The sequence below is a fragment of the Aquarana catesbeiana genome, linkage group LG01, assembly GCF_042186555.1.
Source record: "Aquarana catesbeiana isolate 2022-GZ linkage group LG01, ASM4218655v1, whole genome shotgun sequence".
Classification (NCBI taxonomy): Eukaryota; Metazoa; Chordata; class Amphibia; order Anura; family Ranidae; genus Aquarana; species Aquarana catesbeiana.
In genome coordinates, this window is record NC_133324.1 from 508,671,434 (window position 1) to 508,815,612 (window position 144,179).

Consider the following 144,179-nt stretch of genomic DNA (forward strand, 5'->3'; position numbering starts at 1 on the left):
ATGTCATGTCAGTAAATTTCCTTTTTTGTTTTCTTTTTCTTTTAAGTTTTTATTATCATCATTGAAAAATGTTTACAGTATAATCATCATGAAAAAATCATTACAATATAATTCACAGCAAATTCAAAATATGTGATCACAGTCTATTGGTTATCTTATTACTGTGGTGAACAGAACTAACAATATAGAGAAATAAAATAGAAAATAATATAATGTAAACTCTTGACTTTGACTATATCTATTCAATTTCAAATTGTACACCTGCCTATTTTAAGATATGTTAAAGCCTCACTCCCCCTTCGACACCCCAAAAGGGATCACACTGTGTCCAAGGAGGGGTGAGGATTCTCCCTCTCATTATCCATTTTTTCTCTTATAAACTTCTATTTGAGAGAAGAGAGGAGATATTATTGACAGGCTGTGATATCCAGTTCAAAGATTATTACAGAATTTAACAGGGGTACTATATAATGTTCCCATTATACTAGATCAAAGTCAAACATCCTGACCCTAGTATGAAAAATTAGTATATAAACCTGAGAATTTCTATGTAACTTTAAGAAAAAATTATACTGTTCCTAAAACAGAAAAATAAGATATTTTAAAGGGAAAAGACTAGGGGAGAAGAATAAAAGATAAAGGAATAGTACAGAAAAAGAGTATAGAATGCCTGTTTGTCTGATGTGAAACTCAAAAATCAACGATTCGTGTTGCTACCTATGTCCGGTATCAGAGAAATTCCCATAAACCGAGCCCAGGGTTCCCAAGTGGCTTCAAATTGTGTGGTCTTGTCCAATAAGGAACTGATCATTTTTTCGTGTTCCATTATCAATGAAATCTTTCTTTTCATGGACAATAGAGAAACCGAAGACTTCTTCCATGCTTTGGCAATAGTCAATTTGGCTCCTGTCAATATAAACAGAATCAATTTATGGGTGATTTTAGGGACATGCAGCAAGAATCCATTCAGCAAAGCAATTGCTGGTGTTTGAGAAATAGCACAACCTGTAACATTTCGTATGATGTGGAAGACCCTATTCCAAAATCCTCGGATTCTGGGACATTCCCACCATCTGTGAATCATATTCCCTGACAGCCTCTAAAGCATAAAGGTGAAGTGGAAGGGAACATTGCTGTCAATCTTGTGTCAATCTTGTGGGAACCAAGTACCATCTCGTGAATATTTTAACATTAGCTTCGATGAGTGAAGTATTGTATAAACCTTCAATCGAGCGGGAATAGTTCTCATACCAGTCTTCCAGATCCCATTCAGTCTGAAGGTCTTTCTCCCAGGCCAACATGTATGGTAATTTTACGGAATTAGAAGCAAGTGAAGCATAGATCACAGAAATCCCCCCCTTCCGCTCCATGGCTTGTGCACACCAACCTTCATATGCTGTAAATCTTGGAGGATTAGGTTTAGTTTTCCATAAAGAGTGAACAAAGCTTGAGATCTGGTAAAATCTAGACTTTTCTGTAGAGGGAAGATCTAGTTAATGTATAAAATGTTTAAGGGGTAGTGGGCCTGTGCAAGAAAAAAATTGACCAATGCGGTACACCTCCTTGTCCCTCCACCACTTGAAGGCCTCAACATCCATGCCATGTTGGAATAGAGGATTTTGGAACAGATGAGCTAATGGTTGTATTTCCAAAACCAGGGAAGGAAGCTTCCTAAGGGAATCCCACAAAGTAAGGGGTTGTGAAAGGGTTGGTGACAGGATTGGAGGCCTGTTCCTGGAGGAAACCATAGTAAATATTCCATGGAGAATGTAGGAGCTGCTTGGCTTTCTATTAATATCCAATCTGGTCGCTCAGTTTTAAGGTATATAAGGGACAATTGTGCTAATCGGGCTGCTTGATAGCACCATAGGAGGTTTGGAAGACCCAATCCACCTTGCTTAGGGAGATTAAATAAGTTACGGTTTGATAGACGTGAACCTTTCTTGTAGCATATCAATTTATTAAGTTTACCTTGAAATGTTTTTAGATGGTCCCTTCTAATCGGGATAGGAAGGGATCGAAACAAATACAAAAGTCTAGGCAATAAGGTCATCTTGATCGAATTAATTATACCAATCCAGGCAATATTGTGTGACTCCCAATTCTTGAGATCAGCTTCAAGTTTGGGTTTTTTTTTTACATTGGGGGGCAATTGGCTTGGTACAGATTTTCAATCTTGGAAGTTATATTAAGTCCCAAATATTTAATTGATTAATTACTCCAGCTAAATTCATATGTTTCCTGTAATTGGGAGACCATAGAGCTTGGGAGGGACACATTGAGAGCCTGAGATTTAGACATATTCACTCTTAGTCCTGAAATTGACACAAATTCATTGAGCAATGAACATATCTAGGGTAAGGAGGAATTTGGGGAAGATAAAAATAGCAGATCAGCAGCGAACAGTGTGCATTTATGATTATTTTGGCCACACTAAATCCCCCTGATATTTGGATTAATACAAATGGCTATCGCCAAGGATTCAATCATTATAGCGACTATCAGGGGCGAGAGGGGGCAGCCCTGATGCGTGCCCCTGCCAATCTTAATTTGGTCAGAGAAGAGTCCATGAAGTCTGACTCTGGCTACTGGTGTTGAATATAAGGCTTCCAGGATTCCTAAAATTTTTGGACCAAATTCCCATCTTCTAAGGACTGCAAAGAGTCCATGAAATTGAATCGAAGGCCTTCTGAAGGTCTAACGATAATAGCATTCCTTCTTGTTTATGACCTCCCTCCCATTCTGATTGCATTATTGATATAAGATCAACCGCCCTTTGCACTTGATCAGGACCCTGTCTACCAGGGATAAGCCCCACCTGATCTTTATCGATATATACTGTAGTCCTATAAATGATGCCAATCGGTTAGCTAATATTTTGGTCAATATTTTAAGGTCATTATTAATTAGAGAGATAGGTCTATAGTTCTCTGTTTGGCTGGTGTCTTTATCTGGTTTTGGGATTACAGATATATGCCATATTGAGTTGATTACCTATCCGAGTGCCCTTAGTCATGGAGTTGAAGAATCTAGTGAGGTAGGGGGTTAGAAGATCAGAAAAAGTTTTATAATAAGGGGAAGAGAAGCCATCAGGCCCTGGAGCTGTACCACCCTTTAAGGCTTTTATAACTTCTGACACCTTCTCAATGGATATGGGAGCATCCATTTCTGCTTTATGAGTAGTCGTCAATGTTGGAAGATGTAAGTTGTCTAGGACCTTGTCTATTTTAGTGGGGTTAGAATTTATCTCTGCCTTATATAACTCAGCATAAAAGTCCTGGAATGTCTTCATTATGCGCTGTGAATTTAGGGTAAAGGTACCATCCGCCTGTTTGATTTTAGGAAGAGCGTGTGAACGAAGCCTGGGTGACAATTTATGTGCTAGCATGGTTCCTATTTTGTCTTTAGTCTGGTAAAACTTGGCCCCAGATCATCTGATATATTTATCCTCCTTTGTTGTGAGAGCCAAATTTAGGGCCATCCGAGCAGCATCTAGCTTGGAAATAGGGACATTGGAGGGATCTCTTTTATGTTGTTTACTTAAATTAATAAAATCACTCTCCAATCTCTCTATTTCTGACATCCTCTCTCTTTCGTCTCGCTGAAATTTGTATTAGTTTGCCTCTAATGGTCACCTTGTGAGCCGCCCATAGAGTTTCTGCAGAAACATCACCCACATCATTAAGGCAAAAGTATTCCCACAGAGCCTCCTGTATTTCAGACACTAAAATGGGGTCCTTCAAAATAGATTGATTAAGAGTCCAATGAAAAGCCTGTTGTCCATAATTATCTCTTCTTACTGTTAATAGAACCATGGAATGGTCTGACCAAGCTACGTCTAAGATAGAGGATGTAATGGCCAATTGAATATGATGTATAGAGACAAGGATGTGATCTATACGTGAATAAGACTGGTGTGAAGAAGTGAGTAAAATCTCGTACGTTTGGATTTAGTTCCCTCCAAATGTCAGTTAAACCAGGTTGAAAAATCATTTGCGCTATTTGTAAACTAGCTCTAATGGGTCTAACTGATTGTGCTTTAACCACTTGCCGACCGCCTCACGACGATATACATCGGCAGAATGGCACAGGCAGGCAGAATACGTGATCTTCCTCCCGCGGGCGGGGGGTCTGATTGGACCCCCCCCAGTGCCCGAGGCAGTCGGCATTTCTCCCCCGGCGATCGGAGGTGAGGGGGAGGCCATCCATTCGTGGCCGCCCCCCTTGCGATCACTCCCGGCCAATGAGATCATTCCTCTGCTGCTGTATAGTAAACAGCAGCAGGGGAAGTGATGTCATCTCTCCTCGGCTCGGTATTTTCCATTCCGGTGCCATGGAGAGAAGATATCAATGTGAGTGTAAAACACAACACACACACGGTAGAACATGCTAGGCACACATTACACCCCCGATCACCCCCAATCATCCCCCACCCCCCCACCCCCGGTCACACTGACACCAAGCAGTTTTTTTTTTTTCTGATTACTGCACTGGTGTCAGTTTGTGACAGTTAGTGTGGTAGGGCAGTTAGTATTAGCCCCCTTTAGGTCTAGGGTACCCCCCTAACCCCCCCTAATAAAGTTTTAACCCCTTGATCACCCCCCCGTCGCCAGTGTCACTAAGCGATCATTTTTCTGATCGCTGTATTAGTGCCATTGGTGACGCTAGTTAGGGAGGTAAATATATAGGTTCGCCGTCAGCGTTTTATAGCGTCAGGGACCCCCATATACTATCTAATAAAGGTTTTAACCCCTTGATTGCCCCCTAGTTAACCCTTTCACCAGTGATCACCGTATAACTGTTACGGGTGACGCTGGTTAGTTAGTTTATTTTTTATAATGTCAGGGCACCCGCCGCTTATTACCGAATAAAGGTTTAGCCCCCTGGTCGCCCACTGGTGATATGCGTCGCCCCAAGCAGCGTCAGCTTAGCGCCAGTACTGCTAACACCCACACACGCAGCATACGCCTCCCTTAGTGGTATAGTATCTGAACGGATCAATATCTGATCCGATCAGATCTATACTAGCGTCCCCAGCAGTTTAGGGTTCCCAAAAATGCAGTGTTAGTGGGATCAGCCCAGATACCTGCTAGCACCTGCGTTTTGCCCCTCCGCCCGGCCCAGCCCAGTCCACCCAAGTGCAGTATCGACCGATCACTGTCACTTACAAAACACTAAACACACATAACTGCAGCGTTCGCAGAGTCAGGCGTGATCCCTGCGATCGCTAACAGTTTTTTTGGTAGCATTTTGGTGAACTGGCAAGCAGCAGCCCCAAGCAGCGTCAGGTTAGCGCCAGTACCGCTAACACCCACGCACGCACCGTACACCTCCCTTAGTGGTATAGTATCTGAACGGATCAATATCTGATCTGATCAGATCTATACTAGCGTCCCCAGCAGTTTAGGGTTCCCAAAAACGCAGTGTTAGCGGGATCAGCCCAGATACCTGCTAGCACCTGCGTTTTGCCCCTCCGCCCGGCCCAGCCCACCCAAGTGCAGTATCGATCGATCACTGTCACTTACAAAACACTAAACACATAACTGCAGCGTCCGCAGAGTGATCCCTGCGATTGCTAACAGTTTTTTTGGTAGCGTTTTGGTGAACTGGCAAGCACCAGCGGCCTAGTACACCCCGGTCATAGTCAAACCAGCACTGCAGTAACACTTGGTGACATGGCGAGTCCCATAAGTGCAGTTCAAGCACAAGTAGTGTCCCGCTGCCACCAAGAAGAAGACAAACAGGCCCATCGTGCCCATAGTGCCCTTCCTGCTGCATTCGCCAATCCTAATTGGGAACCCACCGCTTCTGCAGCACCCGTACTTCCCCCATTCACATCCCCAACCAAATGCAGTCAGCTGCATGAGAGCCATTTTTATGTCCTCCCGAGTACCCCTACCCAACGAACCCCCCTAAAAAAGATGTCGTGTCTGCAGCAAGTACGGATATAGGCGTGACACCCGCTATTATTGTCCCTCCTGTCCTGACAATCCTGGTCTTTGCCTTGGTGAATGATTTGAACACTACCATACACTAGTTGAGTATTAGCGTAGGGTACAGCATTGCACAGACTAGGCACACTTTCACAGGGTCTCCCAAGATGCCATCGCATTTTGAGAGACCCAAACCTGGAACCGGTTACAGTTATAAAAGTTACAGTTACAAAAAAAAAGTGTAAAAAAACACAAAAAAATGTATAAAATAAAAAAAAATAGTTGTCGTTTCATTGTTCTCTCTCTCGCTATTTTCTCTCTATTGTTCTGCTCTTTTTTACTGTATTCTATTCTGCAATGTTTTATTGTTATTATGTTTTACCATGTTTGCTTTTCAGGTATGCAATTTTTTATACTTTACCGTTTACTGTGTTTTATTGTTAACCATTTTTTTGTCTTCAGGTACGCCATTCACGACTTTGAGTGGTTATACCAGAATGATGCCTGCAGGTTTAGGTATCATCTTGGTATCATTCTTTTCAGCCAGCGGTCGGCTTTCATGTAAAAGCAATCCTAGCGTCTAAATAGCCTCTAGACTGCTTTTACAAGCAGTGGGAGGGAATGCCCCCCCCCCACCGTCTTCCATGTATTTCTCTGGCTCTCCTGTCTCAACAGGGAACCTGATAATGCAGCCAGTGATTCAGCCAGCTGATCATAGAGCTGATCAGAGACCAGAGTGGCTCCAAACATCTCCATGGCCTAAGAAACCGGAAGCTACGAGCATTTCATGACTTAGATTTCGTCGGATGTAAACAGCGCCATTGGGAAATTGGGAAAGCATTTTATCACACCGATCTTGGTGTGGTCAGATGCTTTGAGGGCAGAGGAGAGATCTAGGGTCTAATAGACCCTAATTTTTTCAAAAAAGAGTACCTGTCACTACCTATTTACATTCCCTGAGAGAACAATAAAAATGATTAAAAAAAAAAAAAAAAAATGAAAGGAACAGTTTAAAAATAAGATTAAAAAGCAAAAAAAATAATAAAGAAAAAAAAAAAGCACCCCTGTCTCCCCCTGCTCTCGCGCTAAGGCGAACGCAAGCGTCAGTCTGGCGTCAAATGTAAACAGCAATTGCACCATGCATGTGAGGTATCACCACGAAGGTCAGATCGAGGGCAGTAATTTTAGCAGTAGACCTCCTCTGTAAATCTAAAGTGGTAACCTGTAAAGGCTTTTAAAGGCTTTTAAAAATGTATTTATTTTGTTGCAACTGCACGTTTGTGCGCAATTTTAAAGCATGTCATGTTTGGTATCCATGTACTCGGCCTAAGATCATCTTTTTTATTTCATCAAACATTTGGGCAATATATAATGTGTTTTAGTGCATTAAAATTTAAAAAAGTGTGTTTTTTCCCCAAAAAATGCGTTTGAAAAATCGCTGCACAAATACTGTGTGGAAAAAAAAATGAAACACCCACCATTTTAATCTGTAGGGCATTTGCTTTAAAAAAAATATATAATGTTTGCGGGTTCAAAGTAATTTTCTTGCAGAAAAAAAATTTTTTTTCATGTAAACAAAAAGTGTCAGAAAGGGCTTTGTCTTCAAGTGGTTATAAGAGTGGGTGATGTGTGACATAAGCTTCTAAATGTTGTGCATAAATTGCCAGGACAGTTCAAACCCCCCCCAAATGACCCCATTTTGGAAAGTAGACACCCCAAGCTATTTGCTGAGAGGCATGTCGAGTCTATGGAATATTTTATATTGTGACACAAGTTGTGGGAAAAAGACAATTTTTTTTTTTGCACAAAGTTGTCACTAAATGATATATTGCTCAAACATGCCATGGGAATATGTGAAATTACACCCCAAAATACATTCTGTTGCTTCTCCTGAGTACGGGGATACCACATGTGTGAAACTTTTTGGGAGCCTAGCCGCGTACGGGACCCCGAAAACCAAGCACCACCTTCAGGCTTTCTATGGGCGTAAATTTTTGATTTCACTCTTCACTGCCTATCACAGTTTCGGAGGCCATGGAATGCCCGGGTGGCACAAAACCCCCCAAATGACCCTATTTTGGAAAGTAGACACCCCAAGCCATTTGCTGAGAGGTATAGCGAGTATTTTGCAGACCTCACTTTTTGTCACAAAGTTTTAAAAATTTAAAAAAGAAAAAAAAAAATTTTTTTTCTTGTCTTTCTTCATTTTCAAAAACAAATGAGAGCTGCAAAATACTCCCCATGCCTCTCAGCAAATAGCTTGGGGTGTCTACTTTCCAAAATGGGGTCATTTGGGGGGGGGGGGTTGTGCCACCTGGGCATTCCATGGCCTCCGAAACTGTGATAGGCAGTTAAGAGTGAAATCAAAAATTTACACCCTTAGAAATCCTGAAGGCGGTGATTGGTTTTCGGGGCACCGTACGCAGCTAGGCTCCCAAAAAGTCCCACACATGTGGCATCCCCATACTCAGGAGAAGCAGCTAAATGTATTTTGGGGGGCAATTCCACATATGCCCATGGCCTGTGTGAGCAATATATCATTTAGTGACAACTTTGTGCAAAAAAACCCAAAAAATTTGTCACATTCCCGCAACTTGTGTCAAAATATAAAATATTCCATGGACTCAACATGCCTCTCAGCAAATAGCTTGGGGTGTCTACTTTCCAAAATGGGGTCATTTGGGGGGGTTGTGCCATCTGAGCATTTTAGGGGCTTCAAAAATGTGACGGGTAGTGAGGAGTGAAATCAAAAATTTACGCCCTTAGAAAACCTGAAGGCAGTGATTGGTTTTCGGGGGCCCCGTACGCGGCTAGGCTCCCAAAGTCTCACACATGTGGTATCCCCGTACTCAGGAGAAGCAGCTGAATGTATTTTGGGGTGCAATTCCACATATGCCCATGGCCTGTGTGAGCAATATATCATTTAGTGACAACTTTTTGTAATTTTTTTTTTTTTTGTCATTATTCAATCACTTGGGACATTGTACTGCCCTGCCATTTTAGCACCTCAAGAAATGACATAGGCAGTCATAAACTAAAAGCTGTGTAAATTCCAGAAAATGTACCCTAGTTTGTAGACGCTATAACTTTCGCGCAAACCAATAAATATACGCTTATTGACATTTTTTTTACCAAAAACATGTGGCCAAATACATTTTGGCCTAAATGTATGACTAAAATTGAGTTTATTGGATTTTTTATAACAAAAAGTAGAAAATATCATTTTTTTTCAAAATTTTCTGTCTTTTTCCGTTTATAGCGCAAAAAATAAAAAACGCAGAGGTGATCAAATACCATCAAAAGAAAGCTCTATTTGTGGGAAAAAAAGGACGCAAATTTCGTTTGGGTACAGCATTGCATGACCACGCAATTAGCAGTTAAAGCGACGCAGTGCCAAATTGTAAAAAGTGCTCTGGTCAGGAAGGGGGTAAATCCTTCCAGGGCTGAAGTGGTTAAGTGGATTAGATTTATCCAGACCAGTATCAAAGGCTGTATTAGAATCACCTCCCATAATTATTACACCTTCCATAAGTGGGCCAAGGGTCTTAAACAATTGTCTGAAGAACTGTGTTTGTCCTTTATTAGGAGCATAGTAAGAAATGAAAGTATATAACTTACTATTATTGGGAGTAACACTTCTAAACACACTTCATAAGGATATCCCATCGGCAGACAGGCTAGAAGAGAAAAGAGGTTAAAAAAAAAGAAAAAAAAAAAGAACAGACATAGAGAGACATCATGGATATATAAAGTACCGAAAGGCCATAACCAGGCCCTGAATGTGGGGAGGTGTAAGACTCCCTCCCGTTATTCAAAACAAAAATATTTAAACAGCCCATAAAAAGGGCTAGAACACTACCACACAAAGCAGCAAACAACTGGTTTGAGTAGTAGGCGCAGGCACAATGCATCAGCACTGGCAAGTGACAGCATATGAAAAAAGTATAAAATATTCAAAGTACAGGACCAGCTAATAAGACCCCCCTTTTGAGATAGCAATCCAAACTATCTAGCTAGGGGAAAAATTGGAAAAACAAAAAACAAAAAACAAAACGATGAGTCCAAACTGACTAGATTTCAGTATAAGTGGTAAAGTCTTTGACTCAGATAAACTATGCAGAGACCACTGAACTATATTCCTGCAATAGTCTCATTTAGTAAGAACCAAGTCAGTCTAGGTTTGATATTTGTGAACAAACAAAAAAAATTTTCGCCTGAGGAACATGGCAAGGAAAAAAAAAGTAGTTGAAAATTTCACACAGAAGAGTTATGAGTCCCCTCATCAGGGTGGGAGGTTATCCTTGATTCTCCTGTATTTAGCTTTACCCCAATGTGAGGGAGGTGCACTTGTAGGGGATTGGTGTTTAGCTGAACCCTGTTGTGTGGGTGCTGTTTCCATGTCAGATTCATGTGTAATGAGCTTCAGGTCCAGCAGCAGACGTTCACCCTCTGGAAAGCTATGAAATGCATGTTGTCTACCTTTGTAAGTAAATTTCAGGGCAAATGGAACGGAATTTTATGTCTTTCCTGGTGAGTGCTGCCAAGAGGGGTTTCAATGATCGTCTTTTGGATGGTGTAAGGCGAAATGTCGGCAAATATTTGGATGACTGACCCTTGATACTGAATCTGTTCCTGTTGACGAGATCTCTTCATCACTTCTTCCTTGATAGAATAAAAATGCGGTTTTACTACAATGTCTCTTGGGGATCCATCCTTCCTCAGAGGGCCAAGGGATCTGTGTGCCATATCTAGTTCCATTTTATGAGCGAAGGGATCAAGGATTTGATAATATCTTGAACCGCTACTTGTACATCAGCAATTGTTTCTGGTAATCCTCTGACCCGAAAATGATCTCTCCTCGATTGATTCTCAAGGTCATCGATCCGAGCCTGAGCAGTGTCAAGCTGTTCTTGCATAAACTGCAAATGATCTGTATTCTGAGTTGCCCTGGAAATAGTGACATCTAGCTTGTGTTCTATATGTCCAATCCTATTTCCCAGGTTCTGGAAAATCTGCCCTTAATTCCCCTGTAATCCTGTCAGCATTTTGGGTTAGGCGTTTATCCAGCAATTCAGAGATTCTAGCAAATAAATCAGTCACATTAAAGGTTACCTCAGGAGCCTGCACTGTTTGTACCATTATAGAGTCAGGGTGAATGGGGTTAACATCCAGTGAAGACATTCCCATTAGTCCCACAGAGCGTTCTATTAAGGTTACTGTGGTTTCAGGAGATGGCATGGCAAAAGAGGGAACTAAGCTCGGTAACTGTGGAGCATAGGAGAGTGTCGCAGGGTTAACAATTTGCCTGCCTTATGAGGAGATTTCAGCTGCTGTCTGAGCTCTTATCTGAGGTATGGTCTCCATTCTGAAAAAGTCCTGTTTTTCAGAGGGCTCAAAAAAAGGTTTTAGGGCTTTTTTTTATAACCTATCTAGCATAGAATGGTGCCCCAGGGTCTCCGCTACCTTTTCCCATTATTCAGGGAACTCCAGGTAGCCGTTACCCGCCTCTATCGTCTCTGTATGGCCGGTGCTGTGCGGAGCTTCAGTCCTATGCCGCCATCTTCAGTAAATTTCAATCTGGTAGGTTGGCAACACTGCTGCTTACCAATTGACATTAATGGGACTACCTGCAAGGGGATGCACAGGGGTGTACACAGAGGTGTGCTCCATGTGTACAATGTTATTTTTAATATTTTGTACTTTTTTTGGGAGGTGGGGGCCTTTGGCTAACCATCAGTGGTATGAACTGACTCCTGCTGTCTCTTTCTGTTAGAACATAGTGGGCTCCCACCCCCCTCAGGGCCGTGTGCACCACATACATTGCACACATGGATGACACACCACTGCACTACTGCTTAACAGGGTATGCAAACCCTAATGACCTTATCTTATACTCACCCTACTGGTCTGTTAAATATACCATTGAAGCGTGTTGATATAAGTGCAAAATACTACCTGTTGATCTTGCCAGAAATATTGTCAGCTGATAATTTCATGTGTTCTTTGTCTGTCCTAACTGTTATTAATATAATTTGTTTTCAACTATCTTTGAAGAATAGAGAACTTGGCCCTCTATATTATGGAGAAGAAGAACAAGGCAGTGTCCTGTAATCCTATTCAGAATCTGTTTTCCTGAACCTGTAGGGTGTGTGAGCATTGTCATCCTAGCCCAAGATAAGCTGTATGACTGTTTACTTAGAGATCCTTTTTTGTTTGTTAGAGGTTGTATGGATTTTGTGTGCAGGATACAGCTAATACAACCCCTGGCAAAAATTATGGAATCACCAGTCCCTGAGGATGTTCCTTCAGTTGTTTATTGTTGTAGAAAAAAAGCAGATCACAGACATGGCCAAAAACTAAAGGCATTTCAAATGGCAACTTTCTGGCTTTAAGAAACACTAAAAGAAATCAAGAAAAATAATTGTGGTGGCCAGTAAGGCTCGGTTCACATAGGGGCGACTTGTCAGGCGACCTAGTCGCCTGACAAGTCGCCTCCCGTTCTGTGCTACGGAACCGTTCTAATAGGAGCGACGCAAGTCGCTCCGACTTAGAAAAAGGTTCCTGTACTACTTTGGGGGCGACTTGGGGCGACTTGCATAGACTTCTATACAGAAGTCGTTTTGCAAGTCGCCTCAGAAGTCGTTTGCAGGTCGCCTCGCTGAGGCGACCTGCAAGTCGTGCCGCCCCTGTGTGAACCGGCACTGACAGTTAGATTTATAGAACAAGCACAGGGAATAAATTATGGAATCACTCAACTCTGAGGAAAAAATTATGGAATCATGAAAAACAAACAAAATAACACTCCAACACATCACTAGTACTTTGTTGCACCACCTCTGGCTTTTATAACTGTTTGCAGTCTCTCAGGCATTGACTTAATGAGTGATAAACAGTACTCTTCATCAATCTGGCTCCAGCCTTCTCTGATTGCTATTGCCAATCATCTTTGCAGGTTGGAGCCTTGTCATGGACCATTTTCTTTAACTTCCACCACAGATTTTCAATTGGATTGAGATCCGGACTGTTTGCAGGCCATGACATTGACCTTATGTGTCTTTCTTCAAGGAATTTTTTCACAGTTTTTGCTCTATGGCAAGATGCATTATCATCTTGATAAATGATTTCATCATCCCCAAACATCCTTTCAATAGATGGGATAAGAAAAGTGTCCAAAATTTCAATGTAAACCTGTGCATTTATTGAAGATTTAATGACAGCCATCTCCCCAGTGCTTTACCTGACATGCAGCCCCATATCATAATTGACTGTGGAAATTTGCATGTTTTCTTCAGACAGTCGTCTGCATAAATCTCATTGGAACGGCACCAAACAAAAGTTCCAGCATCATCACCTTGCCCAATGCAGATTTGAGATTCATCACTGAATATGACTTTCATCCAATCATCCACAGTCCACAATTGCCTTTCCTTAGCCCATTGTAACCTTGTTTTTTTGTGTTTAGGTGTTAGAGATGGCTTTCTTTTAGCTTTTCTGTATGTAAATCCAATTTCCTTTAGGCGGTTTCTTACAGTTCGGTCACAGATGTTGACTCCAGTTTCCTCCCATTTGTTCCTCATTTGTTTTGTTGTACATTTTCTGTTTTCAAGGCATATTGCTTTAAGTTTTCTGTCTTGACGCTTTGATGTCTTCCTTGGTCTACCAGTATGCTTGCCTTTAACCACCTTCCCATGTTGTTTGTATTTGGTCCATGTTTTAGACACAGCCGACTGTGAACAACCAACATCTTGTGCAACACTGCGTGATGATTTACCCTCTTTAAGGAGTTTGATAATCCTCTCCTTTTCAATTGACATCTCTGATGTTGGAGCCATGCTTCATGTCAGTCCACTTGTTGCAACAGCTCTCCAAGGTGTGATCACTCCTTTTTACCTACATACTAACAAGCAGATTTAATCTGATGCAGGTGTTAGTGTTTGTAATGAAAATTTACAGGGTGATTCCATAATTTTTTCCTGAGAATTGAGCGATTCCATAATTTATTCCCTGTGCTTGTTCTATAAATCTAACTGTTACTGGCCACCACAATTATTTTTCTTGATTTCTTTTAGTGTTTCTTAAAGCCAGAAAGTTGCCATTTTAAATGCCTTTAGTTTTTGGCCATGTCTGTAATCTGCTTTTTTTTCTACAACAATAAACAACTGAAGGAACATCCTCAGGGACTGGTGATTCCATAATTTTTGCCAGGGGTTGTATAGCCACTGGTGTGCAGGTTTATGACCATTCTAAAAAAGAATCTCCTGCATTCCACTCATGTATTTGCCATAATATAGACTTATAAGGGTGGCATGACATTGACAAAGGTTTAGGTCCCTGAAACAAGTTTGTCAGCCCACTCAATCCACTGACTTTGGTCTCTTCCAACAGTCCAGAGGGAAGCCTCACACGCTGATAGTGGTCTGCACCCCTGGAGGTCTGGCATTCCATCTCCTGGCCCATCGGTCCTACATCTCACACTTGCTGTTCTGAGTCCCTTTGAGTCCAACTCCAGTGATACTCAGCCCTCCTAGTTTGCAGCATTGGTCTCACCGAGCAGGGCAGAGGGCTCAGTGCACATGCTGCCAGCTTCTTGATCCACAGCGGTGTGGCATACCGCCATCCAGCTCAGTGGTCCTTGGTGTGTGTCTGCTATTTACAGCTTCACAATTTTCACCTCTGAAGTGCTTCCCAGAGACTGTTATGTAAGTCTTCCAATGATGTTTTAATAAACTTTGACATTTTTATTGATCCAGCGCCCTGGCTATTTGTGTGTAGTCTTACAAGGGGGTTTATTGTACAACCCCACAGTGGAGCTTGGATTTCACTATGATCTTGTTACAAGCCATGACAGTATGTATCTGTTCAAAAAACAAAATAAGTGCAGCGCAAAAAGAAAACTAAAAATAGAAAATGGAAAGTCCAATCATTATGTAAATCCAATCAAAAGTTCATAGATTCCAATCAGAAATCCGCTTCTTCTGTGTGCACACACATTAATCACTATCCAAGCGATATGGTACATCGGATGAGTGTACCTTAGCAGATGACAGCTAGCCCAGCAGTGTGTCAGTGTTTCATCTATACTTTATGGGACCCCCGGTAATTAAGGGATCCACTGGATCTGCAGATGACAGCTAGCCCAGCAGTGTGCCATTGGTTTATTCATGCCTTCTATGACCCCCTGTAATTAAGGGGTCCACCTGATCTGGTAAGCGCAATCTTATTCATTGATGTACCATATCGCTTGGATAGTGATTAATGTGTGTGCACCCAGAAGAAGCGGATTTCTGATTGGAATCTATGAACTTTTGATTGGATTTACATAATGATTGGACTTTCCATTTTCAATTTTTAGTTCTCTTTTTGCGCTGCACTTATTTTGTTTTTTGATTGCTATTGAGGTTGGTGTTATCCTTTAGTGTTCAGCTTGCATCATTATTACAGGTATAGTTTGCGCTGATTGCCCTTTATTTTATAGTATGTATCTGTTAAATAGTTTAAAATTAAATTACTACATTTTTTAAAGTTTGTTTTAAAATACCGTAGTTATTTTATATTTGCAATTTTTATTTTTCTATATACAATCTTCATTCGAAACATAGGGTTTCCAGAGCACTATAAGCTACTTACAGAGGCAGTACACCACGTAGAGCTTGCTTTGTAGCCTCCTTAGTCTGATTGGGCCCTTAGACTAAACTTCTAATAGGGGCAGAGTCGCTGCTGCAATGGCTCTTTCCAGAGTCATTTAGCATGAACAGTTGAATATGTAAAATAAGACTAGAGCTTTATCTGCAGGCTGGATAATAGACTGCGTAGTGCTGATCTATTAGTTATCTCTAAATTAGACTATGTGGTAGTACATTAGTGGAACTGAACTCAAAAATTGAAAATTTGCTATGTATGAGTCCTTGCACATGACGCGCTGAGCTCATTAAACATAAATACTGCCGTCTTTCCTCCATCTGGACAGCTTAGGTCCTGATGCACACCAGTGGCTATATTAGCATGGTACAGCCCCCCATCTCAGCAGCCCATGGGCAGGAATAGACAACCACATTTATCTTGAATGGACTCAGCCACCTGTGTGCAAGGACACTTAATGATAGTGAACATCTAGAAATGTAAGTGAGGAACTGAACTCTGGAAACTGTCCCTAAAAATAGGCAGGCAGAGGGGAAAGGCCTAAGGTCTTCCAGCAGTTGATCTTTCCTCATTACTGACTTACAATGTCTTGTTTTGCACTGTATGTCCATGTGGAGGTGGCCATATTGGTAGATGCAAGGCTTTGATTTCTCATGTCACAGCATCTAGCAAGAACAGTGAACATCACAGTCATTTCACCAAGTCTCAATTCAAATCTCCTGAGACTAGGAATCAGAGGCAGCAGATTTCAAACTACAGATATAATAATTTGACTGGTTGCTTGTTAGGGCAAGGTCAGCATTATACAAAAATCCACCAGCCCCTGCTCTTGCCCCCTTAATACATTCAGCTTACCCAACCCAACTCTTGCAGGCCCATACAGCAGCTAAGAATGATCTCTGCCTCTGTCTGTGCACTAATGTCTTGTAGATCTGAATGTAACATACCCATTGTAGAAGTAGGTAGGATGTCTATGATACATATCAATGATTGATTTCCTTTCCATAAGAATGAATGAGAATTTTCTTTGCTTGTGGAAGGGGTTAGTGACTGTACTGCTTCACATGGACCGCACAGCTTCCATCTCGCAGGAGCGTTGATAGGCAAATTTAAGACACTATGATGGTTCTGGGAGGGAATAAAGGATAACATTATGAAAAATGTAAAACTCTACATAGATGTAAAACAGCGGTCTCCAAACTGTGACCCCGGGGCCAGATGCGTAGTTACATAGTTAGTCAGGTTGAAAAAAGACACAAGTCCATCTAGTTCAACCAAAAAAAAAAAAAAACATACAATCCTATACACATAATTCTATGGCCACAGTTGATCTAGAGGAAGGGAAAAAGCCCCTGTAAAGCATGATCCAATTTGCTACAGCAGAGGAAAAAATTCCTTCCTGATCCCCCAAGAGGCAATTGGATATGTTAGTACCCAGTTATATTATGTACACCTAGGAAAGAATCCAGGCCTTTTTTAAAGCAATCTAATGAGCTGGGCAGAACAACCTTTGGAGGGAGTCTATTAAACATTTCCACAGCTCTTACTGTGAAGAAACTTTTCCATATTTGGAGATGAAATCTCTTTTTCTATAGACGTAAAGAGTGCCCCCTTGTCCTCTGTGATGACCTTAATGTGAATAACTCAACACCAAGTTCCCTATATGGACCCCTTATGTATTTGTACATGTTGATCATATCCCCTCTTATGCCCCGTACACACGATCGGACATTCCGACAACAAAATCCAAGGATTTTTTCTGACGGATGTTGGCTCAAACTTGTCTCGCATACACACGGTCACACAAATCTTGTTGGAAATTCCGAACGCCAAGAACTCGGTGACGTACAACACGTACGACGAGCCGAGAAAAAGGAAGTTTAATAGCCAGTGCGGCTCTTCTGCTTGATTCCGAGCATGCGTGGAACTTTGTGCGTCGGAATTGTGTACACACAATCGGAATTTACGTCAACGGATTTTGTTGTCGGAAAATTTGAGATCCAGATCTCAAATTTTGTGTGACAGAAATTCCAATGGAAAATGTCCGATGGAGCTTACACACGGTCGGAATTTCCAACAACAGGCTCCCATCGAACAGGGCAGAAATCTCCTCTTCTCAAGAGAGAATTCAGTTCCTCTAAACTTTTCTCATAGCTGAGCTCTTCTATGCCTCTTATCAGTTTGGTTGCCCTTCTTTGCGCTTTCTTCAGTTCCCTGGTATCCTTTTTGAGAACCGGCGCCCAAAATTGAACTGCATATTCCAGATGAGGTCTTACTAATGATTTGTACCCTTGTAATGATGCAGCCCTTTGTTTATCCGGCCCTTGGGGTACTATTCTATCCACTTACACCAATAATGGAGCACTATTCCTCCAACTGATACCAAAGGGCACAATTCCTTCTATTAACACCAACGATAGGGCACAATTTCTTCCATTGACACCAACGGTGGGGCACTAGTCCTCCCACTGACACCAAAGATATGGCATAATTTCTGTTGCTGACACCAACAAAGGGACACTATTCCTCCAAATGACACCATCAAAAGGGCACAATTCCTTTCATTGACACCAATGATTGGACACAATTCTTTTCATTGACACCAGCGATGGGGCACTAGTCCTCCCAATGACACCAAAGATATGACATTGTTTACTCCCACTTGACACCAGGACGTTATCTATTACCAATGGCACTAGTCCAGCCCCCTTAAATTCTGAAGGACAGTAAACTGTTTAGAAAGTTTGGAGACCCCCTGATGTTAAACAACCCTCAATGAGAAGATGATATTATTTTTAAATGTATATTTAAAATTTTTTTAGGCCTCATGCACACTGGGTGTCAAAAACGCAACTTTTAATGTCATTTGACTTTTAATGTCTTTTTTATGCTTCTAAATACCCCTCTGTCACAGACCTAGCCGGGACAGAGGCTGTTGGAGAGGACTGTATGGATTCATTCTGTTGGGACACATCCTGTGAGGAGATGCTGGTGTCATCAACCTGTGTTTATGTTAATTGAATGAGCTAATGACTTTGTCCTCTATACAATGTAGGAGACGAGACGACTGCTATTGTGTTAATTAACTGCATATAAAGTCTTGTAACTTTGATTCATAATAAACAGTCCATGTTAGCAGTGAAGCAAGTGTCGCCTTGTTTTCTGCTCAGAGAGGTTGGAATATCTGATATCTGTATACAGACTGGGAGGAAGTGGTATATGACGGAAGCACTCAAGCGGAGTGTGGGACGTTCCGTGACATTGGTGGCAAGCAGCGGGAAAGCTTCCTGCAGTCTGGGACATCCAAACTTCCATCTGGATCCAAGGTCCAGATAGCAGGAGAGGAGAGGTACAGATACCAGCCGCCATGGATGAGGAATTCAGAAGGAGGTTGCGAGAGATGCAGATACAGCACAGAGGACCAGTATCGGAGCAGGTCCTGCTGGGATGGTGTGATTCTATTTGCTGCAAACTCTGGAAGGAAGCGCTAGCCCGTGAGCAGCGACACCAGGGAAAAGTTCTCCCCTCCATCGAGGAAAGGTACTGGTCGCAGTACGGACTGAGGGTGCGGTTTTTGGGAGAAAAACCACACAAGAAGCAGACAGCTGAATTAAGCAGGCTGGTCTGGGCAGAGATAAAGCTGGATGAGAGCTACAGAGCCCTCCGGTGGCATGTATCCCAAGCATGTCCCTGGATAGCGGATGACAGCCCAACGGAAGGCTTAAGCTACGGCGGCTTGGGACTGTTGTTTGTGAAGCTGACAGGGGACCCTAACTTTGGGAGTGATTTGGAGCGGCGGTTGGACGAAATCATGGATTTCAGAGAAGGGCTACTGAACATTTCGGAAGTGCACTGGGCACAGGAAGATTTGGAGTTTCTGGCCGTTCAGGAATGGGAGCTAGAGATCGCCTACAGACGGCTGCTAGACATTGCTCAGTGCCAGGGCTGGGCTCCCTTTGCCTGGGACTATCAGGAAATACCAGCTGACAACCCTGAAATCCTGGCTGAAGAGTCGGCAATGTGGCAGAGCAATAGTGTGCTTTGCCAACCTGCCCCCACAGCTATGGAGGCGGAGGTCTTATGGCAGATGCAGCAAGTGCTGACTGACCTTGATGATCCTGTTTCTGCATGGGATGATCTTGGATGGAGGAATGTGCCTGTCCAACAGCATGCCAGAGAATCTGCAGTGGAAAATCTGGAGATTGCCATCCCCAAAGCTGAAGTGCTGACAACAGGGCAGAGCTCTGCTAACCTCTGCCCAGCACTGATAACATCTTCTGGGTTCCATGGACAGGAGATGGTGAACCTCCATCCCCAGACACCAGTTGCAGAGACAGGGGATTTGATAGACTTTTCTGCTGAGGAAGAACCATCGGGTGAGCCCCCAGCAGAAGAGTTGGGATTAGGGCCAAACTTCATTGTGCTCTGCTCAGCACTGATAGCATCTTCTGGATTCCATGGACAGGAGATGGTGAACCTCCATCCCCAGATACCAGTTGCAGAGACGGGGGATTTAATAGACGTTTCTGTAGAGGAGGAACCACCTGGCAAACCCCCAGCAGAAGTGCTGGCAACCGGACAGAGGGTCCAAGACCTCTGCCCCACACCTGCAGCAATTGTGGAGGCTCAGGCTGAGAAGATGGCAATCACTTCCCAGCAGCAGATACAGGGGGAGAAGGGAGAGGAGGTGTGTGTTGTCCCTCCCCAACAGTTGGCCAGGGTGGAGGAAGTGGGCTTTCCTCCCCAGCAAAGATCTGTGTACCTGGGAGACAGTACCATCGACATGTCGTCCCAGCAGCCAGATGAGGGAATGGAAAAGGAAGCAGCCGGCTCACCTCCCCAATGGCAGCTACACAGTTTGGGAGTGGAGGAAGCCAGCCTCCTGCCCCAACAGTTAGCCGGAGCAGAGGATGCGGAGTCCCCAGCAGAAGTGCTGGCAACAGGGCAGAGTGCTACCAACCTCTGCCCAGCACCGGCAACAACTACAGAGTTCCAGGGAGGCGGGGCAGTCGGCCTCCCTCTCCAACAGTTAGCCGGAACAGATGGTGTGGGGTTTCCAGCAGAAGGGCTGGCAACAGGGCCGAGGACTGCTGGACTCTGCCCTCAACTAACAGAGGATGGATTTCCTGTGAAGGGGGATGGGACTTCAGTCTCCACCTGTATACCCCAGGGATGCTGGGCAGTGGGCCCCGATCCCCAACAGCATGACAGAGTGAGCCCAGACACCCTGTCTCCTCTCCAGTGGCAGAAAGGATTCCAGGAAGAAGAGCCAGTCCAGGCCTCTCCCCAGCGGCAGATATGTTCTCTGAGAGAGGCAGAGGTTGGCTGGGTGAGTAATACTCTGTTTGGAACAATTTGTTTGGGGTACTGTGTGGGTACAGGCAGTAGAGGACTGGAACTATGGACTAACTTCGGAGTCAACCCGTCTGGGGTCTCCTCCTGTGTTAGTCTCCTGCCGAAAGGGGAGAAATGTCACAGACCTAGCCGGGACAGAGGCTGTTGGAGAGGACTGTATGCAAGCCTGTTGCCTTTTGATTATGGGCCCTGGATTTTCAATGGGACACATCCTGTGAGGAGATGCTGGTGTCATCAACCTGTGTTTATGTTAATTGAATGAGCTAATGACATTGTCCTCTATACAATGTAGGAGACGGAAAGACTGCTATTGTGTTAATTAACTGTATGAAGCTCGGTGACCACAAGTCTGGGCGAAAGGTCATGTCTCAGTCACCTAGGCTGTATAAAGGATTAGATAATTAGCTCATGTTAATTAAGTTACAGTTGTATTGTTAGAGGAGGTTCCAACGGCATATAAAGTCTTGTAACTTTGATTAATAATAAACAGTCCATGTTAGCAGTGAAGCAAGTGTCGCCTTGTTTTCTGCTCAGAGAGGTTGGAATATCTGATATCTGTATACAGACTGGGAGGAAGTGGTAAGTGATGGAAGCACTCAAGCGGAGTGTGGGACGTTCCGTGACACCCTCTGTGTTAGTATATGTACCCTTGCTCACATAGGCGTTTACAGGTGTTTAGAGGCAGAAAAAGCTCACCACTTGGGACATTCAAGAGAGGAGCATTCCGAAAAAGCCAAACATGCATAAACGCATTTAAACACATCTAAAAGCACGTTTAGTGCTTAAACATTCATTCATTTTAATGGCCAGAATAAATTTATATTCTGACTAATAAAACAATTGTACGCCAAAACTCCTGATGTGCCTGCAAAACGCGTCTTTATGTACTTTTTTTTTAACGCTGCTTTTCTTGTGCCAGGAGAAAAGTAGGGTTGCACCGATACCGATACTAGTATCAGTGCCGATACCTAGTATTTGCCCGAGTACTTGTACTCGGGCAAATGTTCTGAAGCTGTATCCGATACCTGGACAGTCATGGGATGATCGGTGTGGCGGTGGGGGGAGTTACAAGCACCAATCCCCCCCTGTATAGATTTCAATAAAGTAGCTGACAGCCGCTTCTCCTCCTCTCCCCTCCACGGCTTCCAGCTGCTTTATTGAAATCTATACAGGGGGGATCGGTGCTTGTAACTCCCCCCACCGCCACACCGATCACCCCCTGACTGTCCCTGTATACTCCTCCAGTCCTCCTCTGTGTCCTCTTCCAGGCTCCTCTGGTCCTCCGCTCCGGTCTCCCGCTCTGGTCCCCCCTCCGTGTCCTCTGCTCAGGTCCCCCCTCCATGTCTTCCGCTCCGGTCCTCCATTCCGGTCCCCCCCCCGTGTACTCCGCTCCGATCCCCCGCTCCTGTCAGTAAATCTGTTGGCTTCTTCCTATTGAAAAGGCACAGAGTCAGTGATCACTGACTCTGTCCATTCATAACTGAGAATCGTAGACTGTGTTTACGATACTTCAGGTTATGAATGGAGAGGAGCCTCTGTCTCCTGTCCATTCATCTCCAGTGCAGCTGAGGCTGCTGAGAAAGGGACAGGGGAATCTCTGTCCCCAGTCCCTTTCTGTGTCTCAAAAGGGAGATGTTGGGGTCTGTTAAGACCCCTGATATCTGACCAAAGCCCCCCCACAGGGCTGATAAAACAAAGAAAAATAATGAATTGTAATAAATAAATATGTAAAAAGGTTAAATTGTAACAATAATTAAAAAATAAAATAAAAAACACACTGACACTGTCCACTCCCCCCCCCCAACCCCCCCTCCCAAAAAAAAAGCATTGTAAAAAAAAAATTGTAAAAAATAAAATTGTAAAAAAATAAAAATAAAAAAACTGCTGACACAGTCCACGCGTCATCAGCGCTGCATACTAGTGCCACTGTCACGTGACATTAAAAAAAAGTATCGGTAATCGGTATCGGCGAGTACTTGAAAAAAGTATCGGTACTTGTACTCGGTCTTAAAATAGTGGTATCGGTGCAACTCTAGAGAAAAGTATTCAGATGAGCTGGGCAAACACACAGGGGTTGATTTACTAAAGGCCAACAGACTGTGCACCTTGGAAAGTGCAGTTGCACTCTGCAAGTGCAGTTGCTCCAGAGCTTAGTAAATGAGGTAAAGCTTCACTTTGCAAAGAATACCTAATCGCATGCAAGGAAAATTTAAAAAACAGCATTTTTGCTTGCACATGATTGGTTGATGAAAGTCAGCAGAGCTTCTGCTCATTTACTAAACTCTGGAGCAACTGCTCTTGCCATGTGCAGCTGCACTTTCCAAAGTGCACAGTCTTTTTGCCTTTAGTAAATCAACCCCACAGTGTGTCTGAGGCCTGAAATATGGATTTTGATTATGGTTATCAAATGGTTTTAGTGATTTGAGTTGCAATAAATCATTTTATCACTAGATGGTGCAATGAACAGCAGTAATGTCCGCTATATTGAGTTTTTATTTAGAAGTGAGAAAATTGTGCAGTCACGTTCTAGTAGATCATTTTTATTCCTATTCTGGTTCATTTTTTTAATTTTTTTGTTAAATGTTCAGTGTTTTTCTACCTGGCAAAGACACCTGTGGGAACTGCATACGTCTTGGGTAAAAAAAAATGTAAAAAAAAAGCATTTTATTAAAAAATAAATAAACTTATTTTATGTTACTAAATTATCATTTATTATTGTTTTTATGTGAACACAAGAGGTGGTAGCAGCAGCAACCAATTAAATAATACAGGGATCAGATCACTTTAGAGCACGGGAGTTAATAATATATGTTACGACGTGTTTAACCACTTCAGCCCCGGAAGGTTTTACCCCCTTCCTGACCAGAGCACTTTTTACAATTCGGCACTGCGTCGTTTTAACTGCTAATTGCGCGGTCATGCAATGCTGTACCCAAACGAAATTTGCGTCCTTTTCTTCCCACAAATAGAGCTTTCTTTTGATGGTATTTGATCACCTCTGCCGTTTTTATTTTTTGCGCTATACACGGAAAAAGACCGAAAATTTTGAAAAAAATGATATTTTCTACTTTTTGTTCTAAAAAAAATCCAATAAACTCAATTTTAGTCATACATTTAGGCCAAAATGTATTCGGCCACATGTCTTTGGTAAAAAAAATGTCAATAAGTGTATATTTATTGGTTTGCGCAAAAGTTATAGCGCCTACAAACTAGGGTACATTTTCTGGAATTTACACAGCCTTTAATTTATGACTGCCTATGTCGTTTCTTGAGGTGCTAAAATGGCAGGGCAGTACAAAACCCCCACAAATGACCCCATTTTGGAAAGTAGACACCCCAAGGAAATTGCTGAGAGGCATGTTGAGCCCATTGAATATTCATTTTTTTTGTCCCAAGTGATTGAATAATGACAAAAAAAAAAAAAAAAAATTACAAAATGTTGTCACTAAATGATATATTGCTCACACAGGCCATGGAATGTTTTATATTTTGACACAAGTTGCCGGAAAGTGACAAATTTTTTTTTTTGCACAAAGTTGTCACTAAATGATATATTGCTCACACAGGCCATGGGCATATGTGGAATTGCACCCCAAAATACATTTAGCTGCTTCTCCTGAGTATGGGGATACCACATGTGTGGGACTTTTTGGGAGCCTAGCCGCGTACGGGGCCCCGAAAACCAATCACTGCCTTCAGGATTTCTAAGGGCGTACATTTTTGATTTTACTCCTCACTACCTATCACAGTTTTGAAGGCCATAAAATGCCCAGATGGCATAAAACCCCCCCAAATGACCCCATTTTGGAAAGTAGACACCCCAAGCTATTTGCTTTGAGGCATGTTGAGTCCATGGAATGTTTTATATTTTGACACAAGTTGCCGGAAAGTGACAAATTTTTTTTTTTTTTTTTTTGCACAAAGTTGTCACTAAATGATATATTGCTCACACAGGCCATGGGCATATGTGGAATTGCACCCCAAAATACATTTAGCTACTTCTCCTGAGTACGGGGATACCACATGTGTGGGACTTTTTGGGAGCCTAGCCGCGTACGGGGCCCCGAAAACCAATCACCGCCTTCAGGATTTCTAAGGGTGTAAATTTTTGATTTCACTCTTCACTGCCTATCACAGTTTCGGAGGCCATGGAATGCCCAGGTGGCACAAACCCCCCCCAAATGACCCCATTTTGGAAAGTAGACACCCCAAGCTATTTGCTGAGAGGCATGGTGAGTATTTTGCAGCTCTCATTTGTTTTTGAAAATAAAGAAAGACGAGAAAAAACATTTTTTTTTTCTTTTTTCAATTTTCAAAACTTGGTGAAAAAAAGTGAGGTCTGCAAAATACTCACTATACCTCTCATCAAATAGCTTGGGGTGTCTACTTTCCAAAATGGGGTCATTTGGGGGGTTTTTTTGCCACCTGGGCATTCCATGGCCTCCGAAACTGTGATAGGCAGTGAAGAGTGAAATCAAAAATTTACGGCCTTAGAAAGCCTGAAGGCGGTGCTTGGTTTTTGGGGTCCCGTACGCGGCTAGGCTCCCAAAAAGTCTCACACATGTTGTATCCCTGTACTCAGGAGAAGCAACAGAATGCATTTTGGGGTGTAATTTCACATATTCCCATGGCATGTTTGAGCAATATATCATTTAGTGACAACTTTGCGCAAAAAAAAATAAAAAAAATAAAAAATTGTCTCTTTCCCGCAACTTGTGTCACAATATAAAATATTCCATGGACTCGACATGTCTCTCAACAAATAGCTTGGGGTGTCTACTTTCCAAAATGGGGTCATTTGGGGGGGTTTTGAACTGTCCTGGCATTTTATGCACAACATTTAGAAGCTTATGTCACACATCACCCACTCTTCTAACCACTTGAAGACAAAGCCCTTTCTGACACTTTTTGATTACATAAAAAAATAATTTTTTTTTGCAAGAAAATTACTTTGAACCCCCAAACATTATATATATTTTTAAAGCAAATGCCCTACAGATTAAAATGGTGGGTGTTTCATTTTTTTTTTCACACAGTATTTGCGCAGCGATTTTTCAAACGCATTTTTTGGGGAAAAAACACACTTTTTTAAATCTTAATGCACTAAAACACACTATATTGCCCAAATGTTTGATGAAATAAAAAAGATGATCTTAGGCCGAGTACATAGATACCAAACATGACATGCTTTAAAATTGCGCACAAACGTGCAGTGGCGACAAACAAAATACATTTTTAAAAGCCTTTAAAAGCCTTTACAGGTTACCACTTTAGATTTACAGAGGAGGTCTACTGCTAAAATTACTGCCCTCGATCTGACGTTCGTGGTGATACCTCACATGCATGGTGCAATTGCTGTTTACATTTGACGCCAGACCGACGCTTGCGTTCGCCTTAGCGCGAGAGCAGGGGGGACAGGGGTGCTTTTTTTTTTTTTTTTTTTTTCTTTATTATTATTATTTTTTTTATCTTATTTTAAAACTGTTCCTTTCATTTTTTTTTTTTTTAAATCATTTTTATTGTTATCTCAGGGAATGTAAATATCCCCTATCATAGCAATAGGTAGTGACAGGTACTCTTTTTTGAGAAAATTGGGGTCTATTAGACCCTAGATTTCTCCTCTGCCCTCAAAGCATCTGACCACACCAAGATCGGTGTGATAAAATGCTTTCCCAATTTCCCAATGGCGCTGTTTACATCCGGCGAAATCTAAGTCATAAAATGCTCGTAGCTTCCGGTTTCTTAGGCCATAGAGATGATTGGAGCCACTCTGGTCTCTGATCAGCTCTATGGTCAGCTGGCTGAATCACCGGCTGCATTCTCAGGTTCCCTGTTGAGACAGGAGAGCCAGAGAAAAACACGGAAGACGTTGGGGGGGGGGCATTCCCTCCCACTGCTTGTAAAAGCAGTCTAGAGGCTAATTAGCCGCTAGGATTGCTTTTACATGAAAGCCGACCGCTGGCTGAAAAGAATGATACCAAGATGATACCTAAACCTGCAGGCATCATTCTGGTATAACCACTCAAAGTCGTGAATGGCGTACCTGAAGACAAAAAAATGGTTAACAATAAAGCACAGTAAACGGTAAAGTATAAAAAATTGCATACCTGAAAAGCAAACATGATAAAACATAATAACAATAAAACATTGCAGAATAGAATACAGTAAAAAAGAGCAGAACAATAGAGAGAATAGAGAGAGAAAGAACAATAAAACGACAACTATTATTTTTTATTTTATATTTTTGTTTGTGTTTTTTTTTTTTACACTTTTTTTTGTAACTAACTTTTATAACTGTAACCGGTTCCAGGTTCGGGTCTCTCAAAATGCGATGGCATCTTGGGAGACCCTGTGAAAGTGTGCCTAGTCTGTGCAATGCTGTACCCTACGCTAATACTCAACTAGTGAATGGTAGCGTTCAAAACATTCACCAATGCAAAGACCAGGATTGTCAGGACAGGAGAGACAATAATAGCGGGTGTCACGCCTATATCCGCGCTTGCTGCAGACACGACATCTTTATTGGGGGGGTTTGTTGGGTAGGGGTACTCGGGAGGACATAAAGAAAATGCCTCTCATGCAGCCGACTGCATTTGGTTGGGGATGTGAATGGGGGAAGTACGGGCGCTGCAAAAGCGGTGGGTTCCCAATTAGGATTGGCGAATGCAGCAGGAAGGGCATTATGGGCACGACGGGCCTGTGTTTGTCTTTTTGGTGGCAGCGGGACACTACTTGTGCTTGCCACCTCACCAGCTTGAACTGCACTTATGGGACTTGCCACGTCACCAAGTGTTACTGCAGTGCGGGTTTGACTACGACCGGGGTGTACTAGGCCGCTGGTGCTTGCCAGTTCACCAAAACGCTACAAAAAAAACTGTTAGCGATCGCAGGGATCAGGCCTGACTCTGCGAACGCTGCAGTTATGCGTTTAGTGTTTTGTAAGTGTCAGTGATCGATCGATACTGCACTTGGGTGGGCTGGGCTGGGCCGGGCAAAACGCAGGTGCTAGCAGGTATCTGGGCTGATCCCGCTAACACTGCGTTTGTGGGAACCCTAAACTGCTGGGGACGCTAGTATAGATCTGATCGGATCAGATATTGATCCGTTCAGATACTATACCACTAAGGGAGGTGTACGGTGCGTGGGTGTTAGCGGTACTGGCGCTAACCTGACGCTGCCTGGGGCTGGTGCTTGCCAGTTCACCAAAACGCTACCAAGAAAACTGTTAGCGATCGCAGAGATCAGGCCTGATTCTGCGCACGCTGCAGTTATTTGTTTAGTGTTTTGTAAGTGACAGTGATCGATCGATACTGCACTTGTGTGGGCTGGGCTGGGCCGGGCGGAGGGGAAAAACGCAGGTGCTAGCAGGTATCTGGGCTGATCCCGCTAACACTGCGTTTGTGGGAACCCTAAACTGCTGGGGACGCTAGTATAGATCTGATCAGATCAGATATTGATCCGATCAGATACTATACCACCAAGGGAGGTGTACGGTGCGTGCGTGGGTGTTAGCGGTACTGGCGCTAACCTGACGCTGCCTGGGGCTGGTGCTTGCCAGTTCACCAAAACGCTACCAAAAAAACTGTTAGCGATCGCAGGGATCAGGCCTGACTCTGCGAACGCTGCAGTTATGCGTTTAGTGTTTTGTAAGTGACAGTGATTGATTGATACTGCACTTGGGTGGGCTGGGCCGGGCGGAGGGGCAAAACACAGGTGCTAGCGGGTATCTGGGCTGATCCCGCTAACACTGCGTTTTTGGGAACCCTAAACTGCTGGGGACGCTAGTATAGATCTGATCGGATCAGATATTGATCCGTACAGATACTATACCACTAAGGGAGGCGTATGCTGCGTGCGTGGATGTTAGCGGTACTGGCGCTAATCTGACGCTGCCTGGGGCGACGCATATCACCGCCGGGCGATCAGGGGGCTAAACCTTTATTCGGTAATAAACGGCGGGTGCCCTGACACTAAAAAATAAACGAACTAACCAGCGTCACCCGTAACACTTATACGGTGATCAGTGGTGAAAGGGTTAACTAGGGGGCAATCAAGGGGTTAAAACATTTATTAGATAGTATATGGGGGTCCCTGACGCTATAAAACGCTGACGGCGAACCTAAATATTTACCTCCCTAACTAGCGTCACCAGCGACACTAATACAGCGATCAGAAAAATTATCGCTTAGTGACACTGGTGACAGGAGGTGATCAAGGGGTTAAAACTTTATTAGGGGGGTACCCTAGACCTAAAGGGGGCTACCACTCACTGCCCTAACACTGTAACTGTCACAAACTGACACCAATAAGTAATCAGAAAAAAAAAAAAAATACTGCTTGGTGTCAGTTTGTGACGGGGGGGGGGGGGGGTTGGGGGGCAATCGGGGGGGGATCGGGGTGTTTTATGTGCCTGGCATGTTCTACTGTGTGTGTGTAGTGTTTTGTGCACTTACATGCCAAGCCAAGGAGAGATGACATCACATCCTCTGCCTGTGTGAAACTACACACAGGCAGGGGAGGATTCCGATTAGCTGGGAGCGATCGCGAGGGGGGGGCCACAATCGGATGGTCTCCCCCTCGCCCCCCAACGCTCCCAGTCAAATGCCGACTGCCGCTGGCACCGGGGGGGGGGGTCCGATTGGACCCCCCACCCGCGGGAGGCAGATCACGTACAGGTACGTGATTCTGCCTGCCCGTGCCATTCTGCCGACGTATATCTACGTTAGGCGGTCGGCAAGTGGTTAAGTAAACTAAGGTAAGGTTTCATCTACTTTAATATGCAGATCACAATAGCATAGTTTTACAATGGATTGTCCAAGTAATTTATGTAATTGTTTACCATTAAATCAGACAAGCCATCAAATCCAGCCTTATTACCCAGTCCAAACCAATACTTGAAAATGATTGAGGGTAAAAACAGTTCAGAAAAATGTACCTTCTCTGCAGAAACTGCTAATTCATGGATCCTTTCGATCAGATGGTCACATGACCAAATGCCTAGGCAGATAGTGCAAGTATTTAGAGGGCTCCTGTTATCTGTTATGAATTTCAAGGAGCAGGTGCCTAGAGAAGGAATATCATATTGAAAGTTAGGATTTTTTCAAGCTACTGAAGCATATATAATGCCGCGTACACACGATCGGAAATGCCGCCAGCAAAACTCCAATGAGAGCTTTTTGTCGGAAAATGCGACCATCGGTCTTTTGCTGGCGGAATTCCAGACAGAAAAAGATTGAGAGCATGCTCTCTATTTTTTGGTCGGGGAAAGTTCCTATCCGAAAATGCGATCGTCTGTATGCAATTCGGATGCGCAAAAAATCACGCATGCTCAGAATCAAGTGTGAGACGGAAGCGCTCGTTCTGGTAAAACGAGCATTCGTAATCGAGATAGCACATCCGTTACGCTGTCAATTTTTGGATCTTTTAATGCAGCACATTCTTTTGTTCTTAATAATGCTAGAAGAATGAATTTGTTTTGCTGCTGATATTCATCCAGAGTTCTCACAAACGTATTTCTTTATTATTTCTCGTGATCTCCTGAATAATCTTTTTTGTTTTTAAAGCCAGATCTCCATAATAATTTTTCGAATTATTTTTTATAGTCATTTTTTTTTATCAAGATCTCCTGTTTTTTTGATTATTTTTAAATTACTTTCTAGTGATCTCCATATTTTTTTTTGTGTGTGTCAAGTTTCCACAACAACATTATTATCTTGTATTTTTATAGCTCAAGGAGGTTGGTTGTTATCCCTTGTTAATTTGACATTGTATTTTTGAAATTACCTGCCTACTCACAAACTGTCCTTTTTGAAGAAAAACACGTAGGCAAGTATTTTCATATTAAAAAATCTACATTTATTCTGGCTCATAATAAAATAAAGAGGAAGGCAATGCTGGAGAAACTGCTTGATGCGAAGCCTTTGTACCCCATGGCACACATCAACTCTTTGTAACTAAATATTGGTAGCATGAGAAGTCCATATAATAAAGGGAGCACAATCTGGTCCAGGACTCCCAGAGATCATGAACAGCAGCAGATGACATATGTGTCCCCAGGCTGTGGTACTACAACAGCCTGCGTCTTCTGTCAGACCAGGCTGAACCCAGGCCATCACTTTGTCTTCCCTGCAGCCTTGCTTCCATGTTTCCCTGCAGCCTTCCCTGCAGCTTTCCTTGGAGACTGTGGAGGTGGACTTGTGGTAGGAGAAGGAGGAGGAGGATGGGCGAGCGCACATAAGTGCATGTTCTCACTAATTTGGCCCCTCAACCCCCTCCGAAGGGACTGAAAAATAAGTATCTCACACATGTAGAGTTGGCCCTCCTCCATTTGCTGCAATTTTGCAGCTACATTGCAGCCATAGGCCTCTTCAGCGTCGGGGGGGGTTTCAGGGCCGCATTAGCATCCTTAATGAGGCCCAGTGCTGCCTCCTCCACGTTACTCCCCTTCCTGGCCCTTTTTGTTGCAAGGTGGAGGGGAGGCAGCTGGGATTGGGTGAGGCTACTGGGCCTGGCCACCTCCTGGCTGACACTTACCCCCAGCTCCTCCTGGCTGACACTTACCCCCGCCTCCTCCTGGCTGACACTTACCCCCCGCCTCCTCCTGGCTGACACATTCCAGAGCCTCGTCCTGGCTGAGGTCTTCCTGTGTGTGAAAAAGGGACATAGTTGTAGTTTTTGGTTCATCAATCACACACAATTTTCAGCTCATAACTGTTGCAAATTGAATGTTAATAAATAGAAAAGACTATCATTCTGAGCCCATTATTTTTCATTCTTGTCCCAATCATTTTTGGCCCCTACTGTCTATTGACATGTCAAACACTTTTTGTTCAATTATTCATTTGTTAGCAATAATAACATCTAGTTAACAGCAATAATTTTCGGACAATAAATATGTTCAAAAATACTATACCTGGCTCCAGCTGGGCCCCTCAACTTCTTCCAGGATGAAAGGGCCAGGTTGGTCCTCAGAAGCCTCAGCTGGGGTTGAGGGAAGGGTGGATGGACGTATAGAAAGTGATTCCCTGGCTTCAATCTGGTCTTCTAGAAACCGCATCCTGTTGTAGTGCCACAGACTGGGTACATACAGATCCTTTGCTGCTGCTCCTGATCTCATGGAAGCCTGGACCTTATTAAGCTACTTCTCAAGCTACCAATTTTTTTTATCCACAAACTCGATGTCTGTGTCGGGGACCTGTGTCTTCACAAATTGCAGCAGTTTCTCCAGCGATGCCTTCCTAGCTGGTTTACTTCTAAATAAGGGGTTTTTAACCTCTCACAAATTTCTCATATCCCTGTATCTGTCTATGAACTGGCCCATGAATTCAGGGTCTTTGAATTGTTTCATATTTGCTGCAAGACAAAACAAGACAAAAACACTAATATCAGGCTAAACTCTCCTAATCTTATCCCAATATAGGCCTCAATCTTGAATCAGTATAGGCCACTGATGTCCCAAGTTAAAATGTTACCTTCGTTAGAACGTTCGGCACTTCCTCCACTCACAGATCGTAAGTACGACACGCGTGTTAGCTTTATATACACTGCGCATGCGTGAAACTCCACCCACGTCGCCCACCCCTGACGTTCTTTCTCGAATATTCCCCGCCCCTTCTCTTTCGTCGCAGTGGGAGAGGAACATGGTGGAGACACAGCAGGTGCGTGATAATAGCAGTAACGAGGAGGAGGAAAGTCCAAAATGTCCTGATCCCGCAGGAGATTTAAGGCCTCAAATATGGCCTTAGTAGAGATAATGGAGATGGTGGACATCTTAAAGAGGGCTGACTATGACGGGAAGTATGGACCAGACCAAAACCCAAATGTAAGAAAGGCCAAGATCATGACTAAAGTTGTGAAGCGTCTGCACAGGAATTTTGGGGTACGACGATCCAAGGAGCAACTGAGGAAACGCTGGTCAGACCTGAAATTGAGGGAGCGGGATCAGTATAGAAGGATCAAGAAAGTGCTTCTAAAAGTAAGTAGTTGTCGTGTGTTGCGATTATTATTATTACTTGCATGCTGCTCCATGTACTTTTCCTTACTGTTGTACAGTTTAAAATGGCTACTTTCATGTTCATGGGCACAGTAATCAGTCGCAGGAAACATCGTTCATTTGCCAACTAAATACGATGTTTTGGGCAGATACAGGGTTAACTAAATTTGGTCATGCTAATTTGTATTAAAAGAAGTTTAGGACATTGTTGTCTAGATGTGTTTGAAACTAGAAATAGTTGATTGGAGGCTGTGGCTGTGGAGGTAATTCACTGTAATGTAAGGAGAGGACACTCAGCAGCTGTTTACATATCTGGACTCAGGAGCACTAGTGTCACGTACCTGGTAGGTAGAGCCCAGAATGCAGGGAACGGCCTCTCATATACCTCTGACTCGGGAACCCCTGGTAGTGTTGACAGGGGCTCGAGAGTACAAAGGGACACAAGTGCCTGACTGGAAGACTGGAGCAGAGGGCTGGATACTGTAGTCAGCAGGGAGGTGTCTTGTAGTCCAGCAGCAGGATGCAGACAGCAGGGAGGTGTTCTGTAGTCCAGCAGCAGGATGCAGACAGCAGGGAGGTGTTCTGTAGTCCAGCAGCAGAATGCAGATAGCAGGGTACAGGCAGACCGGGTCAAAACACAGGCGGGCAGATCAGGTACAGAAGGGCAATCCAGAAGAGTGGTCAAAGTCCAAAGCCGAGATTGGGGCAGGCAACAAACTGGGTAGTCAGGAACAGTCCAAACAGGTAACAGGTTTCAAAGATTCAGATCACAATTAACAGAGCGGCAGGGGTTTTCAGGAACGCTGTAGACCGGACAGCAAGGCAGCAATGGAACAGTCCCCTTTTTATAGCACATCTTTGGCGCCAAGTGCTGTCATAGGGTGCGCGCGCCCGTGCACCGCTATTAGCGCTATTGCGCATGCATCCTTCATGGTCTTTCCAGAACAGGGAGAGGTCTCAGCCCCCAAGCCTTGGTCTTGCTGCCTTTGTTCTGAATGCAGGCAATGCATGATTCCACATAGCGTTTGCAATTCTCCCATAGCTGAGGCCACCAGAACGTGCGTTGGAGGAGTTCGGAGGTCTTGTGTATACCAAAGTGGCCAGCTAGTTCATGAACATGACAGGATTTGAGGACGGCAACCCGTGTTTGTTGTGGCACAAAAATTTTGTCTTTGTACCATAATAATTCATCTCTGGACTGTAGAGTGACGTCCGTTGGAAGGGGAGCTGTTGAAGATGCATGTCTGATTTGAGACAGTAGGTCTCCTTGAAGCATAAGAAAGTTCCCAGGAGCAAGAATGGTGTCTGGGGGAGAAGGAATTTCAGGTTCGCTGAACATCCGAGACAGCGCATCCGGTTTGGTATTCTTTGATCCCGGCCTGTAAGTGATGTGAAAAGTGAACCTGGTGAAGAAGAGTGCCCATCTGGCCTGACGTCGTTTCAATCTTTTGGCAACCTTCAGATACTCTAAATTTCTGTGGTCGGTGTACACCAGAATAGGGTGGGCCGCTCCTTTCAGGAGGTAGCGCCATTCCTCAAGTGCGGCTTTAAATGCCAGTAGCTCCCTGTCCCCAACATCATAATTCTTCTTGGCTTCGGTTAACCTGCGGGAGAAGAACGCCACTGGATGTAATAAAGCTTGGAGCCTTGTCTCTGCGAAAGTACCGCCCCCACTGCTATCTCGGAAGCATCTACCTCCAGTATGTAAGGTAAAGCTGGGTCAGGATGCTTCAGGACGGAGGCTGACATGAACTGGGACCATTGGAACCGGGTGCCTTGCCGAGTCAGTCTTGTGATGGGAGTGATGATGGAAGAAAATCCCATGATGAACTTGCGATAGAAATTCGCAAAACCCACAAAACGCTGTACTCCTTTCTTATCCGTAGGGCCGGCCATACCAAGATGGCGGAGACCTTCTGCGGATCCATCTTGACTCCACCTATGGAAATAATCAGGCCCAGAAACTGAATGCTTTGGCTTTCGAACTTGCACTTCTCAGGTTTTGCATACAGGCCGTGTTGGCGGAGACGAGTTAGAACTTTTCTGACATGTTCCCGGTGGATAGACAGGGAGGAGGAGAAGATCAGGATGTCATCCAGATAAACTATGATGAACAGGTCAAGGTAGTCTCTAAAGATATCGTTAACGAAATGCTGGAAAGTGGCAGGAGCTTTACATAACCCAAAGGGCATCACAAGGAACTCAAAGTGCCTGAAGCGGGTGCGGAAGGCAGTCTTCCATTCGTCCCCGCTTCGGATCCGGACTAAGTTGTATGCTCTGCGAAGATCCAGTTTGGTAAATATAGATGCAGTTCCGAGTCTCTGAAAGAGTTCAGGTACCAAAGGTAGGGGGTACCGGTTCATGATTGTAATTTTATTAAGGTCCCGAGAATCTATGCAGGGGCGTAGAGAATGATCCTTCTTTTCTACAAAGAAAATCCCTGCTCCTGCTGGGGAGGTGGAAGGGCGTATGAACCCTTTTTTCCAGATTCTCATTAATGTAGGTTTTAAGTGTACCAAGCTCCAGTTCGGTTAAGGGGAAAATTCTTCCAAAGGGAATCTCTGCTCCGGGAGAAGTTAAATCGGGCAGTCATAGGGTCTGTGTGGAGGAAGTGTCTCTGTCCCCTTCTGACTAAACACATCCAGGAAACTATGGTATGCTTCCGGAACAGTTTAGCAGGTTTCAGCATCAGTCTCCAGACACAGCAAGGAAGATGGGACGTCAGTAGTTCCCTGTAGGCAATGCTGACGGCAGTAAGGAGAGTGAAAACTGATTTTTCCAGTAGACCAGTCAATTTGTGGGTTGTGAGGTTTGAGCCAGGGCATGCCCAGTATGATGGGAAACAAGGGTGACTTAATGATGTCAAGACAGAGTAGTTCCCGGTGGTTGCCAGAAATGGTGGTATTTAGAGGAACTGTCTCTTGTGCTACAGGCCCAGATTTAATAGCCGATCCGTCTGCCAGGTGTACAGACAGTCCCTGTGCTCTGGGTCGTAGAGGGATTTGGAATTTGCGGGCAAAAGATAAGTCCATAAATCCGCTACAGGCTCCGGAATCAATTATAGCGGTTGCTTGGATATTCCCTCCTGGAAGCTGTAGAGAAATGGAGATAGCCAAATGAGTAGCAATGTTAAACACAGCAGGTAAGGAACTAGAAGAGAAGGTAGTGTGCTTACGGGTCTTTGCGGGACAAGTCCTCACATAGTGTCCAGATTCCCCGCAATAGAGGCAGAGGTTGTTAGCCCGCCAGCATTGACGTTCTTCAGGAGCCAGTGAAGGACGGATCAAGCCAAGTTGCATTGGTTCGGAAGTATCAGTAGGAGTGTGAACAGGAGGATTTGGTACACGGGGTAACATCCATACCAGGCGAGAGGGACCAGCTGCACGTTCTGCTCTTCGTTCTCTTAAGCGCCTGTCTATTTGGATAGACAGCTTGATGAGGCCTTCAAGTGTAGCCGGAATGCCAACCCGGCCCAACTCATCCTTTAATGGTTCGGACAGACCCATGCGAAACTGGTAGAGTAGGGCGGCAGCGTTCCAGTTTGTGTCGGAACTCCAACGCCTGAACTCAGATGCATAGTCCTCTGCCGCCCTACGGCCCTGCTGGAGAGAGAATAATGCTGCTTCTGCGGTAGCTGCTTGTTGCGGATCTTCTTAGAGAAGGGCCATGGCTTGAAAGAAAGTATCCAGATGGTCGAGACAGTTATTCTTTTGCTCCAAGAGGCGATGGGCCCATGCCTAGGGTTCGCCTAGTAGGAGGGAAATGACGAAACCCACCTTAGTGGTTTCAAGGGAGAAAGTTCTGGGTTGTAGTGCAAAGAAAAGTTCACAGGCATTACGGAATGCCCTATACTTGCTGCGAACCTTTCTGGCAGGGGCATAACTAGAAATAGCAGGGCTCCATAGCAAAATGTTGTATGGGGCCCCCCTGCAAACAGCCTCCCCCTCACATCTGCCCTAGTGCAGTGTGACCTGTGCCACATATAGCGTGACTTGTGCACAATGCAGCGTGACCTGTGCCCAATGCAGCGTGACCTGTGCACAATGCAGTGTGACCTGTGCCCAGTGCAGCGTGACCTGTGCCCCCCATACAGCATGACCTGTGCACAATGCAGCGTGACCTGTGCCCAATGCAGTGTGACCTGTGCCCAATGCAGCATGACCTGTGCCCCATATGGCCTGACCTGTGCCCCATATGGCCTGACCTGTGCCCAATGCAGCATGGCCTGTGCCCCATACACCGTGACCTGTGCCCAATACAGCGTGACTTGTGTACCAATGCAGCGTGACCTGTGCCCCATACAGCATGACCTGTGCCCAATACAGCGTGACCTGTGCCCAAAGTAGCGTGACCTGTGCCCCATACAGTGTGACCTGTACCCCATACAGCATGACCTGTGCCCAATGCAGCGTGACCTGTGCCCATTGCAGCGTTGCCTGCACCCAATACAGCCTGGTCTGCCTGTGCCCCATACAGCCTCACCTTTGCAGAGGAGGAGGCAAGCCACCCAGATAAGCAGAGAGCGGGATTGCCCGCTGTAATAGCTTTCATTTGAATTTCCCGTCTTCCCGGGGCTCATCGTCACATAGCCCCACCTCTTGGCCTGACGCTTTTGATGACGTCACACGTCCCGCATTGGATTGGCGTTCTGTCTATCAAAGGCACCAGGCCAAGAGGTGGAGCTATGTGACGTGAGCCCCGGAAACACTGGAAGTTCTAATGAAAGCTATTACATGGGGCAATTCAGCTCTCTGCTGATACGGACAGCTTGCCTCTTCCTCTCCTCTCTCTTCCCCTGGCTGGGAGACTGTGTCGGCGGTGCTCTCATCAGGCCCCACTCGGCTGCGGGTCCCATAGCCCCCGCATGGGTCGCTATGGTGGTAGTTCTGCCCCTGCTTTCTAGTGTGGGAACTTTGGGTTCTGGAGGCAACATGACCACTGAAGGAGCAGTGGATGGACCCAGAGCTGTGGTAGAGAGAACTTGGACACGCTCTTCCAGTCGGTTATAACCGTCTCGTAAGTCCTTAACAGCTTGCGTGAGTTTCAAGGGAGAAAGTTCTGGGTTGTAGTGCAAAGAAAAGTTCACAGGCATTACAGAATGCCCTATACTTGCTGCGATCCCCGGAGAACCTTTCTGGTGTGGGAACTTTGAGTTCTGGAGGCAACATGACCACTGAAGGAGCAGTGGATGGACCCGGAGCTGGGGTAGAGAGAACTTGGACACGCTCTTCCAGTCGGTTATAACCGTCTTGTAAGTCCTTAACAGCTTGTGTGAATCCGGCTAGATGACGGCATAAGTCCTCCATGGGCGAGGTTCTCTGCGTGGGCTCGGACATGGCTGTCCGGTACTGTCACGTACCTGGTAGGTAGAGCCCAGAATGCAGGGAACGGCCTCTCGTATACCTCTGACTCGGGAATCCCTGGTAGTGTTGACAGGGGCTCGAGAGTACAAAGGGGCACAAGTGCCTGACTGGAAGACTGGAGCAGAGGGCTGGATACTGTAGTCAGCAGGGAGGTGTCCTGTAGTCCGGAAGCAGGATGCAGACAGCAGGTTGGTGCTCTGTAGCACAGCAGCAGGATGCAGACAGCAAAGAGGTGTCTTGTAGCCCAGCAGCAGGATGCAGACAGCAGGGAGGTGTCTTGTAGTCCAGCAGCAGGATACAGACAGCAGGGAGGTGTTCTGTAGTCCAGCAGCAGGATGCAGACAGCAAGGAGGTGTTCTGTAGTTCAGCAGCAGGATGCAGACAGCAGGGAGGTGTCTTGTAGTCCAGCAGGATGCAGACAGCAGGGAGGTGTTCTGTAGTCCAGCAGCAGGATGCAGACAGCAAGGAGGTGTTCTGTAGTCCAGCAGCAGGATGCAGATAGCAGGGAGGTGTCTTGTAGTCCAGCAGCAGGATGCAGACAGCAGGGAGGTGTTCTGTAGTCCAGCAGCAGGATGCAGACAGCAGTGTTCTGTAGTCCAGCAGCAGGATGCAGATAGCAGGGTACAGGCAGACCGGGTCAAAACACAGGCGGGCAGATCAGGTACAGAAGGGCAATCCAGAAGAGTGGTCAAAGTCCAAAGCCGAGATCGGGGCAGGCAGCAAACTGGGTAGTCAGGAACAGTCCAAACAAGTAACAGGTTTGAAAGATTCGGGTCACAAGTAACAGAGCGGCAGGGGTCTTCAGGAACGCTGTAGACCGGACAGCAAGGCAGCAATGGAACAGTCCCCTTTTTATAGCACATCTTTGGCGCCAAGTGCTGTCATAGGGGTGTGTGCACGCTCCTGTGCGCCGCTATTAGCGCTACTGCCCATGCGCGTGCGCCGGACGGCACTTCTGTGCACAGGCATCCTTCTAGTCTTTATATTACTAGAACGCTTACAGGGACACAAGAACAAACTTTTTAGGGTCCAACACAGGTACTCCATTGGATACTTGGGGTGTCTCCATGTGTGAAACTTGTCCAAAAAAGGTAAGTATTCCAGCTTTGGTAAGGGAAAAAATCATGTCTTCAGCTTGGAACTCTGCCAAAACAGACAATTGTAGCCCACTTCCAAACAATGTTTCATAGTCCTATTTCTGGCCTCAAATATCTGTGTGCCAAGTATACCTTTTGTTTCATTCTCATAGGGGAGAAAAGACTCCGGACGTCTGAGGACACCAGGAAACCCCCACTCCTGAAGAAGGGGAACAGAGGACACCACAACATGAGGATGTGGAGGAAGGAGAGGTGGTTGATGTTGTAATATGTTGGCCGATTTATGTATAATGTTGTATTGGAGTGCCATGTTGACCAGAAATTCAGTTGAGTTGTACAAGCCAACTGAATTTTAACATATCAAGGGGACAGCTGAAGACCCTTTGATGTGTTAATCTTATGCAAGTCTACCTAGATGTGTGAGGTATAGCCTGTTAACCTAATTGAACATTTCAAAGGGTACATTGTTTAAAGGACCATAGAAGAAGTATTTATTGATGGTAATTAGACTTGAGGGGGTGACAATAAGATCAAAGAGTATTTTGGGTTGACCTAGCAGAAACTCCCTCCTAGTGTACTAGTATTTCAGAGAGGACATTCAAGTAGACATGTGCATTCGTTTTCGTCCAAATGCATTTTCGTCCGAATTTCAGGTATTTTCGTTATCGTTTTAACAAACGATAACGAAAGGACAGAGTCCGAAAAACGAAAGATCCGACATAAACAAATGCTTTATTTTCGTTTTCGTTGCTACAACAGTTCGATATAGATAGGAGATTCGACATGATGATGACAATAACAATCTGTGTCCATCAAACCTGTGGTCGAATGTGCCTAACCTTAGCTCTATTAGTCCAAGATTATTCTACATAGAGAGAAAAGATTCGACGTAGGGGAGGAAAGATTCGACGAAGGGGAGGAAAGATTCGACGTAGGGGAGGAAAGATTCGACGTAGGGGAGGAAAGATTTGACGTAGGGGAGAAAAGATTCGACGTAGGGGAGAAAAGATAAATAAAAATAATGATGATGATGAATGTTATTGGCTGATTGTAACCAAAGAGGAGGAGCAGTAAAATAGCTAGAACTAAGTACACACGTACTTTGGCTTATGGTGTCTGTTGAAAGTTCTAAGAAGATTCGACGGAGCAGGTAAACTATATGGCGTTGTACAGTTTAGCTGCTCTGTCGAATCTTCTTTGAACATTCGACAGACACCATAAGCCTTCAATGACAGATTCGACCTTAATTTGGATTTTCGGACGAATGCAATTTTTAACAAAAAATGAAAAAAATAAAAACGAATTTCGGGAGTAACTAAATAAATTTATTTTTCAGACGAAAACGAAATTCCGAAACGCAATATTTCAGTGTGCACATGTTTACATTCAAGCTGGCATTCAGTCAGTTTTGTCTGTGTGTGGCTATGAAGGTGTAGATCTAGGAAAAATGGAACTCTAAGTTATATTTCCTCTGTCGGATTTTTTGTCATCTGTGGACTTTGGACCTTGTTCTGTGTTGGAAGTCAATAAAGTGCATCTCTCTGGAAGAATTGGGTTGCTGCAGAAGAGTACTTACATCATCTTTATAATAATTACTAAATTAATTATCTACGATACTACTATACATATCATATCACTACATTGGTGCTGTGGTCTGTGGAGGATGGAGTCTATACAAAAATCCTACATATAATGGTCACAAATTCTAGAGACTGTCCTACAATTTTCCTTGAGCGGACTCAAAATTTAGTATATAGCGATGTTTCATATTTATCATTACCATTATTGTTGAATTTTATATCATTTAACATTCCAGAGAGTTGCCCAAAATCAATGGGATTATGGTTTAAAACGGTCTTTCAAACACATATAAACTTATTTTGGGATGCTACACAAGGGCTTAACTTTAAGAAAGTTTCAAAGAGGGATCTGGGTACTGATATATCAGGCCTCAGTTTGGGTAGTTCGATTTGGAATAGGGTTGATATAGAGAGTCTAAATATAAGAGAACAGAATTTTGTGGGTGGATTACAACAGACACTGCTTAAAGGGGAAAGAGTGGATTTAAACACTCTAGCTGAAATGAAAATAGATATTCAGAACATTCACACCATTGCTGCAGATTTTCAGAACATTCAAATGTCGGTGAGTGCACTGAATAAAACCCTTCAAACCAATAATGTATCCAAGTCTATAGTCTGTGGTATTATAGGAAACTTGCTGAGTGAACACCTGAGCCTAGAGCTTCAAGAAATCAAACAAGGAGAATGGCCAAGGATAATGAACTCAACTTTATTATTCAATCTTATCAAAGACAGTGGTGTTACTTGTAGGAACTTTGCCCTTGCTAATGTAAGGAGCCTGGATACTCTTTGTAATATAGATCGCATCGGAAAGCAGGAAATACCTCTGACTGTCGACATCCCTACATGGTCAACAACACCCTTACCCGTATACAAGATGATCGTTCTTGGTGAGGTGGAGGTGAGAAATGGCACCAATATACTGAAACAACCGCTACCAGAAAGCAAACTCGTCGTCAAGGACAACCAAGTGTGGAAAACCATGGACCCCAACTGCTGTACCAGACGTGCCCAGGCTTGGCTTTGTTCCTGTTCTTTTGAGCGATTGGAGTACATAGAGGGCTGTGCTGCTGCACTGGAAACTGCCTGGTTCAATTGCAAAAATTTGAACCGGCCTGGAAGAGAATAATTCATGGAGAAGGCCCAAGGGTCTGTGCATTGGGGGTTCCCTCATTCACTTGGCAGAAACAAGTTCAGTGCTGGACCCCTATCACAGGATGGTGTGCGAACCTCACAGATGGACTGCTAACAATTGGAGAGGAAGACATTTGAGCCAATATCCAGATGAATCAAATATCTATGGACATTGAGCAAACTGATCTTGGCAATTGGGACTCTATGATTTCTCCTTTATTTAAGAAAATACCACCACTTACGGTTGAATTGGATACATTATTTAAGAGGGATAGTAGGAAAATTATAGAATTACAAGAACTGGTGAAGGAAAATCTCATTAGTTCTAATAAAATTGCTAAAGAGTTTCAGGAGCCTTGGTGGAGCATACCCAATAACACTTTTACTCACCCACTATTGAGAATTCTTTCCATGATTTTTGTGTTTATTCAATTTATATTAATATGTTTTTTGTTTGGTTTATATTGTTGTGGTAGAAGACAACTAAGAACAATCCAGAGAAAGAAGGAAAGCATAGAGATGGCTTCAATCTTAAGAGCCAGGGATGTCTGAGCAGCTTGGCTGTGAATCGATTCTGATTCGAACCAATCCAAGTGGGGGTATATGTTGTAATATGTTCGCCGATTTATGTGGGACATTATATTATTATATGTATGTACACATAGAGCACAATATTAACCAGGCCAGAATTCAGTTGACAATGGTCTATTTGTCCAAGCCAACTCAATATTAATATAACAGCTGATGTCCCTTTGATATGTTTATCTTATGCAAGTCTACCTAGGTGTGTGAGGTGTGGCCTGTTAACCTAATTGAACATTTCAAAGGGTACATTGTTTAAAGGACCATAGAAGAAGTATTTATTGATGGGATTAACAATGGGATCAAGGAGTGTTTTGGGTTGGCCTAGCGGAGCCTCCTTCCTGGGGTGCTAATATATCAGGGGGGACTTGTTGATGTTAATATGCAAGAATACAGATTAGGAATGTAGGTATTCCAAGGGCTCAAAGGGTGTTCAGGTGGTATATGTTAATCTAATCTAATTATACATATCTAAGGGGACTTGTTGATGTTGATATGCAGGAGTGCAAATTGGGGCGGTTTATGACTGCAGCTGGTCACAGCTGGGGGTTGTTGTCAGTCTGAAAGACTAAAGCATATCAAAGGCCTGAATGGAGACGGCCAATCAAATTGCTCAGCCATTCAGTGTCTAGTGAATATAACATGGCGTTCAGTCTATAGTTTGAATATAGTTCTGTCTGTGTATGACTATGAAGCCGCAGACCTAGGAAAAATGGGACTCTGAATTATATACTTTGTTGGATTTTTGTCATCTGTGGACTTTGGACTTTGTTCTGTGTTGGAAGTCAATAAAGTGCATCTCTCTGGAAGAATTGGGTTGCTGAGGAAGAGTACTTACATCATCATTATAATAACTACTAATTAATCATCTACCCACGATACTACTATACATTAGATCACTACACAGGGTTATTCTTCTGGATCTGATGCAGCAAAGGCATATGAGAGAATTGGTCACGCTGAAGCAACCAATTCTTGGTCCATGAACTCCTCCCCACCCTGTTCATGGACTGGGCTTGGGTCAAAGCAAGAACCCCAACACCTAGCCCCCGCGCAGCACGAACTCTACGACGAGCACGTACCCGCAACATGGCTTCAAAACAGTCGGCTGTTCAGAACGAACTAACAGAACGCACTGAAGAACAGAAAGGCCTGTGAAGAGCGAGCTGAAAATCAGAAACGAGCGGACAAGAACGCACTGAAAAACAGAAACGAACTGACTACATGTATTGAAAACCAGATTCAAACCCACAAGCACAAACTGAAGAGCAGTAACGGACTGAAAAGCACGAAAGCTGAAAAGCGCAAATCTTCTCTCACCAAACTTCTACTAACACGAGATTAGCAGAAGGAGCCCAAAGGGTGGCACACTGGGTATAGAACTTCCGTTTTATACTCCCGTTGTACATTTTGTACGTCTCCTCGTTCTTGACGGTCGGAATTTGGTGTGACTGTGTATGCAAGGCAAGCTTGAGTGGAATTCCGTCGGAAAAACCATCCAAGTTTTTTCAGACGGAAATTCCGATCGTGTGTATGCGGCATAAGTGTATCTTCGTGGAAAGGTCAAAGAGTTGTGGCGTGGGGTAGACTTTTGCCCATTTTTTCACATCTTTGCAATGATACACTAGTTGACTAATGCCCCAAACACACAATCTGAAAATCGAACAGATCGTCTGACTTTTTCCGCTTACTAGTCGCAAGTAGAAATTGAATAGGTTACTAATATGTCATGTGTTGTGGTGTATGTGTATTGTATTTTCGGATAACAACTGTACGGCCAAAACGAAAATCGTATGATCTGGTATCATACGAGGAACATTTTTGCACTTGTCCGATCGGATAATATCGGATGAACTGTCATGATCGCCTATCGAAAGCTCTGCACTAATGATCAGATTATCGTACGATCGATTTGGAATCAGTATTTTTTGTATGATTTTCGGATCGTGTGTACGGGCCATTAGAGTAGGTGCTGAATCTGTGCTCTAGCCAGGAAGATTTCATTTTGATTTAAGAGAAAGAGAAAAAATGTTGGAACTTTATATGAGGCCATGACATGCCGTGCATTGGTCTCCATTCCATATTCGTTGAGAAAAAAATATAGGAAAAGGGGAATTGGGAAAATAGGACTTTATATGATACACATCACTTAGGTTGAATCAATCAATCAATTAATAGTAGAAATATTTATTGTTAGCCATAATTAGGCACTGTATACCGGTAACATTAATAATAATAGATCAATATGTACAATACAGAATAAAGAAGGACATGATAAGTACATCATATAACAATCCAGGTAATATAATAGAAGTTATTGCACACATGAAATAATGAACCGGCAACATCCCTAATGCATGAAAGGACATAATAAGGAATAAAATAGCATATAAGATTACATGATTGATTCAAACAGTAAAACCCTAGTAAACCCATGATTAATGTGGCATAGCATCAAAAGTTCATGCTCGACGCGTTTCGTGGGTTGTTTCCACTCATCAGGAGCAGCTATACATTGGAGGTATCTATAATAAAGTAAAAATAAAAATCTTTCATCAATGGTAATTGATCAAAGAATAGGGAGAAGAGGGACATAGAACTTATAGTCCAATCATTCTTACCTATGGGTAGCTAATGTAAAGTATGGGTAATAATGATAGTAAAGATACATCAGAGGTACCAGGGGGCGAAAGACATAGCTGCTCCTGATGAGTGGAAACAACCCACGAAACGCGTCGAGCATGAACTTTTGATGCTATGCCACATTAATCATGGGTTTACTAGGGTTTTACTGTTTGAATCAATCATGTAATCTTATATGCTATTTTATTCCTTATTATGTCCTTTCATGCATTAGGGATGTTGCCGGTTCATTATTTCATGTGTGCAATAACTTCTATTATATTACCTGGATTGTTATATGATGTACTTATCATGTCCTTCTTTATTCTGTATTGTACATATTGATCTATTATTATTAATGTTACCGGTATACAGTGCCTAATTATGGCTAACAATAAATATTTCTACTATTAATTGATTGATTGATTCAACCTAAGTGATGTGTATCATATAAAGTCCTATTTTCCCAATTCCCCTTTTCCTATATTTTTTTCATTTTGATTTAGTACGAGAACTCCAATACAGCATCATCACAACACTTCCCATTGATAAAAAAGACACGTAGGTATTGATGGTATAATGAAGGTTAAAGCGTTATTAAACCAAAATTGTACTATATTGCAGCTTACCAATCATTATATATGGTGTCTGCATTAGTCTTCTTTTTTTTCAGGCTTTCACCTGGGGGTCTGGCTAGTAACACACCTCCTGTATTACAGTGCCCCCAATCTTCATAAAGGAGCAACAGAGACACCTAGCTGCCATAACCCCAGTGTCCTCTTCTTCAGCAGACGGTCCGCTTTCAGATAAAAGTGGTCTCTGCGGCAGATTCGCAACGAGATCACTTTTATCAGCAGCAGCAGAGCCCCCCCAACCCCCCCCCCCTCCACTGCTCTCCTGTGCTTACCAGAGCCGTCGGTAGTGGCTGAGGCGATCATGTCCTCTTGCTGGCTTCTTGGTATGGAGACAAGTGAGAGGAAGATGGCCCTCACCCGTCTCCATATCATTGCATTTTTTTTTATTGCATTTTAGTGTAAATATGAGATCTGAGGTCTTTTTGGTCCTGTCATGGTTTTTTTCTATTACAAAGGATGTTTACATTCCTTGCAATAGGAATAAGAGTGACACTTTTTTTAAAGAGCAGTGTAAAAATAAAAAATAAAAGGCAAAATAAATAAGAAAAAAAAAAGTTTTTAAACGTGTCCCGTCCCGCGGAGCTCGAGTGCAGAAGCGAACGCATACGTGAGTAGCGCCCGCATATGAAAACGGTGTTCAAACCACACATGTGAGGTATCGTCGCGATCAGTAGAGTGAGAGAAATAATTCTAGCCCTAGACCTCCTCTGAAACTCAAAACATGCAACCTGCAGATTTTTTTAAACCTCGCCTATGGAGATTTTTAAGAGTAAAACTTTGTCACCATTCCACGAGTGGACGCAATTTTGAAGCGTGACATGTTGGGTATCAATTTACTCGGAGTAACATTATCTTTCACAATATAAAAAAAAAGTTGGGCTAACTTTACTGTTTTCTTATTTTTAATTTAAAAAGTGTATTTTTTCCAAAAGTGCGCTTGTAAGACCGCTACGCAAGGCGGCGGGGACTCTTTTTGTGCTGCCCCCCTGCAAAGTGCCGCCCTAGGCCTGGGCCTTGTCAGCCTAGGCCAAGATACAGCGTTGTACAGTATCTCACAAAAGTGAATACACCCCTCACATATTTGTAAATATTTTATTAGATCTTTTCATGTGACAACACTGAAGAAATTACACTTTGCTACAATGTAAAGTAGTGAGTGTACAGCTTGTATAACAGTGTAAATTTGCTGTCCCCTCAAAATACTTAACACACAGCCATTAATGTCTAAACTGCTGGCAACAAAAGTGAGTACACCCCTAAGTGAAAATGTCCAAATTGGGTCCAAAGTGTCAATATTTTGTGTTTTCTTCTTCCACTCCTCCATGACAACATCACGGAGCTGGTGGATGTTAGAGACCTTGTGCTCCTTCCACCTTCCGTTTGAGGATGCCCCACAGATGCTCAATAGGGTTTAGGTCTGGAGACATGCTTGGCCAGTCCATCCCCTTTACCCTCAGTTTCTTCAGCAAGGCAGTGGTAGTCTTGGAGGTGTGTTTAGGGTTGTTATGTTGGAATACTGCCCTGAAGCCCAGTCTCCAAAGGGAGGGGATCATGCTCTGCTTCAGTATGTCACAGTACATGTTGGCATTCATGGTTCCCTCAATGAACTGTAGCTCCCCAGTGCTGGGAGCACTCAGGCAGTCCCAGACCATGACACTCCCACCACCATGCTTGACTGTAGGCAAGACACACTTGTCTCTGTACTCCTCACCTGGTTGCCGCCACACATGCTTGACACCATCTGAACCAAATACGTTTATCTTGGTCTCATCAGACCACAGGGCATGGTTCAAGTAATCCATGTTCTTAGTCTGCTTGTTTTCAGCAAAATGTTGTGCATCATCTTTAGACGAGGCTTCCTTCTGGGACGACAGCCACCAATTTGATGCAGTGTGCGGCTTATGGTATGAGCACTGACAGACTAACCTCCCCTTCAACCTCTGCAGTATGTCTATTTCCTAAAGACAACCTCGGGATATGATGCTGAGCATGTGCACTCAACGTCTTTGGTCGACCATGGCGAGGCCTGTTCTGAGTGGAACCTGTTCTGGTAAACCGCTGCATGGTCTTGGCGACTGTGCTGCAGCTCAGTTTTTAGGGTCTTGGCAATCTTCTTATAGCCTAGGCCAGGGATATGCAATTAGTGGACCTCCAGCTGTTGCAAAACTACAAGTCCCATCATGCCTCTGCCTCTGGGTGTCATGCTTGTGGCTGTCAGAGTCTTGCTATGCCTCATAATTAAATGTATAATGTAGCAGCGCTCAAGTCCATAGATATAAATATGAAAAATTATATAATAATTCAGAAAAATAAGAAAATATAATAAAAACAATACACGGAGACGCCGGCTGTTGTGCGGTAAAGCTGGATGGACACTTCCGCGTTCCAGCAAGGTTCACGTGGGTAATGACGTCACTCGGGTAGTTCAGGTAAACAGGGATCCACTACGCATTTCTGAGCATGCGCGAGGCTCACAGCGGGCATGCGCGCTCCTTTCTCAAGTGTCTTGAGACACTTGAGAAAGGAGCGCGCATGCCCGCGATCCCTGATTGAAGATACCCTTTGATGACGCGTTCAGCACTTTATTTATTTGTCTATTTTAAACACAGTCGACTATTATTATACTATATAGTTCTATATATTTGAGCTTTTTTGGACTTCATGCTTATTTGCAAAGTTTGTTTATCTATTTATTAGCTATTTGCTCGTTACGTTATTTGCACAGGAATTTATTTTGTATCTTGCAATATTTTTGTCATTTTGCACAGTACACTTCATTGCATAAATTTGCACATGAATTCTATTTTGCACAGAATTATATTTTACATGGGAGATTTTTTCATTTGTTCAGTTGTGTAACCATCATTATTAAAAAAAAAAAATAAATAAAATTTCCCTTATACAACTTTGAATTCTTTGGTTCTCAAATGTTTTGCAGTCATCCTGACAATGAAGCAGCAAAACAGGAGGTCTATATATACTCCTATAATGTGGGTAAGTGTGGCGCTAAAAGAAATCTATATGTGCGTTATTGAGCAAAGCCTAACAGAATGGACATCTGGAAGACAATATGCGCAACAAAGTGTATTAATGAAACACGAAATTAATCGTATATAAGCTATATAGCTAGGCACCTATAAAGGTGAAAAGTGCAAAGTGAGAATAAAAGCAATCTGTGTGATGAGTGTGTTAATATAACACTAGAAAGGGACCATATATAATCTGATAGCTAACCACTAACAAAGGTCTCTGTGAAATAGTTGAAGGGCGTAATCAAACGGTGAGTGAGCTAAATCATCTCAAAAGATACAGTGACAAAAAAATACATAATAAACTCGTGAATGACACAATAATAATATGGATGGCTATCCGTCCTGAAAATCCAGTATGAACATATGGGTAACTGACATAATTAAAAGTCAAACATGTATAGGGAGATAGGCATCTGGAGATGTGACTGGGACCATCAACAATGACCGAGAGCGGTAGTCTAGGGCCCTTGGATCCAGGGATGGCGTTCACAGGATACGGAATCCGACTTATATATGAGAGAAGTAGGAAGAAATACCCTTACCGGAAATGATGGACTCCCAAGCCAGCGGCTTGGGAGTCAAACAAGCTTGTAATGGAGCAGGAGGGCTGATTCCACGGCTGCTGAAGGCGATGAGGAAAACTGTGGGACTCACCAACTGGACCTCTCCGGTCTCAACAACCAGAACTGCTCACAGAAAGCACTGACTCCATGGAGTGGGTATAGGTCCTCAGATAAGATAGGGATCAAAAAGAAGACTTCCCCATAGTGTAAATCAGCTATGTTAAAGCTTTATTTAAAAACGAAGCAATAAAACACACACTGGCTTAAAGATAAGAGTCAGGTGTAAGGTAATATAAAAAAGCGCTTAAATCAAATGGTGGCAAGACAGGCATAACAACCCGACGCGTTTCGTCCGATAGGACTTCAACTGGGGTATATGACTGTCTGCCACTCTTGCCTGTATATATATAAAACGTATAATTACCAAATAATAGCAGCTGTTCGCGCCATGTATATCGCCACTTCCGGGTCGCCGAAGAATGGCGTCAACATAAGCAATCAGCCTATCACAATAGCTCTAAAGCTGGTAAGCATCCAAGCCTCGGTATGGTAAATCCAATCGGATTATGATATGGACGGCATCACCTCTCACGTGACGACATCAAGGGGCACGTGACTTCCGTCTACCAACAGGATGTCAGGCCGGGAGATGACACACCCAGCGGGACGCGTCATTTCCCGCAACCAATCCAGGCTAAAATGGGGAAGATATACTCGTCCAATAGGAGATTGCGCTGAACGCATGTGACGTCATTCTGGCGACGTCGGAACTGACGGGAGAGCTATGGAACGCATATGCGAACCACGCCTCGCTATGATGATGGGCATAAAGACAACGCGGACGATAACTTGGAGCGCAAATGCGGTCCAACACTCCGGATGGGAGGATAAACGCCAAAAACAGTAATTAAAAGCAACTAACATGTCGTGAACATTGCTGAGCACAAAATATTCTGTGACTATGAATTATGATCTAAATATAACACAAAATAACAGAACATGAAATAATACAAAAATACCAATGGGTATTAGTATGCATATAATAAATGGTGATATAACGATACTCTTATGTGAGAACGCAGTGCCCTAAAGATATGTACCCACAACCCTGTTTACCATAAACTATGGTAATCACTCAAAAAAATCAAAAAACTAATTGAATCACATAACTAAAGGACTTGACACAGTAATCTGAGGCAAAAATAATAAGGTAAACAATTAATAGCCAATCGATCTTTAACAACTGAGTTTAAATCAGAAGACTACGTGAACTATATAATGAGATTGGGTAGATGAGTAGGACAAAAAAAAAATTATTAAAATTAAAAATAAAAATAAAATGGAAAATAAAATAAAAATTAAAAATTAAAAAATTAAAAAACAAACCTCAGGTAACTGGTCCCCACAAACACTGAGCAGCTGATCGGAGGGCACATAAAAGAGATAATTAGAGGAAAGAAGGTGTCGATATCAAGACTTGTTGATAAAAGCATTTATATCCCAATCAACATTGAGACCAAATGGCGAATAACATTTTAATTGGTGTATCCAAAAGGTCTCCAATCTTGATACGCCCCTCTTCAGGGATGCGCCTCTCCAATGCGGGATGAATTTATCGATAACTTGGAACTGGGTTCCATTTGGATTCTGATTATGACAATTCAAAAAGTGTTTAGGAACACTATGGTTTGTGAGGCCCTTTTTTATGCTGGCTATATGCTCATTACATCTCACAGAAAACGTGCGTATAGTCCGGCCCACATACTGTTTTTTACAAGGACACGTAATCAGGTAGACTACGTATCTAGTTTCACACGTCAAAAAATGTTTAATCTGGTATTCCTTCCCTGTGGAGGTAGAGGCAAACGTCTCAGTTCTCTTCCGTCCACAAATATTATGTAGACAAACGTTACACCTTTTACAGGGGAAAAAACCTTTCATGTTATGGAAGAAAGAGCGAATCATAGGAGGGTCAATGGTGTTAGGGGCAATCTGATTTCTAATGGAAGGAGCCCCTCTAAAGATTACACCACCTCGTTCAGGCAGAACGGGGCCCAATACTGGATCATTTTTAAGGACCTTCCAGTGTCTCACTAAAATCTCCTTGACTTGTTTATGTTGTATAGAGAAGTTTGTCAAAAGGGACCACCTATGTCTGTTGTCAGATCCACCCTTAGGTTGTCCCTCTAACAAAGATTCTCTGCTGATTTGGGCAATATTCTTAATTTCATTGTCAATATCTACGCAGTTGTAGCCTTTGTCAACAAACCTAGACTTTAGGATCTGTGTCTGATGAAAATAGTCTACGAGGTTGCTACAGTTGCGTCTAATCCGCGTAAACTGGCTACGTGGTACCGATTTCAGCCAGGTAGCATGATGGCAACTATCGACCGGAATGTATCCATTCCGGTCGGTGGGTTTAAAAAACGTTTTAGTTTCCAAATGATTACCAACTACTGATATCTCTAAATCTAAAAAGTGGATAGTAGAAGGGCTGACCTCATACTTCAGCTCTATACCTATCACATTATCATTGAGCCTATCTAAGAAAACATGCAAAGACTCGACACTTCCTCTCCATAGGAGGAGGATGTCGTCTATGTACCTCACCCAAAGAACTAACTCCGAGGGATCAAGGGCATAGACGACATCCTCCTCCCATCGGGCCATAAAAATGTTAGCCAGGCTAGGGGCGAACTTAGCGCCCATAGCCACTCCCTTTTGTTGGAACTCCCCACTTTTTAGATTTAGAGATATCAGTAGTTGGTAATCATTTGGAAACTAAAACGTTTTTTAAACCCACCGACCGGAATGGATACATTCCGGTCGATAGTTGCCATCATGCTACCTGGCTGAAATCGGTACCACGTAGCCAGTTTACGCAGATTAGACGCAACTGTAGCAACCTCGTAGACTATTTTCATCAGACACAGATCCTAAAGTCTAGGTTTGTTGACAAAGGCTACGACTGCGTAGATATTGACAATGAAATTAAGAATATTGCCCAAATCAGCAGAGAATCTTTGTTAGAGGGACAACCTAAGGGTGGATCTGACAACAGACATAGGTGGTCCCTTTTGACAAACTTCTCTATACAACATAAACAAGTCAAGGAGATTTTAGTGAGACACTGGAAGGTCCTTAAAAATGATCCAGTATTGGGCCCCGTTCTGCCTGAACGAGGTGGTGTAATCTTTAGAGGGGCTCCTTCCATTAGAAATCAGATTGCCCCTAACACCATTGACCCTCCTATGATTCGCTCTTTCTTCCATAACATGAAAGGTTTTTTCCCCTGTAAAAGGTGTAACGTTTGTCTACATAATATTTGTGGACGGAAGAGAACTGAGACGTTTGCCTCTACCTCCACAGGGAAGGAATACCAGATTAAACATTTTTTGACGTGCGAAACTAGATACATAGTCTACCTGATTACGTGTCCTTGTAAAAAACAGTATGTGGGCCGGACTATACACACGTTTTCGGTGAGATGTAATGAGCATATAGCCAACATATAAAAGGGCCTCACAAACCATAGTGTTCCTAAGCACTTTTTGCATTGTCATAATCAGAATCCAAATGGAACCCAATTCCAAGTTATCGATAAATTCATCCCGCATTGGAGAGGCGCATCCCTGAAGAGGGGCGTATCAAGATTGGAGACCTTTTGGATACACCAATTAAAATGTTATTCGCCATTTGGTCTCAATGTTGATTGGGATATAAATGCTTTTATCAACCAGTCTTGATATCGACACCTTCTTTCCTCTCATTATCTCTTTTATGTGCCCTCCGATCAGCTGCTCAGTGTTTGTGGGGACCAGTTACCTGAGGTTTGTTTTTTAATTTTTTAATTTTTAATTTTTAATTTTTATTTTATTTTCCATTTTATTTTTATTTTTATTTTTAATTTTAATAATTTTTTTTTTTGTCCTACTCATCTACCCAATCTCATTATACAGTTCACGTAGTCTTCTGATTTAAACTCAGTTGTTAACGATCGATTGGCTATTAATTGTTTACCTTATTATTTTTGCCTCAGATTACTGTGTCTAGTCCTTTAGTTATGTGATTCAATTAGTTTTTGATTTTTTTGAGTGATTACCATAGTTTATGGCAAACAGGGTTGTGGGTACATATCTTTACGGCACTGTGTTCTCACATAGGAGTATCGTTATATCACCATTTATTATATGCATACTAATACCCATTGGTATTTTTGTATTATTTCGTGTTCTGTTATTTTGTGTTATATTTAGATCATAATTCATAGTCCCAGAATATTTTGTGCTCAGCAATGTTCACGCCATGTTAGTTGCTTTTAATTACTGTTTTTGGCGTTTATCCCCCCATCCGGAGTGTTGGACCGCATTTGCGCTCCAAGTTATCGTCTGCGTTGTCTTTATGCCCATCATCATAGCGAGGCATGGTTCGCATATGCGTTCCATAGCTCTCCCGTCAGTTCCGACGTCGCCGGAATGACGTTACATGCGTTCAGCGCAATCTCCTATTGGACGAGTATATCTTCCCCATTTTAGCTTGGATTGGTTGCGGGAAATGACGCGTCCCGCTGGGTGTGTCATCTCCCAGCCTGACATCCTGTTGGTAGACGGAAGTCACGTGCCCCTAGATGTCGTCACGTGAGAGGTGACGCCGTCCATATCATAATCCGATTGGATTTACCATACCGAGGCTTGGATGCTTACCAGCTTTAGAGCTATTGTGATAGGCTGATTGCTTATGTTGACGCCATTCTTCGGCGACCCGGAAGTGGCGATATACATGGCGCGAACAGCTGCTATTATTTGGTAATTATACGTTTTATATATATACAGGCAAGAGTGGCAGACAGTCATATACCCCAGTTAAAGTCCTATCGGACGAAACGCGTCGGGTTGTTATGCCTGTCTTGTCACCATTTGATTTAAGCGCTTTTTTATATTAACTTACACCTGACTCTTATCTTTAAGCCAGTGTGTGTTTTATTGCTTCGTTTTTAAATAAAGCTTTAACATAGCTGATTTACACTATGGGGAAGTCTTCTTTTTGATCCCTATCTTATCTGAGGACTAGTGATGAGCCGAACACCCCCCGGTTCGGTTCGCACCAGAACCTGCGAACGGACCGAAAATTCGCACGAACGTTAGAACCCCATTGACGTCTATGGGACTCGAACGTTCGAAATCAAAAGTGCTCATTTTAAAGGCTAATTTGCATGGTATTGTCCTAAAAAGGATTTGGGGACCCGGGTCCTACCCCAGGGGACATGTATCAATGCAAAAAAAACTTTTAAAAACGGCCGTTTTTTCGGGAGCAGTGATTTTAATGATGGTTAAAGTAAAAAAAAAAAAGAGTGAAATATTCCTTTAAATATTGTACCTGGGGGGTGTCTATAGTATGCCTGTAAAGTGGCGCGTGTTTAGAACAGTCCCTGCACCAAATGTCATTTTTAAAGGAAAAAATCTAATTTAAAACTGCTTGCGGGTTTAATGTAATGTCGGGTCCTGGCAATATGGATGAAAATCAGTGAGACAAACGGCATGGGTACCCCCCAGTCCATTACCAGGCCCTTTGGGTCTTGTATGGATATTAAGGGGAACCCCGCACCCAAATTAAAATAAGGAAAGGTGTGGGGCCACAAGGCTCTATATACTCTGAACAGCATTATACAGGCGGTGCAAACAAGACAGGGACTGTAGGTTTGTTGTTAAGTAGAATCTGTTTGTCATTTTGAACGGGTACATTTTTAACGTGTTTAGCTCCAGCCAAAAAATCTTTTTTAAGCTTTTTGGAAAACATAGGGAAGGGTTATCACCCCTGTGACATTTGTTTTGCTGTCTTTCCTCCTCTTTAGAAGATTTCACCTCACTTTTTGTCCCAATGACAAATGTTTTTTGAAAATTTGGGTTTTTTTGTGGAACAAGGATTGGAAAGCATCAGTGGAAAGGAGAAATGTTTTTCCCATATTAACTCTTACAGGAGAGAATTTCCCTTCCTAGGGGTAGATTTCATCTCACTTCCTGTTGTCTCCTTCCGTTTGCAAGTAGGAGTCGTTTGTAAGTTAGATGTTTGAAAGTAGGGGCCTGCCCTATATACTCAGCATAAATTTGGCCCTTAGGTGTTGTTGTGGCCACAACAACGTAAGCAGGGCCCTGCTGTGAAATATTAGATCAAGAATTGTAATTACATGCCCCTGTTGAACAGGGGCAGAGAAACTGGGCCTTTGGTGGTGGTGGTGGTGGTGGTGGTGGTGCTGGTGCCACAACACTGTAAAGTCCTCACTCGCTCTTGGTGGGTGCAGAAATGGGCCCTGCTGTGAAATATTAGATCAAGAATTGTAATTACATGCCCCTGTTGAACAGGGGCAGAAAAATTGGGCCTTTGGTGGTGGTGGTGGTGGTGCTGGTGCCACAACACTGCAACCCCCTCACAGACACTCTAGTTGGAACGCAGGAACGAGCCCTGCTGCAAAATATTGCATCAATAATTGTAATTACACGCCCCTGTTAAACAGGGGCAGAAAAATAAGGCCTTAGGCACTGGTGCTGGTGCTACAACACTGCAACCCCTCACAGACACTCTAGTTGGAACGCAGGAACGAGCCCTGCTGCAAAGTATTGCATCAAAAATTGTAATTACACACCCCTGTTAAACAGGGGCAGAAAAATTGGGCCTTAGGCACTGGTGCTGGTGCTACAACACTGCAACCCCTCACAGACACTCTAGTTGGAACGCAGGAACGAGCCCTGCTGCAAAGTATTGCATCAAAAATTGTAATTACACGCCCCTGTTAAACAGGGGCAGAAAAATTGGGCCTTAGGCACTGGTGCTGGTGCCACAACACTGCAACCCCTCACAGACACTCTAGTTGGAACGCAGGAACGAGCCCTGCTGTAAAGTATTGCATCAAAAATTGTAATCACACGCCCCTGTTAAACAGGGGCTGAAAAATTGTGCCTTAGGCATTGGTGGTGGCGCCCAGAACCAAAAATGTTCTTTCAAGCTATCAGCGTGATGATTGAGGAGGAAGATAATTACTCAGGGATAGTCACTCAGCATCAGCATAGGCAGTCTTTGAAGGGATCTGAGATTTCAAAAAAAATTATTCGTTTACATCAGCATCAGGTGCTTGGTAGCTGGTGGTGATCCAAGACTGATTCATTTTTATGAAGGTCAGTCGATTGACCGAGTCGGTGGACAGATGCACCCTGTGATCGGTTACAAAGCCTCCAGCAGCACTGAATGTGCGTTCCAAAAGAACGCTGGATGCAGGACAGGCCAGTAGCTCAATTGCATACTGTGCAAGCTCTGGCCAGTGATCCATCCTCAAGACCCAGTAACCCAGAGGATTTTCGGTGGGAAAGGTGTCCAAGTCTGATCTTGCCCCTAGGTATTCCTGCACCATGTAAAACAGACGCTGGCGATGGTTGCTGGAACCGATCATACCTTGGGGCTGCGGACCAAAAAATTGTCTGAACGCATCGGGCAGACGGCCACCTTCTCCACCGCTCCTTCTTTGACTGACCGAAGCCTCATCAACACGTTGTCCAGAAACAGGAGTTTGTAACCTCCCAGTCTCTGGGAACGCGTTGCACAGACCTTTCTGCAAGGCCTCCCGAAGATGTTTCATCCTCTGCTCCCTCTGCGATGGCAAGATAAGTTCCGCAACCTTACCCTTGTAACGTGGATCAAGGAGGGTTGCCAGCCAGTATTGGTCCTTCTCCTTGATACCACGAATACGAGGATCCTTACGCAGGCTTTGCAGGATCAGGGAGGCCATGCAGCGTAGGTTTGCTGAGGCATTCGGTTCGGAGTCCTCTGGGTCACTAAGGACGACATGGTCCGCAGCCACATCCTCCCAGCCACGTACAAGTCCATGTGTTTCTTGGGACTGATCCCTTAAAGACTGCTGCTGATGCTGAGTGCGAGGCTCCACCTCCATACTGACACAATCTTCCTCCTCCTCCTCCTCCTCCTCCTCGTCCTCTTCCTGTGTTATTGGCGGGCATGCAGAAACACTGTCTGGATAAAGGGGGCCTTGAGAGCTAAGGAAGTCCTCCTCTTCCTGCCTCTGTTCTGCCTCAAGTGCCCTGTCCATTATTCCACGCAGCGTGTGCTCCAACAGGTGGACAAGGGGGACAGTGTCACTGATGCATGCACTGTCACTGCTCACCATCCTTGTGGCCTCCTCAAATGGTGACAGGACAGTGCATGCATCCCTGATCATGGCCCACTGGCGTGGGGAAAAAAAAACAAGCTCCCCTGACCCTGTCCTGGTGCCATAGTCGCACAGGTACTCATTGATGGCCCTCTGCTGAACACTGTGAGGTGGACGCACCACACTAACTTGTAGGTTTAGCTGAACACTGAGCAGGACGCACTGCACTAACTTGTAGGTTTAGCTGAACACTGTGAGCAGGACGCACCCCACTAACTTGTAGGTTTAGCTGAACACTGTGAGCAGGACGCACTGCACTAACTGTAAATAGTCTAGCTGCCTGACTGTGGTACTAATAGGATCAAATGAACACCAGTAATTTTCTTCAGGTAGCTGTATATACTGTAACAAGACAAGCCTGCCTGTCAGTAGGAAGATAACAGGAACGGATCTAGCTGAACACTGTGAGCAGGACGCACTGCACTAACTTGTAGGTTTAGCTGAACACTGTGAGGTGGACGCACCACACTAACTTGTAGGTTTAGCTGAACACTGTGAGCAGGACGCACCCCACCAACTTGTAGGTTTAGCTGAACACTGTGAGCAGGACGCACTGCACTAACTGTAAATAGTCTAGCTGCCTGACTGTGGTACTAATAGGATCAAAAGAACACCAGTAATTTTCTTCAGGTAGCTGTATATACTGTAACAAGACAAGCCTGCCTGTCAGTAAGAAGATAACAGGAACAGATCTAGCTGAACACTGTGAGGTGGATGCACCACACTAACTTGTAGGTTTAGCTGAACACTGAGCAGGACGCACCCCACTAACTTGTAGGTTTAGCTGAACACTGTGAGCAGGATGCACTGCACTAACTGTAAATAGTCTAGCTGCCTGACTGTGGTACTAATAGGATCAAAAGAACACCAGTAATTTTCTTCAGGTAGCTGTATATACTGTAACAAGACAAGCCTGCCTGTCAGTAGGAAGATAACAGGAACGGATCTAGCTGAACACTGTGAGCAGGACGCACTGCACTAACTTGTAGGTTTAGCTGAACACTGAGGTGGACGCACCACACTAACTTGTAGGTTTAGCTGAACACTGTGAGCAGGACACACCCCACTAACTTGTAGGTTTAGCTGAACACTGTGAGCAGGACGCACTGCACTAACTGTAAATAGTCTAGCTGCCTGACTGTGGTACTAATAGGATCAAAAGAACACCAGTAATTTTCTTCAGGTAGCTGTATATACTGTAACAAGACAAGCCTGCCTGTCAGTAAGAAGATAACAGGAACGGATCTAGCTGAACACTGTGAGGTGGATGCACCACACTAACTTGTAGGTTTAGCTGAACACTGAGGTGGACGCACCACACTAACTTGTAGGTTTAGCTGAACACTGTGAGCAGGACACACCCCACTAACTTGTAGGTTTAGCTGAACACTGTGAGCAGGACGCACTGCACTAACTGTAAATAGTCTAGCTGCCTGACTGTGGTACTAATAGGATCAAAAGAACACCAGTAATTTTCTTCAGGTAGCTGTATATACTGTAACAAGACAAGCCTGCCTGTCAGTAAGAAGATAACAGGAACGGATCTAGCTGAACACTGTGAGGTGGATGCACCACACTAACTTGTAGGTTTAGGTGAACACTGTGAGCAGGACGCACTGCACTAACTGTAAATAGTCTAGCTGCCTGACTGTGGTACTAATAGGATCAAAAGAACACCAGTAATTTTCTTCAGGTAGCTGTATATACTGCAACAAGACAAGCCTGCCTGTCAGTAAGAAGATAACAGGAACGGATCTAGCTGAACACTGTGAGCAGGACGCACTGCACTAACTCTAAATAGTCTAGCTGCCTGACTGTGGTACTAATAGGATCAAAGGAACACCAGTAATTTTCTTCAGGTAGCTGTAAATACTGTAACAAGACAAGCCTGCCTGTCAGTAGGAAGGTAACAAGAACGGATCTAGCTAAACTGAATACAGTGTATATATATATATATATATATGCAACACCTGGGATGCATATATATACACAATACACTGTAAGTGCAGCTAACTGACTGACTGTTCTGCCTAATCTATCTAACTCAAATCAAATGTCACTGTCTGTCTCTCTCTCTCTCTATCTCAGTGAAGGCCGGAACACACACTACACAGGGCCGCCGTGCAGGCGGCCTTATATAGTGTGGGGCGTGTACTAAATCCCCTGAGCCATAATTGGCCAAAGCCTCCTTGCCTTTGGCCAATTATGGCTCTCTGTTCAGGCGGCGCTGTGATTGGCCAAGCATGCGGGTCATAGTGCATGCTTGGCCAATCATCAGCCAGCAATGCACTGCGATGCCGCTGTGAATTATGGGCCGCAACGCGCCACACGAATTTGGCGCGAACGGCCCATATCGTTCGCAATTCGACGAACGATCGAACAGCTGATGTTCGAGTCGAACATGGGTTCAACTCGAACACGAAGCTCATCCCTACTGAGGACCTATACCCACTCCATGGAGTCAGTGCTTTCTGTGAGCAGTTCCGGTTGTTGAGACCAGAGAGGTCCGGTTGGTGAGTCCCACAGTTTTCCTCATCACCTTCAGCAGTCGTGGAATCAGCCCTCCTGCTCCATTACAAGCTTGTTTGACTCCCAAGCCGCTGGCTTGGGAGTCCATCATTTCCGGTAAGGGTATTTCTTCCTACTTCTCTCATATATAAGTCGGATTCCGTATCCTGTGAACGCCATCCCTGGATCCAAGGGCCCTAGACTACCGCTCTCGGTCATTGTTGATGGTCCCAGTCACATCTCCAGATGCCTATCTCCCTATACATGTTTGACTTTTAATTATGTCAGTTACCCATACGTTCATACTGGATTTTCAGGACGGATAGCCATCCATATTATTATTGTGTCATTCACGAGTTTATTATGTATTTTTTTGTCACTGTATCTTTTGAGATGATTTAGCTAACTCACCGTTTGATTACGCCCTTCAACTATTTCACAAAGACCTTTGTTAGTGGTTAGCTATCAGATTATATATGGTCCCTTTCTAGTATTATATTAACACACTCATCACACAGATTGCTTTTATTCTCACTTTGCACTTTTCACCTTTATAGGTGCCTAGCTATATAGCTTATATACGATTAATTTCGTGTTTCATTAATACACTTTGTTGCGCATATTGTCTTCCAGATGTCCATTCTGTTAGGCTTTGCTCAATAACGCACATATAGATTTCTTTTAGCGCCACACTTACCCACATTATATTTTTGTTACAATTTGTCTGATTGTTGTGCTGGCTGCTCTTTTCACATTTTTTTGGCTGGCGCATTATTAATTTTTAATTTTAGCTATATATACTCCTGTTGCCATGCCTCACATTTGGAATACGGTTTCTTTCCTGCAACCCATGACTGAAAAGAAAATTGCTTGAATCTCTATTGTGGAGCCTTCCCGGCAGAGGAGAACAGTGTTTACTGCTAGCGGCTATAACAGCTGCTATCAATGAAGAATCCAGCAGGCTGGTTGTACCCAAGTTGATCGATCGATCAAATTCAGTACATTCAGCCTGCCCATTCATTATTATTATTATACAAGATTTATACAGCGCTGACAGTTTGGGCAGCGCTGTACAACAGTAGGGCAGACAGTACAATTACAATACAATTCAATACAGGAAGAATCAGAGGGCCCTGCTCGTTAGAGCTTACATACATGGTTCGAATCTCCTATGGTCGGCTTAATTCTCAACCTGTTATATAATAATATATATTTTTTATTTTTTGGGGGTACTCCTACTTCCTTAAGTTTTGTTTAGGTGAAATCGATGTCTACTTTGCCCTAGCCTTACCCCTACCTTTACCCCACCAATAGTCTCCTGGGAAACGTCATACATCCCAGGAGGCTGCAGGAGCAATCTTACTGTACTACCGTGTCTTGTACATGTGCAGAGAGGACCCAGATGAGAGAGAATCAGGAAGTCACAGCGTGTTCCCAAATCCAAAATGATGGCAACCGAAATCAGAAGTCCAGGGAAGAATTAGTTATGGGGAATACAGTGCTGGACTCCATGGTCTGGTCAGTTCCTTAATAGTCAAAAGCTACAGTATTTGTAGCTACTGCCTTTTATTTTTATAACCAGGTGAAATTTCTCTATAATGTACAACTGCAATTTTCCATGTATAGGTTCCTTCCACCCAACCAAGCGTTGCCCACCAGGTCAAATACTTTCATCCTCAATCCGTAATCTTCACTGTGTAGCCCTCACGGAACCACACAGCTTTTTTTGTAAAAATAGTGCTGTGACGGGAGTCACTTTGGGCAGGGGGGCTTGTGAAACCCAGCTTACCTTGGAGAGCTCTGGAAGCTCCTGGTCCAGCTCCCATGGCCCCTCCTATGCAGTGGCAGCTGGTGCCACACTAAAGTCCTTTGTCAACTGTTTAACCTGTTGCCACCCACTTAACCCATTTGTGCAGCACACTTCTGGAGCACTCCCAAAGACAGCTCTCAGTCCCCACTAAGGATTGGTAGCCTGCAGGACTGGCTCCTGATCATGTGACCACAGTGACAGTCAATCACAGTGGCCACATGATCACCGATCCTTCCCACCACTGGATAGTCATTCATTTAAAGAGATGCTGGGCAGGTGGGAAGTGTTAAGGACTTTGCACTTTCTAGGACGCCCACTTCAAAGACTGTGGCCCAGCAGGGGCGTAACTACCACCATAGCGACCCATGCGGGCGCTATGGGGCCCGCAGCCAAGTGGGGCCCAGTGAGGATGAGAGCACCGCCGGCACAGTCTCCCAGCCAGGGGAAGAGAGAGGAAAGGAAGAGGCAAGCTGTGACCTGTGCCCAGTGCAGCGTGACCTGTGCCCAATACAGCGTTGCCTGTGCCCAATACAGCCTGGTCTGCCTGTGCCCCATACAGCCTCACCTGTGCAGAGGAAGAGGCAAGCCACCCGGATCAGCAGAGAGCTGAATTGCCCCATGTAATAGCTTTCATTAGAACTTCCAGTGTTCCCGGGGCTCACGTCACATAGCTCCACCTCTTGGCCCGGTGCCTTTGATAGACAGAACGCCAATCCAATGCGGGACGTGTGACGTCATCAAAGGCGTCAGGCCAAGAGGTGGGGCTATGTGACGATGAGCCCCGGGAATACGGGACATTCAAATGAAAGCTATTACAGCAGGCAATCCTGCTCTCTGCTGATCCGGGTGGCTTGCCTCTTCCTCTGCACAGGTGAGACTGTATGGGGCACAGGCAGACCAGGCTGTATTAGGCACAGGTCACGCTGCATTGGGCACAGGTCACGCTGCATTGGGCACAGGTCACGCTGTATGGGGCACAGGTCACGCTGTATGGGGCACAGGTCACGCTGTATGGGGCACAGGTCACGCTGCATTGGGCACAGGTCACGCTGTATGGGGCACAGGTCACGCTGTATGGGGCACAGGTCACGCTGTATGGGGCACAGGTCACGCTGCATTGGGCACAGGTCACGCTGCATTGGGCACAGGTCACGCTGCATTGGGGCACAGGTCACACTGCATTAGGCACAGGTCACGCTGCATTGGGCACAGGTCACGCTGTATGGGGCACAGGTCACGCTGCATTGGGCACAGGTCACGCTATATGTGGCACAGGTCACGCTGCATTGACACTAGGGCAGCTGTGGGGGGGGGGCTGTTTGCAGGGGGGCCCCATACAACATTTTGCTATGGGGCCCTGCTATTTCTAGTTACGCCCCTGTGGCCCAGTACTAAATTTCTTCCTTTGGCAAACGCTGACTAAATGCAATTAAGTCTTTAGGAGAACTTCAATGCCCCGTACACACGGTCGGATTTTCCAACGGAAAATGTGTGATAGAACCTTGTTGTCGAAAATTCCGACCATGTGTAGGCTCCATCACACATTTTCCATCGGATTTTCCGACACACAAACTTTGAGAGCAGGCTATAAAATTTTCCGACAACAAAATCCGTTGTCGGAATTTCCGATCGTGTGTACACAAATCCGACGCACAAAGTGCCACGAATGCTCAGAATAAATAAAGAGATGAAAGCTTTTGGCTACTGCCCCGTTTAGAGTCCCGACATACGTGTTTTACGTCACCGCGTTCAGAACGATCGGATTTTCCGACAACTTTGTGTGACCGTGTGTATGCAAGACAAGTTTGAGCCAACATCCGTCGGAAAAAATCCTAGGATTTTGTTGTCGGAATGTCCGATCAATGTCCGACCGTGTGTACGGGGCACTAGTCTTTTAAGATTTAATAACTCTTTTGTGATCAAATGAAATCTTTTTTGATATGGCAATATAGGCCAGAACAGGATGGGCTTTCTGACTTGGAACACCTCATGTACGACTCAAGGGATCCTCTTCTTAACACATTAAGCCCTCGTTCACACTGAACACGGCTTTGAAATCGTTCATATGAACTTGCACAATTTCAAAGCCGCATTTCAGTCCGACTTCGGGGGCAATTTGAAAGACATCGGTGTGGGTTCATGTACAGATGTCTACTGAAATCGCCCCCGAAGTCGCCAAAAGTAGTGCAGGAACTACTTTTGGAAATCAATGCAGCGCTGCAAAGTCGGCATCTCACCGATTGGGACGCTGCTATTGGCTCCGATTTGACATGCGATTTGACCTGTCAAATTGCATGTGAAATCGCGCCGATGTGAATGGGGGCTAAGGATGATTTTCTAAATGATTAGATGTTCTTTACTAAGCAAAGTGATTTTTTTCCTTTCAAAAGTGAGTGATAGTAAATAGGGTGAGCCTGTGTTTACTTTGAATACCCAATCATGTGCAGAGATTATTAAAATACAGGATTTGTAATAACACATGATTGGTTGATTGAAGTAAATACAGCTGCATCTTATTAAAGCATTTGCAAAGGTATATTAATAAAAATACAATACTAAACATGTTATACTTACCTGCTCTGTGCAGTGGTTTTGCAAAGAGGGGTCCCAAACCTCCTCTTCTGGGGTCCCCTGCTGGTGTTCCAGGCTCCTCCTCCTTCTCGGTGAGCCATCATAAGAAGACACTTCCTGTGGTGGTACACTTGCAGTCCTGATCCTGAGCTGGGCTGTGTGTTTCTATTGACATACACAGTGCTGCTCAGCCCTGTCCCCCTCTGTCTGCTTGAAAGATTTGAATGACAGCAGAAGGAGCCAGTGGCTTCTGTTGTTGCTGCTGTGAGCAGACAGAGAGAGGATAGAGCCACTGCAGACGCACACAGCACTGGATTGAGATAGGACTCAAGTATAAAGGGGGGTAGAGAGGTAGGAGGGTGGTGCAAACACTGGGACCTTTTTACTCTAATGTAGAAAATGCATCAAGGTAGAAAATGTCCAGACAACTTTAACTGAGCTCATTGATGATTAAGCACTTAAGATCTGCCCTATACCAGTATTACTGCTACAGTGCGGCACCTCTGTGCCGAACCATGTATATATACATGATCCAACATTTGCATGTAGGGAGCGTGCATGCACATCACTGGTGGCTTGTTCCCCACACAGTGGGAGCCGATCGACAGATACTGCAGACTCGATGTCTGCTGGCCGGTCATCAGGCAGAGAGGCAGAGCGGCGATCTACCCATGTACAAAAGGCAGATCGCTGTTCTGACAGGAGGGAAGGAATGCAATTTGTGTCCCTGCAAAGCAGGGCATTAATTCCATCTCTTCCCCAATAGTGCACCTCCCATATTTTAGTAAAACACTGGTTAGATCCACAGTTAACCCTTTGATCGCCCCTAATGTTAACCCCTTCCCAGACAGTGTCATTAGTACAGTGACAGTGCATATTTTTTAGCACTGATCAGTGTATTAGTGTCACAGGTCCCCAAAAAGTGTCAAAAGTGTCAAATAGTGTCAGAATGATTGCTGCCATTACTAGTAAAAAACAAAACAAAATCAAAATTAAATAAATAAATTAAAAAATTCCATAGTTTGTAGACACTATAACTTTTGGGCAAACCAATCAATATATGCTTATTGGGCTTTTTGTTTACCAAAAATATGTAGCAGAATACATATTGGCCTAAATTTATGAAGATTTTCTTTTTTTTTTATTGGATGTGTTTTATAGCAGAAAGTGAAAAATGTTTTTTCTTTTTTTCTTTTTTTTCAAAATTGTTGGTATTTTTTTGTTTATAGTGCAAAAAATAAAAAACGCAGAGGTAATCAAATACAAGCAAGGCCAAGGATAAATCCAAGGAAAAAAACCAAGCTTACTTACCGACCTGCCCCAATAAATCTCTATTTCTGGGAAAAAAAGGACATACATTTTATTTGGGTACAGTGTCTCACGACTGTGCAATTGTCAGTTAAAATAATGCAGTGCCATAAAATGGCCTGGTCATGAAGGGGGGTAAATCTTCCGGAGGTCAAGCGTTTAAGTAAATCATCCCTGTTTAGTTATTATCCTAAAGCTTCACATAATGTCTCTAATCAGAAACAATGACATTGGTTGTGAAAACATATTGATCTATAAGGATATGGTCATGTAAAATGTTTGCTGTGTATTTAAAGCCCAATTTGGCATCAAAATCTGGAAATTTTAAAATGAGTCCATTCAGTGGGGCTGTACCAGTAACTGCTTGTTTAGTCTAGAAGCACATTACCTTACCTGATCCTACCCTCCCCTAGCAGATGGCATTCCCCTCATGCTCCAGTAGTGGACTACTCCTTGGCATCATCACATTCAATGCATTACCATGCCCTGCATTGGTGTTGATGACATCAGGACCTTAGACCACTAGAGCATGGGGAAGGAGACACGAGGGACTGGCCTAGCAGCAAAGAGAAGCGGAGGATTGGGTAAGTAAATCTCTTTTAAAAAATACTCTAGACCTAAGCGAGCAAGTAACCCTTGCAGTGCAGATGCAGCCCCACTGCAAGGGATACCTTTTAGGTTTCCTGCAGTTGAGCTATAAATCACATCTCATAGCTTCCAACTGTCCCCGATTTCGAGGGACTGTCCCTGATTTGGAGCAATGTCCCTCTGTGCCTATTTCCTCCTCATTTGGCCCTCATTTTGGTCTGATCTATATAGTTGTATATAAAATGCACTATTTATCTTTCTAAAAGTGTTTTACGGTGCTAAACCTTTCATCCAAATTCTAAATTGCTGGATTTGTAAATTTCAAAAGCCAATATAAAGGAATAGTAGTAATGTAGCGCCCACCCTATTCAGATGGGTGCTAAAAGTGTTCTATTAGTAGGATAAATTTGGCCTTAGGCTTGCATTTTTCCCTTAGGCCTGTTTGTTTATTTTTGGGTGTGAGTGTTAAAATAGAGGGGAGTGTGGCCACCTACACTCTGGCTCAAGGAAATCCCCTTACCCTTCCAGTGGTAATATTCTGGAGAGGGGGGAGGGATTTGGGTCCTGAGTGGCAGGCAGCACATATGGAGGGCTCTGGTCCAATCATTAATTTGTATTGGAGGGGGCGGGCCTCACATATAAACTGGGGTCACATGCTTCCTGGAAAAAAGAACGCAGGAGTGAGGAACAGAAGAACCATGTAGGGTGCAGGAGGAGGAGTCTTGAAGGTCTGGGTGGTTCAGAGACCCCAGTGCTGGATAGCAGGAGAAGTTCATGTGCAGGAGGAGGCTTGAAGGCCTGGGTGGTTCAGAGACCCCAGTGCCGGGTAGCGGAAGCAGGAGTCGCTAGGTAACCAGAAAAAAAGAAACCGGGTGCCCTGGTTAACCATGAGGAGGAAGTAGATGAAAAGCGGTCGCAGTAAACTGGGATCAACTTTCTGTGAGTACCATGAGCTGTTGATGGGAGTGAGCAAAGGGAGTGCAACCCAGTAGTACTAGTCTGAAGACTTGCTAGAATTCCAAGGATCTAGTGAGGGACACCTACCCAGAACTGACAAGGAATTGATCCCAAATGTCAGGATGCAGGCGGTGATGGCCTGGGACTTTGGAATCATGCATTCACAGCATTATTCAGAGTGATGCTGATCAAGTTCATATATGGGGAGTACAAAGGATCAAAGACTGGAACCAGGAATCTTTTATGGGCATCTCATATCCTCTACAAATTCTGCTTTGTTACTCCAAGTTCAAGAATAAAGTTGGAGTTCTTTATAAACTGCAGAGACTTTTTGGTGTTTGATGTTGCAGAGGGAGAACAGGGTACAGACAAAAAAGGTAATGAACGACCCAGCAGCTCCCAAGGAAGAGTGCGCTACAGTAAAAAAGTACTTGTGGGTTTAACTCATCTTTTTCATTCTCCTTTAAAGGGGTGTGACAGGGGGTGTGTCCTATGCCAAACATACTTTTGCTAATAGGTGTCCCTTATTCCCATGTCAAAAAGTTGTGAGGAATGCCATCTGTATCTATTAATATAACTCAGCTGATAAACAGATCCTATGTAAGGAGAGTTTCAGAAGATTCCTTGGGGTTCACAAAGTTTTTTGTTCCTGTGACCTTGCTCCTCATTTTCATTTCCATTTCCCATTGATAATTTGGCTTACCTTACCTGACCACACTTTGTCTGCCCTGCCCTGACTTCTGTCTAAATAATTGTTTGCCCCCTGCCCTGACGGCTTGCTTTTCTTTAACCACTATCTTGCCTTCTGATTCTGTACTGTGTCTCATTTTTTGCAAGATGTTGCTTGTCCAAGTGTAAGGGCTACAACCTGGAAGCCAACCCACAGCAAATGTCATCACCCCTTGCACTGGTGAATACCAGGGGGGTCTTTAGATTCTGCACCTCGGCCTTCTTCAGGGCCTATAGAGAGTCAACGATTATTATAACACCATTCTGGGAATTTAGCTAATTAATCTGAATATACAAAAAAATTATATTATTAATTGTGTCCTTTTATATTTATAGAGTGAGTTAAAGTCTAACTCCAGCAATTTTTATTTTTTATTTTTTTTAAAGCTGGTAAGAGTTATCCATTCTGTCATGTTGTTATTTGTGTCTCCAACTGCATTGGGGAGTTGTTTTTCCTACTTCCTGGTTAATGGCTAAAGTGGAACTTTACCCATAACTGTTTGATAACAATTAATGTTCTTTAACAAAAGAACATACATTCAACATTAATAATTATGCTAGCAAAATTAGTGTATGCTGTAAATTGCCTCCAGCATTGCTCCTGTTTGTTTTTGCTGAAGGTGGCCATTTAGAGTCAAATATGTTTTTATTGTCATTAACAAAATACGGTAACATGAGTAGCAGTCAGATGTCAATATCATAGGCAGTACAAAGTATGTCACATTTCCAGTATATACACAAAACTGTGCCAACAAAAGCACCAATATCCCACCACCCACCAAGAGCAGATGGTAACAACCTGTTCAAGGAGCCGTGAGGGCTAATCTGTTTGAAGGGTATAACATCTGACTGTGGGGTAAGAGGTTATAGTTGTAAGAAAAGAAGAGGGAGAAGAAAAGTAGAGGGGAGAAGGAGGAGGGAAAGAAAGGACAGGGGTAAAGGTGAAGGGGGCTTTGGACAAACCTGTATGGTGTAAGCAGGAAGTGTGTCCGGGTTGACCCTGGGGCGTCAACAAAGTTTTCAGGGAGTCCGATGCAGAGTAGTCAATCCATATGAGCCATAGGTTCTTAAATTTGTCAAAGGTGTCATTATCCAGGGCTAACATCTCCTCCATGTGCACGATGTCATTGACTGTGGAGACCCATAGGGCCAGGGGGGGGCTAGTGGTAGTTTTCCAAAATAGGGGTATAAGCTGTCTGGCGGCTGATAGGAAGAAGCTTAATAGGGTAAGTTTCTGGGAAGCTATGGAACCAGGGAGCATGGATAGTAGAGCTATTTCTGGGGAAGGCTGCAGGGGCCGATCATATAGACTGCTGTATATGACAAAGACCTGTGACCAGAGGGGCTGAATGGATTGACAGTCCCACCATATATGTAAATAACTTCCATCTGCCGATCCGCATCTCCAGCACGAGGGAGGTACGGATGGGAATATTTTGTGGAGAGATTGAGGGTCCCTGTACCATCGGGAGAAAAGTTTGAAGTTTTTCTCCTGGGTGTAACAAGATATTAAGGATTTGTGTGTAAAATAGTATGGCTTTTGCCAGTCTACCAAGTGAAGTTCCTTTCCCAGATCCGTGGACCACTTCCTGGTGTAGGAGGGGGGGTTGATCATGTAGTAGTGCGTGTTGCAACGTGTACATGGTAGAGAGCAGGTGTCTGTGAATCTGGGAAGACGAAAAAGGTCTGAACAGAAGGAGGATATGCGGAGGGCTGTGAGCCAGTTGCCCTGGTCATTTGACAGCATGGGTGTGCCTGAGGTGGGGTCCACAAATGTGCTCGCCACAGGCCAGGTGGAGCGTGGGTAGGGCCTATTGTATTGGAGCCCCTGCCTTGAGGCAGTGCGGGGTGGTCAAACAAAGAAGTGAGGGATCTGAAGACAATAATGATTGCATGCCTTTTTTGTACCAGAGATGCAGGGCCGCGGTTGTAGTGGGGAGGTAGAGGAGAGTAGGTGTAAGTGTTGTCCATGTCCCCAAAGTAGGGCTCGCAGGTCAAGGGCAGATAGGTCTTGTTCCACCATGGTGGACGCTTTGGGGAAGGGACAAGGAAACCACTCTAGAACCCTAGACAGCAGTGCCGCTCTATGATATAGTTCATAGTCGGGGAGGCCTACCCCGCCCTGGATTTTGGGGTACGTGAGTAGGGTGTGACAAATGCGGGACATGCCTTGGTGCCATATGAATCGTATGGACATAGATCGCAGGGAGGTAAAAAAGCGTTTAGGGACCGCGATAGGTACAGTTTGGAATAAATAGAGTAATTTAGGTAAGGTGTCCATTTTTAAAGTATTAATGCACCCAAACCAGGGCAGAGGAGAGGAGTTCCAGGCATCTAGTTCCTTCCTAAGGCAGGTCAGTAGGGGGAGATACCGTATTTATCGGCATATAACACGCACAGGTGTATAACACGCACATTCATTTTAAGAGGGAAGTTTCAGGAAAAAACTTAAATTTTAAATAAGGAACTTTGGAGCAAAATAAGGGTCAGTGCCAATCTGCAGCCTCACCATTGCCATCAATGCAGCCTGATCAATGCCCATCTGTAGCCTCACAAGTGCCATCAATGCAGCCTCATCAGTCCACATCAATGCAGCCTCACCATTGCCATCAGTGCAGCTTGATCGATGCCCATCTGCAGCCCAGAGGGGACAGGGAGGGGGACAGGACGAGCGCCGTCAGATTACATACAGTGAGAATCTCCTATGATAGACAGAACAGTGGTCCAAAGGCGGCCCAAGAGATGGGACTTCTTATTACAGATGCCGCCAAGTAAACAGGAGATTCTCGCTGTATGTAATCTGACGGCGCTCGTCCTGCCCCCCCTCACTGTCCCCTCCGAGGCAGCTAAAATGAAAGTATTGGCATATAACACACACACGCTATTTGCACCCGATTTTAATTGTGAAAAAGTGAGTGTTATATGCCAATAAATACAGTAATTTAGAACGTAGAGATCTGATAGGTTAGAGGGAATCGTAATCCCCAGATAGGAGATGCCCCTGTAAGGGGAAGTTAGCCTGTACTCGAGTAAGGGTTGTTTGTGGTAAGGATTGAAGGTGGCCATTTAGTTGAAGCCCAGAGCAGTCACTTTCTTATTGTAATCATACCCCCCTCTCTGTAGGTTCACAAAAACATTCTGTAATTAAAATATGTACATTTTCAGCCTTGATTGTAAGTCTTAGCTCAAATAGTGAGGAAGGCTGACAGAAGGTTTACAACGCTAAAGTTCACAGGCTGCCTATGGGAGAGAAAGGAAAGACTATCAGGAAGATAAAATAAGACACTATCCTTTTATGTTTAACTTTTTTGTGTCTCCCAGCAACAGATTCTGTCCTGTCACCTCTCCTGCTTTTCTTTTCTCCCTCCATAGTTTGTGTTCCTTCAGCAAAGTCTGTGTCATTCCTGTTGGTTTCTTCCCCCTTCAGCAACAGTAAATGTCAAAGCTGTCAGCTGATTAGTCTCTAATGTTTCTGAAAACAAAGAGCAACTGAGCATGTGTAGAGCATGGTGCATTACTGGATTTTAAACAGTACATGCACTTCTTTTTACTTTATTAGAGCTATATCTGCAAAAGGGGCCAGTCTGAAGTGATCTATGAGGACTTACTTTTATGACTAAGGTTCTACTTTAAAGATTAGTTAGGTGGTGCCTGGAATTCCTATTTAAGGGGGCACTTAAAGGGGAACTAAAGTCTTGTTTTAAAATAAAAAAAAAAAAACTGCCAGCAGCTGGGTTTTTTATGGCAGGGGAAAATCAATATGTCTCATTTGCCATAAAAATTCCTTCCCTGGCTGCTAACAATGTTTCATCTAATTGTGCACTGACAGACACACATGTGTAGCACAACCCACGTAGGAGCTGCAGATTAAAGGGATCCCCCACTCCTGCACAGCCAAGCACACTGAATCTTCAAAGGGACACAGAGTCAGAAAACAGTCCGTAGCTTTGTTTTTGTTATTTATTAGGGGTTAATAACTTGGATAGGGATGGGAGGTTATGGGATCCCCACTTGACTTCAGCAATCTTCAGGGACAACTTCCTATATACAGTTATATACAGATTCATCTTTACTTTACTTTCCTCCTGCACACTCTTGACCTGCCTCTGCTCATCCTCTACTGGTACTGTCCTAGGGGAACTGGTCAGTCACCTTGTCATTTCAGCAGCAGCCCTTTACATGCAGGAACTCAAAATCCCTTGACAGTAGCACATGTGGAGTGACACAGCAAGTAAATGTCCCTTCTACTTCCTCTGTGGTTACTGATCCCAGCACCACCTCTTCAGGCCCTGCCAGCCCACCTGGCTGCAGCTGCCTCCTCACCAGCCCACCCAGCTGACTCTTCACCAGCCCACCCAGCTGACTCTTCACCAGCCCACCCAGCTGACTCTCCACCAGCCCACCCAGCTGACTCTCAAGAGATCTCTCAGGGAAGGATTTAAGACTTAAGCACACCGCTGTCTTCAAGGGAGACTGGCTACATGTGGCAGTTTCACCCCTTTGTTAGTCCCCAACAGTGTTGATCTACTCACTCTGTGCTCCCGTGCCTCCAGGTAAGCCTCCTTCCTTTGTATTTTTGTCAGGATCCTTCCAGCACCTGAGCCCAGGCCCAAGGCAGGACACCCCCCAGACTAGGGGGCACCCCTGAGGGCCACCAACAGCCTCCTGAACACTTTATCTCCACCATCTTCCACCCGACTGCCCCTGTTGGCATGGCCCATGTCTATTTATGAGATGAACTTAGTCCCCTTCCAGCCCACTACTGGGGATTGGCTGAGGCCTCAGAAATATTTAAGGCAGCTCCTCCTAACTCCCACCCTCTAGTTCTAGAAGATTCTCCAACCTTCTAGACCAGGGGGAGGTATCAGAGAGCTGCCAGAATGAGTCACCCAGCCCTGACCTCTACTAAACCCTGACCCTATTAAGACTCACCAGCGTAAATGTGAGTCAGAGTATGGTTTGCCTGCACTCACTTCTAGAACAAACTAGAGGGTGCTACACTTGCATAATTTACAAATCACAATTTACAATCTTTGTTCGCTGTGGATATTGGAACACAGTAATTCTACTGCACATGCACCGGAGTTACATAATCCCTGACTGACAAATCATGACAGCTGAAAAGTCCACACCAGAAGAAAAATGACAGAAGATGTCAGAGGGGGTGACAGAACGGCGAGAGAGAGCCCAATATCTTATTGTCAAGCACTATTTAGGACTCCTAAATAGTTATTTCACTTTAAAAGCTACTCTAACACACTAATTGTACAGATTTGTAGGCGTTTTACGCTTTTTCTTTCTCAAGAAATTGGAGATTCACTGTTTTTCCATTGAATTTAGAAATCATAAACCACAATCACTTTTTGTAAGATAATTTGACAAACAGTAACAGCTCAGCTTTGATACAGAAGATTGCTCTTCTGTGTTCACCACAGACAAATCCGTTTTAAGGTCTATTTTAAATCAGATAAAACATTTGTGTGATATTAGCAGAAAAAATGGGTGCACTCAGCTTTGGATATCTTTACACAATTTTAATTTGTCACTTCCAGACCTAACAGTTATTTAGTAAGTTTGACATACATATACAAAAAAAACTTTTATTTTGGACTACTACTGGTACCAGAGAGGGACGGCCACACAAAACCTATAAAACATAGTTTTTATTACAAAATTTCATTAAAAATGTTTAAAACCATAGAAAAGATATTCCTATATGCAGTATAGGCCATATCAATAGACTGTGACAAATTATCTTTGCTATGTGGTCCAAAAGGTTGATGTGTTTCACAACTATCAGTTTCCTCAGGACCTCCTTAACTTGGTAGTAAAGAGAAATGACCTACTTACAAGAAAGATACAAAAAGCCAATAAAATATCAAAAAGGATGGGGAAAGAGAGGGATTGATGGCGAATGAGAGAGTATGTTCCCTTGGGGAACACTTGGGCATACGCGGTGTTTGGAGGTAATTGCATTACTAATAGCTTTATGGTGGAAACCCCCCAACAGATAATTACAATACAAATTAACTTCAAGTGTAACAGCTTGTTAGTTGGGAGGTTCACACCATTATAGAACTTTGGAATTTTTATTTTTTAGATTGTTACACTGCTATATGTTTTAGTTACTATTATAATGTGCATTTTTGCACTTGAAGATAATTTTCCACCACCCTTGCTAAGTCCATGTCTTTATGGACTTTGCTTGTGCACTGGTGTGCAGTCATGTTGGAACAGGAAGGGGCCATCCCCAAACTGTTCCCACAAAGTTGGGAGAATGAAATTGTCTAAAATGTCTTGGTATGCTGACGCCTTAAGAGTTCCCTTCACTGGAACTAAGGGGCCAAGCCCAACCCCTTAAAAAACAACCCCACACCATAATCCCCCTCCACCAAATGATTTGGACTAGTGCACAAAGCAAGGTTCATAAAGACATGGGTGAGTGAGTTTGGGGTGGAGGAACTTGACTGGCCTTCACATTAGAGTGGAGACTGCGTGCCAGGCCTTCTCATCAAACATCAGTGTCTGACCTCACAAATGCGCTTGTGGAAGAATGGTCAAACATTCCCATAGACACACTTCTAAACCTTGTAGACAGCCTTCCCAGAAGAGTTGAAGCTGTTATAGCTGCAAAGGGTGGGCCAACTCAATATTGAACCCTACGGACTAAGACTGGGATGCCATTAACGTTCATGTGGGAAGTTTCAAGGGAATCGGGGGGGGCTTCAGTAACCAAAACTGCAGTGTTTGTCCTCATGACACATCACAGGAAGCACCCTCATGGCTAACAGAGGACAGAATTACAAATAGACTTGGGATACTTAACATTAATAAATCACCTGGCCCAGATTGCACCCAAGCTTACTTAGGGAACTCAGTCAAGTAATTGCCAGACCATTGTTCCTTTACTGACAGTCTACTGACTGGAATGGTACCAGCTGATTGGAGAAAAGCCAATGTAGCACCAATATTTGAAAAGGGCCTGAAATACATCCCTGGGAATTACAGACCAATTAGTCTAACATCAATAGTATGTAAACCCTTGGAGGGGATGATAAGGGACTATATACAAGATTTTAGTAATGAAAACGGTAGACTTGTGCACAATGGGAAATTTCATTTAGTTTCGGTTTGCTGTCATTCATAAAATACATAATTTCGTTCTGTTATATTCGTTATGTCGCGTTAGTTCGTTTTCGGATAATTCGTTATTCGTAGAGTGTTGATTTTCGTTATACTGAGTCTCGAATCATGTCGAATTCATTAATTATATCCGCTATAATTTCTTTCGTATTAGTTGAAATTCGATATTTATGTATGTATATATATTCGTGATAATGATTCGTAGTTTGGAAAGACGTTTGTTTATTGAATCTATTAACACACACAATGACAATATCTCTTCTCCTCTGCTCAAATACAATATAATACAACCCCCTTCTCACTCAGTTCTTAGGAATGCACTTTGCCAGTAATCCAACCTCCAGCACAAAATTAATCAGCTGATTGGACTGTAAGATTTACTTTGAGTTCACCTTTGGTTTAATTAGATCTTTAACGAACTACCGAATCATGTCGAATTCATTCGTTATATTCGCTAACATTTCTTTCGTATTCGTTGAAATTCGTTATTTTTTTATTCGGACATACGGATGCACCTGAATATCAGAAAGATGCAAAATTCAGCTGAATTTCGATTCGTTACGAAACTGATTGCACATGTCTAGAAAACTGTATCATTAGCAGTAATCAGCATGGATTCATGAAAAATTGTTCTTGCCAAACCAATTAACCTTCTATGAGGTGAGGTGCCATCTAGATAAAGGAAGGCCCATAGACGTGGTGTATCTGGATTTTGCAAAAGCTTTTGGCACAGTTCCCCGTAAATGTTTACTGTACAAAATAAGGTCCATTGGCATGGACCATAGGGTGAGTACATGGGTTGAAAACTGGCTACAAGGATGAGTTCAGAGGGTGGTGATAAATGGGGAGTACTCCGAATGGTCAGGGTTCTGTGCTGGGATTAATTTGTTCATAAACAACCTGGAGGATGGGGTAAACAGTTCAATCTCTGTATTTGCGGACGATACTAAGCTAAGCAGGGCAATAACTTCTCTGCAGGATATGGAAACCTTGCAAAAAGATCTGAACAAATTAACGGGGTGGGCAACTACATGGCAAATGATGTTCAATGTAGAAAAATGTAAGATAATGCATTTGGGTGGCAAAAATATGAATGCAATCTACTAACTAGGGGGTGAACCTCTGAGGGAATCTAGGTTGGAAAAGGACCTGGGTTCCTAGTAGATGATAGGCTCAGCAATGGCATGCAATGCCAAGCTGCTGCTAACAAAGCAAGCAGAATATTGGCATGCGGTGGCGTGTCCAAGATGGCAGAGGGAGCAAACGTGTTTGTCTGAGCTCCCTAGGAGCTGAACTAATAATCCTCCTTTACTGGGTGCAGAACCCCAAAAATAGATCTTACTGAGTCCCTCCTAACAGGGGGACCATTCTGGAAAACTTGGGGGAAGAATCGGCCGGCCGAATCCCGGGAAAAAGGTGCTGCGGTTGGACATCGCGGACTAGGCCGAAGCCTTGGACTCGCCTAAAAATCCTGCCCGTGGCCTCACAGGGCGGCACGGTACCTGTTCGGACGCCGAGAGGGGGGGTTCCGGCGGGCTCTCTTTGTCCCTCTCCGCTCCTGATACCCTCCCCAGGGTATGCAAAGGGAGAAGAGCCAGCCCCGTTCCCGGAAAAAGGCCTCCAGGCCCGACATTGCAGACAAGGCCGCAGCCGGGGCCTCGCCTAATACTCCTGCCCGGATGGAGAACCAGGATGCAGACCCTGACAAGATGCCTGCCACGGCAGCTGATTTCAAGGCAGTTCTACAGGCCATAACCACCCTGACCGGTAAGGTGGATCATATCCAAGCAAACGTGGAGTTCATTAGGAAGGACTTTGATGCCTTTCGTGGTAGAATGACTGACTAAGGTGGAACAAAGGATCTCCCAAGCAGAGGATACGGTACGTGACCATGGGACCCACATCCATGCACTTAAAGCCAGGGTGAAGACGCTTGAGTCCTGCGCAGAAGATGCAGAGAATCGCAATAGGAGAAATAATTTGCACATTCTGGGACTCCCTGAGGGGGCAGAGGGCACGAATCCTACAGCCTTCGCTGAATGCCTATTGCAACAGCTACTCCCTGCAGCACGCTTTTCTCCATTCATTACGGTGCAAAGTGCCCATCGCATACCTACTACCAGGGGACCCCAAGGAGCACCACCCCGAACTTTTATCTTCAAACTCCTTCATTTTCGGGACAGAGATATTGTGATGAGGGAGGCTAGGGCCCAAGGTGAACTCCGCTTCGAAAAAGCTAAGCTTTTAATCTTTCTGGACTATTCGCTGGAAACCCAGAAGCAACGGAAATCCTTTGATGCCGTAAGAGCGAGGCTCCGTTCTCACCATATCAAGTACAGCATGCTGTTCCCGGCCAGGCTGAGGGTGGAGGACGGGGAATCTGTTAGGTTCGTCATGTCCCCAGAGGAGGCCTCCGGCTGGATCAACACACTCCCGCCCAGATAAGTAACCCACTTGATTGCCTGATTGAGCGGGCCATTGTCATCTGCTGTTTTTCCTGCAATGTGCCTTTTCCTACACGTGGGCCTGGGTCTCCCTACTGGAACCTCATACCCTTCACATGTTGTGGTTTTCCACTTCCTAACCTCGGGGGTCACACAGCTGGATCTCGGAGTGCCCTTGAACCGTCATTGTTGCAGAGATGGCTCCAGGTCTGTATCCTACTTCTCCCCTCCTTCCCCTCCTTTATGCATCCTGGACCCAGGCCCCCCTTCGGAATATAACAGCATATACTCAGTTACCACTATCCCTACGGTTGGAAAACTAACCCATAAGTGCCAGAACCACCTGTGGCCTTAAAGACGTGCCTCTCTTATACATTGGCCTCTTAACCCAGATCATCCACTGAGTGCCTCTACATGCCCATCCTTATGGGTGTCGAGGGTATTGGGAGAGGATGCCCCTTACCAATTCTTGAGTCTGATTGAGACAACCTGGAGGGGGGATATATATGAAGGTTAACTCCTGGCACATCCTCTCTTCCCCGCCCCCCCATTTCTTGCCACCCTGTTTTTTCTCTTTTGGTACTGGCCTAAACAGTTTGATTAACTCTGCAACATTAACATTTAAGTTTGTACCCCGGCAGTTGCTGGGAGCCTGCACCCGCTTTTTTACTAATCCGGTCTCCAGCAAGAGACTACATGTTACATCTCACTGCTGAACTGCGGATGCCGTTTTGCACACATTCCCCCATTGCAGGCGTGTTCACCTTGGTTCTAACTTGGGATCCTGAGCCTCCCCAAAGTTAGGACTAGGGTTGGCGGGGTGGGGGGGGTGGGGGGGTTGGTTGGGTTTATTATGTTACAACTGGTTTATCTGTTTTTTCACAAGCGATGTAAACATGTATGTCACTAAATGTTTGGGATGCCACGTCCTGACCCATACAGTGGTCCGGACCTTGCATCTAAATTTCTGTGAAGGTCCACAGCTTGAAAATGTACCATTAGATGATTATGGCTGACTGTACTATTGTTTCATGCAACACTAGGGGTTTGAACTCTTCTGTGAAAAGGTCATTAGTGTTTCAATTTCTGAAAACCTATCATCCCCAAATATGTATACTGCAGGACACTCACTTGACAGGCAGTAAGCTCTTGAGCCTTAGACGGCCCTGGGTGGGACATCAGTACCATTCCACATACACCAACTACTCTAGAGGGGTCAGCATTCTAGTTCATAAATCTTTACCGTTCAAGCTGCTGGCGCTGGAACTAGACCCGGAGGGTCGCTTTGTTATACTCCATGCCATGGTCGACAGGTTGGAAATAGTGGTGGTGGGACTATACCTGCCCCCCTGGTTTCCACGAATTACTTAATCAGCTTATTTCTAAGATTGCCACTTACGCTACAGATAATGTGGTGATGCTGGGGGATTTTAACTTGGCCCCGGACCCTGGGATGGATGGACTCTCGCCCAGAGCGGGCTCATCTTTGGAGCTGCTCTCCTGGGCGGAGGCCTCTAACCTGACTGATGTGTGGAGATGGCATAACCCCTCCTGAAGGTCTTACACATGCCACTCAGCCTCACACAAAACTCTATCACGCATAGACCTTGCCTATGCGGGGGGGGGTCTGTCCTTCCCAGGGTTAGGGATATCACCATTCTCCCCCGTGGCATATCCGATCACGCCCCGCTTGCCTTGAAGCTCAGCGTGTCCAGTACACCGGGGGAGAGTCTCTGGAGATTTCCAGGTTCTGGCTATCTGATTCCAGAATATCGGAACCATATAGGTCATATTGGCGGGAACTGGATCAATCAGTGCCTCTGACCACGTCTTGGGACGTATTTAAGGCCTTTACCAGGGGTAGTTTACAGTCACATATCCGTAAGATCCGTAAGGATCTAAGGGAGGAGACCCGAAAGGCTGAGGAGAGGATGGCGGCACTTGAGGAGGAATACTCTGAGTTGGGGACTCCAAGAGCATACTCTGACTTCCAGGCAGCGTTAAGGGATGTTCTCCTGTTACGAATGTCAGCCACCAAAACTAAATTCCTACATCAGTCCCAAAGAATCTTTGAACACAGGGAGAAGACCGACAGTATGCTGGCATGGCTGGCGAGGGAAAGCTCCTCCCCGGTGACTATCTCGACCATATGCGACTTGGACGGGACGATCCTAACGGATCCCTCGTCCATTAATGACAGATTTGCATCATTTTACCAGGAGCATTATGGTTCTCGTATGGACTGTACGGACGAAGAACTGACGACATACCTCGACGGGGTGGAGCTCCCTTGCCTGACTTTCACATTTAGAGAAGCTTTAGAAGGTCCTATCCTATTAGAGTTACAGAGGGCAGTGGCCTCCTTGCAAAATAGTAAAACGCCAGGCTCGGATGGGATACCTGCCGAATTCTTTAAAACTTATACAGAAGAAATACTACCATCGTTCAGAGTGCTGCAAAAAGCCATGGAGGGAAATTCATTACCCCCGACAATGGCTGAGGCTTAGTTATAGTGGTCATCCTTAAACGGGGTAAGCCCCCTGAACAGTGTTCTTCGTAACGCCCTATCTCCCTCCTTAATGTGGATGCCAAGTTATTGGCTAAGGTGCTGGCCGGTCGACCAAACACTGATTATGGCATTGGTGCACGCGGACCAGTCTGGATTTATGCCAGGCAGGGGGACTGACAAACATCCAACGTCTCCTTACACATGTCTCTAGGGCAAGCGGGGACGGCCTGGAGGTAGTCGCCTCCTTAGGCCTTTGATTCGATTGAATGGCGCTACCTCTGGGCGGTCCTTCGCAAGTTTGGGTTTGGCCCTTGTTTTATTAGTTGGGTCCAGATGCTATACCACCACCCCACAGCCGTATACGCACAAAAAATTCATTGTCCTTGCCATTTCCCCCATCCATGGGCACCAGACAGGGATGCCCACTATCCCCTGGATTATTCACGCTAGCCATGGAACCCATGGCAGCTCGTATTAGAACCGCTCCTTCAGTAAAGGGGATCCAAGTCGGTGTAATAACTGATAAAATATCCTTATACGCCGATGATACTCTTTTTCCTTAAAGATATCTCTTCCCTCCCACCAGTACTACAAATAATAGATGAATTCGGATCATTCTCGGGCATTAAGGTTAATTAGGGGAAATCCCTCCTTTTTTCACTGAATGCATCAGGTCACCACCCACCAACTGGCACCCCCCTAAACTGGACATCAGAGTTCAAATACCTAGGTGTAAGGATTGGGACTCCGCTATCCTCATATCATGAACTGAACCTTCAACCGTTACTTAAAAACTTCTCGCAGAAATGTATAGCCTGGAGGACCCTTCCCCTATCACCAGTGGGTAGGGTAAACTTAGTTAAGATGGTTTATCTCCCCAAATTCCTTTACCTTTTTAGAAATGCCCCTTTGATCCAGGGCTGGTGCCAGGATTTTGGACACCCTAGGCGAAACCTCATTTTGCCGCCCCCCCCCCCAGCTCCACCCCCTTTGCCCTGCCCATGTATACCCCACCTTTTTGATGAAGTGCCTATCAAATGCAGCTCACCATCGCCCATCAAATGCAGCCTACCAGTGCCCATCAATGAATGTTTGCTTGCTTCCATTCATTCGGGAGTGGGGACACAGACACAGTCCTCCGCCGCCGCTGCTCCTCTGACACTATGTGCGAATGGAGCAGCGGCTGCCTGCTGATGCTGAGACTTAGTTGCTTGCTGCAGAGAGAAGAGAGTAGGAATACCAGTGGCCGGCTGCCCTAGGCAGCAGTGCTCCCTAGGCGGCTGCCTAGTTTGCCTAGTGGTAGCACCGGCCCTGCTTTGATCCCTCCGACCTCATTCTTCACAAAAATAAAAAGCATAATATCTTCCTTTGTTTGGAATGGTAGGCCCACGACTGGCCATTACTACTCTTCAGCTGCCTGTCACCCAGGGAGGCCTGTTCCTTCCAGACTTTCAGATCTACTTCTGGGCGGCCGTCCTGGTGACAGTCAGATGGTGGTTTTCACAATTAAAAGACAACCCAGCAGTGACCTTGGAAGCAGCCATAATGGGCTCATACTCCTCCCTCAGCAATGTGGTATTTAGGGGGCGAGGTCTCACCCTGGCATCACAGAGCTGATGCGCACAACCATCAATGTATGGCATAGAGCCAGAGCCCGCTTTGCCTCCCCGAGACGTTCTCTCCCCACATTCCTCTCTGGGGCAATCCCAACCTATCACACATGAATACCGTTCCAGAACCCTAGGTTTGGGCAAGGAAAGGTATAGTTAAACTTACGCATATAGTTGCGGGGGGTAAGCTGAGGTCCTTCCCTGATCTCAAAAGTGTCTACTCACTACCGGGGTGGATGTTGTTTCGATACTACCAGCTTCGACATGCGTATAGGAAACAATTCCCAGCACAACTCATATTGAAATCAGACTCTGCGGAGGGACTACTTATAGCCAAGACCATAGATAAACCCCTCTCCTCCCTATATTCCCACTTGTCTCTAACACCTTTGAAGAAACTTGAAAAATCCCTAGATAAATGGAAATTAGACATCCCAGATCTGTCAGAGGAGGAATGGGAGACGTGTATCTTCCTTTGTCATTAATATGATCTCGGCCAGAGACCGATTTATGCAGGTCAAGTTCCTCCACAGAGCCTACTACACACCAAAACGGTAAACAATTATGAATCCTAACACCCCTGTGGCCTGCTCTAGATGTGGTCAGAGCTCCGCCTCCTTTCATATGATATGGTCCTGTCCCCGCCTCGGAGACTATTGGTCGGAAATAGCTGACACCCTTAGCCGCTGCTCAATGTTTTTGACTCTAGGGCAAGGGGTAAATATACTAGATTTTTGAATTATGCTACATTCTATGCTCGTAGAGAGATATTCCTTCACTGGAAGGGCGCTACGCCTCCCAGGGTGTCCTCATGGCGCCTAACACTGAACTCGGTGATGCCATTATATAAGCTTACCTATGCCAGCCGAAACTGCCCTGGCAAATTTGACAAAATATGGTCGGGATTAGGGATGAGCCGAACACCCCCCGGTTCAGTTCGCACCAGAACCTACGAACGGACCGAAAATTTGCACGAACGTTAGAACCCCATTGACGTCTATGAGACTCGAACGTTCTAAATCAAAAGTGCTCATTTTAAACGCTAATTTGCATGGTATTGTCCTAAAAAGGGTTTGGGGACCCGGGTCCTGCCCCATGGGACATGTATCAATGCAAAAAAAGCTTTTAAAAATGGCTGTTTTTTCAGGAGCAGTGATTTTAATGATGCTTAAAGTAAAAAAAAAAAAAAAAGTGAAATATTCCTTTAAATATCATACCTGGGGGGTGTCTATAGTATGCCTGTAGACTGGCGCGTGTTTCCCGTGCTTAGAACAGTCCCTGCACAAAATTACATTTTTAAAGGAAAAAAAGTCATTTAAAAACTGCTTGCGGCTTTAATGAAATGTCGGGTCCCAGCTATATGGATGAAAATCAGTGAGACAAACGGCATAGGTACCCTTCAGTCCATTACCAGGCCCTTTGGGTCTTGTATGGATATTAAGGGGAACCCCGCACCCACATTAAAAAAAGGAAAGGCGTGGGGCCCCCAGGCCTTATATACTCTGAACAGCAGTATACAGGCGGTACAAACGAGACAGGGACTGTAAGTTTGTTGTTAAGTAGAATCTGTTTGTAATTTTGAACTGGTACATTTTTAAAGTGTAGCTCCAGCCAAAAAAATCTGTTTTTAAGCTTTTTGGAAAACATAGGGAAGGGTTATCACCCCTGTGACATTTGTTTTGCTGTCTGTGCTCCTCTTCAGAAGATTTCACCTCACTTTTTGTCCCAATGACAAATGTTTTTTGAAAATTTGGGGGTTTTAGTGAAACAAGGATTGGTGATAAAGCATCAGTGGAAAGGAGAAAAGTTTTTCCCATATTAACTCTTACAGGAGAGAACTTCCCTTCCTATGGGGTAGATTTCATCTCACTTCCTGTTGTCTCCTTCCGTTTGCAAGTAGGAGTCATTTGTAAGTTGGATGTTTGAAAGTAGGGGCCTGCCCTATATACTCAGCAGAAATTTGGGCCTTAGGTGTTGTTGTGGCCTCAACACTGTTAGCCCTCACAGGGCCCTGCTGTGAAATATTAGATCAAGAATTGTAATTACATGCCCCTGTTGAACAGGGCCAGAAAAATTGGGCCTTTGGTGATGGTGGTGCTGGTGCCACAACACTGTAAGTCCTCACAGTTACTCTTGGTGGGCGCTGGAACAGGCCCTGCTGTGAAATATTAGATCAAGAATTCTAATTACATGCCCCTGTTGAACAGGGGCTGAAAAATGTGGCCTTTGGTGGTGGTGGTGGTGCTAGTGGCACAACACTAAGTCCTCACAGTTAATTTTGGTGGGTGCAGAAATGGGCCCTGCTGTGAAATATTAGATCAAGAATTGTAATTGCATGCCCCTGTTGAACAGGGGCTGAAAAATTGGGCCTTAGGCACTGGTGCTCATGCCACAACACTGCAACCCCTCACAGATACTCTAGTTGGAACGCAGGAACAAGCCCTGCTGCAAAGTATTGCATCAAAAATTGTAATTACACGCCCCTGTTAAACAGGGGCTGAAAAATTGGGCCTTAGGCACTGGTGGCGGCGCCCAGAACCAAAAATGTTCTTACAAGCTATCAGCATGATCATTGAGGAGGAAGAGGATAATTACTCAGGATAGTCACTCAGCATCAGCATTGGCAGTCTTTGAAGGGATCTGAGATTTCAAAAAAAATTATTCGGTTACATGAGCATCAGGTGCTTGGTAGCTGGTGGTGATCCAAGACTGATTCATTTTTATGAAGGTCAGTCGATTGACCGAGTCGGTGGACAGACGCACCCTGTGATCGGTTACAAAGCCTCCAGCAGCACTGAATGTGCATTCCGAAAGAACGCTGGATGCAGGACAGGCCAGTAGCTCAATTGCATACTGTGCAAGCTCTGGCCAGTGATCCATCCTCAAGACCCAGTAACCCAGAGGATTTTCGGTGGGAAAGGTGTCCAAGTCAGATCTTGCCCCTAGGTATTCCTGCACCATGTAAAACAGACGCTGGCGATGGTTGCTGGAACCAATCATACCTTGGGGCTGCGGACTAAAAAATTGTCTGAACGCATCGGTTAGATGGCCACCTTCTCCGCCACTTCTTCTTTGACTGACCGAAGCCTCAGCAACACGTTGTCCAGAAACAGGAGTTTGTAACCTCCCAGTCTCTGGGAACGCGTTGCACAGACCTTTCTGCAAGGCCTCCCGAAGATGTTTCATCCTCTGCTCCCTCTGCGACGGCAAGATAAGGTCCGCAACCTTACCCTTGTAACGTGGATCAAGGAGGGTTGCCAGCCAGAATTGGTCCTTCTCCTTGATACCACGAATACGAGGATCCTTACGCAGGCTTTGCAGGATCAGGGAGGCCATGCACCGTAGGTTTGCTGAGGCATTCGGTTCGGAGTCCTCTGGGTCACTAAGGACGACATGGTCCGCAGCCACTTCCTCCCAGCCACGTACAAGTCCATGTGTTTCTTGGGACTGATCCCTTAAAGACTGCTGCTGATGCTGAGTGCCAGGCTCCACCTCCATACTGACACAATCCTCCTCCTCCTCCTCGTCCTCTTCCTGTATGATCGGCGGGCACGCAGGAACACTGTCTGGATAAAGGGGGCCTTGAGAGCTAAGGAAGTCCTCCTCTTCCTGCCTCTGTTCTGCCTCAAGTGCCCTGTCCATTATTCCATGCAGCGTGTGCTCCAACAGGTGGACAAGGGGGACAGTGTCACTGATGCATGCACTGTCACTGCTCACCATCCTTGTGGCCTCCTCAAATGGTGACAGGACAGTGCACACATCCCTGATCATGGCCCACTGGCGTGGGGAAAAAAAAAACAAGCTCTCCTGACCCTGTCCTGGTGCCATAGTCGCACAGGTACTCATTGATGGCCCTCTGCTGCGTGTGCAGCCACTGCAGCATGGCCAACATTGAGTTCCACCTGGTGGGCATGTCACAGATTAGGCGGTTCTTGGGCAGGTTAAATTCCTTTTGGAGGTCTGCCAGCCGAGCACTGGCATATGACCGGTGGAAATGCACACAGACTTTCCTGGCCTGCCTCAGGACATCCTGTAAGCCCGGGTACCTGCCCAAGAACCGCTGCACCACCAAGTTAAGGACGTGAGCCAAACAGGGCACATGGGTCAGTTGTCCCTGTCGGAGGGCAGAGAGGAGGTTGGTGCCATTGTCGCAAACCACCATTCCTGCCTTAAGTTGGCGTGGCGTCAACCACCTCTGAACCTGCCCCTGCAGAGCTGACAGAACCTCTGCCCCAGTGTGGCTCCTGTCCCCCAAGCACACCAGCTCAAGCACCGCATGGCATCTTTTGGCCTGCGTACTTGCGTAGCCCCTTGAACGCCTATGGAGCACCGCTGGTTCTGAGGACAAAGCACAGGAAGAGGCCATGGAGGAAGAAGAAGAGGAGGGGGTGGAGGAGAGAGGTGTATCACAATCATTAGTAGTGACATTTTGGAGGAGTGGTGGTGGAATAACCTCCAACACTACTGCACCTTGTCCTGCATCCTTCCCAGCTGCTAGCAGAGTCACCCAATGCGCGGTGAAACTTAGGTAATGTCCCTGTCCATGCCTGCTGGACCATGAGTCAGCGGTAATATGCACCTTACCGCTGACCGCCCTGTCCAGCGAGGCATGGATATTGCCTTCCACATGCCGGTAGAGAGCCGGAATCGCCTTCCGTGAGAAAAAGTGGCGTTTGGGTACCTGCCACTGAGGAACCGCACATTCCACAAACTCACGGAAGGGGGCAGAGTCTACCAACTGAAAAGGCAGCAGTTGAAGCACTAGCAATTTTGCCAAGCTAGCATTCAACTGCTAGGCATATGGATGGCTGGGAGCGAACTTCTTTCGGCGGTGCAGCAGCTGGGGCAGGGAAATTTGCCTGGTACAATCTGATGTCGGTGTACCGAAAGCAGATTGCCCACAAGTACTTGGCTGTGTCACACCTAATTCTACACCTTCGTTCCTCTCAGTGCAGGTCTCAGAGAGGACTGAAGGTATAGTGGGGTTGGAGATCTCAGCTGATGAGGAGCAAGGAGAGGTCCTCTTTGTTCTTTGGTGTGGGTCTTTTAGATACGCTTGCCAACTAACTGCATGGCAGGTCAACATATGTCTGGTCAAGCATGTGGTGCCCAAGTGGGAGATGTTTTGGCCACGCGAGATACGCTTGAGACATATGTTGCAAACAGCAGCGGTGCAATATGATGCACTCATCTTAAAAAAGGCCCACACCAATGAACTTTTGGAATAACGCGCAGAGACAGCAGCGCCCTGCACATGCGGAGCTTTGGGGTGTGATGCAGTCAGTGTGCTGCTCTTAGGCTGGCCCCTGAAGGGCATCCTGCCTCGTTGGTGATGTGCCTCCTGCTCTCTCCTATCAGGCACCCACGTTGAGTCAGTGAAATCATCATCCCCTCCCTCCTCATCACTGGAGCAAACCTGGCAGTATGCTGCAGCAGGGGGAGCATGACTACCAGATTGCTGTCCTTCTTGGGCACCCCCTCTGTCCGTGCTCATGTTACTGTCTTCATCTAGCTCAGTATCATCATCAGAGCCTTCTAAACGCTGGGCATCCTCCTGGAGCATGTACCCAACACTGGTCTAACAGTTCGAGGGACTCCTCAGGAGGACATGGTGGGGCTAGGGAAGGAGTCACTGATGCCATTGAGCTGAGGGAAGAGGCCGCGTTGGCAGCTGCTTTGCCAGACAAAGTACCCTGAGCATGGGTGAGAGAATGAGGAGGATGAGGACGGCTTGGTCATCCACTCGACCAAGTATTCCGCATTTTGCGGCTCAATGCGGCCAGCTGACAAAAAAAAGGCCAAGCGTGTCCCACGGCCACGTGCTGATGAGGATGCACCGTCTCCACGACCAGCACCGTTGCCTGTAGACACAGAGCCTGCTTGCCCTCTTTTATTGGCTTGTGACTGTCTGCCTCTCCTTGTTGGCCTTTCAGACATACTAATGGCTTGTAGCTACACTAAGCTGGGAGATTATATATATATATATATATATATATATATCTATCCATACACACACACACACACACACACACACACACACACACACACATATATATTCTGATACTGCAGCTAGCAAAATCAACTGCCTGCAGTATGAGAACACCACCAACCTTCTACAGGTAGCTTTAGCTGAACACTGAGGAGGATGCACTACACTAACTTGTAGCTTATTAGCTGCCTGCGGTAGTGATAGGATCAGGAAAACACCACCAACCTTCTACAGGTAGCTTTAGCTGAACACTGTGCAGAGGTCGCACTACACTCACTTGTAGTTTTAGCTGAACACTGTGAGGAGGATGCACTACACTAACTTGTAGCTTATTTAGCTGCCTGCGGTAGTGATAGGATCAAGAAAACACCACCAACCTTCTACAGGTAGCTTTAGCTGAACACTGTGCAGAGGTCGCACTACACTAACTTGTAGTTTTAGCTGAACACTGAGGAGGACGCAATACACTAACTTGTAGCTTTAGCTGAACACTGTTCAGAGGACGCACTACACTAACTTGTAGCTTTAGCTGAACACTGTGCAGAGGTCGCACTACACTAACTTGTAGTTTTAGCTGAACACTGTGAGGAGGACGCAATACACTAACTTGTAGCTTTAGCTGAACACTGTTCAGAGGACGCACTACACTAACTTGTAGCTTTAGCTGAACACTGTGCAGAGGTCGCACTACACTAACTTGTAGTTTTAGCTGAACACTGTGAGGAGGACGCAATACACTAACTTGTAGCTTTAGCTGAACACTGTTCAGAGGACGCACTACACTAACTTGTAGCTTTAGCTGAACACTGTGCAGAGGTCGCACTACACTAACTTGTAGTTTTAGGTGCACACTGTGAGGAGGACGCACTACTCTAACTTGTAGCTTTAGCTGAACACTGTGCAGAGGTCACACAAAACTAACTTGTAGCTTTAACTGAACACTGGAGGAGGACGCACTACACTAACTGTAAATAGTCTAGCTGCCTGACTGTGGTACTAATAGGATCAAAAGAACACCAGCAATTTTCTTCAGGTAGCTGTAAATACTGTAACAAGACAAGCCTGCCTGTCAGTAGCAAGATAACAGGAACGGATCTAGCTAAACTGAATACAATATATATATATATATATATATATATATATATATATATATATATATATATATATATATATATATACACACATACACATATATACAGTACATACAACATCTGGGATGCATATATATATACACAATACACTGTAAGTGCAGCTAACTGACTGTCCTGCCTAATCTATCTAGCTTAAATCAAATGACACTGTCTCTCTGTCTATCTCTCTCAATGCCGGAACACACTACACAGGGCCGCCGTGCAGGTGGCCTTATATAGTGTGGGGCGTGTACTAAATCCCCTGAGCCATAATTGGCCAAAGCCTCCTTGGCTTTGGCCAATTACGGCTCTCTGTTCAGACGGCGCTGTGATTGGCCAAGCATGCGGGTCATAGTGCATGGTTGGCCAATCATCAGCCAGCAATGCACTGCAATGCCGCAGTGAATTATGGGCCGTGAAGCGCCACATGAATTTGGCGCAAACGGCCCATATCGTTCGCAATTCAGTGAACGGGCGAACAGACGATGTTAGAGTCGAACATGGGTTTGACTAAAACACGAAGCTCATCCCTAGTCGGGATGGATAGATGCCTGGGGTACAGAAGTGGTCGATGATCACCAAGATATAGTTGCTGGACCTGCCCTGCAATAGTGTACCACTGCTATGGACTTTTAAATGTATAGTCATTGTTTGAGTTCTGTGAACTTGGCAAATTGGATGAGGTCCCTCCTTCACTCCCTCCCCCCCTTCCCCCGGGACCTCCTTAAATAGTATTGCTGAGAATATTGGCATGCATTAAAAAGGGGATTAACTCCAGGGATAAAGCGATAATTCTCCCACTCTACAAGACTTTGGTCCAGGCTCACCTGGAGTATGCTGTCCAGTTCTGGGAGCCAGTCCTCAGGAAGGATGTACTAGAACTTATTACCTCTGGAGGAAAGACGCTTGAGAGGGGATATGATTTAAATTTACAATTACTATACCGGTGACCTCATAATAGGGATAAAACCTTTTCGCGGAAGGGAGTTTAATAAGACACGTCACCACTCATTAAAATTAGAAGAAGAGAGGTTTAACCTTAAACTGTGTAGAGGGTTCTTTACTGTAAGAGCGGCAAGGATGTGGAACTCCCTTCCACAGGCGGTGGTTTCAGCGGGGAGAATCGATAGTTTCAAAAAACTATTAGATAAGCACCTGAACGACCACAACATACAGGGATATACAATGTAATACTGACATATAATCACACACATAGGTTGGACTTGATGGACTTGTGTTTTTTTTTCAACTTAACCTACTATGTAACTACAGTATCTCACAAAAGTGAGTACACCCCTCACATTTTTATAAACATTTTTATTCTAACTTTTCATGTGACAACACTGAAGAAATGACACTTTGCTACAATGTAAAGTAGTGAGTGTACAGCTTGTATAACAGTGTAAATTTGCTGTCCCCTCAAAATAACTCAACACACAACCATTAATGTCTAAACCGCTGGCAACAAAAGTGAGTACACTCCTAAGTGAAAATGTCCAAATTGGGTCCAAAGTGTCAATATTTTGTGTGGCCACCATTATTTTCCAACACTGCCTTAACCCTCTTGGGCATGGAATTCACCAGAGCTTCACAGGTTGCCACTGGAGTCCTCTTCTCCTCCATGACGATATCACAGAGCTGGTGGATGTTAGAGACCTTGCGCTCCTCCACCTTCCGTTTGAGGATGCCCCACAGATGCTCAATAGGGTTTAGTTCTGGAGACATGCTCTGGAGTCCATCACTTTTACCCTCAGCTTCTTTAGCAAGGCAGTGGTTGTCTTGGAGGTGTGTTTGGGGTCGTTATAATATTGGAATACTGCCCTGTGGCCCAGTCTCCGAAGGGAGGGGATCATGCTTGGCTTCAGTATGTCACAGTACATGTTGGCATTCATTCGACAGCACTGATGTAGCCCGAAACCATGACACTCCCACCACCATGCTTGACTGTAGGCAAGACACACTTGTCTTTGCACTCCTCACCTAGTTGCCGCCACAGACGCTTGACACCATCTGAACCAAATAAGTTTATCTTGGTCTCATTAGACCACAGGACATGGTTCCAGTAATCCATGTCCTTAGTCTGCTTGTCTTCAGCAAACTGTGGGCTTTCTTGTGCATCATTTTTAGAAGAGGCTTACTTCTGGGACAACAGCCATGCAGACCAATTTGATGCAGTGTGCTGTGTATTGTCTGAGCACTGACAGGCTGACCCCCCACCCCTTCAACCTCTGCAGCAATACTGGCAGCACTCATACGTCTATTTCCCAAAGACAACCTCTGAATATGACACTGAGCATGTACACTCAACTTCTTTTGACGACCATGGCAAGGCCTGTTCTGAGTGGAACCTGACCTGTACAAAGAAAGGCAGGGAGTAGGGAACAGCTGCAGTTAGCTGCTTCTGTCAGCGGATGTCCCAACCCTCCACACACAAAGGGAAACAAGGGGGGACTATTGCGGTACTGAAGGTAGTCAGGAATTTGATAGAAGAAAATGAAAATGAAAAAATAATATAATAAAATTTACATTTTAATGGAAAACAATGTTAAAAATATTACAGTGTCGCATACAGTCGTAATTCATAGCAAGAGCAATCTATACAACCGTACGAATTACACCAAATAATAACAGGGGGTACATATATGACTTATTTTCTCGACCGGTTTCGCGGTATTCACCGCTTCCTCAGGAGAGTACAGTCTAGAATGTAACATGAAAAACATATAATGAATACAAACAGATCTACAGATACATGAAAATTTCTTAATATGATTGCAGCAAAGTCATAATACATAAAACATGTACATACAAATTGGATACAAAAAGGGCAGGCTCACCCGTTCAGACATTCTCTGTGGGATTGTGTAGCCCCATATAATTCCCCCCGCGGCGAACACAGGGGATAGCAAACAGCCTCTGGTAAATAAAATATCTGAATCATTGATTTGTATACAACACTAAACCACAAAATAAAGGAAGAGTGCAATATAGGGGTGCCAGTGAGGTAGCTCTAAGATTTAAATCCAGTGTGCAGGAATAAAGATGATGAGGGGGGGGGGGGGAGGGGGGAGGGGGAGGGGAGAAGGAGAAAAAGGAGGGAAGGAGGGAGGGAACTGAGGGGAGGGGGAGAGGGGGGAAAAAGGGAGAGGGGGAAAGGGGGAAGGGGGGAGAGGGGGGGGAAAGGGGGGGGGAAGGAAGGGGTGGAGGAGGGGGGGGGGGAAGGGGGGGAAAAAGAGGAAAGGGGGGGGAAACGGAAGGGGGGGGGGAGAGGGGGACAAAGAGAGGGAGGAGCAGGGGAAGGGGAGGGGAGAGGGGGGTGGTCAGATAGTTCAGCGGGACCAGATGCTTTCAATAGTGTGGAAAGCAGGTCAACCTTGCAAGAAAAATGCACACAGGTGTTGGGAGCTAACACTTACCCCTACAGCATTAATCAGTTGAAAGGCAAATGGATTAAAATGAAGGAGAACAAAATAGTGCGGATTATATAATATAAAGAGGTTGAAACAAGCCAGGCGCTTATTGGGTTAACAATGAGAGCCCGCCAGGGCTGGAGCCATTAATGTATACTGGAGAGGGTAATCAACTGCAGCAGCTGTAATTAAAATTAATGGAAATTAACATCCATGATAATACAAGGAGATTAGCCCACAATTGAAAAAAGTAACACACTAAAATCAATATTACCAGACCATAAAAGGTAAAATTGATAGTGTATCAAGCAGTATCAAATTGGGGGATATTAATCCTAAATGAAAAGGTTTAAAATATCCAGTGAAAACAGATAGGTCTAAATTGACACTGTAGGCAGCCCTGCACAGGGGGGGGTAACAGTACACAAAACTGATATGGACCAAGGGAGAAGCATACAAGGGGAACGCCAACTAGGAATAGGGAAAGGGCACCAGGAGGGGGAGGGAGAGGAGAAGGGGAAAGGGGAAAGCGAGACTTACCCAGAATGGTGGGCTTCAGCTGGCGCGGCATCGGGAGGCTGTAGGCTCTCACAGCGGCCGCGTCCGGCCGCTATAAGAGCACCCCAACCCGGAAGACAGGGACGGCGTAGCAGAGGCGGTCCCTGACGTCACCGGGTCTGCTCGCCCGCACTGCGCAGGTGCACGGTGTGTGCTACTGCGCAAGCGCGCGCTCCTGTCAAAGGGAATCGGATTCCCAAACAAGGAGACGCAAGCAGCCTGGAGGCTGCCAGGGCGAGCATGTGTCCGCCGCGTAGGAGAAGAAATGAAACAGACACAGCCCACAAAGTCTGATAACGGGGGGAGGAGCCTGACCTTGAACAGCAATCTAAATAACAAGACAAAATGAAATAAATTAAAAAGAAAAAACACATATGGTACATTAATTATAGGTGAAAGTGTAAAGATATCAGTCACCCACAAATTAAGGAATAGACCTCAGACAGACAGGGCCAAACAACTGATACTAGAACCTGAGGTGACAGATTTAGAAGACCTGTTAAAACAATGTATGGTCTTGGCCACCTTGCTGTAGCTCAGTTTCAGGGTCTTGGCAATCTTCTTATAGCCTAGGCCATCTTTATACAATTCTTTTTTCAGATCCTCAGAGTTCTTTGCCATGAGGTGCCATGTTGAACTTCCAGTGACCAGTATAAGAGAGTGAGAGCGATAACACTAATTTTTACACACCTGCTCCCCATTCACAGGCACTATAGCGCTAAAAATAGCGCCTGAAAAACGCCCTAAAGAAGTGGCTCTATTCACTCCAGTGTGAATCGGGCTTTCACACTGGAGCTGTGCGCTAGCAGGACAGTAAGGCTCAATTCATATCTATGCATGTTGCTTTTGAGTGTTTCTGCAGTGCTTTTTGTGGTTCTTGCTGCGTTTTTGGACCGGCGTTTTTACAGCAATTTTTCTGCGATTTGCGTTTTTTTTCTTTTTTTAACACTGTATATAGCCAGTTGCTAAGGAGGGGGCCAGGAAGCTGGCCGCCGCATCCTTGCCAACTGATGAGTCATCAGCTGACTTCCCACTCAATGTAAAAAAAAAAAAAAAACACACGAGAAAAAAAAAAAAAAACAGCGTGGGGTCCCCCCAGGTCCATATAAGGCCCTTGGGTTTAGTATAGATTGAGAGGGGACCCCCATGCCTAAATTTTTTAAAAAAATGGCGTGGGGGTCTCCCCAAAATCCATACCAGACCCTTATCCGAGCACGCAGCCCGGCAGGTCAGGAAAGGGAGGGGATGAGTGGGCGCCCCCCCTCCTGAACCATACCAGGTCGCATGCCCTCAACATGGGGGGATGGGAGCTTTGGGGCAGGGGGGGCTCTGCGCCCCCCACCCCAAAGCACCTTGCCCCCATGTTGATGGGGATATGGGCCTTTTCCCGACAACCCTTGCCCGGTGGTTGTCGGGGTCTGCGGGCGGGGGGCTTATCGGAATCTGGAAGCCCCCTTTAACAAGGGGGCCCCAGATCCCACCCCCCACCTTATGTGAATGAGTATGGGGTACATGGTACCCCTACCCATTCACCTGGGGAAAAAACGTAGGGTAGTGCTAAAATATACAGTAGACAGTTTTTGACAAGTCTTTTATTATGCAGCTCCGGGGGTCTCTTCCGACTTCTGCACTCTCTTCTCCGCGCTCTCCGGTTCTTCTCCCGTTGTCCTGTGCCTTCTGCCGGGTTCTTCTGCTATTGCTAGCTCTTGCCCAGTCTTCGTCGTTTTCTCCCCTCTTCTCTTCTTCCGATGTTGACTCGTCGCTGTCTCCTGCTGTAATGCCATGTGCGCCGTGCCCAATGACTTATATAGGCATGGGGCGGGGTCACTGGGTGACCGGTGACCACGCCCCCTTATGACGTTACAGCCCGGGGCATGATGGGTCTGTGATGTCACAAGGGGGCGTGGCATTCTGATGACGTAATCTTCAAACAAGAAAAATGACTGCGCTATCCCTCTGTTCTGTTCTACTGTGCCCTTGGAATACTGAGGAATCAGTATTCCAAGGGCACAGTAGAACAGAAGCAGAGGACCCCTTGAGAGGTGATACCTTTGGGATCCGCTCCCAGCAGAGACCCTGGGCTGGGGGAGACAGCCATACGCTCATACGATCTCCTTAACAAGAGATCATTCGATCTGGTAAGGGGCAGTTTGTTCTAAGGTGGAGGAACTTTACTGTCATCACGCTCCTCAGGGTGAAAAAAAAATTGCATGTCTCACACCGCTTGGATGAATGTTATATTCCCCCTCTGAAAGACTTTTCCATCAATGAACTTTTTATTCTACGAACTTTTCTTGCTCCATCAAGCTTTGAATTGGACTGCTCATGTTCAGTTTCTTAATTTCATTTTATTTGATTTATGATGATTATATAATTTTAATTCTTATTATTCTTTCACTGTTTATATATGGTATATGGGTGCATAATCTATAGATATTAAGGTTATTCTTTCTTGTATTCACTTTCAAGTGGCAGCGCAGCCTTTTTTTGTACATGATGACGTAATCATGCCAACCCCCCATCATTATTTAAGAAATGCAGGACATCGGCGCCGACAGATCAGCGAGACGCAGCATCGGAGGAAGGTCGTCGGCGGGAGCGGAGAAAGAAGAACACCGAACAAAGAAGACAGAAGAGCGGAAGAAGCAGGGGGAGAAGAGTGGAGGATGAAGATGCGGGAGAAGATGGAGGAAGAAATGGAGAAGAAGATTTGTAATAAAAGACTCGTCAAAAACTGTCTACTGTATTTTTTAACACTACACTACTTTTTTTTACAGGTGAATGGGTAGGGGTACAATGTACCCCATACTCATTCACAAGGGGGGGCGGGATCTGGGGGCCCCCTTGTTAAAGGGAGCTTCCAGATTCTGATAAGCCCCCCGCCCGCAGACCCCAACAACCAGCGGGCAAGGGTTGTCGGGAAGAGGCCCTTGTCCCCATCAACATGGGGGCAAGGTGCTTTGGGGTGGGGGGCGCAGAGCCCCCTCTGCCCCAAAGCACCCATCCCCCCATGTTGAGGGCATGCGGCCTGGTATGGTTCAGGGGGGAGCTTGCTCGTCCCCTCCCTTTCCTGACCTGCCGGGCTGCGTGCTCAGGTAAGGGTCTAGTATGGATTTTGGGGGGACCCCCACGCCATTTTTTTTTTTTTTTTTATTTTGGCATGGGGGTCCCCTCCGAATCCATACTAGACCCAAGGGCCTGGTATGGACCTGGGGGGGGACCCCACTCTTTTTTTTTCACAATTTTTTTTTTTAACCGGCATTTTTTTTTTACATTGAGCAGGAAGTCAGCTGACAGATGATGACTCATAGGTTGTAAAGGATGCGGAGGCCGGTTTCCCAGCCCCCTTCTTAGCATCCAGCTAGATACAGTGTAAAAAAAAAAAGAAATAAAAAAAATGCAAATCGCGGTAAAAACGCAGTACTTGCGTTTTGGATGCAGGTCCATTGAAATCTATTACAAGCAAAACGCTGCATTTTGCGGGAAAAAAAGTCCCCGACCCTTTCCAAAAACACAGAGACACAAAAATGCATTGATGTGAACATGTTCCATAGTAACCCATGTTAAAAAATTCCCATGCATTTCTGCAAAATGCATCAAAAAATGCATTAGTGTGAATAGAGCCTAAGGCCCTTTTCACACTGGAGCGGGGGGGGGGGTGTCTGTGGTAATGCAGCGCTATTTTTAGCGCCGCTTTTCTGTCGTTTTAGCGGCGTTATTCGGCTGCTAGCGGGGTAGTTTTAACCCCTCTGCTAGCGGCCGAAAAGGGGTTAAATCCGCCCGCAAAATGCCGCTGGATCGGCATTTTGCCGGCGGTATCACAGCGCTGCCCCATTGATTTTAATGGGGAGGAGCAGTGAGTTCACCGCTCCAAAGAAGCTGCTGGCAGGACTTTTTGATGCCCTGCCAGCGCACCGCTCCAGTGGGAAAGCCCTCACTGGAGTGAATGGAGCCGCTTCTTTAGGGTGTTTTTCAGGCGCTATTTTTAGTGCCGTAGCACCTAAAAATGTCCCAGTGTGAAAGGGGCCTAAAAAAAGTCCTGCTAGCAGCATCTTTGGAGCGGTGTATAAACCACTTCTGCCCATTGAAATCAATGGGACAGCGTGGCTATACCGCTGGCAAAACGCCGCTGCGGTGGCGTTTTGCAGGTGGATTTAACCCCTTTTTGCCCGCTAGCGGGGGTTAAAAGCGCTAGTGGCCGAATACCGCCAGTAAAGCAGCGCAAAAGTTAGCGCAGTTTTAACGCTGCCGCCCGCACCGCCCCAGTGTGAAAGGGGCCTAAGGCTCCCCTCACACAGACGGACCTTTCAGGTCCGCCTTGGACCTGAATGGACACACCATAGACCTCTATGGAGTGGTGACACGTCCGCTGACATCCGACCCACTCCAATCCTAAAAAGCGTAACGGAGGAAAAATCTATTTTTCCATCCATCTGCGGATCGGGTGACGATGGACTCTACGGTCCGTCATCATCCGATCCCCCATAGAGGAGAGCGGCACTCTGACAGGTCTGTCCCTGCACAGTGTGCAGAGACAGACCTGTCATCTGCCTGCCCAGCGGGGATCGACGGAGCGATCCCCCGCTGAGCAGAGCGGGCTCCGTAAACGGGGTACAAAGTCCCATTATGTGTATGAGGCTTAAACACCAGAAATTCAAGTTTTCATATCTTTAAAGGTCACCATACACTGGCCAATCAGTTAGATCTTCCATAAATTAGATTCAGTGCAAGAGCCTGTTTGATTTTCTACAATTAGAAGTAATTATTACAGTGCATCTTCCTATTACCGCTTTAGCCTAATGCTCTCTTTCCACTATTTCAACCCCAAAGTTGCGTGATTTACAATGTGCTTTTTCGGCTTGTTTTCCACTATTGCAACTTGTCATGTCACTAGGGACTGAAAAGTTGCAACACAAGTTCTACCCCATGATTTACAATGAGTACCATCCATATGTGTGCGACTTCAAGTCGCAGCAACTTCAAAGTAGTCCCTGCACTACTTTGGTCCCACTGATGCGACTTGAGGTCCATAGACCTCAAAAGTACACAGGCATTGCTTCAAGTTTTGGCAAATAGTAGTAGTGGAAAGAGAGCCTAAGGCCACTTGGGACTGAAAAGTTGCATCACAAGTTGTACCCCATGATTTACAATGAGTGCCGTTGATATGTGTGCGACTTGCTTACGCACATGCCGTAGACACAGCGGGCACACATCTTTATTACAGAAATCCATATTTGGCATGGAAATTAACCACTTGCTTACTGAGCACTTAAACCCCCATGCTGTCCTGACCAATTTTCAGCGAGGATCCATTTTGAATGACAATTGCGCGGTCATACTTAGCCAAATGTTTTTGTTTTTTTAAGTTTCCACAAATAGAGCATTCTTTTGGTGGTATTTGATCACCTGTATGTTTTTTTTCTTTTGTTCAAACAAAAGAAAAGACAGATTTTTAAAAATAATTTTGGATATTTTTGGATATTTTGATATTAAATTTTGCAAACAGGTAATTTTTCTCCTTCATTGATGTACACTGATGAGGCGGCACTGCTTGGGATCACTGGTGGGCATTGATAGGTGGCACTGGAAGGTGGTATTGGTGGGCACAGATGAGGCAGAATTGCCTCTTTGGGACCAATGTCCCTTGCACCTAAGCCGGTGATCAGCTTTTAACCTTATCCTCATGCTGTCAGCGTGAGTAGAAAAAATAAACAGATCGCCCTTACTTTGATCTGTGATCACCCGAGTCTCAGTGACTCAGTGCGCGCGCAGAAGGAAGCATACGGGGAGCCCGTCCTATGACAGCCTCCCAGAAATTCAGGTCCACTCTGTGGCTGTCATTTGGCATAGCACAGACACCAAGTGGTTAATAGAAAAACAGATGCAGATTTCTAGGACTGGCCAAAAATAATGTTTAGAGTCAATGGCAACTGATGACTTTCTATTAAAGGTCTAAATGGGCCATTAACATACATCACAATTGAACTTAGGAATGTGTCTTTGCAAAGTTAAACTCATTAAAATCCTTTCTTATTTTTGCTTGGGGATAGACTGCAGAGGGATTATAAGTTTTGGGGGATGTCTACACCCCTGATAGGGTGAAGACACCTCCCAAATTTTGCCAATTTGGCATTCAATTTTATTCACTTCCTGTCACATAGCCAAACAGGAAGTTAACGAAAAGAAAAGGGATATAAAGCCCAACCTTTAAAAAAAAATAAAAAATACAAAAAAAATAAAAAATTGACAGTTACTTACCGGTAACTGTTTTTCTAGGATATCTTCCAGGACAGCACACCTGAGAGATGAGAGGCTCCTCCCTACAGGAAACACAATCAATCGACAGCTGTTTTAAGTCCCCACCCTTCCCCTTGATCCTCAGTTTGTAGAGAATAACTCCTGAACCTGGTTAACAAGGGAAATCATTCCTCATAGGTACTCACCTTCTAGTGTTCTACCATTTTCCCTCCTCCAACGGGCGGGAAGTAGGCCTGCCGTCCTGGAAGATATCCTAGAAAAACAGTTACCGGTAAGTAACTGTCAATTTTCTCTTAGTCATCTTCCAGGACGGCACACCTGAGAGGATAATCAAGTACCTCAGGCCTACCTTAGGGTGGGACCACTGCAAGACCCTCTTGGCGGACCTTGGTTCTGCAGTGAGTTTTACCTCCACTCCATATGCTTGATGAAGGTATTATAGCTGGATCATGCGGCTGGTCTGCAGGTCTACTCCGATGTCCCTGCCTTCTCCGCTTCGGATGCAGGACCTAGGTGGAGTGGGCTCTTTAAGATGGAATCAGAAAACATGTTAAACTTGTAGGTTAGCAATGTTGCCTGTCTCACACATCTAACAACCATGGCCTATTGTGCCTGTAAGTGCTACTTAGAACCCCTAAAGATTAATCAGAGACCTCCCTCTTGGCGGACCCTCCGTAAACTGAGCAAACGCTGGCCAGCTCACACACAGGTGGGGCTGATCAGAAACTAAAGTCTCAATGAGCCCAGCCCTAGAGACCAATTTAGGACAGCCTCTAGAAAAGGTGGTCACCAATTTAGCCTGGAGGAAAATAGCCACCTGCAGGCCTTAAACAAGCAATCATGTATCTATCTAGCTCTTGCATATGTTTGCACAGAAAATCCTTAATTAAAGGATATAGGAAGCGATTTATGGTAAATCGCCTTTAGATCTGTCACTGAGTTGACTGTAGCCCAAACCAAAAAAAGGTTTTTCTTACCTCCTGCACTATAATATAACCACAATGTAAAGGTGGAGTGGGAGGTTGGAGCTTATGACTTCAGATTCCTAGCAGCTGGGCTAATAGGGCCATATAACCTAGTGCACCTGCTGACCAGGAGAGCTTACTCCTGAATCCTTCAACCATTGCACAATCCATAAATTGTTCAGTGGTATACCTGGCCTGTAAGGAACTCTTTGTATCTACCAGCCCCCCCCCTCTTCGCTCTATTCATCCCTACTAATGTCCCACAACCGGACATGTAGGGAGAGGCTGGCAACCTACTGTTGTGATAACCACAGTGTCTCTGCTGTAAGAGGGAGCTGTGGCTGGTGGTTTTAGCAGTAGCTTCTGGGCTATTTTGTTATGCAGACCCCAGGTCCTGCATGGTACCACTCAGTAAATACAGGGGGAAAGGGAAGAAATGCCTTACCTACCTCTTTCCCATCTGAGGTGGTTTAGGCACACTCGCTCCTCTGCACCACTTGTCCACCATACAGCATCTCTGATGTAAGAGGGAGCTGTAGCTGGTGTTTTTAGCAGAAGCTTCTGGGCTATTTGAATCTAGACCCCAGGGGAGATTATCTCAAATGCCCAGAAACCATCTGGCTGGGATTGGGGATTTTGCAGCTAAATTCCCAAGGTAAAGGAAAGTACTCACCGTTGTCGTCTTCCCCTTTTGCCACAGCCACCGGGCTTGCTTTTCCATCCTTATGGTCCACACGCAAGGAGGATAGCTGCCAAAGTGCCCCCCCACCTGCTGTCCCCGTAGGGAGCTGCAAGGTTAGGCTGTGTCCTGCCAGTCAGTATATACACCTGGGGGGCAATGCCGAACGTTCCCCATTCCATTCTGAGGTGGTTTAGGCAGACATCCACCGTAGTGAACTGATGCCTCCTCGAAAGGAGGATGTGAGCGCCTGCTCCTGCTGACTCTCAGCCTTCCCTCCTGGATAAGAACACGGGTCGTTCAGGCGGCGCCCTCCCCAGCAGCCCACGCGAACTACCAGGGGCCCAGGATTCGGGGGCCCTGGAAAGAACTGACAGCCAGCACCCCTGTCTGAACGGACGCCCAGACAAGTAAGGGGGGGAGACAGGAAAAAGGCCCCTGAAGTTCTGGGGACACCACTGTAACCAGGGGCCTTCAGCTCTCAGGGGGGCTCTTCCAGTTTCTGCTGCCCCCCCCGAGGAAAGGATAGGGGAACCCCCCAGGAAGGATAAATATATCCAGCCAGACCCAGAGGCCCATCGGGTACTAACCAGGCCCGACCCTGCTTAGCCTCCGAGATCATACGAGATCGGGCAGGCGGCGCCCTCTTTCACTTTCAGGGTGATGTGGCCGTAGGCCTTCCCAGGCATTTGGTCCGGGTTCCAGGGGGGGCCACCAGCCCCAGGCTTCGGGTCATTTGGAAAAAAACAAACGGTTTCGCTGTGTAGGGAGAAACACAATCAAAAACTGAGGATCAAGGGGAAGGGTGGGGACTTAAAACAGCTGTCGATTGATTGTGTTTCCTGTAGGGAGGAGCCTCTCATCTCTCAGGTGTGCCGTCCTGGAAGATGACTAAGAGAAATCTTGATTTACCTCAAATGTCCACAATTAGAATAGGATTGTCTTCAGCTTAATTTTAGTTCAGTGCTCTAAATCAGTGCTTCTCAACCCTGTCCTCAAGTACCCCCCAACAGGCCATGTTTGCAGGTTTTCCTTCATCTTGCACAGGTGCTTTAAATCAAAATCAATGGCTTTGTATTTTGGACAGCTCTTTTAGATAAGATAAAATTTCCTAAACATGTCCTGTCAGGGGGGTACTTGAGGACTGAGGCTGAAAACCACTGCTCAAAAAGAAAATTGAATACTTACCACTCTGAAATGTTACTTTCCTGGGCACTATCCATGGCAGCATAGGCACAATCCATGCATGTACTACCATGAAGGCACCAGGAAAGTAACTTAAAACTAAAAAAAAAATAAAAAAATGAAAAAGGGATTTGTCCAAGACATGCCTAGTTAAGCTGCAGTTGGGAAATCCGTTGCATGAAAACAAACACACATAAAACAAAGAATTTGAAACAATTTTATTGGTCCAAAAAAAAAAAAACAGGACTTGGAAAAGAAGCAAGGAAAGCAAAATACACACATGTATGTTAATTTGAGACACTAACAGAATAGGTTTGAGGTTTGACCCTTTTGCAGTGTAAATTAACAGGAGTTAAAAGGAGTGCACCCACAAATGGACATCTATTAAAGATTAAAACATTAGGCACAACATCTTGAGAAAGAATTTTAAAAATAAGGCAGCACAGACAGTTAAATCAAAGTGAACAACGTAAAAACAACAAAAATTGCCAACATAAAAAAGATTTCATGGTAAAATAACCACCACCCAAAAAAAACAGCAAACCAAAGTAACAAATAAATTGCATAAAAAAACATCTGTTTTGCAACAACATAACACACAAAATACAAATAGAAAATACATGTGTTAGAAACTCAATAAGTACACCCAAATGTACTCTTTTTTTTTTAATCCACTTCAGAAAACTCTCGAGAGACTATTCAGCTTGACGCTCATTCACTGTCTCCAACAAGGTCTTGCATCATCGTGGAAGAGACTTCATTTTTAATCAACATTCTCCATTTTTTCAACTTCCAGATGCCTTCGGCATCCACACCCTTCTTTTTATCCAACACGAAAAAAAAAGTATAGCTTGCTTAGCCATAATCCTATACATTGTTTACTGTCCAACGAAACATTTTTATATACATACAAGTTGCGTGCATCCCACAACACTTCCTTTAATGCACATAACACTAACCACAATACTCTCTGTTTATCTTTTTCCAGTTTCCCCAGGTCATACATCATCATTTTCCACTCACTCACCTTCACTCCTGTTATTTCTTTCACCAGATCTTGACTCTTATTGATCACATCTTTCGCTACGCCACACCCCCAGAACACATGCTCACTGTCCTCTACACCCCCACAATTCAATCTCGGACAAATATCAGACACACGCGAATCCCTCCTTTTCATAAATAGCCTCGTAGCTAGACATTCATGCAAACTCATTCATACTATCTGTCTCTGCACATTTGTCACCCCATATATACTCATTTTCTTCCATACTTCCCCAGCCACTGACGCATTAAGTCCCCTAAGGTTACACACATACTCCTCTATCAACCACTTTCTCACCTTCACTTTATCCCTCTCCTCTTCTCCTAAATCTGCCAACTTAAACACTACCCTAAACTTTTCCAATACCCAGTAGTCACGTGCCACCACGTAAGCCACCGGTATCCTTGAATCCCTTCCCAACCACCCCCATCTCCTAAACAACCACCCACCTGAAAAAAGCTATCATCCTAGCACACACTCCACCATTCCTCAAAACTTTCACCACACAAAACCAATAATGTATTAACAAAAACACTCACATTCGGAAAACTCAACCCACCATTACATTCATGTCTACACATATTCTCTCTTGACTCTTTCCATTTTCGACCCCCATAAAAAGGTAAAGAATAACTTATTAATTATCCTCAATCTTATCTCCCCAGGAGGGAAGATATTACTTGTATACAAAATTAAAGGTAAGATTACTGCCTTGACTACTAAAACTTTCCCATAAATCGACAATTTTCTTAGACACCAAAACCTCCCTCAACTTCTTGGCTATCTTTTCTCCCACTTCATTCCAGCACACTTCCCCTTTCATTCCATAGTCAAACACAATACCCAAAATCCTCACTCCATCCTCAACCTTCCCAATCTGATCATCCACACATTCCACTTGTCTTCCATACACACCCAAACTACACTTATTCCAATTCACACTCATTCCCGCACATACACAAAAAATTGACAAAAGTAACTTCACCCTTCTTACGCCCACCACCGACTGACACACTGTCACCACATCATCCATATAACCTAAACATTTCACAATTTTCCCCCCACTCCCAGGCACCAAAAAGCCCCTTATCCCTCTGTATCATCCTTAACAGTGGATCAATAAAACAAATAGGGGACAGGGGGCACCCCTGTCTCACCCCAGATTTAACCAAAAAATCCTGCCCCAAACTCCCATTAACCAGAACCCGACTACTGATCCCCCAATACAACCCTTTTAATACATTAATGAGCAGCTGTGGTATACCCATCCGCTTCAAAACCTCCCACAAAAACCCATGATTTGCTTTATCGTATGCCTTCTCAAGGTCAAATGATGTCAGGATAATCGAACTATTCCTATCTTTACAAAAATTAATTATATCCCTAACTAAAATTAAATTCTCTCTGAGATCATTCGACCCGGCACTGCGCAAGCCCGCGTCTCGCTAACCATCCTACTAATCACCTTAGATAATCTCCTCGCCACCATTTTTGCAAAGACCTTGTAGTCTGAATTTAGTAAGGAGATAGTCCTCCAATTTTGAATATCCATCTTATCCCCCTTCTTATAAATTAATACCACTACCCCCTCTCTCATAGATTCGGATATAATGCCTTCCCTCATCATGTAACTAAATACCTGAACCACATCCCGCTTAATATCCCAAAACAATTTAAAAAAACTCACTTGGTAAGCCATCCCCTCCCGGGGTTTTATTAGCCCCCATGCTTGCCACAGCTTCCCACACCTCCTCCTCATTCACTGCTTTCTGCAAAAAAACCTTATCATCCTCATCTAAATTATCCTCTACCTTATCAAACATTCTAGTATCTGACTCAACACACACTCCCTCATACAAGCGTTCATAAAATTTAGTCACACATTCCAGCACGTTCTCTCCCTTACATTCCCTACCTTCTTCATCATACACACCCTCAAACACTCCTTTTTCCTTACAAACTTACTTGAAAAAAAATCTAGAACATTTTTCATCCTGCTCCAGCTGTTTAACTCTCGCTTGAAAAATAATTTGTTTTCCTCTTTCAGTTAATACCTCTTTAATCCTCTTCCTAACATGGTCTATTTCATCGGCCATGTCATAGCCCATATGTCTAAATAAATATAATGTAGCCAACCTGACTTGTAACCGAGAATATCTCCTTTTCTCACTGCTACTTTTATCCCTACTCTTTTTTTGAAAAAAGAATTTAATTTTCCTTTTGACCCAATCCCACCACCCCAAAATATTACTAAAATCTTTTTTCCTATTAACCCATCTACTATATACCTTACTAAAATGGGCTTTGACATGCTCATCCTGCAACAATAAACTATTTAACCTCCATACCCCTAAACCAAACTTAATACTATCTCCCATACTCAAATCAACATACACTGCCAAATGGTCTGAAAAATTACCAGCCTGTGTTTAACATTAGCACATTTGAACGCATCAGAAAACAAACATAAATCAATTCTGGATTTGGTGCGCCCACACTCAGAAAAAAAAAGTGAAATATGGATCCACCAAACCCAGAACAGTATGAGCATCACTGAGATCCAAGTCCTGAATTACCCCATTCAGCATAGTGCTACCTATATCTAACTTAGTCTCCGCTACTCCTATCCGATCTTTCACAAATCGGATCGTATTAAAATCACCCATGATCACACTAGGTCTCCTTCCCACTGCATGTAACTTCAAAACTTCAAAAAACTCAAGATGTTTCTGGCTATTCACAGGAGCATATAAATGAAAAAGCCTAAACTTCTGGTTAAACAAAATTAAATCTGCCATAATTAATCTTCCTGGCACTAACACAACATGAGACATAATGCGAATATTCCTATTTGCAATGATAATGCCTACCCCAGCATTCCTATTTTCCCCAACTGCCGACCATATGTAATCCACCACCCATTCCGGAGGCTTGGGCGGTCGATTAAAAAAACACCCCTGTAGACAGATGATGTCTCCTCTCTTGACCTTCAAGTCCTCAAAAACGGCACACTGTCTAGCAGGAGACTCAAAACCCCTCACATTGAGGGACACCAGCTTGATGCTCATTCACATGAGGATGTGCATCATTCACCCCCAGACCTATCACTTAAGCCAGAAAACTGACATACATTCCTCAGGGCCATAACGCTTTCATCATCCAAAAACTCCTGACTAGGCGACAATGTGGCCGGCTGAAAAATTTCTGGAGTCCCCGGACTTAATGCTGGTGATTCTACCTCCACTCCAACATCCCCCAGGACCACAAGGGGGTTATGTGTTTCCATTCCAGCTGTCTCTACTTTCAATTTCTTAGCCCTTCTCTTCTTAGGGCTCTCCAAAGCGTCCACCTTGGTCTTAGCACCCAGTGTTTCCATCTTTTCCACCTCCTCTTCTTGGGGTTCCTGCACTTCTGGCTACCACTGTAAGGCTGCTACCAACTCCACCATAGCCTCCTCCACAATTCTTCACTGTATGATCATGCTGTCCACATATATCACAGGCCCGCTTAATCAAGCAAGCCCCAGCCTCATGTCCCTCCTCCCCACAGTTCTGGCAGTGCATCTCCACATTACATTTATCTCTGGTATACCCAAACTTATGACATCTTCTGCAGTATGTCGGTTGACCAGGGTAGTAGAGAAACCCTCTATTTCCTGCTACTGAAAAATTAGCTGGTGAATGCCGCACTCCACCAATCCCTTCAGAATCCACCTTCAGCTTGACAAAAAAAACTTTAATTTGCCAAAGATCCCCAGACGATTAGTTAGCCTGAAGCCTCCCTTCACTGCAGAGCAGTATCTCTTCAAAAAGGCCACTACCAAGGCAATGTCTGTAAAGGGGTTAAACAGGTGAACAACCAATGGTTTCTCCTCCATAGCATACAAGGGTTCCACTATGAAAGGCCTTATAGACTCATGGTTAGCTTTCTTCAATTCCTTACACTTCTCAATAACTCCCATGCAAAAATTGCTATGCACAAAAGAAACATCATAGTACCTTGGTGCTGCATGGTCCTGGATACAATAGATGTGACGTGGTTCCACTGCAACTGATTTCTCCAGCAAATCCTGAACAAGGAACTTCAAACTTTATGCAGATGAACAGGCATAACCTGAAACCGCAGGGTGTTCTGAATCACCTTTCGCTCCATTGAGCTCTGCAAAGAAAAATTCAGACCATCACACAATCTTGGCTCTTTTCAGGGCAAAGTAAAGATTGCTATCTGCAAGCGTTATATAACATAGGTTTGTGTGCTAATGATGCAAATGCAAACACATGGACAGTCCATTAAACACACAAAATGCAAGTTCACCCAATGTAGAGACTGAACTTCAAAGTGGGTACACCTGTTAAGGATGTCCTTAAATTACTAACCCAAAAAACACACTCTGAGCATGCCCAGAAACATCCAAGTGCTGTTCACACACAAAAAGCACCACCAAAAAAAAAAACCAAAGTCCCTGAGCATGCCCAGAACAACCCAAATGCAGCTAGCACAAAATAAGCCACCCCACTGTCCAAAATTAAGCACATCATCCAGCATGCACCAAAATTACAGATGGGACAAAACAGCCCCCAGTCCAGGGGGGGGGCAACTAAAGAGCCTAACGTGCAAAAGTTATACAACAAATACCAATGCAGTCTAAGGGAACTGACCTGGCAATTTTACTAGTCCCCACTTGGCTGGCTTATCTTCTAGTTATTGGCCTTAAAATGAGTATGGGGCCCAGGTCCCACCCTAAGGGACATATATCAATGTCACCAGTTGGACAACCCCAAAAACGAAACAAGGAAAAATGCCTTTAAATATGCCAAATTGCTTAAGGGCTAGTTCACACCAATGCAGTCCAGTGCATATTTAATGCATCAAAAATGCATGGAAATTCGGTTATATGGTGTGGAATGGCATAGTTCACACCAGTGCTTGCCGTTCCAGTGCGTTCCAGTTCCAGAAAAAAAAAGTAGAACATGCTGCATTTTTTCTGCACTGGACTGCACTGGAAAGCTGTAAAACGCATCAAAAACACACTGGAACGCACTTGTCCTTATTTAAGGTTAAGAAAAAAGAGGGGGGGGAAAGCACTGGACTACATAAAAAAGGCACCAAAAACGCACTGGAACGCATCAAAAACGTGCATGCAGAAAACCACCTGGAACGCGTCCGGACTGCGTTTCTATGGTGTGAACTGGCCCTAAGGGCCCTAAGGGCCAGATAACACCATAGAAACGCAGTCCGGATGCGTTCCAGGTGCTTTTCTGCATGCACGTTTTTTATGCATTCCAGTGCGTTTTTGGTGCATTTTTGATGCAGTCCAGTGCTCCCTCCCTCTTTTTTCTTAACCTTAAATAAGGACAAGTGTGTTGCAGTGTGTTTTTGGTGCATTTAGGTGCGTTCCAGTGCATTTTTGATTTATTTTACAGCGTTCCAGTGCAGTCCAGTGCATAAAAAATGCAGCATGTTTTACTTTTTTTTTGGGAACTGGAAACGCACTGGAACTGCAAGTACTGGTGTGAACTATGCCATTGAAAACCATATAACCTACTTTCCGTGCGTTTTTGATGCAGAAAAAAAACGCACTGGACTGCATGTGGTGTGAACTGGCCCTTAAAGTGGAGTTCCACCCACTTTTACAACTCTTCAGCATCCCTCACTAAACTGTGCACTGTAAACGAATTGGATATTTTTAATTTTTTTTTTCTCAGCACTTACTGTATATCTGCTGTATTCATTTTTTACTTCCTCCCTGGCCGTGGCCCATCGCATCATTTCCTGTTTGCAATGCCTTCTGGGAAGGGGCGGCAACTTCCTCTGACACTGCCGTTGCTATGGAAACCTGACCTGAAACCTATTACACTGCTTGTGCTGCACTGAGCATGTGCGAGATCTGCAAGGATGAGATCCAGGAAGAAATACAGCCTGGCTTCAGATGCCAAGACTTAAGATGGCCACGGTCTGCTGTAAGTTTATAACATAACAAACTACTGCTATAGACTAACAAAACAAACCTTAGTTTACAGACTAACTTTACTAGAATACATTAAGCTTATGTATTATAGGGGTATTTTTATTTAAAAAGTATAATTTCGGCCGGAACACCACTTTAAGGAATAAAAGTTATTTAAAACTACTCGCGGCTATAATGAAATGTCGGTCCGGCAATTAGGGATGAGCCGAACACCCCCCCTGTTCGGTTCGCACCAGAACTGCGAACAGGCAAAAAATTTGTTCGAACACGCGAACACCGTTAAAGTCTATGGGACACGAACATGAATAATCAAAAGTGCTAATTTTAAAGGCTTATATGCAAGTTATTGTCATAAAAAGTGTTTGGGGACCCGGGTCCTGCCCCAGAGGACATGTATCAATGCAAAAAAAAGTTTTAAAAATGGCCGTTTTTTCGGGAGCAGTGATTTTAATAATGCTTAAAGTGGAACAATAAAAGTGTAATATTCCTTTAAATTTCGTATCTGGGGGGTGTCTATAGTATGTCTGTAAAGGGGCGCATGTTTCCCGTGTTTAGAACAGTCTGACAGCAAAATGACATTTCAAAGGAAAAAAAGTCATTTAAAACTACTCGCGGCTATTAATGAATTGCCGGTCCGACAATACACATAAAAGTTCATTGATAAAAACAGCATGGGAATTCCCCACAGGGGAACCCCAAACCAAAATGAAAACAAAAATGATGTGGGGGGTCCCCCTAAATTCCATACCAGGCCCTTCAGGTCTGGCATGGATATTAAGGGGAACCCCAGCCAATTTTTTTTTAAAAAAATGGCGTGGGGTCCCCCTCAAAATCTATACCAGACACTCCAGGTCTGGTATGGATTTTAAGGGGAACCCCGCGCCAAAATTTAAAAAAAAATGGCGTGGGGTCATTAAGAAAACTCTCTCATCCCCCCCTCTTTTCCTGCGGCCTGCCAGGTTGCGTGCGCGGATAAGGGTCTGGTATGGATTTTTAGGGGGACCCCACGCCATTTTTTGAAAAAAATTTGGTGCGGGGTTCCCCTTAAAATCCATACCAGAACTGAAGGGCCTGGTATGGATTTTTAGGGGGACCCCACGCCATTTTTTTTTTTTTTTTTGGCGTGGGGTTCCCCTTAATATCCATACCAGACCTGAAGGGCCTGGTATTGAATTTCGGGGGAACCCTATGCATTTTTTTTTCTGAATTTTGTTTGTTTTCTTAATGCTGTTTTTATCAATGAACTTTTAGGCCCCTTTCACACGTGCGGACCGTATGTCCGTATTTCATCCATCCGTTTTTGGATGAAATACGGACATACATGCATCCCTATGGGATAGCGGGTGTCAGCGGATGTACATCCGCTGACACCCGATGTTGTCCGCCTCCGCTCTCGTCCGATTCTGCGGACGGAAGAAAATCCTATTTTTCTATCCGTCTGCAGAGCGGATCGGAGGAACACGGACAGACGGTCCGTGTTCCTCCGATCCCCCATAGGGGAGAGCGGAGATCTGACAGGGCGGTCCCTGCACAGTGTGCGGGTCCCGCCCTGTCATCTGCCTGCTCAGCTGGGGAAAGCGGAGCGATCCCCGCTGAGCAGCGGATAAACACGGGGCGGATCAACACGGATCCGTCCCGTGTGAAAGGGGCCTTATGTGTATTGGCGGACTGACATTTCATTAGAGCCGCACGAAGTGAACCAGCATTAAAAAAAAAGTCTAGAGGTGCGCCCGTTAAACCTATGCAAATGCTTTTACGTTGCCTGACATTTACTAATATTTTGCCGGCGCAGTGAATCAAAGTATTTGAACAAGCACAAATGCCGTTTGAGCATGCGCAATGTATAAATTCACCGCCCGCAGTTTAAATGTATTTGCCGGCGCTGCCGGCTTGTTCAGAGAAAGTCACTTTCTCATTCTATTTTGGCCATATTTGTGACTTGGGCAGTTAGTACTACACTTCCCCACATCACCCCACATCACCCCCATATTATTGGCACTTCCAGCTTGTTTAAATTTGAAGTTAAAGATGCCGTGCACCAGGTCTATAGTGGCGTACAGATCACCGGGAAGAGATTAGTAAATGGGGGATCGCGCTGTGTTACCGGCGCAAATGCTTTGTAAATACGAAAATGTCGTTTGCGCATCGGCGTGCACCGCAAGTCATGGTGCAAATGCTTCGTAAATCAGCCCCAGTATGTGTAGTCCCTTGGGGAAGCACAGAGCTAAAACAGAAGTCTTGGCAATAAAATAAATTGATTGTGTGATGAAATATGGAGAGGCAACAAAATAAATGAGCATTTAAAAACGCAAGTAAGTGTGGTTATGTGATAATACATTTAGTTACCTGGGTTTAATAAACCTTTAAGCCTTTATGCAGCATGTGGTGGGGTTACTCTGCTGAGTGCAACCCTCAGGTGGTCACAGCAACCAAAATTCTCTAATCAAATGTATCTCAGGGCTTGACAAATCCCAGGCACCAGGTCACCATGGCGACTACAAATTGTGGCCTGGCGCCTGGGCTTCTGTCAGCCCATTTACTGTTGGCACCAGGCGCAGGGATGCACAATTCCAATCCCCCGACACTCGGGACATGTAATTCCAAGTGCTGGGCAGCTTACTTGTCAGGAGCATTCGGATGTCGGATGCTTCCACACACCCCATGCGCTCCCCCCTATGTATCCTGGGCTCCGCTTGCCCATTTGTGTACCCGGGACCAGCATAGCATATGCTGCCAGGTACAGGGGAGGGAGGAGAGCAGGCACATGTAACTTATGGAATATATCGGTTACTGAAGTTTGTCGCCTCTTCACAAGAGCATGCAAATTTAAAGTGATACTAAAGTCTCGTTTTTTTTCCTTTAAAAATAACATGTCATAGTGGTTTTGCACAAAGCAGCCTTGATCCTCCTCTTCTTGGGTCCCTCACCGGAACTCCTAGGCCCTCCCTCCTGCCGAGTGCCCCTACAGCAAGCAGCTTGCTATGGGGGCACCCAAGTCGAGTCACAGCTCCCTGTGTCTATTCAGACACGGAGATGTGGTTCGCCCCCCCTCTCTCCTGATTGGCTAACTGACTTTGATTGACAGCAGTGGGAGCCAATGGCACTGCTGCTGTGTCTCAGCCAATCAGGAGGGTGTGTCCCGGATGGCTAAGGCACTCGTGCAACACCGCTGATCGCTGTAAAGAGATGGACCTCAAGTAAGTATTAAGGGGACGGGGGGGGGCCTGCTACACACAGAAGGTTTTTTATCTTAATGCATTGAATACATTGAGATAAAAAAAAAAAAACCTTCTGCCACTTTAAAATTTAAAGTGTTAGCTATGTATTTACTCGGTGCAATCTCGGTTTTTATAATTCACAAAAAAATTGGGTAATTTATCGCATTTTTTTTTTGCCTCCTAAAATTGCATTTTGTTTTTTTTGTTATCAGGTAGAAGTTTATTGAAAACCAACAAACCATACAACGAAAAAGAAAACTTTCCAGAGAGTCCATGGGGGTTATTTACGAAAGGTAACCCCACTTTGCACTGCAAGTGCACTTGAAAGTGCACTGAAAGTGCAGTCGCTCTAAATCTAATGCCATGTACACACGGGTGCACTTTTCGGCATCAAAGGTCCGACAGTCTTACCGACGGACTTTCGATGGACTTTTGACGGATTTCGATGGACTTTCGAAGGAACGGATTTGGCTACACACGATCACACCAAAGTCCGACAGATCCATATGTAATGACGTACGACTGGACTAAAATAAGGAAGTTCATAGCCAGTAGCCAATAGCTGCCCTAGCGTCGGTTTTCGTCCGTCGGACTAGCATACAGACGAGCGGATTTCTCGATAGGAACTGGGTCCGGCGGAGTTCCGGCGGAAAGATTTGAAACATGTTCCAAATCTAAAGTCCGTCTGATTTTCGACCGAAAAAGTCCGCTGAAGTTCCGATGAAGCCCACACACGGTTGGATTGTCCGACGGATTCGTTCCGTCCGACCAGTCTGGTTGAAAAGTCCGCCCGTGTGTACACGTCATTAGAGGTAGATCTGAAATGAATGGAAACTCTGTTGATTTTATCATCCAATCATGTGCAAGCTAAAATGCTGTTTTTTATTTTCCTTGCATATCCCCCTTGGATCTACAGCGACTTTACTTCCAAGTGCACTTTCAGTACACTTTCAAGTGCACTTGCAGTGCAAAGTGGATTTGCCTTTGGTAAATAAACCCCCATATATTATTACATGTACCACCCAAAAAGACTACAAAACAATGGGGGTTATTTACGAAAGGCAAATCCACTTTGCACTGCAAGTGCACTTGGAAGTGCAGTCGCTGTAAATTTTCCTTTAGTAAATAACCCCCAATGCTGTAATATATAACAATACATAGGGGTTTATTTACGAAAGGCAAATCCACTTTGCACTACAAGTGCAAACTACAAGTTCAAAGTGCACTTGGAAGTGCAGTCGCTGTAAATCTGGGGGGTAGATCTGAAATGAGGGGAAGCTCTGCTGATTTTATTATCCAATCATGTGCAAGCTAAAATGCTGTTTTTTATTTTCATTGCATGTCCTCCTCAGGTCTACAGCGACTGCACTTCCAAGTGCACTTTCAGGGCAATTTCAAATGCACTTTGCATTTGTAGTTTGCACTTGTAGTGCAAAGTGGATTTACCTTTAGTAAATAACCCCCATAGTGCAATAAGCATTTGTACCTTGAGCACATTATTACAAGGGTTATCATCACATGCGTAGAGCAGGCTCCTGCTGTACATTGCCTTTGTCCCTCTAATATCAGGCAAGCAGGGAACATAAAGCTTTATATTAGCAATCTGTCCAGTATTAGGTCCACAGGGGCCAATCCTAGTACTGCCAACCAACTCCCTCACACCTTTTCAAATTTATACGGGTTACCTCTATGTTTATAAAATAGCTTTTTGTATCTAAGTGTAATGGCCAGCTGATCAATCCACATCTGCATTGAGGGTATAGTCTGCGCAATCCAGTGCATCAACACCAGTTTGCGTGCCTGAAAGAGAGCAGCCTCTCGAACATATGCATCCCATATCACTTCCTCCAGCACACCTAGAAGGCAGGGCTTAGGATCTAGGGGTACATCTACATGAAATGTATTGTTAATAGTCCTTACTATAGAGTTCCAATATCTGTGATGTTTTGGGCAACGCCACAATAAATGTATAGGATCTCCTTTATCTCTACAACATTTTAGGCAGGTAGAATCCGGGCATACGCCCATAATATGCATTCTATAGGGAGTGTACTCTTAATAGTATGTATAGTTGTGATAATCTGTGCGACACGTTGAGAGAACAGACACAAACCGCCTCCAAGGCCTTGTCCCGCGAAATATCTCCCACATCTTTTTGCCAGCCCGCCATTGGAGTATTAGGAAACTGTTCCAAGTAATCAGCTAAAAGCATGGCGTAACACCTGGATATAAAGCCTTTTGTGGAAGGGAAGCTTTGCATCATACTAAAGATTGGGGTTGGAGACATAAGCGCATTCGCTAATGACTGCTGGGATTTAATTGCATGTTGGAATTGATGGTAATAAAAATGCATAGTATGGGGGGCATTATACCTGGTTTGCAACTGAACAAAGGACAGAAGCTTGCCATTTTCAAATATATGCCTAAGGTGGGTCACACCCAATTTCCTCCAGTTGGCGGCATGTTGTAATTTTTTTTATTTTCGGGTATAATTGATTGTGCCATATAGGGCTGTACACTGTGTACCCTAAAACATGTTGAAGTTGTTTTGCCTTCACCCCAATTTCATGCATTAGTCTGTATATTGGTTACAGTCTGTTGGGCTTAGAAAAAAGTTGGGCTTCCAGTCCTTCTGGGAGAGAGCTAGTCCACCACAAAAACAGAGTATTACATATAAAGTAGAGTCTTTAATCTCCTCCTCACTATGGGTTTCCGGGACCCCCCCCCCCCCCACATCAGATGCTGTAGTTCAGAGGCCAAATAGTACAGCCAAGGGTTTGGAAAGGCTAATCCACCCCTGACTTTCGCCCTCTGTAATTGTTCCAGTTTTATCCTAGCGATATCCCCTTTCCACAGCAAGGAGAAAAATGTAGAGTTCACCACCCAAAAAAGCTTCACATGGTCCACCACTGGTGTATTGTAGAGAAAATACAGCAATTGGGGCATCTTGATCATCTTGACTAAATTTGCTCTACCCGCCATTAAAGGTCATAATTTAGTCCATATTTTTGCCCTGTCCCTGAATTTTGTAAGTAAGGGCAGAATATTTAGCCTGCAGTAAGCCATTAATTTAGAGGAAACAATGATCTGAAATATTTTAAGAAAGTGACAACAGGTACCGGACAGAATGATGCCAGCTGAAGGCAGAGCACTGAGTCCAGTTGTAATAACGTGGACTTTGTCCAGTTAATTTTAAGCCCAGAGAACCCTAAAATTAACTTTAATGTGTGTTTTGCTGAAATTTTGTGTTTCCTGGACCTTTGCAGTAATATCATGTGACAGAAAAAAATGGAACTACCACTATTTTATTCTTTAGGGTGTCATAGGGCTACATAAGAGAAGGGGTTTTGTCGTTGAAAATAAAGCTTGGTTGAGGAAGGTATATCTCAAGTGATGATGCAGGCAGTGCCAGATTTATAAGGGGGCACAAGGAAAAATTGCCCCAGGCCCCCCTGCCCCCCCTGCCAGATGGGGCCCAGACTTCCTTTATAAAAAAATGTAATAATTATAAAATTTGCAAATTGCCACTGATTAAGAATTATCTGATAACCACGATGACCCATGAAAGACTAAGCGTTCTGTGCCTAATGGCATCAAGAGCAGTGTCCTCAAGATGATACAGTTTATTGAGTTAGTTAAAGATTTTGCAAATGCTAGGTGCAGGAAGAAAGACTTTTTCTAAATATGGTATCGTGATGCCTAACTGTGATATATGACTTGCCAGTTCCAATTACCTGTGTAATATATATTCTTATAGACAATAAAATTGAGAAAAATAAATCAGATAAGCGTATTCTTTGGAAAATTACTTATATTTACTTATATTATTTTTAGAACAAATGTGGTTTATCATTTATTTCAGTTCACTTTTTTGTCATATAATTTAATTTCTATGTTGAGGTGCCCTGGGCCCCCCAAGGTCTAAATCTGGCACTGGGTGCAGGACCTCTAGAGCTAAGTCAGACAAAAGCACTTCTGTTACTGGAGATGAATACTATAGAAGGGATGGACTGCACCTAAATGAGGAGGGTGCAGATCAGCTGGGAATGAAGATGGCCAAAAAGTTAGAGGGGTTTTTAAACTAGGCGATGGGGGGAGGGTCCAGAGGTAGAGATAGTCAGCGCAGAACAAATTCCAGAGGGTAGTATTGGGGGCATTAGTGGTAGGTTGACCAAAGCACATAAACCCAAGGTATAAGTATAGTAGCAAGTCCTAGTTGCAATCTTGGAACACCCAATAAGAGGATAATATGCGACCGGTCTAAACTACGTGGCATGTTCACCAATGCCAGGAGCCTGGCAGACAAGATGGGTCAACTAGCGATACTGTTGTACGAGGAGGATTTGTATTTTGTGGGAATTTCAGAGACCTGGTTCAACAGCTCTCATGATTGGCTGGCAAACATTCAAGGGTATACCCTTTATCGCAAGGCTAGAGAGGGTAAAAAAGGGTGAGGGGGAGGGGTATGCCTATATATCAAGAATAATGTACAAGTGAATGTGAGAGATGACATCACTAAGGGAGCTAGGGAGGAGGTGGAATTCTTATGGGTAGCGCTCCAAAGGGATGAAGCTAAGGGGAAAATAATACTGGGAGCATGCTATAGGCCCCCTAACCTGAGGGAGGAAGGGGAGACAGATCTCTTATCTGAATTTGGATTAGCAGCAAGGATGGGAAGTGTTATCATAATGGGGAATTTAACTATCCATAGACTGGGCAGAGAGAACCGCGCATTAATCTAAGGCTTGCTAGTTCCTAAATGTCTTGCAGGAAATTTTATGGGTCAGATGGTAGATGCACCAACTAGAAATAAAGCGTTACTGGATCTACTGATTACCAACAATGCAGACCTGATCACGGATGTGGAAATATGGGGCAATTTAGGTAACAGCGATCACAGGTCAATTGGCTTCAGTATAAATCGCATAAATAGGAAACATAAGGGGAATACAAAGCCACTGCATTTCAAAAGAGCCGACTTCCCTAAACTACAAACCTTGCTAGAAGGCATAAATTGGGATAAAATCTTAGGAACAAAGAACACGTAGGAGAGATGGGTTTGCTTTAAGAGCATATTAAATGGGCATTAGCCAATGCATCCCATTGGGTAATAAATTTAAAAGAGCGAACAAAGGTCCTGGATAGCTTAACTCCAATGTAAAAATGCATATAAAAGCAAAGGAGAAGGCCTTCAAAAAATACAAGGTTTAGGGATCATCATCAGCATTCAGGCTTTATAAAGAATGCAACAAGAAATGAAAGGGTGCAATAAGGACGGCTAAGATAGAACATGAAAGACACATAGCGGAGGAGAGCAAAAAAAAATCCCAAGAAATTCTTTAAGTATGTAAACAGTAAAAAAGGGAGGACAGACCGTATTGGCCCCATAAAGAATGAGGAAGGACATCTAGTTACAAAGGATGGGGAGATGGCGAAGGTATTGAATTCATTCTTCTCCTCAGTCTTCTCGAGGGAATCGGGGGGGCTTCAGTAACCAAAACTGCAGTGTTTATCCTCATGACACATCACAGGAAGCACCTCCATGGTTAACAGAGGACAAAATTAAAATTAGACTTGGGAAACTTAATATTAATAAATCACCGGGACCAGATGGCTTGCACCCGAGGGTACTTAGGGAACTCAGTCAAGTAATTTCCAGACCATTGTTTCTAATTTTTACAGACAGTCTACTGACTGGAATGGTACCAGCTGATTGGAGAAAAGCCAATGTAGCACCAATATTTGAAAAGGGCCCGAAATACATCCCTGGGAATTACAGACCAGTTAGCCTAATATCAATAGTATGTAAACTCTTGGAGGGGATGATAAGGGACTATATACAAGATTTTAGTAATGAGAACGGTATCATTATCAGTCACCAGCATGGATTCATCAAGAATCGTACTTGCCAAACCAATCTACTAACCTTCTATGAGGAGGTGAGTTGCCATCTAGATAAAGGAAGGCCCGTAGACGTGGTGTATCTGGATTTTGCAAAAGCATTTGAAACAGTTCCCCATAAACTTTTACTGTACAAAATAAGGTCCATTTGCATGGACCATAGGGTGAGTACATGGATTGAAAACTGGCTATAAGTGCGAGTTCAGAGGGTGGTGATAAATGGGGAGTACTCGGAACAGGCATGTACTGGCCATCGGGACTACCGGGAGTTTTTCTGGTGGGCCGATGGCTCAGTGGGCCGGTTTCAGCGGCCGCCTAATTTGCCTGTTGTATTGGAGGTCCACGGCGATCTACCCGTCAATCGCCGACATCTGGTGCCCGACGGGTATATCGAGATGCATGCAGAGTAGCGCAGGAAGCGTGTGTAATAAGTTCTCTCTCTGCTGCTCCCTGGCGGCCCCTCCTCTCTTCTTGTCTATCCCCATTTGCTTGTGACATCATCTGGGATGGACGAGAAGAGAGGAGGGGCCCCCTGGAGCAGCGTGACATGAGAGAGAACATATTACAGATGCTTCCTGCGCTACTCTGCATGCTGGCTGGTAAATGCTGTGCCCTGATGTTCCCCAATATGCCCTGATGTTCCCCAATGTGCTCCAATATGCTCTGATGTGCCCCAATGTGCTCCAATATGCCCTGATGTGCCCCAATGTGCCCTGATGTGCTCCAATGTGCCCTGATGTGCCCCAATGTGCTTTAATGTGCCCCAATGTGCTTTAATGTGCCCCAATGTGCTTCAATGTGCTCCAATGTGCCCCAATGTGCTCCAATGTGTCCTGATGTGCCTCAATGTGCCCCAATGTGCCCTGATGTGCTATGTGCCCTGATGTGCCCTGCTGTGCTTTAATGTGCCCCAAAATGCCCTGATGTGCCCCAATATGCCCTGATGTACTATGTGCCCTGATGTGCCCTGTGCCCTGATGTGCCCCGTGCACTAATGTGCCCCAATGTGCTTTAATGTGCCCTGATGTGCCCCAATGTGCTCTGATGTGCCCCAAAATGCCCTGATGTGCCTCAATGTTCCCTGATGTGCCCCAATATGCCCTGATGTGCTATGTGCCCTGATGTGCTTTAATGTGCCCCAAAATGCCCTGATGTGCCCCAATATGCCCTGATGTAATATGTGCCCTGATGTGCCCCATGCCCTGATGTGCCCCGTGCCCTGATGTGCCCTGATGTGCCCCGTGCCCTGATGTGCTATGTGCCCCATGCCCTGATGTGCCCTGTGTCCTGATGTGTCATGTGCCCCGATGTGCTATGTGCCCTGATGTGCCCTGATGTGCTTTGTGCCCTGATGTGTCCTGATGTGCCTTGTGCCCTGATGTCCCGTGCCCTGATGTCCTGTGCCCTGATGTCCTGTGCCCCGGTGTGATGTGCCTCAATGTCATGTGCCCTGCTGTGCCCTGTACCCTGTACCCTGATGTGCTGTGCCCTGATGTGCCCTGTACGCTGATGTGCTGGGCTCTGTACCCTGATGTGCTGTGCCCTGATGTGCACTGTACCCTGATGTGCTGTGACCTGTACCCTGATGTGCCCTGTCCCCTGATGTGCCCTGTGCCCTGATGTGCCCTGTGCCCTGATGTGCCATGCCTTGATGTGCTGCTGTGCCCTGATGTGCTGTGCCCTGTGCCCTGATGTGCTGTGCCCTGATGTGCTGTGCCCTGATGTGCCGTGCTCAGTGCCCTGATGTGCTGGGCTCTGTACCGTGCCCTGATGTGCTCGGCTCTGTACCGTGCCCTGATGTACACTGTACCCTGATGTGTTGTGCCCAGTCCAGCCCTGACTCGGAATGGTCAGGGGTGGGTAGTGGGGTCCCCCAGGGTTCTGTGCTGGGACAAATCCTGTTTAATTTGTTCATAAAGGGCCTGGAGGATGGTGTAAACAGTTCAATCTCTGTATTTGCGGATGATACTAAGCTAAGCAGGGCAATAACTTCTCTGCAGAATGTGGAAACCTTGCAAAAAGATCTGAACAAATTAATGGGGTGGGCAACTACATGGCAAATGAGGTTCAATGTAGAAAAATGTAAAATAATGCATTTGGGTGGCAAAAATATGAATGCAATCTATACACTAGGGGGAGAACCTCTGGGGAATCTAGGATGGAAAAGGACCTGGGGGTCCTAGTAGATGATAGGTTCAGGAATGGCATGCAATGCCAAGCTGCTGCTAACAAAGCAAACAGAATATGGCATGCATTAAAAAGGGGATCAACTCCAGAAATAAAACGATAATTCTCCCGCTCTACAAGACTCTGGTCCGGCTGCACCTAGAGTATGCTGTCCAGTTCTGGGAACCAGTCCTCAGGAAAGATGTACTGGAAATGGAGCGAGTACAAAGAAGGGCAACAAAGCTAATAAAGGGTCTGGAGGATATTAGTTATGAGGAAAGGTTGCAAGCACTGAACTTATTCTCTCTGGAGAAGAGACGCTTGAGAGGGGATATGATTTCAATATACAAATACCATACTAGTGACCCCACAATAGGGATAAAACTTTTTCACAGAAGGGAGTTTAACAAGACTCGTGGCCACTCATTAAAATTAGAAGAAAAGAGGTTTAACCTTAAACTACGTAGAGGGTTCTTTACTGTAAGAGCGGCAAGGATGTGGAATTCCCTTTCACAGGCAGTGGTCTCAGCGGGGGGGCATTGATAGTTTCAAGAAACTATTAGATAAGCACCTGAACGATTGCAACATACAGGGATATACAATGTAATACTGACATATAATCACACACATAGGTTGGACTTGATGGACTTGTGTCTGTTTTCAACCTCACCTACTATGTACCTACAATATGTAACTATGTAACAATGGCTGCTGCAGGAGGTTGGCCAATAGGGATGAACCAAACATACCTAGGTTCTGGGCAGGTTCACAGAACACAATTAAAGTTTGGGTGCAGAATCCGAACCCTATTTAAGTCAATGGGAACTGAATATTAACCAGTTAAGGACCAGAAGGATTTGCCCCCTTAAAGACCAGAGCACTTTTTACAATTTGGAACTGCGCTGCTTTAACTGGTAATTGTGCCGTCATGCAACACTTTACCCAAACAAAATTTGTGTCCTTTCTTTCCCACAAATAGAGCTTTATTTTGGTGGTATTTGATCACCTCTGGGATTTTTATTTTTTGCGATACAAACTAAAAAAGACCAAATATTTTGAAAAAAAAAAAATATTTTCTACTTTTTGTTATAAAGGAAATCAAATAAACGCAATTTTAGTCACACTTTTAGGCCAAAATGTATTCAGCCACATGTCTTGGGTAAAAAAAATTTCAATAAGCGTATATTTATGGGTCTGCGCAAAAGTTATAGCGTCTTCAAACTAGGGTACATTTTCTGGAATTTACACAGCTTTTAGTTCATGACTGCCCATCTCATTTCTTGAGGTGCTAAAATGGCAGGGCAGTATAATCCCCCCCGACTCCTCCAAATGACTCCATTTTGGAAAGAAGACATGCCAAGGAAATTGTTGAGAGGCATATTGAGCCCATTGAATATTGTGACAAGTGACAAAAAAAATGCCATGAGTATATGTGGAATTACACCCCAAAATACATTCTGCTGCTTCTCCTGAGTATGGGGATACCACATGTGTGAAACTTTTTGGGAGACTAGTCACGTACAGGACCCCGAAAACCAATCACTGCCTTCAAGATTTCTAAGGACGTTAATTTTTGATTTCACTCCTCACTACCTATCACAGTTTCAGAGGCCATGAAATGCCCAGATAGCACAACCCCCCCCCCCCCCCCCCCCGGAATGACCCCATTTTGGAAAGTAGACACCCTAAGCTATTTGCTAAGAGGCATGTTGAGTCCATGGAATATTTTATATTTTGCCACAAGTTTCGGGAAAATTACAAAAAAAAAAAATGTTTTATTACACAAACTTGTCACTAAATAGTTACATAGTAAATGATATGTTGCTCACACATGCTATGAATATTGTGACAAGTGACAAAAAACAAAAAAAAATGCCATGGATATATGTGGAATTACACCCCAAAATACATTCTGCTGCTTCTCCTGAGTACGGGGATACTACATGTGTGAGACTTTTTGGGAGCCTAGCCACGTACAGGACCCTGAAATCCAATCACTGCATTCAGGCTTTCTAAGGGCGTAAAATGGTGATTTCACGTCCTCACTACCTATCACAGTTTCGGAGGCCCTGAATGTTAAGATTGCACGAAACCCCCCCCCCCCCCCCAATTACCCCATTTTGGAAAGTAGACACCCCAAGCTATTTGCTGAGAGGCATGTTGAGTCCATGAAATATTTTGCCACAAAATTCGGGGAAAATGAAAAAATCTTATTTTTTTTTTGTTTACACAAAGTTGTCACTAAATGATATATTGCTCAAACATGCCATGGGTATATGTCAAATTTTTACATCCCAAAATACATTCTTCTGCGTACAGGACCCCAAAATCCTTCAGGCTTTCTAAGGGCGTAAATTTTTGATTTCACTCCTCACTACCCATCACAGTTTCGGAGGCCATGAAATGCCAAGATAGCACAACCCCCCCCCCCAAAATTACCTCATTTTGGAAAGTAGACACCCCAAGCTATTTGCTGGGAGGCATGTTGAGTATTTTGCAGATCTCGCTTTTTGTCACAACGTTTTGAAAATGAAAAAGAGAAAAAAAAATCCTTTTCTTTCTTTATTTTCAAAAACAAATGAGAGCTGCAAAATACTCACCATCCCTCTTAGCAAATACATTGGGGTGTCTACTTTCCAAAATGGGGTAATTGAGGGGGGGGTGCTATCTTGGCATTTCAGGGTCTCCGAAACTGTGCTAGGTAATGAGGAGTGAAATCAACATTTTACGCCCTTAGAAAGCCTGAAGGTGGTGATTGGTTTTTAGGGTCCTGTACGCAGCTAGGCTCCCAAAAAGTCTCACACATGTGGTATCCCCGTACTCAGGAAAAGCAGCGGAATTTATGTATTTTGGGGCGTAATTTCACATATACCCATGCCATGGCATGTTTGAGCAATAAATCATTTAGTGACAACTTTGTGTAAAAAATGTTTTTTAAAATTTTCCTAAAACTTGTGGCAAAATATAAAATATTCCATGGACTCAACATACCTATCAGCAAATAGCTTGGGGTGTCTACTTTCCAAAATGGGGTCATTTGGGGGGGGGGGGTTGAACTGTCCTGGCATTTTTGCATTTTTATGCACAACATTAGAAGCTTATGCCACACATCAACCACTCTTCTAACCACTTGAAGACAAAGCCCTTTTTGACAGTTTTTGTTTACATGAAAAATTATAGTTTTTTTGCTAGAAAATTACTTTGAACCCCCAAACATTATATATTTTTTTAAAGCAAAGGCCCTACAGATTAAAATGGTGCTGTTTTTACTTTTTTATTTCTTTTTACACAGTATTTGCGCAACGATTTTTCAAACGCAATTTTTCCAATGGCGCTGTTTATACCCGGCGAAACTGAATTCATGAAATGCTTGTAGCTTCCAGTTTCTTAGGCCATAGAAATGATTAGAGCCATTCTGGTCTCCGATCAGCTCTATGGTCAGCTGGCGGAACCACAGGATGCATTCTCGAGTTCCCCGGTGGGACAGGAGAGCCCAAGAAAACCATGGAAGACGGCGGGAGGGGGGGGAATGTTCCCTCCCACTGCTTGTAATAGCAGTCTAGCAGCTAATTAGCCACTAGAATTGCTTTTACATGAAAGCCGACTGCCGGCTGAAAAAAACGATACCAAGATGATACCTAAACCTGCAGGCATCATTCTGGTATAACCACTCAAAAACATTCCAGTAGGTCGCTGGTCCTTGTTGGGCATATATTGTAATGTTCTTTGTTTTCATGCAGCTTATGGGCTAAACGAAAAAAGAGAACAGATTTCTCCATTCAAATTGATTGATTGGTGGTATGCCCACCATTAGAATACTGCCCTGCATCCACCCACTTCTAACGGTGGACATACAATAAGTATAAAAATATATGCTAATCCGCCCCTATGTCCACCCCTGCCCCTATGCTTCGGCATATATGCCCTTTTTTAACTTTGGTGGTGAAATCACCTCCTAGAGTGCTGGAGTCACGGATTTACGTATCGTGAGAGCAAACCATGTTACTGTCAAAATAAATAAATCAGTGCTGCAGCTGAATGGCGTATGGCATATACAATATGAAATGCAATATACAATGCTGTGAAAAAGTATTTGCCCCTTTCTAATTTTTTTTTTTGCATATTTGTCACACTTAAATGACTCAGATCATCAAACAAATGTTCTTATTACACAAAGATAACCCGAGTAAATACAAAATGCAGTTTTTAATTGATGGTTTCATTTATTAAGGCAAAAAAGCTGTCCAAACCTGCCTGGCTTTATGTGAAAAAGTAATTGCCCCCTAAACCTAGTAACTGGTTGTGCCACCCTTGGCGGCAACAGCTGCAATCAAGCATTTGCAATAACTGGCAATGAGTCTTTCACATTGCTGTGGGGCAATTTTAGCCCACTCTTCTTTGCAGAATTGTTTTAATTCAGCCACATTAGAGGGTTTTCCAGCATGAACAGGCTGTGTAAGATCATGATACAGCATCTCAATTGGATTTAAGTCCAGGATTTGACTAGGTCACTCCAAAACCTAAGTTTTGTTTTGTTTGAACCATTTGGAGGTGGACTTGCTGTTGTGTTTCAGATCATTGTCCTGCTGCATAACCCAAGTGCACTTGAGCTTGAGGTCACGAACTGATGGGCGGACATTCTCCTTTAGGATTTTCTGGTAGAGCTCAGAATTCATGGTTCCATCAATTATGGTAAGTCGTCCAGGTCCTGAAGCTGCATGTCTGGCTGTTGGTATGATGTTCATGTTATAAAATGCTGTATTAGTTTTATGCCAGATGTAACGGGACGCACACCTTCCAAAAAAGTAAAATTTTTGTCTCATCAGTCCACAGAATATTTGCCTAAAATTCTTAGGGATAATCAAGATGTTTTTTGGTAAATGTGAGATGAGCCTTTGTGTTCTTTTTTGTCAGCAGTGGCTTTGGCCTTGGAACTCTCCCATGGATGCCATGTTTGCCAAGTCTCTTTCTTATTGTGAGGTCTGCAGTTTTTTAGATGTTGTTCTGGGTTCTCTTATGACCTCCTGGATGAGTCGTCGTCATGCTCTTGGAGTAATTTTTGTAGGCCGGCCACTCCTGGGAAGTCACCACTGTTATCTCCATTTGTGGAAAATGGCTCTCCCTGCGGTTCACTGGAGTTCCAAAGCCTTAGAAATGGTTTTGAGACCCTTCCTAGACCGATACATGTACATTACTTTGTTTCTAATCTGTTTCTAATCTGTTATTGATTTTTTTAGATTGTGGCATGATGTGTGGTTTTTTGTGATCTGTTAGTGTGCTCCACTTTGTCAGACAGCTTCTATTTATGGGATTTCTTGATTCAATCGGTCTGGCATTAATCAGGCCTGGGTGTGGCAAGTGAAATTTAACTCAGCTTTCCAAGAAATTGTGGTAAATCACAGTTCATTCATGATTCAGCATTAGAGGGGGCAATTACTTTTTCACATAGAGCCAGGTAGGTTTGAACAGCTTTTTTCCCTTAATAAATTAAATAATAATTTAAAAACTGCTTCTTGGATTTACTTGGTTTATCTTTGTGTAATATTAAAATTTGCTTGATGATCTGAATCATTTAAGTGTGAGAAATATTCAAAAAATAAAAAATCAGGAAGGGGGCAAATACTTTTTTACAGCACTGTATGCTCATTTTTTAACTGTGGTGGTGAAATCATCTCCTACAGCACTGAAGTCATGGATTTACGTATCATGAGAGCAAACCCTGTTGCTGTCAAAATAAACAAATCCATACCGCAGCTGAATGACGTACCTGAAAAGCAAACAATGGTAACAATAAAACATTAACTCAATAAAACAACTTTTTTTATTGCAATCTGTGCCGAAAAAAAGAGTAAAAAATATATGCCGAAGCATAGAGGCAATCTGCCCCTAATATGCGGGGCAATCTGCCCCTAATGTCCACCCCTGCCCCCATGCTTCGGCATGTAGGCTCTTTTTATTAACTGTGATGGTGAAATCACCTCCTACAGCGCTCCAGTCACGGATTTACGTATCATGAGAGCAAACCCTGTTGCTGTCAAAATAAATCCATGCTGCAGCTGAATGGCGTACATGCAAAGCAAATAATGGTTAACAATAAAACACAATAACATTACAGTATAACAGTAGGACATACCATACCTACAAAGCAAACACAATAAAACACAGTACAATAAACCATTACAGTATATCATAAAATACAGTAAAACAGAGGAGAACAATAGAGAGAGAAGAACAATAAAATGATAACTATTTTTGGCTTTATTATTTTGAATTTTTTTTTTTTTACACTCTTTTTATAACTTTGAACATTTTAGGTTAGGGTCTCTCCAGGGCTGGATTAACCAAGGGGCTATTGGAGCTGCAGCTCCAGACTCCTACCTTAATATAGGCCCAGCCACCCAAAAATAACACACTTCTCATGAAAAGCAATGGGCCAACAGGGAGAGATCTCCCCTGACAGGCTCTGCATTCTGCATGTGCCACCTGGGCAGGGTGGTGGGATTGATAATGGGCGCCACATGAGTAGTCCTAATGGAAGCCTGGGGCACGCCAATGCAGGCCTCTTACAGAAATCCGGGGCTTCCATAGTGTTAGGAATGCGCGGCTGCACTCTTTCAGCTCAGAGTGCACGCCAATGCGCGGCCCTTACGGCAACATGGCAAATCAAATGCCAGGCTTCCCTAGTGTTACGCTGGTTTGGCTGCGCCTTTTAGAGTTTGGGTGCATGCCAACACAGGCTCTTGGAAACACAGAAAGGTGCCCACTAAAAGGTCCACCAAAATCTTCAGCACCAAGCACATGATCCTCTTAATCTGGCCCTGGGTCTCTCAAAATGCGATGGCCATCTTAGATCTTTCGAGACCCTGTGTAAATGTGCCCTAGGACTGTGCTGTGTGTGGTAGCAATGGAAACAGTCACCGATGCAGAGACCAGGTTGGTCATAAAAGCGGGTGTAACACCTATAACCATGTTTTCTGCAGACATAACATCTTCTTTGGGGTGTTCTTTGGGTAGAGCTGCCACGAAGGACTTCTGGAAAGTGCCTCTCATGCAGCCGGCTCACCGCATTTGGATTGGGAAGTTGGGGCACAGCACCATCTGGAAACAGATAGGCTGTGATTAGGGATGAGCTTCGTGTTCGAGTCGAACCCATGTTCGACTCGAATATCGTCTGTTCGTCCATTCACCGAATTGCGAACGATATGGGCCGTTCGCGCCAAATTCGTGTGGTGCGTCACGGCCCATAATTCACTGCGGCATCGCAGTGCATTGCTGGCTGATGATTGGCCAAGCATGCACTATGACCTGCATGCTTGGCGATTCACAGCGCCGTCTGTAGAGAGAGCGGTAATTGGCCAAAGCCAGGGTGGCTTTGTCCAATTATGGCTCAGGGGGTTTAGTACACGCCCCACACTATATAAGGACGCCTGCATGGCGGCCCTGTGTAGTGTGTTCCGGCGTTGAGAGACAGAGACAGAGAGACAGTGTCAGTTGATTTAAGTTAGATAGATTAGGCAGGACAGTCAGTCAGTTAGCTGCACTTACAGTGTATTGTGTATATATATATGCATCCCAGGTGTTGTATATATATATATATATATATATATATATATATATATATATATATATACACACTGTATTCAGTTTAGCTAGATCCGTTCCTGTTATTATCGTCCTACTGACAGGCAGGCAGGTGTTGTTACAGTACAGCTACCTGAAGAAAATTGCTGGTGTTCTTCTGATCCTATTAGTACCACAGTCAGGCAGCTACACTATTTACAGTTAGTGTAGTGCTTCCTCCTCACAGTGTTCAGCTAAAGCTACAAGTTAGTGTAGTGCACAGTGTTCAGCTAAAGCTACAAGTTAGTGTAGTGCGACCTCTGCACAGTGTTCAGCTAAAGCTACAAGTTAGTGTAGTGCGTCCTCTGAACAGTGTTCAGCTAAAGCTACAAGTTAGTGTAGTGCACAGTGTTCAGCTAAAGCTACAAGTTAGTGTAGTGTGACCTCTGCACAGTGTTCAGCTAAAGCTACAAGTTAGTGTAGTGCGTCCTCCTCACAGTGTTCAGCTAAAGCTACAAGTTAGTGTAGTGCGACCTCTGCACAGTGTTCAGCTAAAGCTACAAGTTAGTGTAGTGCGTCCTGTGAACAGTGTTCAGCTAAAGCTACAAGTTAGTGTAGTGCACAGTGTTCAGCTAAAGCTACAAGTTAGTGTAGTGCGACCTCTGCACAGTGTTCAGCTAAAGCTACAAGTTAGTGTAGTGCGTCCTCCTCACAGTGTTCAGCTAAAGCTACAAGTTAGTGTAGTGTGTCCTCCTCACAGTGTTCAGCTAAAGCTACAAGTTAGTGTAGTGCACAGTGTTCAGCTAAAGCTACAAGTTAGTGTAGTGCGACCTCTGCACAGTGTTCAGCTAAAGCTAAAAGTTAGTGTAGTGCGTCCTCTGAACAGTGTTCAGCTAAAGCTACAAGTTAGTGTAGTGCGACCTCTGCACAGTGTTCAGCTAAAGCTACAAGTTAGTGTAGTGCGTCCTCTGAACAGTGTTCAGCTAAAGCTACAAGTTAGTGTAGTGCGACCTCTGCACAGTGTTCAGCTAAAGCTACCTGTAGAAGGTTGGTGGTGTTTTCCTGATCCTATCACTACCGCAGGCAGCTACATTATATACACTTTAGTGTAGTGCGACCTCTGCACAGTGTTCAGCTAAAGCTACCTGTAGAAGGTTGGTGGTGTTTTCCTGATCTTATCACTACCGCAGGCAGCTAAATTATTTACACGTTAGTGTAGTGCGACCTCTGCACAGTGTTCAGCTAAAGCTACCTGTAGAAGGTTGGAGGTGTTTTCCTGATCCTATCATTACCGCAGGCAGCTAAATTATTTACACGTTAGTGTAGTGCGACCTCTGCACAGTGTTCAGCTAAAGCTACCTGTAGAAGGTTGGTGGTGTTTTCCTGATCCTATCACTACCGCAGGCAGCTAAATTATTTACACGTTAGTGTAGTGCGACCTCTGCACAGTGTTCAGCTAAAGCTACCTGTAGAAGGTTGGTGGTGTTTTCCTGATCCTATCACTACCGCAGGCAGCTACATTATTTACACGTTAGTGTAGTGCGACCTCTGCACAGTTTTCAGCTAAAGCTACCTGTAGAAGGTTGGTGGTGTTTTCCTGATCCTATCACTACCGCAGGCAGCTACATTATTTACACGTTAGTGTAGTGCGTCCTCAAAACAGTGTTCAGCTAAAGCTACCTGTAGAAGGTTGGTGGTGTTTTCCTGATCCTATCACTACCGCAGGCAGCTACATTATTTTAACGTTGGTGTAGTGCGTCCCCAAAACAGTGTTCAGCTAAAGCTACAAGTTAGTGTAGTGCGACCTCTGCACAGTATTCAGCTAAAGCTACCTGTAGAAGATTGGTGGTGTTCTCATACTACAGGCAGGCAGTTGATTTTGCTAGCTGCAGTATCAGCAGGGCTTTTTTTCAGGGGGAACTTAGTGGAACTCAGTTCCACCACCTCTGTCTCAGACCCTTTGGTGCCTGCTCACCACAATCACTTGTAAACACAGAAGTCTGGTTTCCGTGTTTACAAGTGACAGCTCTGCACTTTGTATGTAATGCAATCCTGATATTTAATGCCCCTTTAAGATATTCCTACTGTTTGTGAAATTTGAATGACCACACCCATTATTTGATGTGATTTGGAGGGTGTGTGTAGGGGGAGGGGTTTTGTGGGGTCGTAGTTAAGTTCCAGCACCTATTGTTTGAGTGTTTGAGAAAAAAAGCCCTGAGTATCAGTATATATATATATATATATATATATATATATATATATATATAAATATTCCAGTTTAGTGCAGCTACATCTCACTGCAGGCCATTAGTATGTCTGGAAGGCCAACAAGGAGAGGCAGACAGTCACAAGCCAATAAAAGAGGGCAAGCAGGCTCTGTGTCTAGAGGCAACAGTGCTGGTCGTGGACACGGTGCATCCTCATCAGCACGTGGCCGTGGGACACGCTTGGCCTTTTTTTCGGCAGCTGGCCGTGTTGAGCCGCAACATGCGGAAGACTTGGTCGAGTGGATGACCAAGCCGTCCTCATCCTCCTCATCCTCTCTCACCCATGCTAAGGGTATTTTGTCTGGCAAAGCAGCTGCCAACGCGGCCTCTTCCCTCGGCTCAATGGCATCAGTGACTCCTTCCCTAGCCCCACCATGTCCTCCTGAGGAGTCCCTCGAACTGTTTGACCACAGTGTTGGGTACATGCTCCAGGAGGATACCCAGCGTTTAGAAGGCTCTGATGATGATACTGAGCTAGATGAAGGCAGTAACGTGAGCACGGACAGAGGGGGTGCCCAAGAAGGACAGCAATCTGGCAGTCATGCTCCCCCTGCTGCAGCATACTGCCAGGTTTGCTCCAGTGATGAGGAGGGAGGGGATGATGAGGTCACTGACTCAACGTGACTGATAGGAGAGAGGAGGAGGAGGCACATCACCAACGAGGCAGGATGCCCTCCAGGGGCCAGCCTAAGGGCAGCACACTGACTGCATCACACCCCAAAGCTCCGCATGTGCAGGGCGCTGCTGTCTCTGCGCGTTATTCCAAAAGTTCTTTGGTGTGGGCCTTTTTTGAGACGAGTGCATCAGATCGCACTGCTGCTATTTGCAACATATGTCTCAAGCGTATCTCGCGTGGCCAAAACATCTCCTGCTTGGCCACCACATGCTTGACCAGACATATGTTGACCTGCCTTGCAGTTCATTGGCAAGCGTACCTAAAAGACCCACACCAAAGAACAAAGAGGACCTCTCCTTGCACCTCATCAGCTGAGATCTCTAACCCCACTATACCTTCAGTCCTCTCTGAGACCTGCACTGAGAGGAATGAAGGTGTAGAATTACCGTATTTATCGGCGTATAACACGCACCGGCGTATAACACGCACCCCAATTTAGGAGGGAATTTTAAGGAAAAAAAACTTTTAGGAGGGAAGTTGAAGGGAAAAAAACTCACATTTAAATGCCCTTCATTGCAGCCTTGTCAGTGCAGCCATGTCAGTGCAGCCTTGTAAGTGCAGCCTTGTCAGTGCAGCCTTGTCAGTGCAGCCTTGTCAGTGCAGCCTTCCCCAGTGCAGCCTTGTCAGTGCAGCCTTGTCAGTGCAGCCTTCCCCAGTGCAGCCTTGTCAGTGCAGCCTTCCCCAGTGCAGCCTTGTCAGTGCAGCCTTCCCCAGTGCAGCCTTGCCCCAGTGCAGCCTGGGATCCCCTGTCCCTGCTTCCAGGGCTTCAAAATCGCGGTCCGCGATTTGAAAATGGCGCCGCCGGCGCCGAAGTACACAGAGCCGGTCCTCGGCTCTTTCTGGCGGCTCTCGTTTACTTTCGGCTCCACTCGTAGTCCCGAGCGGAGCTATCCGAGTAGGGACTACGAGTGGAGCCGAAAGTAAACGAGAGCCGCTGGAAAGAGCCGAGGACCGGCTCTGTGTACTTCGGCTCCGGCGGCGCCATTTTCAAATCGCGGTCCGCGATTTTGAAAATGTGACAGCTCGGGATCAGCGGGGATCGGCGTATAACACGCACCTGCGACTTTCCCCTGATTTTAAGGGGAAAAAAATGCGTGTTATACGCCGATAAATACGGTAAGTGTGTCACAGCCAAGTACTTGTGGGCAATCTGCTTTCGGTGCACCAACGTCAGATTGTACCAGGCAAATTTCCCTGCCCCAGCTGCTGCACCGCCGAAAGAAGTTCGCTCCCAGCCATCCATGTGCCCAGCGGTTGAATGCTAGCTTAGCAAAATTGCTAGAACTTCAACTGCTACCTTTTCAGTTGGTAAACTCTGCCCCCTTCCATGAGTTTGTGAAATGTGTGGTTCCTCAGTGGCAGGTACCCAAACGCCACTTTTTCTCACGGAAGGCAATTCCGTCTCTCTACCAGCATGTGGAAGGCAATGTCTTGGCCTCGATGGACAGGGACGTTACCTAAGTTTCACGGCGCATTGGGTGACTCTGCTGGCAGCTGGGAAGGATGCAGGACAAGGTGCAGTAGTGTTGGAGGGTGTTCCGCCACCACGCCTCCAAAATGCCACTACTAATGATTCTGACACACCTCTCTCCTCCACCCCCTCCTCTTCTTCTTCCTCCATGGCCTCTTCCTGTGCTTTGTCCTCGGAACCAGCAGTGCTCCGTAGGCATTCAAGGGGCTACTCATGTATGCAGGCCAAAAGATGCCATGCGGTGCTTGAGCTGGTGTGCTTGGGGGACAGGAGCCACACTGGGACAGAGGTTCTGTCAGCTCTGCAGGGGCAGGTTCAGAGGTGGTTAACGCCACGCCAACTTAAGGCAGGAATGGTGGTTTGCGACAATGGCACCAACCTCCTCTCCGCCCTCCGACAGGGACAAATGACCCATGTGCCCTGTTTGGCTCACGTCCTTAACTTGGTGGTGCAGTGGTTCTTGGGCAGGTACCCGGGCTTACAGGATGCCCTGAGGCAGGCCAGGAATGTCTGTGTGCATTTCCACCAGTCATATAATTCCAGTGCTCGGCTGGCAGACCTCCAAAAGGAATTTAACCTACCCAAGAACCGCCTAATCTGTGACATGCCCACCAGGTGGAACTCAACGTTGGCCATGCTGCAGCGGCTGCACACGCAGCAGAGGGCCATCAACGAGTACCTGTGCGACTATGGCACCAGGACAGGGTCAGGGGAGCTTGTTTTTTTCCCCACACCAGTGGGCCATGATCTGGGATGCATGCACTGTCCTGTCACAATTTGAGGAGGCCACAAGGATGGTGAGCAGTGATATTGCATGCATCAGTGACACTGTCCCCCTTGTCCAGCTGTTGGAACACACGCTGCGTGGAATAATGGACAGGGCACATGAGGCAGAACAGAGGCAAGAAGAGGAGGACTTCCTTAGCTCTCAAGGCCCCCTTTATCCAGACAGTGTTCCTGCGTGCCGATCACACAGGAAGAGGAGGAGGAGGAGGATTGTGTCAGTATGGAGGTGGAGCCTGGCACTCAGCATCAGCAGCAGTCTTTAAGGGATCATTTACAGTCCCAAGAAACACATGGACTTGTACATGGCTGGGAGGAAGTGGCTGCGGATCATGTCGTCCTTAGTGACCCAGAGGACTCCGGACCGAATGCCTCAGCAAACCTACACTGCATGGCCTCCCTGATCCTGCAAAGCCTGGGACAACTGACCCATGTGCCCTGTTTGGCTCATGTCCTTAACTTGGTGGTGCAGCGGTTCTTGGGCAGGTACCCGGGCTTACAGGATGTCCTGAGGCAGGCGAGGAAAGTCTGTGGGCATTTCCACAGGTCATATAATGCCAGTGCTCGGCTGGCTGACTTCCAAAAGGAATTTAACCTGCCCAAGAACCGCCTAATCTGTGACATGCCCACTAGGTGGAACTCAATGTTGGCCATGCTGCAGCGGCTGCACACGAAGCAGAGGGCCATCAATGAGTACCTATGCGACTATGGCACCAGGACAGGGTCAGGGGACCTTGGGTTTTTTCCCCACGCCAGTGGGCTATGCATGCACTGTCCTGTCACCATTTGAGGAGGCCACAAGGATGGTGAGCAGTGACAGTGCATGCATCAGTGACACTGTCCCTTTTGTCAACCTGTTGGAGCACACGCTGCGTGGAATAATGGACAGGGCACTTGAGGCAGAACAGAGGGAGGAAGAGGAGGACAGTGTTCCTGCGTGACCGCTGATCACACAGGAAGAGAACGAGGAGGAGGAGGAGGATTGTGTCAGCATGGAGGTGGAGCCTGGCACTCAGCATCAGCAGCAGTCTTCAAGGGATCATTTACAGTCCGAAGAAACCCATGGACTTGTACGTGGCTGGGAGGAGGTGACTGCGGATCATGTCGTCCTTAGTGACCCGAATGCCTCAGCAAACCTACGCTGCATGGCCTCCCTGATCCTGCAAAGCCTGCGGAAGGATCCTCGTATTCGTGGTATCAAGGAGAAGGAACAATACTGGCTGGCAACCCTCCTTGATCCACGTTACAAGGATAAGGTTGCGGACCTTATCTTGCCATCGCAGAGGGAGCAGAGGATGAAAAATTTTCGGGAGGCCTTGCAGAAAGGTCTGTGCAACGCGTTCCCAGAGACTGGGAGGTTACAAACTCCTGTTTCGGGACTCTGTGTTGCTGAGGCTTCGGTCAGTCAAAGAAGGAGTGGAGAACGTAGCCGTCTGACCGATGCGTTCAGACAATTTTTTAGTCCGCAGCCCCAAGGTATGATCGGTTCCAGCAACCATCGCCAGCATCTGTTTTACATGGTGCAGGAATACCTAGGGGCAAGATCTGACTTGGACACCTTTCCCACCGAAAATCCTCTGGGTTACTGGGTCTTGAGGATGGATCACTGGCCAGAGCTTGCACAGTATGCAATTGAGCTACTGGCCTGTCCTGCATCCAGCGTTCTTTCGGAACGCACATTCAGTGCTGCTGGAGGCTTTGTAGCCAATTACAGGGTGCGTCTGTCCACCGACTCGGTCGATCAACTGACCTTCATAAAAATGAATCAGTCTTGGATCACCACCAGCTACCAAGCACCTGATGCTCATGTAACCGAATAAATTTTTTTGAAATGTCAGATCCCTTCAAAGACTGCCTATGCTGATGCTGAGTGACTATCCTGTTATGCTGAGTAATTATCCTCTTCCTCCTCAATGATCATGCTGATAGTTTGTAAGAACATTTTTGGTTCTGGGCACCACCACCAGTGCCTAAGGCCCAATTTTTCAGCCCCTGTTTAACAGGGGCGTGTAATTACAATTTTTGATGCAATTCTTTGCAGCAGGGCTAGTTCCTGCGCTCCAACTAGAGTATCTGTGAGGGGTTGCAGTGTTGTGGCATCAGCACCAGTGCCTAAGACTCCAATTTTTCAGCCCCTGTTTAACAGGGGCGTGTAATTACAATTTTTGATGAAATTCTTTGCAGCAGGGCTAGTTCCTGCGCTCCAACTAGAGTATCTGTGAGGGGTTGCAGTGTTGTGGCACCAGCACCAGTGCCTAAGGCCCAATTTTTCAGCCCCTGTTCAACAGGGACATGTAATTAGAATTCCAATATTCCAATATTTCACAGCAGGGCCCGTTTCTGCGCCCACCAAGAGTAACTGTGAGGACTTACAGTGTTGTGGCACCAGCACCACCACCACCAAAGCCCAATTTTTCTGCCCCTGTTCAACAGGGGCATCTAATTACCATTCTTGATCTAATATTTCACAGCCGGGCCCTGTGAGGGCTTACAGTGTTGTGGCCACAACAACACCTAAGGCCCAAATTTCTGCTGAGTATATAGGGCAGGCCCCTACTTTCAAACTTCCAACTTACAAACGACTCCTACTTGCAAACGGAAGGAGACAACAGGAAGTGAGATGAAATCTACCCCTAGGAAGGGAAATTCTCTCCTGTAAGAGTTAATATGGGAAAAACTTTTTTCCTTTCCACTGATGCTTTATCACCAATCCTTGTTTCACAAAAAAACCCAAATTTTCAAAAAACATTTTGTCATTGGGACAGAAAGTGAGGTGAAATCTTCTGAAGAGGAGCACAGACAGCAAAACAAATGTCACAGGGGTGATAACCCTTCCCTAGGTTTTCCAAAAAGCTTAAAATAGATTTTTTGGCTGGAGCTAAACACGTTAAAAAATGTACCAGTTCAAAATTACAAACAGATTCTACTTAACAACAAACCTACAGTCCCTGTCTTGTTTGCACCGCCTGTATACTGCTGTTAAGAGTATATAGGGCCTGGGGGCCCCACACCTTTCCTTTTTTAATTTGGGTGCGGGGTTCCCCTTAATATCCATACAAGACCCAAAGGGCCTGGTAATGAACTTGGGGGTACCCATGCTGTTTGTCACACTGATTTTCATCCATATTGCCAGGACCTGACATTACATTAAAGCCGCAAGCAGTTTTAAATGACTTTTTTTCCTTTAAAAATGACATTTTGTGCAGGGACTGTTCTAAGCACGGGAAACACGCGCCACTTTACAGGCATACTATAGATACCCCCCAGGTACGATAGTTAAAGGAATATTTCACTTTTTTTTTTTACTTTAACCACTTGAGGTCCGGGCCATAGCCGAATGACGGCTACAGCGCGGACCTCAATCTCCGGGAGGACGTCATATGATGTCCTCCCCTATGCACGCGCACCGCGCGCACCCTGCAGGGCGCGCGGTGTGCGCGCTGTGATCACCGAGTCACGGAGACTCGGGTGATCACAGATCCGAGTAAGGGGCCGGTCCCGGCCCATTACCATGTGATCAGCTGTCAGCCAATGACAGCTGGTCACATGATGTAAACAAAAGCTCGGTGATTGGTTTCGTTTTCTCCTCACGCTGACAGCGTGAGGAGGAAAAAAAAGCCGATCACCGGCTCATGTCAAAGGGACATCGGTCCCGAAGAGGAAGGAGGCACAGATGCCTCATCTGTGCCTCCAAGTGCCATCTGCCAGTGCCCACAGTGCCCACAAGTGCCACCTATTAAAGCCCACAAGTGCCACCTATTAAAGCCCACAAGTGCCACCTATCAATGCCCACAAGTGCCACCTATCAATGACCACAAGTGCCACTTATTAGTGCCACCTAGCAGTGCTGCCATCAGTCAGTGCCCAATCAGTGCCCAACACTGCCACCCATCAGTGCCCATAACCGCCACCCATCAGTGCCCATCACTGCCACCTATCGGTGCCCATCAGTGCCGCCTCATCGGCATACATAAACGAAGGAGAAAAATTAACTGTTTGCAAAAATTGATAACAAAATATAAAAAAATATAATTTAAAAAAAAAAATTCTGTCTTTTTAAATTTTTTTTAACAAAAACCGTAGAGGTGATCAAATACAATCAAAAGAAAGCTCTATTTGTGGGAAAAAAATGATAAAAATTTCATTTGGGTACAGTGTTGTATGACCGCGCAATTGTCATTCAAAGTGCGACAGCACTAAAAGCTGAAAATTGGTCTGGACATGAGGGGGGTTTAAGTGCCCAGTAAGCAAGTGGTTAAGCATCATTAAAATCACTGCTCCCGAAAAAACTGACTTTTTAAAAGTTTTTTTTTGCATTGATACATGTCCCCTGGGGCAGGACCCGGGTCCCCAAACCCTTTTTAGGACAATACCATGCAAATTAGCCTTTAAAATGAGCACTTTTGATTTAGAACATTCGAGTCCCATAGACTTCAATGGGGTATTAACGTTCGTGTGAATTTTCGGTCCGTTCGCAGGTTCTGGTGCGAACCGAACCGGGGGGGGGGTGTTCGGCTCATCCCTAGCTGTGATGATCTCTTCCTGGAATTTTAGGAAGGATCCTGTTCATTCTGACACTTTGTATAGCACATAAGCACTCAGCAGAGCCAATTGAAATAAGTATACAGACACTTTTTTATACCAGCATCTGGCTCAATGGGCAATTAAGTATGGCACCATTATCTGGTCGTTAAAGTCCACCCCTCCCATGTTAAGGTTGTATTCGTGGACACAAAGGGGCTTCTCAACAATACCAGTTGCCGTTGGAATTTCGACTGTCGTATCTGCGTGAATGGAGGAAAGAACGAAAACATTCCGCGTGTCCCTCCACTTCACTGTGAGCAATTTATTACATCTCAAGCAGGCTCATCAACACAGATAACTAGATCGGGAATAAACAAGGCTGCAAACTGTTGGTTGAAGTGGTTTACGAGGGGCCGAATTTTGTGGAGCTGATCGTATCCAGGGTCACCCCGAGGGGGACAGAGTTCATTATCATTAAAATGCACGAACTGCAATATTTGCTCGTATCTAGTCCTGGTCATGGAACCAAAGAACACAGGCATATGGTGAATTGGTTCAGTGGACTCACTCTTTTTAGTTATGCCCATGAGGAGGGATAGGCCCAGAATTGTCTTAAATTCGGGAACCGTAATAGGTTTCCAGGCAAATTCTCTGGCAAGGGTCAAATTTGGATTTGCGCCGATAAATTGACCAGCGTATAAATTACTTTGGTCCACAATAGAGCTGTAGAGATCTTCCATGAAAAACAGCTCGTAAAATTCAAGGGTACTAAAATCCGCTTGAATTCCGGGTTGGCCAATGAATAGGGGAAGTACGGGCACTGCAGAAGTGGTGGGTTACCAATCAGGGTTAGCATATGAAGCGGGAAGGACACTATGGGCTCTACGGGCCTGTCTTTGAATTCTTGGTGGCTACAGGGCACTACTTATGGGACTCGCCACATCACCAAGTGATACTGCAGTGCTGGTTTGTCTATGACCAGGATGTACTAGGCCGCTGGTGCTTGCCAGTTCACCAGAAGGTTGAGCACTTGTACTGGCTCTCTGCTCCATATGAGAACCCTACGGTTGTTGCACCTCAGCAACAGAGGAACGGGTCGGGTACGCCTGACCTTAGCAGGGACCACTATTTCGTCATCAGAGCTATCTGTCAGGATACCACTGCTCTCTACTGGTTCATATACTGACCCTGAATCTGACAGCGAGGCTTCCCCTTCGCTCTCATCTGCTATGCTCAGCAACATGTAAGACTCTGCACTAGTGTACCTCTGTTTGGACATTTTGGCCACTGAATTTATAGGTACAGCTAATGCGACTCACAGGCAAAATTGATTGTCAACAACTGCTTGAATCATTACAAAACAAATTAACTGTTAGCGTTAGCAGGGATCAGGCCTGACTCTGCTAACGCTGCAGTTTTGTGTGTTGTGTTTTGTAAGTGACTGTGATCTATTGATACTGCACTTGGGTGGGCTGGGCTGATCTTGCTAACGCCGTGTTTTTGGGAACACTATACTACTGAGCACGCTAGTATAGATCTGATCAGACCAAAGATATTGATCCGTTCAAACACGATACTAGTAAGGGAGGTGTATGGTGTGTGCGTGTGTTAGTGCTACTGGCAATCAAAGGGTTAAAATCTGACGCTGTCTGGGATAGTCGCTAACTGACGCTGACACCTGACGATAACTAGCTAACCTGTGCCTAAGACTCCAATTTTTCAGCCCCTGTTTAACAGGGGCGTGTAATTACAATTTTTGATGCAATTCTTTGCAGCAGGGCTAGTTCCTGCGCTCCAACTAGAGTATCTGTGAGGGGTTGCAGTGTTGTGGCACCAGCACCAGTGCCTAAGGCCCAATACGGTGATCAGAAAAATATCTGTGCACTATACTAATGCCACAGTGACAGGGAGTGAAAGGGTTAAATGGGGGTGATCAAGGGGTTAAACCTTTATTAGGGACTGTATGGCGGGTACCCTAAACCTACTGCTAACTGCCCTAACGCTGTTAAGAGTCACAAGTGACACGAATACAGTGATCAGAAAAGAGATCTGTACAATATACTAGTGCCACTGTGACAGGGGGTGAAAGGGTTAACTGGGGGTAATCAGAGGTTTAAACACTTATTAGGGGGGTTAATGGGGGTACCCTAAATCTACCTGGGCCTACTACTAACTGCCCTAATGCTGATTAGTTACACCAGTACAGTGATCAGTGAAAAATCTGAAAACTGCACTTGGTGGCACTGTGACAGGGAGTGAAAGGGTTAACTGGGGGCGATCGGGAGGTGATCGGGGGGGGGGTGAAAACTGTGCCTTCGTGTACTGGTGTTAGTGTAGTGTTTGGTGTACTCACTATGGATGTCCTTTCCTCTCGCACTGTAACCAAAAAGGGCTCCTCGAGAGGAGGTGACATCACTTCCTCTGCCTGTGTTTACATTACACAGGCAGAGGAAGCATTTCATTCGCCAGAACCAATCAGCAGGTCCAGACCAAAAATCTTTGGCCAGGGCCTATAGACTGATCGTTTCTGAATCGTATCCAATCGTCGTGAGGACGGCGGGTGCATGTGCGCGCCCCCTACCTGCATGCATGACCGACATATACCTACTGCGATTCGCACAGTGGTGTCAACCAGCGGGGCTGGTCGGCAACCGGTTAAAAAAGAACACTGACCATTTTTTGGACTAATAAGCAAGGGGACTGTTAGACAAATTGAATGGGGTGCTGGTCACTTCCCTGGGGAACATGTACCAAAGCAAACATTTTTTTAAATTCAGTTTGGCAGGTAGCAGCGATTTTAACCCCTTCATGCCTAAGCTTTTTTCTGACACTTGTTGCTTACAAGTTACAAACAGTATTTTTTTGCTAGAAAATTACTTAGAACCCCCAAACATTATATATATTGTTTTAGCAGAGACCCTAGAGAATAAAATGGCGATCATTGCAATATTTTATGTCACACTGTATTTGCGCAGCGGTCTTTTCAATGCAATTTTTTTTTAAGAAATACACTTTCATTAATTAAAAAAAATAACAAAACAGTAAAGTTAGCCCAAAGTTTTTGTATAATGTGAAAGATGATGTTACGCTGAGAAAATAGATACCTAACATGTATTGCTTTAAAATTGTGCACACTCGTGGAGTGGCAACAAAATACGGTACTTAAAAATCTCCATAGGTGACCCTTTAAAAGTCCACTCCCGCTGCTTGTGGTAACGATTGAGCGGCTGCTTAGCTGCTATTATTATAGTAAAGCCGACCATTGGCTCTAAAAAACGGTACTGGGGTGATGCCTGCAGCTGCAGGCATCACCCCAGTACAACCCCTCGAATCCGAAGGCCGCATATTTGCATTGCATTGGCATGAAGGGGTTAATAATGCTTAAAGTCATTGTAAAGTCTAGTTTAAAAAAAAAAAAAATAACAGACGTTATATTTACCTGCTCTGTGAAGTGGTTTGCACAGTGCAGCCCAGATCCTCCTCTTCTCTGGTCCCTCTTTGCAGCTCCTAGTCTCTCCCTCCTATTGAGTGCCCCCACAGCAAGCAGCTTGCTATGGGGGCACCCAAGCTGAGCTGCAGCTCCGTGTGTCCATTCAGACACAGAGCTGCCGATCGGCCCCACCCCCTCTCTCTCCTGATTGGCTAACTGACTTTGATTGACACCCTCCTATCTTTCGCTGCTGGGCTAGGATTCCCTTGGATGAGCAGGAGAGGCTCTGCTATCTCCCCACTTCTGCTCTGCATAACATTGGATCAGAGGTATGTGAGCACCCCACCACAGTGCTGGAAGGGGACATACAACTTACACTGCATATGTACTGGGGGGGTGAAGGGGGGCTTCTACTACTGGGGGGGTCTGTACTACTGAGGGGTCTGTACTGGTAATGAAAGGGGGGGCTTCTACTACTGAGGAGTCTGTACTGGGGGGTGAAGGGGGGGTTCTACTCCTGAGGGGTCTGTACTGGGGGGTGAAGGGGTGGCTTTTACTACTGAGGGGTCTGTACTGGAGGGTGAAGGGAGTTCTAGTACTGAGGGATCTGTACTAAGGGGAAGAGGGGTTCTATTACTGAGGGGTCTGTACTGAGGGGGTAGGGGGAGGCTTCTACTACTGAGGGATCTGTACTGAGGGGAAGGGGGGCTTCTACCTCTGAGTGGTCTGTACTGAGGGGGAAGGGGGGCTTCTACTACTGGGGGGTCTGTACTGGGGGGAAGGGGGGGGGCTTCTACTACTGAGGAGTCTGTACCGGATGGGCTTCTACTACTGAGGGGTCTGTACTGAGGGAAAAGGCAGAAAAATATTAAACATTATTACATTAAAATTAATTTAAAAATGTAATAAAAATACTAATGGTTGTGGACTAATGGCTGTGATAGAGGCCTTTTTTTTATATAATATTTTTTGGAGGTGGGGGGAAGGGGAAACGCTGCTGGGTGGTCTGTATGGGAACTAAGGCCTGATGTGGGCCTTTCTTTCTGTGTTTTTAACTTGTCCCTTGCTTATCCTCAGGTCTCAGCAAAGCTCAAATGAAGCAAAGGATTTCAAGGGCCATTGTAGAGGAGAACAATTTCCTTCCTGTATCAGCCAGGTCCTGCAAGCTACAGTTTACCCAAATTAAGGTATGTAGTTGTAAACATATATGGATCGAGGCTATCTTTAACATGGAGGAAAAAGGGGCAGCTGCCTTGGGCCCAGTCATTGTTGTGGGGCCCATAGCAGCTGTCCCTCTCCTGTACTACACCTGCAGTCTGTGACCCTCTCCTTTAGTATGCCTGCAGTCTCTGACCCAGTCTTAAAGTACGCCTGCAGTTTCTGTTTCTCCTGTACTATGCCAGCAGTCTCTGACCCTTTCTTGTAGCATGCCTGCAGTTCCTGACCCAGGCTTGTACTATGCCTGCAGTCTCTGATCCTCTCTTGTACTACACCCTGCAGTCTCTGACCAAGTCTTGTAGTACTTTTAAGAAAAACAAGACCTAAGGCCTGAGTGGGACTTTAAATGAGGCAATACTAACATTTACCTCCATCCCCAATGCGTTTGAACAAAAAAAAGGAAAAATAATTGGTGGGACTTTATATGAAGCACATAACTAAGTCAGACGAGCCAATCCATGTAAAACATAATAATTTATTGCAAAGGGTATACATACACATAAAGGATAATAAAAGATATACAATCATATAATATAATATTGAATCTCATTGGATAAATAGCATTCCTAGATAATTCATGATAAAACAAATGTCTCAACATAATGTGCATGGTAATATAGTATTAGGTCTCAATATAAAAAACCCGAACAATACATAATATAAGGCACTTGTCTCGACATCTTAATACATGATAGTAGACTTATGGTATGTAAACTGCAATTGTAATGGTAGCATGTAGGTATAGTAACAAAGAAGAATTGGTTCGTACTAATAGACTTCAATATAGTAGAAATGGGGCCTAAAAACTGTGACGTAGCATCGTAAAAAAGCTCTACGCGCTTCGCGGCCACATTACCACTCGTCAGGAGCAGATGCATGATTTTAGAGGTATCTATAATAAAAAATGCCAAAGGAAAAATATAAGAGATAATAATAAAAAATAAGGCAGAAAAGAAAGAAAGAGGGGGAACATAAATGTCCCAAACACTCTCACCTATCTATAACATATGGGTACGACTGGTGATGATATTAATGGTAGATGGCACTGCAGGAGATGCTGTTCCCGGGAGCTGAGACGGTACCACTGGAAACACGGCTTTGAAACTAACCACCAAAATAAAAAAGATACCAGATTTCAATTGGGGTATAGATGATTGATAGTGTGACCGGTTCACAATGTGAGTGCTTGCCAGAGCTTATCTGTAAAAATAAATTATTAGGGTAAGGTGAACTGAGACCACAGCTAATGTATTAGATAGAATGCAACCTAGTGTGTGTATGTAAGGGAAAAGTCCATAGGTGTGAGAAAGAGAAAGAATAAATGGAGAAGAAAGAAATGGTTTCAAGTGACCAAAAATATGTCGTGAGGATGAAGTTGTGTATAAAGTAGAATAGTTAGTGAAAAAGAGAATACCTATTTACCTTGGAAGATTTTGGGAAACCAACATAGAAAATCCAGAGGTGCAAAAGTGTGTTACCTGATGGTGCAGACTAAAGTGTAACAGAGGGCGTGTATGGTACTATATATCAGCCGCAGACCAATGAGAACCGGCAACGTCACGCAGCGTGAAGAGGGAGGGGTAGCGCCAACACCCGAGCCTATGAACCGGCCCGGCGTTTGGCGCCCAAATTCCCTCGTGGAGCACGCAGATGGAGACGCATGTCAGCGGCGCGGCGTCACGAATGACGTCACCCGCTGAACATGTGGGCGTGGCGTCGACTCGCAGCGAGCGCACCACCCCGCCCCCTAATGGGGGGTGGAGGGGGAGCCCCGGTGCGAGTCGCAGCTCCCGGGAACAACGATGCAAAGCCCAACCCCATCTAACAGAGCTGTTCCCAATGAGAGAAAAGGAAAC